Raw genomic sequence first — 144,179 nt, forward strand, 5'->3', positions numbered from 1 at the left:
GCAATTAGGGCACAACACATCTGTACCTTTCTCAATGCTGAAGGAAGATTGCCCATAGTCATTCACAGGTACTTTATTTCTTCTACAAAATGACATGTTGTAACAGTCTCTTATGCAATTATACCTTGGTTCATATTGCATAAAATGGTGAAATTCAAATTACTGCTGGGGAATACCTTTCCCTAACATTAATACCAAAGTGTTTCACAATAATACTGAGCTGTGGAGCATGGTCCAGTAATTTAAAGCAAACAAACAAACAAAAAAAGTGAAATGGAAGGACATAGAGAAAGTTTCTGGAAGAGGTGACTGAAGATGGATTGTCTTGAAGAAGCACAGGAGACCGCTGCCCTCCTTGCAGGAGTGCACAGTGCCAGTTTGGGCTCTGGCCCTAGTGTTGCTGTAGCTGTGCTGTAGCTGTGCTCCAGCACTGGAGATGTTTGTCTGTAGTGCCAGATGGTGGCTGGCACCTAAAAGATATTTGTCATTCATTTACACATTTACAATGCACTGATAAATAATATTAAACTGGCAGTTTATCCACTGATCTCTATGGCTCTGTCCTGAGGAGAAAGTAAGCTCCTACATTTTCATGCGGTACGCTCTGTACCAACTTTGTAATTAGGCAGCTACCTCAGCTGACAGAACAGAGAGATCATCTGGCAGCTCCTCCTGCCAGATGTTTGGAGTGGTGATGATCTGTTTTTGAACAGAAGTGGTGGTGAGTGCCCTGGTACTCAGCTGAACAAGTGGACTCAGTGGTCACATTCAGAGTGAAAGGAGAGAGGACTCATCAGTCACTCTGACAAGGAGTCCTAGCTCATAAGAAAGCTGTGTAATTAATGCTAGGTATTTTAAAGCCGTGAGTTGCAGTTTCTGTATGAGCTTTGGAAATGGAAAAATGGGTCCTGGCATTGTTCCTGAGGAGGTAGGCAGGGCATCTGGTGATATTTATGTAGATGAAGCCTGAAACTGACTGCCAGGGACCTGAAGGATAAACATATACCTAAAGGTTATGGCTTGACCTTCAGTGGAAATTATGTGTGCTCCTTGGGCAGGCAGAATCTGCCACTGGCTCGTAAGTTATCATACAACTCTAAATGTAGCAGCAAGAGAACCAAGTTAAATGTTTTGATTTTTCCTTGGTTTACTTTTTGAAAGTATTTCTCAATCACAGATTTTATAGTTGAAAAGCACACTTGTAGTAGTTCTCCAAAGATGCATCAGAAGAGGAGACAGAGATGGGACTGTGTTCTGAACACAATTAACTGATAGCCCACAGACGTCATCACTTTGAGGAAACACCTACATCTTAAAAAGCCCAGGATCGAGCACAGAGCCCCACACTCTGCTAGAAATAAAATCAGCAGAAGTGAAAGAAATATAATTGGGAAACTGAGTCTTGAACCAGGTAAAACCTCTTCTGCTGTATGCAAAATTTACTGGGAAAGTTTGTTACACTAAAAATTCAGTATCATCTAAAACATACAACAGAACTGGTATTTGTAGTTGAGGTTTTCACAGCTGCTTAGATAGTTTAGACCTTGCATTACAACAAACAGAGGGGTGCCAGCTCTTGAGTTTTTTCTATTAGTCTGCTGCCCTTGGGTGTCTCCAAGGAACAAGGCAAATGTGTGAAAAAACAAGCTTTCATATACATTTACAATTATATCATAGATATGTACAAGGGCTGCTCCAAAAATAAATCCTGCTATTTTATTATGTTAGCCCATAATGTCAGAGGCAGATGTTGGTGGTATGGAGGTAGGGGTTGAACCTCCCCACCATTATTCCATTACATTTTATTGTTGTGTGGCAGATAGCAGTCTGACCCACTGGCAGATGACATCAAAGTGAGTATGAAGCAAAGATATCTCATTGAATTCCTCCATATGGAAAAAAATGACACCCACTGATATTCACTGATGCTTTCTGAATGTCTGTGGAGCCCAAACAGTGGATGTGAGCACAGTGAGGCAGTGCATGGTAAGTTTCAGCAGTTGCAATAGTGGGTCACCTCTGCTGTACAGATGTTTATGAGCGAAGCATGCAGGCTCTTGTTCATGGCTGGCAAAAATGCATAGCTAACAGTGATGATAATGTTGAAAAATAGCATTTTGTAGCTGAGAATTTGCTCCATCAAATAGTGTTGTTGTGTTCTTTATATCAGTTATAGCTTCCATTGAAGTAAATAGGAGGTATTACTCTGGAGGTATTACATGCATGTACTTATGTTTAAATCTGTTGTCCTTACGGTTGTGAAGAAGACCTTGAAAGGGGAAGCCCATAACCATCATTTAGGTAGACAGAATATTCAGAGATATGAACCTTAATACTGAATTGTTTTGTATTGATTTTTTTGCATGCCCTCCTTGCTGTCTTATTACAGACATCAGATATGCTCTGAGCTCTGTCCTGCCATGTCCAGATCAACACCAGTAGCTACAACTTCTACTTTGACAATAGTTTGGATGGCTGTATCTTGTGGTAGGGTTTCTTCCATGACTCCAGTGTAGGCATCAATTGTTTGCCACTGGCAGATGGCCCTGTAGTTGTCACTGTTCAGTGCTGTCATAGAATCATAGAATATCCTGAGTTGGAAGGGACCTACAAGGATCATTGAGTTCAACACTTGGCTCCACACAGACCACCCAAAAATCAGACCATATAACTGAGAGTGGTTGCAACCCACATCTTGAACTCCAGCACCTTGAGACCATGACCTCTGCCATGGAGAGCCTGTTGCAGTGGCTGACCAGTGAAGAACCTGTGAAGAACCTTTACTTAACATCCAACTTGAACCTCTCCTGTCACAGCTCCCAGAAACAGGGATCTCAGGTGTTTTAATGAAGGATTAATTTTCCAGCAAACTCATTGTGAGAGCTCGAGTGTGTTCAAATACAGGAGGGACTGAGAAGGCATTTATTCTTTGTCCTATTTTCAGATAAACAGCTGCAGAGAGAAGTACTGTATCTCCCTGGAACTGTTCTTTCATACTTCAAGACTTATTTCTAGATGACCTTTAAAAGTCCCTTTTAATTCAAATGATTCTGTGGCTCTCTTTTGCAAATAAAAGCTTATAGTTAGAAGAAACTAAACAACAACAACAAAATAAAAACTTTAAGTGTAGGATCTGGGTAAAACAACTCAGACCTGTCTCAGTTTTCTGTGTACCTGATGCAATTGCTTAAAGCATGAACAGCTCGGTTTATTTTCAGTGAAATTTTTCCTAATTCTCTAAAAACACTGTGCGTTGTGTGACACCCACTGAGTACAAACTCAAAGGAGCTGAATGCACAGTTCTCATAAAAATCTGGCTGATTATCACAAATCCAATTATAACCAACAGCTGACCTGACAGTCAAGATGAACACTGGTGTGGCCAACAAATCCTTAAAATACCCAGTTCCTGACAGTGCACATTGGTGTCCAAATAAATGTGTTGTTGTGACCCAGTCAGATGACACTAAAGCATCTTAAATGGAGACAACCTGGAAAGTGCTTCCAGGCTTGAAGGGAAGGAAAACAAATCATAAAATCTTTGAGATGGAAGTGACCATAAAAGGCCATCTAGTCCAACTCCCCGGCAATGAACAGGGACACCTACAGCAAGATCATGTTGCTTAGAGCTCTCTCCAGCCTGACCTTGGATGTCTCCAGTGATGGGGCATCCACCGCCTTTTTGGGCAAACTGTTCTAGCGACTCATCACCCTTAGCGTAAACAACTTCTTCTGTATATCCAGTCTAAATCCCCCTGTTTTAGTTTGAAACCCTTTCCCCTTGTCCTGTCGCAACAAACCCTGCTAAAGAATCTGTTCCTTTCCTTCTTGCAGCGCCCTGTAAGATACTGAAAGGCCGCTCTCAGGTCCCCCTGGAGCCTTCTCCTTCCTAGGCTGCACGGCCCCAGCTCTCTCAGTAAAAAATGAATCCTCGCAAAAGAGGTGTTCCATCCCTTGGAAACGTCAGTAAGCAGGCTTAAGACGACTCTTCCCTAGATAATGTTTTTGTTTTGTTTTGTTTTTTAATGGAATTCCATTTGGAAAGGATCATGAATAGATTACAGCAAATCCTTCAGGACTGCTCACTCACTGTTCTGCCTTGAGGAGCACAGGTCAGACTCGCAGGCAGGTGCCTTGCAGCCACTGACCATCCGCAGCGCGACCGCTGCTGAGTGCAGGGGCTGCAGCCCAGACCTCACACGGGAGGTGGCACGGCGTTGGTTCTGTCACAGCACGCAGAAGCCGACCGCTGCATCGCTACGTTTCAGGGAAAGTTGATGGAGGTTACTCGCTTACAGATGAGTCGGGGGAACTCCTGCAATGCATGGTGGGGATTCCTGTTGCAAAGAGCTCTCATGGCATATATTCTGTGTTTTGACATTTTGTTTATTGTTATTGTCGACCGTGGGATGTAACGGTAAGGGGCTGCTTAATTAGAATTAACGAGCACGAGTGATGTCACAGAGTTCTTACATACTCTCCGCTAAAATAAGCATTTCACCGGGAATTACCATGGCTAAAATGAGTTACAGCCCATTCAGTGGAAAGAGCCAGCTGAGGAGATAACATCTAGCGCTTTCGTCCCGGGCAGCCGCAGCCCGGAGCCGCGTCCCAGCGGAGAGTGCTCCGCGCTCGAGGCACACGCACACGCCCCGCTCCGCATCCCGGGCGAAGGCACCTGCCGGGACAACGAGGCCGCCCCGCGCCCACTGCTTGGGACGGTGAGAAGCCGTCGCGGCCGGAGCGACGCGCAGCACGAACCTCCGCCCGGTCCCACCCGGGCGCGCACGCAGCGATAACGGAGGACGCCGACAGAGCGGCGCCCGCCGCCCTCGCAGACATGCGCGGCCGCAGGAGCGCATGCGCCGCCCCCCCCCCCGACCCCCCTCCTCCTGCAAGAGCGCCGCGCGTGCGCAGAGCCGCGCCGGGCGGTGTTGGGGGCGGCGGCGGCGGCGGCTGCGGCGGCGGCGGGACCCGTAGCCGTGCCCGCAGCCGTGCCCGCAGCCGTACCGCGGCGCGGCCCGGTGGGGGCTGCCCGAGCGGCTCCGCGCGCTGCCGGTGCGGCCGCGCCCACGCCGGGCCGCGCCCCAGTTTGTGTCCAATCAGAGAGCGATGTGCGTGCACCGAGCGGGGCGGCGATGCGTAAACAACCCCGGGAAACTCCTCCGCCCCCCGCCCGCTCCCCGCGCCGCCCCGCAGCCTCCCCCGCCGCCCGACAGCTCCGGCGAGGCGCGCGCTCCCGTCGCCCAACCGCCACGAGCGCCCTCCCCGCCCCCGCCCGCCCTCCGCCGGCGCCGCCCGCGCCGCCGCACGCACCGCTCCCCGCTCCGCACGCACCCGCGGTGCCGCGCAGGGGAAGGTAAGGGCCCGGCGGGCGGGGCGGCGCGATCCCGTGTCATAAGTAGTTGTGGGACGTGACGCCGAGCTCGCGCCGCGGCCGCCGAGTAACTTTCTCCGAGCGCGGGGCGGCGCGGGGCTCTCGAGCGGACGGCGCTGCCGCCGGGGTCGTTGCGGCGCGCGGGGCTCCGGAGCGGCCGTCGTGCGGGGCGCCGTCCCCGGGTGACGCGCGGCGGCGGTGCGGCGCTCCGCGTTATGTAAGATGTCACCGCGGAGGGAGCGAAGCCGCCGGGCCCCGCGCTAAGGGGCCGCGCTCCGCAGGTACCGGGCCCGGCCCGGTCCTCCGCTCCCACCCCACGTGCGGCGGCGTGGGGCTCCGCCCGGCGGGCTCCGTCGTTGCTCCCGCTCCGGTGTAAAAGAAATAAACGTTGGAGCGTCGCAAAGTTTAAGAACTTGGTTTTTCCATCCGTGCTGTGCGCGTGCGGTGCGTTAGCGCGATCCGGAGCCGGCTGAATGAATCATCGCTTCCATGGAATAAACGCGGGTGAATCATCTCGTGCACACGCGCGGGGGGAGCCGCGCGGTCGCTGCGGACGAGGGCAGAGCCGCGCGGGGCCGGTGGGCGCGGAGTTCCCGGGGCCGTGCGAGAGCCGCGGGGCTGTGCCGCGCTCCGGGGCTCCGAGCGCCCCGCGTCGGCTGCGCCGGGCGGCCCTCGCTCCGTACTGATCCGCCAAGGATGCTGCTGAGGGGCTTTGAGGAGCTGTGCTAATCGAAGCGGATGATGAAGTTCAATTCAGATTTAAACAAACAAACCGAAGCCCACCACCACCAAACCAAGCACCTGAAATGGTATCGCACAGTGTCCGTAGCCTAAAACCGGAGACAGAAGCCAGATCCTTTTAGTCTGGGATTTGTTTTGTTTAGTTTTGTTAAGCAAAAATATTTAGTCTGCATTAGAGTAAATACGTAAATAGGTATTTGGAAAACAAATGAAACCCGTTTGTTTAACAAACACATTGGAGTTGCGCTTAGATGGAGTCCTGATCCTCCTGCCTGTTGCTGTTCAGATGGGATTAAACCAAGCTCTGTATATAGTTTTTCTTTCAACCCTGACTTGATTCCAGAGCTGAATTTCCATTTCCCACTTTTTTTTACATGTTTATTTCTCTTTGCACAGAGGCAGTGCTTGGATTTTGTGAGACTCGCTCCTCTTTGCTCTCTGGGTATGCCTGCCCAGGCGCTGAAGTGAAAGCACGGGTTGAAGAGGGGAGGAGGAGCTTCACAAACAGGTGGTTTCAAAGTATAAAAGCATGTGAGGATCACTGAGCATCTTGCTGCTAGGCCTGTCTGTTGCCTTGGGCGTCAGGGATCCTTTACTTAGCTGAGTGTTCTGTACCACCAGCCATTCTCCGAACAGGAACAGGGAAATGAATCAGCCATGAAAGGGGTTGGTATTTGTTCCTGTTGAGAGAAAGGGCATGTTGCTGGTTTGATTTGATCTGAGTGCATTGGCCCTTGACAAACAGTTGTAACATTCATTCATTCCAGAGTTGGAGCAGCTGAGTGTAGGACAACTGTTACTTCAGCACTCGTGGGGTGGCTCACAGCTTCCCTGCAGCCACAAGGCTCTGTGCTTACCCACATTAGGGCTGCGTGTGGCTGGATGCACTGCTGGTCTCAGGAGTGGCCAAACCAAAGTCGGGAGCCAATGACATTCTATTTCAGCATTTAAATCAGTAGTCAGTCAGCACTCAAGCTTTTTTATCTGATTTCCTTACAAAGGAGGTACAAATATACGGTAGCATGTTGAGTTCAATTCTAGAGTTCACTTGTAAGCCCACAGAGTGTGCAAATGAATTGAGGTAAAACAGATTGCTTGAGGGTTGCTTCTGCATGGTGCCACTGTTAGGGCTGACAAGCAGCAACTTTGGGAACAACAGAGGGCAATGCAGCTCGAAGGGGAGCATCTGAACTTTGCATCCCAGGATGCAAAGTTTTGTTATGTTGGGATACGCAGTGTTTATTAGAAATGAATGACAATTTGCTCAGAAAATGGTTTGTGATACACCTGCTTTGCAGATTATGTGCGCTGAAAGGCTGATGCTGCTGCACTTTCATGGGGGTTCTTCTTCCAGCTCTCTCAGCTGGAGGTGAATGGTTACTGTCCTAATGCAATAAAAATAATAATAATACATAATAATAATAATAAAAACAAATGAATTAGGTGCTTTCCTCTCTGCAGTTTAAGCTTTAAAGGTTTTTTCTAGATAGATGCAGCTTCTCACACAAAGTTTTGAACTACAGTGTAGGACATGGTTTTAATAACTACAGTGTAGGAAAAGGCTTTAAACTGGAAGAGGGTAGATTTAGACTGGATGTTAGGACGTTAGTACAGAATTTCTGTGAGGGTGGTGAGACAGAGATGCTGGAACAGGTTGTTCAGCAAAGTTGTGAATGTCCCCTCCATGGAAGTATTCAAGGCCAGGCTGGATGGAGCTCTGAGCAAGCTGGTCTAGAGGCAGGTGGCCCTGCCTGCAGCAGGGGGTTCGAATGAGATGATCTTAAAGGTCCCTTCCAGCTCACACAGTCACACAGACTATGTGATATGATTCTATGTGATTCTATGACATACTGCTGGTGTTGGAAAATAGAATCTTTTCTTCAGCTTCCTAGTGAAAACTTGGTACCATCTGCCAGGGAGTGCTTTGCTCCCCAAATCCTCAATTTGAAACGTTTGTTCTAGTTAAAGAGGTTTAATTTCTAGGTTCAAACAGGGTTTTAAAAAGCCAAGAAAATTACTAAGTTGAAAAAAAAAAAGTTGACCCTACAACAAAGTTGTATCTCTTTGTATTGCTTTGTTACTGGAGTTGTAGCTGCTCCATTCTCGCATGTTGATGAATGGTGCCTTGGATACTTCCTACAGGGAAGCTTATTTCTCTGATTACCAGGTCTTTCTCATTTTTTGTTTGTTTGTTTGTTTTCCAGTAAGTGTAGTACCATGAAAAGTACAGCTTGACAGAGGCTGAGGCTGGCAGTGAGCAGAGCAGGTGCAGTGCAGGCAGTGACCAGGCTGCATGAGTGCTGCATGGGTGCATGTGGGAAACAACACTGATATCCACTTCATCTTAATTGTTGTTTATAAAATAAAAATGGTCATCTGCCTAATGTGGGGCACTTCTGGAATGAAGGATACGTGGTGTTACTTGACCACTCTGGTCTCAACAGCTGCCACTGTTAGTTCTTGCATGTGAAAAGCATAAATCTGGCTGGTTACCTAAAACTGAAACCATTTGTCCCATATTAATAGCTGAATTCATCTATGTCTCAGCAAATTTCCTAACATCTGGCCAAACCGGTCATTTGCTTCTGCTCATCAGTCATTTATTTCCTGTTGGGAAGAATTTTCTTCCTCTGTTTGTCATTATTTTCTATGTTTTTAGGTTTGGCTGAAATTTAAAAACAGCCTGCCAGTTTGCCGTAGTGCTGGTAAATAACCATCTTATTTTCATAAAAGACCTAACGAAAATAAGCTTTTCTGTCCCAGCAATTTAAAGATGAGAGGAAAGGTTTTTGGGAGGATCTTCACTTTGTTGAGGTACTCTTGCTGATGGGAGGAGGCATCAGGCTGTGGTTGGTTGCAGTGTGTTGTGGGTCACACTGAGCCTACCCTGGTGGCTGGGGTTGCTCTGGCTGTTGTAAAGAGTGTGCCATGAGGGCACTGAGCAGGGACTGCTGAAGTCCCTTGTTCTTCATGTATGTGTTTCTACACTATCCAACACTGCAAATGGAGTGACACCCCTCACCCCATGTCAGTGCTGACTCTTCCAGGAAGAGGAGAGCCACATCACAGTCTTAGCATTTCTACTCAAAGCAAATTCTTATCAATAAGAACTCTCTCTGTGCAGTAAGTCTCTACTGTAGATGCACTGAGAGACAGTGGTGGGACTTAAATGGTGAAACTGTATTCTTATCCTGATTCATTGGTATGATTCATTCTATGCATATTATTGATGGCAGCTTTACAAAATTATTTTCTGACAAAGATGCATTGTTTCTGGCAACTTTCTGGCAATTACCTACTTCTGGAAAAATCTGTGGCTCAGTATGGATAGCAGACAGCTGAATCAGAGAGTAAAATCTGATACCAGCAGGGATGGTCAGACTCTGTAATTGCCATAGAATTGCTTGCATCCTTTTCCTCACTCCCGTCTTCCCAACTCTGCCCTGTGCATTTGTTTGGTTCACCTGTTGCAGCTTACTTTTTGTACTGTGACCTTTGGGGAACACTTCGTCATTCCTGCTGCATTGGTAAAAATTTCAGTAATTTGGTGTCCTGGCTGATTTGGCTCCCAGTCTCTATGGAAATGATCACAATACTATCTGTTTTAGATGTTTTTGCCTGAATCTCTATTGTATTTCTATCCCAGTGCACAGAAAAAATAAACAAACCAACAGTTTTTTAAAAGTTTTACAGTTTTCATAGAACATTTGTCCAATGACCACCACTAGGAATAAAATAAGACTGAGTAGACAACAGTTCAAATGAAAGAGAATAACAAATCTTAATTGTGAAGCTCATGTGAGAGAGCCCATGAATGCCACCAAAAGCAAAAACAAGCTCTAGCAGAAATAAAACTTCAGTATTGTTTTAACATTGTTCAGCAGGAAAAATCTCATAGGAATTCTTAAATGTGATGGGAATGAAAACAGTTCTAGTGATGACCTTCTGTAAGGCACAGATTTTCTGTAGTTTATTTATGCAATCTTTTTATACCATCTTCTAGACCTTCTTTAAAAATAAAAAACATGATTTTCCTTTGTAGCCAAAACACCCCACAGTGCCACAAGTAGAAGCTGGTTCAGCTGTGGACTTGGAATCACACAGTTCTTTACACACTTGAGCTTCCCTTTGTAAAGGTGTGGAGTTAGAGGTTACTTATGCTGAACTTACAGATAGGTGAGTTTGCTACAGCTGGCTTCTTCCAGAAGATACCAAGTGATATGGTGATAAGTAGGGGACAGAGAGCCAGTTTATCTTCAACTTGTAATTACAAGGGTGATTTCACATTGGCGCTGCACCAGAGTGTAGGGAATATATGGGTTTACAGTGTAGGGTTAACTCATACATTTACATTCATTTCCCTTTACGGTGATCCTTGGAAGCATGACTGTCCATTGATTACATTTTCAGAACTAGTGTCATTGTTCTGTAGTAATTTCAGCCAGGACTAACGAATTTCATATTACCAAACCAAACAACATCTGGGATCTTGTAGTTGTAGGATCACTGATGATTTTTTGACTTTTTATCAGACAGTGGCTGCAGCTGACAAACTAATTTTCAGAAGCAGAATATCCGAGATTTCTTTTTAGAATTATAAAATAGAACATTTTCATATGCATTAACATTTGCATTTTTTAAAGTTTATGCCATCGTGTAAGAAATCAATGTGTTTTAGTATGTACTCATAGAGATAGGATGAATATAGGAGGGCACAGTTGCATTAATTTTTATGTTTCCATCTGTCTTCAGACATTTCATTTTTGTTTTCAGTCATACAAAAGTGAGGATAAATCACGGAAGTAAAAAAATGGCAAGTCAGGAACATAGGCTGTGATGTGTATTGTTCCCCAGTTGTTTCGAAGTTCCCACCGAGTGTCCTAACCCGTGGAAAAGATGCTGTTATGCAGTAGTCCCAGTTTCCAGTCTTGGCTTTCTTCTAATCACTGCATTTTTTCACAGTTTCTGAATTTGTGATGCATAAAGGAGATACCTGCAGATTGAAAGTATTTGTAAGGTCATAATTTCTCTTGTAGCTTTGTCACTACAATGACAGCACTTGCTGGCCTTGATCAATAGCGAGGCTTGAGTCATAAAAGAAGTTCTCCAAATGTTAACACTCAGTCTCCTTAGCAGTTTCTGACATAATAATACAATGTAATACTGATTACATGACCTAGAACAAGCTATTAATTTCCTGAATCTGAAGCTGTATGTAAAGCTGTGTGTAGAGACACTGGAGTTCCTTTCAGTAGCGGAAGACTTCCCATTGTGCTTTCTAGTTCTGGTTCCTCTTTTTAACAGCACTGGTAAAATATCATTGCCTGATTAATTTGCTTTGGATTTGATGGCTTGTTTATTAGATTATTACAGTCTGTGTTCAGAGAAACTATCACTTTCCCTTGGGATGTGAAATGTGTTTGGATTATCTGTTTAAGTTTCTCACGTGCAATTTTCAGATGACTTTTTGCATTGTGTTGTATCTGTTGGAATCTTTGTGCACTAACAAAGCACATTACAGTAACAGAATCCAAACATTAAATATTCTGAAGACATATTTCAATGCTAGTTGCTGCTGATCAGATCTGACAGACAGATAATTTCTCTCTGCCACAAAAAAGCAGTTGATCTTGAGATAAGAGAAGTCTTGATGACTTGAATCATTCTTAGAGAAATGCCACCCTAATTAAAGGAAGTGTAATTATATTTGTCTCCTCCCTCTAGAATAAGAATGGAGCATGTAAGGAATCAGGCTTTTGATTATTTTCATAATGAAAACACAGTTTTTTTTGCGGAAGATCAGCTCTTAATAGCCAATGTGTGGATTGAATGAAGTTAAGGATTTTTCTTTCTTTCACAGTTTTATAAAATTGTTATTTACTTCTTTGAAGAATCATCAGTGGTTGCTGCAGAGACAAAAGAGCCTTTATGTGGTATAAATGGTATTTTGACTAAGTACTCTTGGTTGATTCTGGCTGTAGAATTTCCCTGCTTACAAAGTGATTTTGAAGGGCTGCTTAATCAAACCAGTATTTTTCAGCTTTCTATCATAAGGCTTTTGATATATCACTGTATGGTAACTGTTGAGTGACGGCCTGAACCACTGATTGAGCACCTGGGGAAACGATCTGGTCAGCCCTGGGAGCACAGGTGAAGGCAATTCAGCTGTGTGACCAGAAGGAGTGGAGCCTGGTTGCACTTCTCCTAGACCCCATTTAAGGGCTGACTGCCAGTAAGGAAAGATCTCTTTCTGGAGATCCCTCCTTGGTGAAGCTTTCCCCTGGGAACCTGGAATCTTTCTGTGTTTTGGTATGGGCCAGTAATCTTCTTCCCTTCCTTTATAGTGCCTTTCTTTTGTGCCATCACACCTTTGTTAACACCTTTCCCATTGTGTTGATCTGTCCAATTGCTACAGCTTATGTATGGTTAAGCTTTCACAGACCTTGCCTTCAATTGCTTATAAAACTGAATTTTTAAATGATTGCAAGAGTAAAATTAGGGGAAAGTTGTCATTTTGCCTAGTTAAACAATTTTTTGTAATCTCTTCGTTAAGCCAGGACCTAAAATCTGGCTTAGATATGGCCCTTGTAATATGATTTTTTGTGTGTGTGTGCGCCTGTGAAAATAGAACAGCGTTTGGTCAAAGTATGAGCTTTTGAAAAAAAAAAACAACTGAGCTTGTGTATGTTCTGGCAAGAGTTTGGCAGCTGTATGTTCCAAAGGCACCTGCAGCCAAGCAGAAATGGAGCTTCCCACGTCACTGTTTGTCCTTGAATCCCAATATGCACTTTGATACAAATATTGAAAAGGAAGAAATCGGCTGTGTGCTGAGGTACAGCTGTCATGAAGGAGGAAGAGGTAACAGCTCTGCAGTGGGGTAAAACATGCAAGTGGTGTCTGTTTGTAAATATCAGAGAGTGGAGGAAGCTGTAACTACCTGGGGGATCTAGGCACAGGGAAATGTGAAGATGGTAGTTGAGTAATTGGATAGGGATCCAAGACCAACAGGGAGCAAATTTCTTAAGCCTCGTTTTATCCTCTGCTATCAGCAAATAGCAGAGAGAACAACAGGGAAGAGCATCTCTTCCCTTGAAGCCTTACTGTTTTGTGTTGATCCTCTTTGTGCGCACATGTGAGGTGCAATCGGTGGGTGCAGAAGTCAAGCTGCTGCTAACCAACAGTGTGGAGTTGTACCAACTGCAGTGGAATCTGAGCACAGCAGACTGCCAAATGTAAAAATTGGACAATTCTAATGTAAGTATTTTAAGACTGAAGGACTAAAATTAGGATGCTTCATAGTTTAGGCTATTGACGTGACATGGTTTATCTGTTACAGTACTTGTAAATTATGCTCTCTGAAAGTTATCTCCACAGCATCCTCTTGTTCATGGTACTGGTGTAAAATGTTTGTGGAATGAATTGGAAATCTATCAGTTGGGTTTGTCTGCAGAAGAATATAGAATGTGCTCAGTCTGAGGCAGAAAGATGACGATATCCTGCTTAGGGAATCGAAATGCCACCATGGATCATTAGTTTCTGCCCATCTTGCATGCTCAGTGACTATTGAAACAGATTTTATTTTGGAACTCTGTTGGAGTCTGCATTTTTTTTCTGAAGTTATATCAATCTCAGAAGACTCCATCTAGCCATGGGACTCAGCTGAGTTTGCTTTCATGGGGGCATGTAAGAGATTGCTTTGTCCAAATATTGTCTATTTAGACAAAGGCACGTAGTAGACAGATAAGTTTAGGGAGAGGTGCTAGTCATGCAGCTACCACTTTTTCCATAAAGTAGTTGGGTAGGCTGTTTAGAGGTACAAAGTTTCTATATTATTCCTCAGAGTATATCTGTGTTAAGGTACATTTGTGGGATTTTAGCAGTTCCAAGCTCCTGCTGCCTGAGCTTGGAGGAGCAGGGGAGATCCATCCCTGCCTGTGGTCAGCAGCACCAAGGTAGTGCTAACTGTGGCTCAGTGCCATGGTAACACCACAGCAGTTTCCAGCCACCTTACAGCACAGGCAGATCTCACTGTGTTGGGACTCAGCATTCAGCCTTTCTTGTCGCTCAAACAAACAAGAGTCAATAAAATACTTCAATAAAGGAACAAGCTGTAGTTTGGAGAGCTGCAACAGGTCTGAACATGGTATCTGTGGGAAGAGACAGGCAGAATGTAGGAGAACTAACGTGACTGTTTGCTAAAAACCCACAGTGCTTAAAGCTGGATGGTGCAGTCTTTCCTCTGTACCTCACTGAGGGGGATGGCACTGATAGTGCTTATTGGAGGGAGTGAGATTTACCTTATTCGTGGAGATAAGCCTAATCACTCCCCAGAAGTAGCAAATGATAGATAAATGTTGATTCCTGTGCTTTCCTACCACTAAGAATAGCATAAGCACAGCTGAGCATCGTGTGCTGAAAGATGTGTCAGGAGCCTATGCTGCAGGAGCATTCTGTAATTGGGGAAAGTCAGGCAGCTCAGTGCTGCACTGCTCTAAAGTGAATGGTAATGTTTTGGCATTGGTGATTGTGAGTATTCAGACAAGTATGGGAAGACTCTATCTGTATTACTCTTCTCAAATATGTTAATTTAGCTGCTAAACAAGAGCAATTCTTCTAATTGATCACTTTTATCTGTGTATTCTGTAGGCTGCACATTTTAAGCAGCGGCTAAAAAGCCTGGTACTCCATCAGTGCTCATTTTATGATGGCAATATGTACAACACTCGGAAGTCACCAGCTCTGCATGCATTAATCTCTGGAGCTATACCAAATACATGGATGCAGTGATTCCATATGAGCTATAGAGCTAAACAGTGCAGAGATATCTAACTGCTGACTGTGAACTTGCTGTCCTTTCTCACGTACCAAAAGCAGTCAGTCTAGTATACCCAGAACCAGAACAGGGCTGGAGCTCCAAAACATTTTCAAGTGCTGCTAACAAAGGATGAAATCTCTATTATGGAGTAGTTGTTTCAGCAGCTTGTATTCTTCTCTGGACCATGCGCAGATGCTGGAAATGGGTAAGCTGTTTTCCTTCTCTACAGGAAAGGCAGTAGATCAGGTGTTTCGGCATACTAATCTGAGGGATTAGTATAGATAGAAGGTCTTTGCAGAAGCAAACTGCGCTGTAGCGTGTACCACATAATTACCTGTGCCAGAGACCACTGAGCTTAATGACTTAAGTGTCTTTATCAAAAGTGCTTTCCTCTAAGCAAGTAGGTGCTAAATATTTTCAGGGGGAAGGGCAGGGGCTGAGAATGCTCTTAGTGAAAACAATTGCAATCTTCTGGGTTTGATGTCTTAACCTTGTAATTTTCTCTGTAACACCTATGTTTCTGAGTTAGCAAGGTCTCATATCCAGCACTTAGTCTTTTTATTTATTTGTTTGTTTTATTTTGCTTGTTCTTGTTCATCTCACAAGTACAAGGAACAAACCAGAACTCAAGGTAGAAGATAGGTTTCAGAATAAGAAGAAATTTAAGTAAACTAAAAAGAAGTCACAAGAGGACTGTGGAGCAGAATATAGAGTATGAGTCTGGTATGAAATTCTAAATATTTTCCTTGGAATTCAGATCACTTCCCTGGAAGACAAACCTTACTTAATATGGAGCATGTAAAATAGTTCCACTGAGTCAGTGCTGGCCAGGCAACAATTATTTCTTACTAGAAAACCTAAGTTTAAATGGGTTCAGACTAGCATTGTTCTTACTCTGTTGAACAAGATAAAATACTGTGGTATTCTTCATGATTTATCTAAAGGTTGAAATATCTTATAAGAGGAAAAAAATTATAAATGAAAATTGTCCAGAAAGACAGGAAAACTTTTTAGCACAAGTTGTTTTCGGTCACCAAATCCCAGAGAAATAGCTTTGGTTATTCTGTATCTTGTGTAGATGGACTTAGTGGTACAATTTCCAAAGCGTTCTCTGTGCAACAGAGTTGACTGGAAGGTTACAATGTATGTTTTCTAGACCCTTTTCCTAGCTGCTGCTGTTACATAAAAACACCCATTTCTGAGCTGAAATTCAAGTTACGTTCTCAGTGTTGCTAAGTACTGATTTCAACTGGTTTCAAATGCTAGAGGTTTGTTACTTCTGTGCGCAGGATTCCTGTAAAAATACTGTTCCCCATTTGTTCTATATTAAACCCTTCTCCGTTTATATTTTATACTCTTAGAAAATAAACATATAAAAAGTGTTTTATCAACTGATAAAAGCAAACTAGCTAGGGTGCAGAATGGTCCAAAATCAGCTTTCCATGGGAGTTTCTTTCTTAAAAAGGAAAGCCCAACTTAAGTGAATGTCTTTTATTTATTTTATGAGTAATCATAGAATAGTTTGGATTGGAAGGGGCCTTAAGAACCAATCTGGTTCCAACTCCTTCGGTGGGCAGGGACGTCCCCCTGCGTCAGGGCCCAGGATCCCATCTGACCTGGCCTTAAATGCCTGCAGGTATGGGGCATTGTGTGGGCAATTTGTGCCAGTGCATCCCCACCTTCATGTAAAGAATGTCTTCCTTATATCTAATCTCAGCCTACCCATTTTTAGTTTAAAAAATTTGTGAAGAGCTGCCTTATACTCAGGTTTTCAAAAAATCTCCATTATCATGTAATGCAGGAATTACTGCATTTTCCATTAATATCTAGAATGAAAGAGATAATAGTTAAATAGATTCATAATATTCTTTACAATGTTTAATACTGTGGCTGAATTCTCTTAAATTTAAGTGGTCTGCCCCACTTAAGTTACTCAGTGCTTGAATGAATTGAAAAATAAGATTTATGTTTTTCTTGGGCGCAAAGTTGTACTTAAATCAGTAAGTGCAGAAAACAAACTATATGTACAGTTATGTGCATTGCACAATAACTGGGAAAGTATTTAATACTCAGCTTTTGCCAAACAGATTATTATTATTTTTTTTTCTGCAGGAGTCTTGTGGATGTTTTGCTTAGATGTTTTGCTTCCACCTACTCATGTCTAACATAGCGTATTTCTTTAGAGAAATGAGATCTGAAAAATCACGTTTGGCAGTTGTATCAAGTGAAACTGATTTATTTTTTGCTGGAATCTCCTAAGTGTTGTGTAGGTTTACTAACAGTGCTCATCTGGGAATAGAGTGAACAGGTGCCTGTTATTTTTGTTGACATGGGGTCTGTAGGGATGTAAGCAGTCCAGCATTCCTCATGTAAGCATTTTTCCTTCCAGAACAATGTCTTTCACAATCTTGTGTGAAAACCTTTTTCTTATATCTGCTCTCACCTGTCATTAGTGAAATGGGGCATTGTGAACTGGAGTTCACTTGGGTGCTTATTAAGTATTGAGGTATTGTAGAAGGCAGGGAAGGAGGTACTTAGTATGTAAATATCCTATTCTTGGAAGGTGCAAGGACGAATCCAGAAAAAAGGATGGAAATGTGGTGTATTCAAATAGGTATTTTTGCATGTACAGTGTTCATCACAACCTAACTATATGCTCAAAGATAACGTGACATCTGCAGGATTCAAATGCAATCTCTGTGGCTTCCTAACTAAGAGCTGTGACAGAACAGAGGATCACCTCAGTTCTTAATGTGTCCACGTCCTTCCAGAATATTTTTTAATTAGATAGTGTAATGTAGGGAATCTTACAGGAGCTAAAAGGAACAACACTTGTCTGCTCAGTGTTACTAATGCACTATGTGGACACTGGTGGTACTTCTAGAATAAGATCAGGCATCTACAAGTACACTTCTAGCTATGCTGCACAGAGTGCAGTGATGAAAAATGTTATCTATAACCTAGCTGCAGAGCATAATGTGTGTGCTTGAATCTGTAATAGCATTCCTTTATTTGTCACCATGAGTATTTTCAGTTAATTACAAATATACAGTGAGACAGTATTCCTTTTCCTGCTACTGTTTAACTGCTGCTTTGGAAATGAGCCTAACTGTGCATTTTTATTTCCTTTTTAATAATGAATATGTAGCTGTAAAGCAGTCTATCAATACTAGATGTATATTGCCCAACGACTTTTTCATCACAGCACTGGTAGAAGTACATTTAATTACATCATAGGGACATAAAAATAATTTGTTCAAGGAAGTCGTGTCAGCACTGTGTGGGATTGGGCTATGTAAATAGCAATATTCACATTCATTCACGGGATGTTTGTTAATAAGAAGAAGAAAGATGAGTTGACAGGACTGATGCTTTGTCATCTTAAGTGGTCATTACTCCTGCCTAAAACTGAAAGGAAAAATTTAATCAAAGCAATGTTTTGTTTCATTCCCATTTTTGTGAGTGTATAAAATTATATGTAAATACACAAACTGGGTATTGAATGAGGTATGAAATTCTGCCCAATCCAGCTTTAATCTTTCAACTATTTTTTCTTGTGAATTGTTTCACATTCCTCCAGATTGAGAAGATTGGAGACTTACCTTTCAATTCCTTACTGATCCTGTTTTAAAAGTAACTGCTGATAACTTGATTAATCATTTTCTGGATCTAGTAGCAACAGCAGTATGAGATGATATGTAGGTTTAGTGCTCAATATAACTATTTTATGCAAAATAAAATCCCTCACCTCAGAGATTAGGTGCCTGGTTTAAATCCATGTCAAATGAACATTCAGATGAAGAATAATGTTGTGATTAACACAATGTATTGAAATTTGAAAGTCAGAAGTTTTAATTCCTAGGCAGTCATACCTGTCTGTGTGGCTGGCATCAGAAATTTCCTAGGAAAGCAACAAGAATATTTTTACTCTTTCTGTAAAGCAGGCTCAGTAATGTGTTCTTTTCTTCATGAAGCTATACTGCAGCTGAAGGTATGTTTGCTGAATGGGTATATTTGTACTGATTGTAGTGAAGCCAGGTTTGTTAAATAACAATAAAAATAATGTCAGGGATAACAATAAATGGTACCCAGCTTGCTCTGGACCCTTGTGTGACTAGGCTGTGCTGATAGATGTTCTTGTTTGCCTCCATAGTTGGTGAAGCTAGAGAGGTCAAAAAAGTAGATTTGCTCTTTCTAAAATTTGTTTTATTTGATCAGCTTTTGGGTCAGGACTGTGTGCTTCTACACAGTAGTCTAGGAAGCTTACTCTAATGATAAATGTGTCCTTAAATTATTTAGCATGTACAGTAGCTGCTTAATAACTGAAGTTTTTTGACACATGAAACAAATGGAAACAGATTCAGAGCTGATGAGTGATAAAGTCCTACTGGTCTGTAATGATTTTTAGGAAAACCTGGTGGCTCTTGTCTATTTTACCTTATGATGCTAACCAGAACAGATTCCAGGGTCCAGTACTTGACACCAAGGTCAAAGTGACAGAGACAGTACATGCTTGAGTGTATCCCTATAACAACCTTTGGTACAACAGGGACATAGACTTATATTGAAGCTTGCCATGGACCTGATTACCCCTAGGATGGAAGTAAGGCTAAGATGATGAAGAAAAAACTGAAGTGCAGGGCCACATAGAATCATAGACACAGAGCTTTTAGTCTTCCCTGCATAACTTATTCTTTAGCAACTTTTCATACAGGGAACTTGCTATATATAAAATGACTAGATATGATGAATCTATGCTTTTTTTAAAAATAAATTTGTGTTTCACTTTGATAAACAACGTACTTTGCAGGTTGTTTGATCATTAAGGCTGTATTTTTTCCTGGTCAGTATTGGTTAATTCCAGATGAGTCTGTGTTGTATCAGAGGTATGAACTGTGGTGAATGCTGAGCTCTTGTCTCTTGGCCATGTCATTGGTCCCTCATAAAAGTACGGCATGGGAGGATAGGAAGATATGTGCTGTGGAGTGGAGATAAGGCAAAGACATCTGCACATCAACCTTTTCAGATTGGCAGCTCAACCACGTTTCAGTCCACCTCTTTGTTTATCTAGTTCATACAGTCAGTGCTGAAAGGTTCACTAAAGCCAAGGTGATATCCGTTTATCCACCAAGCCAGCCGTCTCCTCATAGAAGGCTCTTGGTCTGATCAGGTCACTTTACCATTCACAAACCTGTGCTGGCTAATCCATTACCCTGTTTTTCTTCACGTCTAGGACTACTTGCATTCTCACTTTTCCCTGTGATTGAGGTGAGACTGAGCAGACTGTTCTCTGGATTCTCTTGCCTTTCCAGGATGGATAACATTTGCTTTCTTCCAGTCCTCAGGATCAGTTTCAGACACCTATGATCTTTAACGGGTAATTAAGGATGGCTTTCAGTAACATCATGTCCACTAGCTCTGTCAGTGCTTGTGAATGCATCCTATCAGGACACATGGACTTGATTAGGATCATCTAGCCTTTATAAATGCCTTGATTGTACCTTTATTGCCTGTGATCTCATGATCTCAGCTTCACCATCTCAGCCTGGCTGCAGCCAAATCTGTCCCCACCTTCACAGCCCTAAACAGGTCTTCCCTGTAGGAATCAGATCCAGCAAAGCATTTCTCTTTATTTTTATCAGAAACAAATTGTCAGTGCTCTGTAAAAGCCTTTTTGATTGCTTGTACTCCTACCTGTGTTGCTCTTCCAGTAGATACTGGTATGGTCACAGTCCTGCATGAGGACCAGTGCATGCAAATATGTGATTTTTTTTTCCAGTTGTCTGATGAGGACCTCATCTATTCTTTTCTCTCATCGGGTGTCTGTAGCAGATGTTTACCACCTACAAGTATAAAGTCTTTGCTTTAGCATAGAAGGCAGGCACTGAGAGGTTGTGGGGCTCTGAGTTGCACTAGGCCCACTAATGGCAACAGGGCTGCTCCTGGCTTCTCAGTTAGTACTTCACAGGGAACAGCCAATATTCCCAAATGCTTTAAGTGTTTCTGGTCCTGGATTATTACAATAAGTAGCCTGTAATGAGTACATGACTATTGCTAAACTGATGCTGCTGGTGAGCTTGTTTACAGACTTGCTGTTAGAGCATTCCTGCCCTTAGCAAAGGTACAGTTTTCTTTAAATTTGGAAATTAGAATAGATTACTGTATTTAGGATGATTGATTTATTAGATCACAACATCTATTATAGTGTGTTTTACTATAAATTGTTTGTACCTCACAGAGTCAGAGACAGGTATGGAAGGGAAGTTTGGAGGCAGTTCAGGAGTCTGTCTATCCCAGCACCTCTGTTCACAGCACATCAGCTAGAGCTGGTTGCTCAGGGCCAGTAGGGTTTGAAACCTTCAAGGATGGAAATTCCAAAGCCTCACTGGGCAAACAATTCCAGTGTTTGTTCACGTTTATGGTAGAAAAACAAAACAGAACTGTTTTATGTTTAAATGTTTCAACTGTTTCAATTTGTGTCTGCTGTCTCTTGTCCTGTCACTGAACAATATGAAGAAGTCTCTTCATCTTATTTACTTCTCCCCTCAGGTATTTATACAAATTGATAGTTCCCCCCCCTGAGCAAGGCTGAAGAATCTCAGTTTCCTCAACCCCTCCTCGTATAACAGATGTTCCAAACCCTTAATCACTTTACTAGTTCTTCAAGCACTTTGTAGGATGAAAGCTGTAAACAGGAGAAAATGATGTGGTAGAACAGCAAAATGAGGAAAATCATAGAACAGATTTAAAATATGCTGGATACAAGTGTAAATTGGCAGTCTCTGTTTGAAGGTACCTCTTCTTGATGTCTATTGTAACAATGGTTTCTCTTGTGATTTTTGGTAAGTTGCTGCTTAGCAGATGATGTCGCCTCAACATCCATATTTTAGTTCCTGACTGACAGAGGGTTATGATGGCAGAGGCATTTCTGACAAGTTTAAAAGATGCAAGGGTAATACACTAGACAGCATTCCAGATTTGTCAGTGGGAAAATGTAAATCTCCTTAATTTTATTCCTACTGAGCAGTGGCAACTAAGGTCTTGTATTTAAATGTGAATTATTAAATAGACAGCACAATGATGATAGGAGCAAGATGTGTTATATGTATCAACAAGTTCTCATAAGCCTGATACCTTGTCAAAAATTCATATTCCCATCTATGCATTTGTGATAAAGGCAAATCATTTTAAAAGTATTATGCCTTTTATTCTTAAAAGCCTACCAAGGATTTTAGATTAAGGAATGGAGTGAGATTTGCCATGTAAACTGGTAGATGAAAACTCCTAGCTTTAGGCCTCTAGAAGCTTAACTTACCACAACACTGAACAATCACATCTGAAAAATCTGAGCCAAGTGTTAACAGGTTGTAGTAATGTAGTCAGATGTTGTATGGCATCTTCATAGTTTCTTCTGCATTAGAAACCTTTAATGAAATGCATTTAATGGGTAGCTCAAAACATTATTAATGATGGAAAATCTTGAAAATAAGGTTGTTTTTTAATGAATGGATACAGCTAAACAATACAAAAGCTGCTAGCAATCTGAAGATGATGTATTATATCTGAGATCAATCTCAGCTCTTAGAATCCAGGGTGTTTGACAGTGACTGCAGGACTTGGAACTGTAGCAGTTTGGATTAGAAATAGCACTAAGGCATAAAACGTAGGTAAAGAATGGTGTGTGCTCTGTTCATTTTATACACCTTTGAAAAATGAGACGATGAGCATTGTATATGTGTATATACACTGCTGCATGGACTTTGGTGCTAAGGTTGATGCATGTGAATAGTCACCCATTTGAATGAGCTAGATTGTGGACTTGTATGGAGCATGAGTGTGCATAGTGAAGCATGAGTGGTATTGTTTGTAGAATCAGAGACTAAATATGAGATATAAACATAGTTGACTTTCCATTTAAGTATAGTACTTCTGCAGCAGAATGAATGAGGCTTTTTGTACACACAGTGCTAAATAATAGCTTTTAGAAGATGAGATGGAGGTCTCTTTTTAAATATAATCTCATGAAGTATTACCTACGTTTCTTGCCATGTTTTTCTTCCTACAGAAGTGGTTCGTGATCTGTCTAGTTGATGAGATTGGATGAGTTACTAGGTTGAGAATGAGCTCCTGAAGGCAGTTCAGCTTTTTTCAAAGCAGAATTATGTATATTAATTGTATCTGGGAGGGAATCAGTCCTCTTCTGTCCAGAGCCTAAAAGGAGTCCAAACTGTAATACCTTACGCAGCTGAAAGCCATGTGATCTCACTAGCACCATGTTGAGCCCAGACTTCTAACCACTGTAGTGAGAAAGCTCAAAATGTGGGGGCATAATGGAAAGCTGGAAACGGTGTTTTATTTGATGCTCAGTTTGATCAAATGTACATCAACACAAAAAATGCAGTTTGAATGCAAACTGAATCTGAAGTCTGTAATTTTGTAATCATAAAAAAAACCTCTGAATATTTTGCGTATTTGAGAACTGTTTTATAAATGATTTCTGTAGAAAACTCTGAAGATGATACTGTCAAGCAATGGCACTGCTTATGCAAACTTCTATGATTTGTTGCAGTCATGGGAATAAAATTGTGAAACCAGCACTGTCAACTTCCTAAGCTAATATGACTTCAGAACTGGCATATGGTGCCAAGTTATGGGCTGAGGAGTGATTGTTCACTTGAGAATAGCTTCTGGCTAGAATCCTCACTTTGTCTCACCCTAAAACTGGTACATTATTGAAATAAGGAATCAATTGTAAGTATCGGTTTTGTTTAATCTTTTCCCACCAGCATATTGATAAGTTATTAATATTGAGATAATGCTTTCAGAAAAATGTTATCCGAGTGACTCTTGTTTGCAAAAGTTAATGCTAACAAACATCCAAAATACAGGAAGACTTTCTATTTTTTTATTAAATATAGGGAAATATGGAACTAATGCCTTTTATGTAACTCAGTAGGTTAAATTCATCTGTGACCATAGTCATATGACTGGATAGAGACACATGGAAAATGCTGCTTCACAAAGCTTGACTCAGTATATATTCTCAAGTGCTGTTTAAAAAAAAAAAAAAAACCAAAAAAAACACAGTGTGAGGATATGAAGCTAGGGCTGGAGTGTCTTACCCTATGCCCTATTTTTACTTACTTTGGGGGGAAAAAAATCATTATTTTAGGAAGTAAAAATGAAATTTCCTTCAGCGAAGTCTATTGTTTTAATTGGTACCAAAATGATGTTTCCCATGAATGAGAGAGTCTTCTCATACAGTGCAAATGAAATGCAGTCCATCCAATAACATGTTATTGAGTTAAAGGTTTTATTCTTGAGAGGGCTGGAAATAGTATTCCTGTTGAAAATCAATTGAAATAGAATGCTTCACTTACTTAACAAACCCTGAGACGTTTTGAATATCATTAATTTGTTTTGTAAAATATGTGGAAATTTGGTTGTTCCTTCTTTATTGCTTTGTTTGCTGGTTCTGCCATTATAACTGGTATGAGGAGCTTTCTCAAGGATTGCTTCTGCTGAGCTTATTGGAGTTTTAAATTTGCTTTGACTTAAGATCTAGTAGCAAGTCTTGTTTTTAATTTGCAGTGCAAGTTGATTGCATAATTGTGAAGCTGTTTGACATGTGTGATACAATTTGATTTGCATTCCTGCCAGCTTTCAACTGTAAGAAACAAAATCTGTTAGTAACAATTTTAGTGGGAGCCATTGGAGGGTTTCTACAGTTTGTTTGCCACCTCCCAGAGACTGAAAGATGAGACTCTTTTAAAGGTATTTGAACACTTCATGTGATTGCTTAGTTGAGCTGCAGAGTATGGTGGTGTGAGTGGCTTTGTTATATTTAGGGAATAAATACTGGGAACAGTATAATATAGGTATGATACCATACGTATAATGGAGTATAGAGTGGAAGAAACATAACGCTGGCTGAAACAAGGATTAAAAATTAAAATATAGCAAATAGTCATTAGGAAGTATTGTGGGGAAGAACTGATCAGAAAACTTAAGTGATTGTACTGAAAGAGAACTACTTTGTGCCTCAGAGGATATGTACATGGAGAATGACCAACATATCCTGGACATCTACAAAGGAGACGCAGTCTCACTTGTGCAACAGCCATGTTCAGGCTGCCCTGTGCATGTTATATTGCTTCAGTTTTCCAATAATGTCACTGATTTTCATGGACTAATATTGTTCTCTCTCTTTTCACTGTTGTGCAGTAGTAGGGAGACTTGAAGTAGGGTTGATTCCTGAGTAGCTATTCTCTGGAAAAGCCACAGAATAGGCACTTGATTCTCTTGTAGAGAACAGAATAGAAGGAAACTGAATGGGCAGAAGTATATAGTCAGACAGCAGTGTAGGTAGAGAAGTAGTATTTGAGTATACATTAGTAGCAATGGCAATGCATACAGTTAGTGCCATGAATTCAGAGGAAGACTAACAAGCAGTGGAAGTGAAATAACTGGCCAACAGAAACCAGAAGAGTAATTCTTTGTTGTGCATGGAGAGAAACTGATTCACAGCTGATGTGGGTCATTGCAAATTATGACTTGAAGCCACTGTCAAAATGGGTGACCTTTGCTTGCCTCAACTTTACACAGAATTGATGTGAGTTTATATAAAACATAGGACTATAAAGGACTACTTTGGTCATTCTGTGGTTCCCCACAATTACAGACAACTGTGAAATAATGCCTCCTCCATTTCACTCTACAGAGGATACCACAAGCCACAAAACACTTTTTCGGTATCCTGTAGGAAACTAAAGATGATGTATAGGAGATCAAAGTCCACTGAAACTGTAGTCTGCCATAATACAAAATGGAGAGATTAAGTATACCACCAGTATTTTAGTTGCTAACAGTTTCTAACCCCATCTCAGATCACTGTTTTGAAACTGGGTGCCTAGGCATATGGATGCACATCTAGAGTTCTTCCTGCTGTTGCAATCTACAGTGGTTCAAAGCAAACTCCCCTCTGAGTTTTGTCACCAAAAATAGTTATGTGTGGAAAAAATAGTTATGGCACTATGCAAGACTATACTAGATGGAAGAACTGCTTCTGAAGCCAAAATAATGCCAGTACATTAGATCTGTTTTTTTTTTTTTTTTTTTACCTGAGTAAATATGTGGTGATTTCACTTAAGCTGCCAACAGGTCAAGCAAGGTGATTCTTCCTTCTTCCTCTGTGTTCAATGTCTATGAGAACACATCTGGAGTGCTGTGTCCAGGCCCAGGCTCTTCAGTAAAAAGAAGATAAGGAGCGAGTCCAACACAGAGCCACAAAGATGAGTAAGGGGCTGGAGCAACTTATGTATGTGGAGAGGCTGAGAGCACTGGCCCTGCTCCTCTTGGCCAAGAGAAGGCTCTGGGAGACCTTAACAATGGGTATAAATATCGGAGGGAATGAAGATAAGCAAGTCCAAACTGTTCTTTGTGGTTAGTGATAGGGCACCTGAAATTCCATCTGAACACAAGAGAACCCTTCACTAAGAGGGTGGTCAGTCACTGGAATAGGTCACCCTGAGAGATTGTGGAGTCTCTGCCTGTGGGGAAACTCAAAACCTGACTAGACACAGTCCTGAACAGCTATCTTTAGCTGGCCCTCCCTGGCTTGCACTAGATCTCTTCCAAGCTGAGCAATTCTGTGATGTTTTCAAGTTTTGAAAGTCTTTGAATTCCCATCAAATGTGTAGGTTTCAAAACTCTGAGAGTTGCACTAATGAGTAAAAATAATGAAGTGCATTGAGTTCTCAAGTTCTTCTGTGTTCCTTTAAATATACACTTTATTCATATCAAATGTAAACAATTACTTTGTTTTGCATTGGGATGATTCAGCAGTTGTTCAAGGCTTTCAATAAACCACTCCTTTTTAAATAATGCTTAGATAAAACCTTTTTTTTGTTAGGCCAGCTCATGTTTGTAAAGGGATTAATAGATTTATATTAAAAATAAGTAATTACTGTGTTAGAGGACAGTGAGTATAAGTCAGTAGTGAAGTCAGGTTTAAGACACACAGGGAAACAAGAGCTGTATTTTCATCGCTGTCTTGAGGGCTGTGGTGTGCTCTGTAGCATACTTGCTGCTGTAAATATACAATACATATTTACCAGAACTAGCTCTATTAGTTTTGTTTCGCTCCTAACCTGAAAACGTCCACTTTGAATCAAATACTGCACCGTTAGCTTCTAACTGCACTAAGTAAATCCAAGTGCTCACATCAGTTCCGTGGCCCTGTGCTTTTATTACACCTGGTAGATGCAATGTTGGGAGTTAACTACTTTTGAAATAACAGTAAATTCAGAAGCATTTATTAATGCAATTTCTTTCCTCCTGATGTAAATTAGGAACAAGTATCGAAATATTTTTGTTGCGCTACTTTCCTCAGATAATGAAATAAGAGCATCTTTTGCAGTGCTTCTCATTTCTGCTTTATGCTGTAGTCTTGAAAGGTGCTAAGTGCCTCAGCCTTGTTTTCAGAGTTAAAAGCATTCAGCGTCTCATAAATACAGCCTGGTACCAGCAGGGCCAGCCTCCTAAATTTTAGGGAGATGGAGCAAGAATGTGTCATTTGCCCTCTGCCTGGAATGTGACTGGTGCCCCTTCAGAAAGGTTTCAGAAAGGTGTGTGGGAGTCCATGCCAATGGGGCATGTTTTCCAGCACCTTGACTGCTGCACAGTTACTGCTATATGGGCTACATGATAGGATAGAGACAGGACTTTGTTTTTAACATGCCTCGATAGAACATTGTGTATCCATTATTGTGTAAACGTGGGCTTTGTTGATAAATTTAAGAAAATGTCTCTTTTTTTTTTTTTTTTTTTTTTCCAGTAGTGAGATTTGATTAAAATGTGCTTTGGAATATCAAACTTAGAATCCAGTCTATTTATAAAGCAAGTCTTACTGGCCACAGTCATGTTGAAACAGCCAGGAGAGCATTGGCAGATGTTTGTGTGTGTGTGCAGTCCAAGCTGGGTCACTCATGCTCATTCTGAAATTGTCAACTTCTGCTAAACTGCCAGAATGCAACTGCTGACTAAAATACTCCCTTTTGCTAAGTAAAATGTTTACATGAAGAAGGGCTTATATTCTCTCCTAGTAACATGCTTCACAAGCTGTGCTTTCAAAGGAGCAGCGTTCATTTAACAATAATCTTGCCACCTTTCACGACAGTGCTTTCTACAGTTTCGAATTTCAAGCGGGATTACCCTCGGTGTCTTCATGTCAATGCTGTCTGTTTTGTCGTGCATTCACCGTGGCACCGAAACGTTAACGAGAACACCTTCCTGCTCCCGGCCCGGCAGGTGGGTGCTGGAGGGCACGGCCGGGGGCAGGAACCAAAGGGAGGGGACCCGAACGGAGCGTCCCGCTGCGGAATGGCCCCGGTGCGGTGTCATGCAGGACGAGGGCATCGCAGCTAACAGAGGAAATGCCTCCTTGTGTTGTTGTCTTTGGTGTTTTACGAGAGTTAACATTTTCTAGAGATACCGCAGTTGAAAAAGACCATTAAGGCCGCTTTGGTTTTATGAAGAATTTCCTGGTGCCGGAGCGTTCTTAGGAGCAGGGTGCTGAAAGCGGATGGGTTTGACCGCAGAGGCAGCTTTCACGCGTGCTTAGCGTTTCCCCGGCTGGTTGGAGGCGGGGGGCCTAACTTGGTCCGGCGCCTCACTGTTTCTCCGTGAAAGTTGGAGAGAGGGAAGGCGAGGGCAGGGAAAGGGTCCGAAGCGCCGCTTCCCCGCGGGCAGAAGCTGAGGTTGCCTTTAAGGACCTTTAGGAACGCCGCAAGGGCCGGAGCTGGGCAGCAAGGTGCCGCCGAGGCGGGGGCCGCGCTGCCGCTCCGCTCGCTGCCCGCTGCGGCGCTTACCTGTGGCCCCCGCGGGGCCGCTCGGGGCTGCGGGCGGCTCCCGGCGCGGCGCTGCGGGCGGTGGCGCAGCAGGGCTCGGCCGGGGAGCAGCGCCTGCGCGCCCGTCCCGCCCGCCCTGGGACCGACCGCGGCAGCCGGCGGGGAGGGAAGGAGGGAGGGAGCGCTCGGAGGGGGCGGGAGGCGCACGCCGTTTCCCTTTCTCTTTCGCTGGGCGGCTGCCCGCCCGAGGCCGCGGGGCTCCGCCAGGTACGGCGGGGGTCGGGGGGCGCCGCGGGCGGGGCGGGACGGGAGTTCGGGGAGAGCCCGCCCGCGGCCGGGCCGCCCCGTCCGGAGGGCCGCGGGGGGGGGGAAAAGGGGGGCAGGAAGGGCACGGCTCCTCCCCGCGGGGGCCCGGCGAGGCCTGCGGAGCGCGTCGTGCTTCTCGGGGCCGGGCGGGCGGCGAGACGGCCGCGGGCCCCGGCGGGGCGGGCGGGAGCTGCACCTGTCACCCCGCGGCGGCCGAAGTCCCGGGAGGGCGGCGGGGCGGGCCGGGGCTCGGCTGCAAGAGCGGCCGCCGCGGTTACATAAACGGCGACCCGCGCGCCCGGCAGGCCGATGGCGACGCGTGTCAGCGGGCGTCGGCCCGCACCGCCGGCTCACGCGGCTCTGTCTCCACGTGTGCTGCAGGTCCCGAGATGGCTCGCCTGACGCCGCGGCGGGAGGTGCGAGCCGCGGCCCCCTGAGAGCTCCCGCACCGCGAGCAAATGCCTGGAAAAGTCCCGCTGCGCAGAGCGGCACCGCGGCTCTCCTGAACGGCGGGCAGCAGCGCCTCCCGGATCCGCTCCCCGACCCCCGGCACTCCGGCAGCCCGTCCTGCCCCACGAATGGCTGCGCAGAGGAAACACTTGGTGAAAGATTTCAATCCTCACATCACCTGTTACATCTGCAAAGGCTATCTTATCAAGCCCACCACGGTCACGGAGTGCCTCCACACCTGTAAGTACCTCGCAGCGCATCCGTCCTTTGTAAGTGGCAACCCTGCGAGTTTCAGCTGATGTCTCCTCGCTTTGTTTGCTGGTGGTGCGCTGCACGGAGCGCTCGGTGATTTGTGGCGGGGTGTACCTGTACCTCTCTGCCACTTGGGTACACCTGAGGCTGTGGATGCTCTCCTCAGCATCCCATAGGGCGAGGATGGCCCTTTCCTCCCCCCTGAGCAGGGTGGTAGCGCTGGGCACAGAACACACGTGTGTCACCGCAGCCTGCTCAGAATGAGACTATTGATCGGGTGTGGTACTCTGATGATGAGGCTGCACCGCTTTGAAACTGAAGCAAGTGCAACTGTTGGTGTACCACAGCACACACAGCCACTTGGGTTGGGTCTAGTTCTCCTAACTCCGTAGTGCCCTCCGTGGCACAGTGAGTAGAAGTACTTGAAATTTGGTAGAATGCTTACGGAGGGAGTAGATCTCTTTGAAACTGACTCAGAAGAGATTATTCAGGTTGTCTTACGTTCCCAATGCTTCTAAAACATTGGTGTGTGAATGATGCTGGATGTATCAGTGATCCTATCAGGCCCAGTAGACTTACTTCCTTAAGTGGAATTGCTTACATGCATAAATTTTTTTTAGATGAATTCTTGAATATAAAATTTCTTTTATTTTTATTTTATATCATTTTTATTTGGAGTATTTCCAAATAAAAATTGAAATTCTCCAGAACTGTGTGTTTTCTGGTAATCTTCCCCTTTTAAAACCCATAGTAAATACAGTTCGAAGGCTTGTCTTAGCATTTCCCCTCCATTCAGTGCAACGTTGTTGTTGTAGTTGTTACTTTTTATGCTATGTTGTTACTAAGCCAAAGCCTTGTATGTTCTGGTCACCAGGATATCAAGCACATAAATAATTAAACCTGTCATTCCTATGTGGTGTTCGTGGTACAGAGACAGTATTGTTTACCATTACAACATTCTTATTATTAGCTTACTTTCTCAGAAAGATTAATTTTGAACAGATTTTTCCCAAGTCTAGTATCAGCTAAGGGTTATAAAATTCTTTTGGTTTGGGCTGTTTGGTGAAGGAGCTTAACTGCCAGGGGAAAGAAGTTAAGCAGAGCACCCTTATAACATTTTGAAATGAAATGGGGAGAGGTATATTAGCTGTTACTGTTAATCTTTCCCTTTAAAGAAAATGAAAAGCTTCCAGCATTAGTCTTTTTTTTTTTTTTTTTTTTTTTGTGTGTGTGTGTGTGTGTGTCTGAAGTTTAATAAACAGTAGTAACTTTTAAAAAGTTGGGATGAAGCAAAGTTGTTACATCAGAAATCATCTCGGACTCCAAAATTAAGAAACAACAACAACAAAAAACACTTTGTTTTTCTTATGGGATTTTTCTCTTTAGATAACTTATTTGTTTATTTACTTTCATTCCTATTACAAAACAATAATGGCAGAAGGAGCATTTTCTCTCAGCAGCATCTGTTGCTTTTGTTCACTTGTGGATTGTGAGCTGGTTGCTGAGACAGCTCTGTTACTGCCTGTCCCCCATTCTGCAGCTGCTTAGTGCAAGTGAAGCTTGCTGAGCTTCCATGTAGGTACACAGGCCTCCTCCAGCAAAAGATGTCCTGTGTTTGGGTTCATTCAGTAGACATACAAGAAAGAAGGTGTTGAATCTTTGTAGTGGCTAGTTGCCAATATATGATGCTTACAATGATGGAAAAGAATTTTAAAAAACTTCAAATGTTGATAGGGAAGCCTTATGTCTATAGAGGAAGATATGTATGTTGCAGAATTTAGGAGTGTACTGTGAGGAATTATTTTACACTTTGGTTTTTAGAGTACTTTTTCTTTTCTTTTCTTTCTTTTTTTTTTTTTTTCCTGACATGTAGATATGATTTTTCATCCACAGCTAAACAGTTACCACGAATTCTAATACTTTTAATTCTCCTTTGGTGCTTGTCTTGCACTCTGCTCATTGCTGTAGTTCAAAACTGTACAAATGATTCAAATCTGCAGATATGAACAGTTTAAGAAGGAAGGTAAACTCTTTAGATGCTGGGAATGTGGTCTGTTTTTATGGAAGAGATGGCAAGTGAGTATTGACATAGATGTTCTCTGGTGATCATAGTAACTAATGTGATGAACAGTAATCAAATCAGTTAGTGGTTAATTAACATCTGTGTTTACTGAAAAATGTTAAGTAATGAAGTTCTGTGTTGAGAAATGTGTGTCTTTTTAAAAGCAGTATTTCTAATGAGGTTTTTGTAAATGTTAGACAGACGACTGAACTCCCCTATTTCACTATTTACTGGAAAGATTAAATGCAACTTAGGCATCAGTGGTATGAATTTCCCTGCATTTGTTGGGAAGGAAATGCTTACAACACTGCAAGAATAATGCATTATTCTACAAAAGCACCTCTTTGTTCCTTTGCTACTTTCAACAGAATTATTTTGCCTTCTGTACTGAGACTTTTTTCTGTTCTCTTAGATGATTGTCAAGGATATGTAAGCACTACTGGCTGAAGCAGGCTAGATGTGAGCTGGGGGTATGTCCCATTATCTTCTCCCAGGTCACTCCATTGTTTTGCACAGTGAATACTTAGAAAAACTGGCAAATAGACTTTCCTCAGGAACAATCTTTAGCATCCTACAGTATGTCAGACTGTTTAAATGACTTCCAGAGGTGTTGGTTGGAAGGGATGTGTGAGTCTGTCTCAGCCAACCTCATGTATGATGCAGTTTAATTGCCAGCACTGCAACAGGTTGAGCCACGGCTCTGAATATCTGAGCTGTGAAAACTTCCAAGTGTGGAGTCTCCACAACCTCTCTAAATAAGCATATCAATGCAGCACAATTCACCTTGTGAAGAAATGTTTCTGAATTGACTGATGCTTTTTGCTATACCATTTGCCACTACTAGGAAGAGTTTGGCTCGATCTGTTCTTGCCAATGTTATGGCATTGTTATGAATGTTGTTGCCATTCAAATGGTATAGGCTGTTATTAGTGGCACCTGCCAGCCTTTACCATAATTTGCTTTTGGTAAATCTGTGTTGACTGCCCCTGATTGCCTTTTTGTCCCTCTAATTGATTGGACATTGATTCCAAGGGACATGGCATGTTCTGTTGTCTTTCCTGGGAGTTATTTAGCTGTAGTTCCCCCAGCCATCCTTCTTGTCCTTAAAGCTGAGCATAACACACTGCCCTTTTCCACTCAGGCAGACACTCTGTGTAACCACTTTGATCAGGGAGGTAGCTTTCATCTTACTGAATCCTACCTAGCCCATAGATTTGAATGCATCCAGTCTTTGTAAGTAGGCCCTAACCTGCTGCTTCCTGGCTGCTGGTCATACCTCTCCTTCCTAAATCACTCTGGTGCACTTGGACATTTGAGTTCAGCCTCTGCCTCTGAAGGCAAAAAAGACATTGAGGACTTCAGGCCTTTTGATGTTACCTATTCCTGAATTATCTTCCTCTTTCATTAGCTGGCCCATGTTTTCTATGAGCTTCATAAAGCCACTGGTCTACTTGTAGAATCCCCTCTAAGTCTCTCATTAGTTTTAGCTCTGGCCATGCTTTGGTCTTCCTGATTTGATCCTTAAGTGCCCAAGCAGTGACTTTATGTCCTTTTGTTTCCCATCCTCGTTTCCACTTCTAAAATGTTCTCTTTTTGCGTATTAAATAGGAAGCTTTTGCACCAAGCAGTTCTTGTGTCCCAGGCAGCTCTGACAGAATTCCCTGTACATTAGGCTGCTTAGCTCTTGATGGCTAAATAAATGTTATTTAAAAAACGGCCAGCCCTCTTGGGTACCTCTCTTTCTAACGACAGTCTGTCTGTGAGGAGGAGATGAAGTGATGCACTGCTCCTACCTGGCCTCTCTAGCATTTGTGTTAAGAAATTGTCAACCAGTACAATCTAGGAGCTGTGGAAATGCCCTTCTGTCTGGAAAACATCCAGAGATGAAAATTTCAGTATAAACTTCAGTGTTTTTCAGGTGTTGCTGTATGCTCCAAAAAGCTAGTGCTCTCACCAGGAGATCCCAAAAGAACTTTACTGCAGCAAAGTTTCACACGCTCAGATAAGCAAGCTGAACTACTTCTGTGTTCCTTGTCCTGCAGCTGCTCCAGTAAATGGCATGGAGCAACTTAGCAGATCTGTCTTACCTTGAAAGAGATTTCAAATCAAGTGAGCTTTCTTGGTCAATGCTCTCTGCTTGCTAACAGAAGGAAACCTGCCTGACTGTGCCTGATAACTGTAATTAACAGCAAGTAGTCTCACGTGTCTATTTTCTGAGAAGGGCAGTTAAGTATATTAAAGGTTTTTGTCCTGGTTTTACGCAGAGACTTTCCTAAAAGTAAGTGCTTTTAATGTGTTTTTAAGGTAGCTAATTAAGTACTTGTTACATGTCTGTGCCATCAGAGATAATTTGATATTTCACTAGCTGTGTGTATACTGCATTCTTCCTTTCCTTCCTGGCTGAAGGAGTGCTTAAATTTGAGAGAGGACATTCTCGGAAGAATTCAAAGGATGAGTTCTAACAAAGAATTTATCCCATTATCAACTAATTAAACTTTTTCTTGTGGGATATTTAGAAGAAAAATGCAGTTATAACTTTATTTGGGTTCCTTGGTGATCAATATTTTTTAAAATACCCTCTTCTCAATAAACAGTATCTATGGATGCACCCCAAAATATATGTATTTTGTAGCTGGGAACAAAGATCTAAAAGAATGTTTGAACCAGATAGCTCTGTATTGGGAAATGCAGCATTGTGTAGTATGTTATGGTTGCCAGCCAATTAGCATATGTCACACAAATACTTTTATCAATTGTAATGAATCATCTTTTGTGAGTTTAAGTTTTATTATGGCTCATCTGAACTGTCATAGTATAGTCAGGAAATACGGGTCCTCTTTTCACTGGCATGTGATGCATGAACCTCAAAATTCTACAGAGTGCGCAGCGGTTGGTTAAACTGTTTCCTTATGCCTGTTCACCATCACTGTAACCCACCATAAAGCAAGTGCAAATCATGTCATTTTGTTAGTCTGAACTAGAAGTGTTAAAGGTCTTTCTTTTTTCCCCTGAAGTTGTGAATTAAATATATCTGTAATTTATTTATTTTAATGAGTCCCTTTTTCCTTCATCCAGCACTTAGGCTCCACCCCATTCTCTGAAGCTTCAAAGTGACAGGCTTTAACAAATGTTCAATGTCTTACATTGAAAAGAGGAAAATTTCATATCTGAAATTTCATATCTGAAATTACTGGTTGATTATCCTCCTCCTACTAGGAGTATCATGTATCAGTTCATTATTTGTGAGTGCTGAATTTGTGTATATTTTTTACTACATTGCTATCAGTAAATCACATTTGGCTTTTGTCAGGGAAATCCTCCTAACACCATAACTTTACATGAGGGGGAGAAAAAAACAACACTGTTTTAGATTATGACAGTATTGATTTACAATTTCAGTGTCGTGGTTTTTTTATGGTACAAGATGACCTCATGATTTGTGTTAGCTGCACAAATACTTGATCCGGCTCTTTATCTTTGTTGGGGGTGGGGAATACATTCATGTAGGTTTGGCTTACAATTCATAGTTCTTTATGATGATGTGTCAATGTGTATTCTACTCCAAGACCTCTCACACTGGACACTGAGTTCTTATTGATTATTAGTACCTTTCTTGGACCCATGTGGCTTTCAAGGCTGTCAACTTCTCTCAGAAAATGTTTGATGAGAGCATGTAAATATATTGAGGAATTTGATTTCTTTCCATAGCTTAGTTTATATAAATAGTTCTTCAAGTTGTATTAGTTTGGATTTTAGTAGGCTTTATGTTTAACACTGTTTAGTATTTGTGGGGGTTAAGGAGTTTATCACCTGACTTTAAATAAACATGCTAAATATCCATGGTTCTGTGGCATAGAGTTCTTTTGAGCGGTAATCAAATCTTTCCAGCAGTAAACGAAAGTCACAGCTCAGATATGTCCTTTCAGTTTGAAGAACAATCACAGGGTCCAGCAGAGTCAAGTTTAATACATCTTTACAAGGTGCATCAGCAAGTCCTTTTCAAAGGATTACTGCCATCTTATCACAGACTACAAGAACTTCTCTGACTTGATATTCCAAAAGCAAGTGGAAAGAAAGAAATTCTCAAAGAACTTCAGACATAGCTTTCCTGAAACACAAAGAAATTTTTTTCTGGGAGTTTTTGTTCTAATCTTTTTAGAATCTTTGTTGCAAGAAATTTCCCACATGAGAAGAGATGGCTAGGATTTAGGACCTGTCAGTTCCAACGTTAATGGTGACTAATACTGACTTTTTCCAAAATTTAAATTCTTGATCAATTGTTGAAAATTGGCATCAGGTAGGAAAAGTTGAATAGATAGGGACACTATTGTGATCACCAAACAGCAGGCTTACAGAAAAATTAGACCAACTCTTTCCTTTATTAAAGAAATAGCAGAGCAGAATTTTTTTCACTTGCTGTTCTCCATTGAAATAGAGTTATCTCTAGCTCAGTTTCTGTGAAATCAAGTCACAAAAGGTCTAGAATAAACCAAACCCTTACGTTACTTACCACAGTGACTTTCGGTTGAATTTCCATGTGGCTGTTGTTTATGACTGTCAGACTTAATGATTTCATCATCATACTAGCTTCTCAGCTTTTAATATATATATATAAAATAAATTGTGATTCTTCAAATAATGGGATTTTTTGGATAGCAGATGATTTTTAACCTTGTAGTTCTTATCAGGATTGTCATCTCCTGCTAATAGTTAGTACACTTTCTCTTGTCTAAGGTAGAATATAATCTCCATCTTCAGCACAGTACAGATGCCATGATTGAGATACCACGTGCTGCATTTGAAGAGCTCCAGTGACAATACATGTTTCAGATTCCCTGTGAAAACCGGGCTAAGTAAGGTTATTTAGATTCTCATTCAAATCATCTGGAAGATGCTTATCTTAGGACTTCTGTTTCAGACTTTTTATTATCTTTGATTTGAGGCTTAATGGGCTCATCTTTAGACCTTTAACTTACTTCATCCCTACACCCAGTATCTACATTTATTTGCTTTGGTGTTCTTTGCTTCACTAATATATAGGAATCATGCACTCAGAATCTCCTGATTTATTATTATTAGGAAGAAGGCACCTCCTTTGTTAATGAACAGGAAAGTTCTAATTTTCAGCAATGTTAATTACTGCAATTTTGGCAATATTTCATTTTCTAGGCTATCTTATCTAAAAAACTCTTGCCTAAAATAAATGTCTCCACACAGTCCTGAGTTTGAAATATTTCTCACTTTTCTACAGGGAGTACAATGCACATTACTGTTAATTAATGAGCCTTCTCCATCAAGTCTTATGCCACATGGTATCCTTTTTGTCTTTTTTCATCAGTTGTTCAGAACCAGACCTTTTAGTGGTTGGCTTGTTTCTGCTTGCTGGAGAATAACAAGATGAATTAATGACTTGATGCTGGAAGTGCCTGTTTCAGAAAGGCAAGCTCATTTCTTCCTACCTTTCTCCTGAAGAGTATATCAGAATTTGTAATCATCAGCATTATTGGGTGTTGCTTGTTTTTTCTTTTTCCAATTCAAATGACTTTGTGTGTTCTGGAGCCATTTCTGGGGGGCAATCTTTAGTCCTACTGAAGTATCAAAAAAGTAAAATTATAGTAACTAGCATTTGAAGGTGGGCTAGAATGTTTTTGGAGGGTATCAAGTTATGTTGTTTGACCAACTAATGAAAATCTGTCTGTGCACATTTATACAAACTCAAATGGTGTGGTCTGTTTGTAAGTAGTTCAGGTCTGGACACTCGTTGGGCTTCTATTTGTGCCCTAGTGTATGTTTTTGCAGTGCATTATGTCTTGTAGCTACATCTGTTCAAAAAGTATGACTTAGGGAATGTGATGCTACTTCATCTGTGACTTTGATTGCTGCTTGTGTCGCTTGGTTGACCTCAGGAGATCAAGCACCCTGCTATCCAGCTACAGGTGAGAGGCAATGTGATTTTTTCAGAATATTAGTTACAAAAAGCATATAGAAAAGTGAAGAAATCTGTTGGTACAAAACATCACACTCAGCATTCTGTAATGGATTTCTTACCCTGTGGATGTGTTAGGAAACACATGTGCTAAAATCAATTAGGTGCACTAATTTAACAAATTACAAGAATTCTATGACATAAGGGGAGTTCTGTGATTACAAGTTGCTTCATCTGTATGCCAGTGCTAAATTCTTCACACCTTTGGTTTAAGAAGAAATGCACTCATGTCCTAAGGTTTGAACTGAGCTCTTGTGCATCTCTGTTTGGAGGACCCTGTGTGCAGAGGGCCATGCCTCACTCCCTGGACGTAAAAAGGGGGGTTGAAACTAGATGATCATCATGGTCCTTTTCAACCCGGGCCATTCTATTCTATGACTTGGTTGGCAGTACTTAGGGGCTTTCTGGACTCCTTTTACCAGATCATCAGTGATCTACCATGTATACAGCACTGCTGGAGCTATTTCACTTGGGGAGAGTGCCAGGAGCCAGGCTGAGCTATGCAACCAAAGCTATGAAGTTCATGCCTTTCAGTCAGTGTCTGAAACCACTTTGGAAAAACCTGCGCCTACACAGAGTCAGCTGATGTGTAATATCATTACATTATCAGAGTCAGCTGACGTGTAATAACTCTTCTGGGCATTCTAAGGCAGATAAGTGCAAACTGAGCACATTAGGTGACATTTGCTTAAAACAAACTAACTACGAAGCCCAACAAGATTGTCCTTAAAGACTGTCATATAATTAGAGCCTACCAGTTCACTTCAGTGGTGCTATTAGTTCTTTAGGTAACTGATGAAAGAAATTAGTGTTTCAGCAGAAAACATTGCAGTTGCAGCAATCCATTTATTTTTTTAGTCCATTTGCTGATGAGTTTGCAGTTCTCGTTTCACTTTAAGTAAAGTAATAATAAACAGAGTATAGAGATTATCTCCATCCTGAATGTTATAATGCGTTAATAATAGCAGATGTATTTGCTCTTGTCAGCTCCAGTTACATTTTCTTAATAATGGCAATAAAATCTACAGACTGCAATTAATCATTTGAAAGCAATAGTAGTGCAGCACCTTCTTTAGTTTGATTTCATTTCATTGGATTTTAAATTCAGGTTGTTGCTCTGAGTTTGTCATGGTCATGACACTGTTTTCTTTTTTTCACGATAATATTCAAGTATTAAGTATTTTCTGTAATTTCTGTCCAAAGGCAAACATCACCACTTTGAACCAGTGTAGAGTTTCTGTGAACTTTTCTCTTACAAAGAGCTTGCAGAGCTGGCTATTGCTTTGAGAACAAGAAGTGTAAAGCAATTAGTGCTTTTAAATAATACTCCTTCATCTGTGATACATGAAGTAATTAGATTAGTTAGCTGACATCGTTAGGTTGTGTTCAAGGAAATACTACTTAGATTTTGGCCTGAGTTCTTTTTCTTTCTTTTTTGTCCCTCAGTTTGTAAGACTTGCATTGTTCAGCACTTCGAAGACAGCAATGACTGTCCCAGGTGTGGCAACCAAGTGCACGAGACCAACCCACTAGAAATGTTAAGGTAAGATGACATTACACAACTTTGCTGACGTGAAGGGACACAAAAATTAAAACAACCAAACAAAAAGCTCTAAATATCATTGTCCTAAAATGGAATTAATTTTTTTGCTTGTTTGTAAAATGAGTCAACTGTGTTTGACCAGAGATTGTCAATTTCTCACCTTGTAGCAGATTGGAATTTTTCATGTATAATTTAAGGAGGAAAGACAAAATAAAAAATTGCAGCAAGGCTCGGGTATATTGTACAAATTAAAAAATTTTAAAGCCTCTATTAAACAAAGAAATGAAGCAGAAACCTTTTATGCTTTACATGATGACGAACTTATTAATAGTCTTTCTTTCCTTCCTTCCCCTCCTTAACAATTTAGGAGATTTCAAACTGCATGAAACCCTTCTGTTCTTCCTGCATTGTATAAAAAGGGTCATGCAAATAACTGAATGTTTTCCAAAGGCTATACTTGCCAATCCGTATTGTCATCTGCTGGTCAGTCAGTAGAAGCATAAGAGATGGTTTTGACACTGAAAATGTCCGTTCTTGGAAATTAATTTCTATATAACATCACCAAAAGAGAATGCAGAATTTCAAGAAAAATAGTTGTTAGGGCAAGATGTGTAAGTTATTACAATATATAGAAATGCAAAGTGATAGCTATCCTAGAGAAATTAAGAAATGTCATTATAAGTAAAAGTTCACATTTTCCTAAAATGATGAAGCCACCAGCCTCATCCTACCCTCGTTCCAACCCACTCTCTGCTTTTCCCAAGATAACTGATTCACCTGCTTTCCACAGTATGTGTGCTGGAAGTCCAAATGTGTTAAGCAAGAGTTTAAAACATGAGGAAGTCCTGCAGGAAAGACGACAGGATATCAGTACGGGGCTATGAAGGCAGACAGACAGATTCTGAAGTAGTAAAAGTAGTTTTAAGGTGTGCATCAAAGCCAGGTTGAATGGGGCCCTGGGCGGTCTGGTCTAGTATAAGATATGGAGGTTTGTGGCCCTGCCTGCCGCAGAGGGGTTGGAGCTTGATGATCCTTGAGGTCTCTTCCAACCCAAGCCATTCTGTGATTCTATGAAAGGGAGATTTTTGTTTGTTTCTTTTAGTCATATTTAATGAAGTAGATTCAAAAATAAGTTAGCTGGATTTCTATTCAACATTCACTTTTCTCTTGATGTTTGATAACCACAGCAATCATTAAAAATTTTATTGCAGACCTTAGAAGAGATTTAAACTCTTCACCTTTTTGCTAGTTATATCATATTACTGTACTTCTGCTATTTGAATAATGATGATTATTTGTGAATAAAGAAAAGTGCTGAAGTGCACTTCCCACCAACCAATGGGTAGAAGCATTCAGTGCTAGGGACAGTGTATTGTCCTTGTAAATTTGAGCTTTTACTTTGCTATGAGCATGAGAGTTCCTGGAAGCTGTCACGAGGGCACTTTGTTACAATACACTGGGATCTTCTGGCTTGGATTTGATTGTCTAGAATGTCTAGACAATATCTAGATGTTGAGCTACAAAAGTAAGGATGTATTAGCTGTGATAGCGTGGGACTACTGGATGTGAATAATTTCTAATTACTAATTGTATAAAGGAGCTGTTTTTACTCTCTTGATCTGTTTACTTTGGATTTTAATTCTTAGAATACCTTTATAGACTCAATTTTCATACATTTTATACTTTGTTTTTTTCATATGCATCAGTATCACCAGATGTGATCCCACAAGTTTTAGGGGAGATATTTTTAGTTGATCTTTCACATGATTTTTTGGGGGCCTAGAATTTGGATTATTCAAATAACAAACTTAACTGGCCAGACACCAGGAGAGTCAGAGAAAATGACAGCATGATCATGCCTATGAGATCTGATTATTGTTTATTTTTCATGGAATCTCTTTGAGATTTTATTTTTTTAGCTGAAAAAAGAATTGAATGAGCTAGATCTGCAGAGGACTCCAGAAAAACCAAAGCAGTAAAAAGGACACAACTTGTGTCATGGTCACTGCATATGCAATGAAAACAACTAAAACTAATTACTGTTTGCTCAGTTAAAGCTATCCTGAGTGTCTCAGTCCAGTGCTTAAAATCATAATTTCATGTTACTGATTGGTCCTAAGGAAGCCTTGCCTCCTTCTCACAGCTGCCTTTTGTCTTTTGTACAATTTAAAAGCAAGCAAAATAAAACCCCACCAACAACAAAACACTCAGAGGGTACAATTTTTCTTTGTGATTTATGTAGTTTGTAACACTGTTGTGAACTCAGGAAGAAATACTATTGTGTCAGTTCTAAAATAAATATTTACACCTGGAATTTACTAGAGGTGGTATTATTTCCTAATTTACTGGTGTTTGCTACAATTTGCTGTATTTTGCTTTGATTTTTGTGACGGATGTGTGTGTTGGTATCTGTCTGAAAGACAGTAGGTGAGAAAGAGTAAATCCAGCAACTCTAAGTGGTACCATTAGCTGAAGTCTTTGTGATCCAAATGTTTTTGGAGAGGTAGAGCTAAAAGGGTTTGTGTAGATGTTTACCACAAGCATATTTCTAATCTCCTATCAGCATCAGGAGCATTTTGTCTGCCATAGCAGGAGATGTTGTACAGAGTTTATAAGGCTGTTAAATACTGGAAATAGAAACGCTCTAGAAGTACATCTTTTATTCTGACAGGACTATTACTGGTGAGCTAGAAAAATATTTTAGAAAATGTCTAGTAGATGTTTAGTAAAATAGTAACATGCTTTAAGTAGGAAGGACTAAAAGGGTGAGATAAGTTAAACTCACAATCCAGAAACGAGGCAAGACCTATTTTCTCTGTAGTTATTTCCTGAAACTCCTTCTAGAGTAACTAACTGGATCAATTTTCCAACGAACTGCATGTAACTATGTTTGCTGGTTGCATTTTATGAAACACTTCTACGCATTTGCTAAACTAGTAATAGGAAGAGCAGTGTAATGACATTATCTTTTTTGGATGTTGCCTGTGTAACATTATACACACATTATACTTTGACTTAGAGACGAGCCCCATCATTGCTCAGGAATGCAGCAGGTTTCTGAGAAATGACACTGAACACCCTAAGTAGTATTTTTATCTGAGATCTTTGAGATATACTTCATAAACTCTTTCATAAACTCAATTATGAGTAACTTCATAGCTGTCTGAGTTATTTAGATGTATCTTTCAGTTGGCAGTATGGAAAGGCTGTTGAAATTAAAAGGCTGATTCTGAAATTAAACTCTGAACTCCAAAGTGAGAATACGGGAAGAGTATTAAATTTTGGAATTCACCTTCCAAATTTACAAGAATTCTGTGTTATCAATGTTATCAATGTTCAGTAGTGTTTGGGTTGGTCATATTATAAAGGCACGCTTCTTAGCAAGCTTACTTGGATGCAAGTTTTCCTGACTGATGCCTTCATTTGCTTCACTTTAGATAATTAACAGTTATCAGAGAGTTACTTTGTTCATAAAGCTCATTTATTACAGAAGGTGGGAGAGAAGGGAACTATTCAAAGCTAGCATAAATACTTGGTGCTTCTTGCCAGATAGGCTGTTTTGATGGTTGGAAGATGTGGGGGTGCAAAGAGGTGTCTAAAACAGTTTCAGTTTGGCCTCAGCAGGTAATATCATACTAAATGACTGAGTAACTTCAGAGTTAGGTCAAGTAATTTCATTTTGGAACGAGTTTGATGCAAAATACAAAATCTCTTTTTGAGTTTTCACAGGCTTGGAGGATAGGAACACTGTTGAAAGCACCTGAAATTGAGAATATTTTTATAATTTCTTAGGTTTATTACTGTAGTTTATGGTTAGTTTCCATGCACTTTAAGATCGGATAGATATTATTTTTTTCTACTTTTTTCTCTATAGCCGTAGGGATATTTTCCTTTAATTAGTGTTCCTGCTTCATTAGGAAGAAGTAGTTCTTTTAGTTTGCTTTTTCAAAGAAAATAGTTGTCAAGTAGAGTATGAGTGCGTGGTGCTAGCATTGTAACTGCTAAGTACACAGGTTTCTTGCTGTGATAGCACTGCCATTGACTTTTCTTTTGGGTCATTGAAGACCAGTTGAAAAATGAAAAATGGAATTTCTCAGAAATAAATGTAGAAAAAAACAGCATGTATGCACCATCACAAGGAATGGAACAGGATTTTTGAATTAAGGTACAGTGCGATTCTCCTTTGAAGTCCAAATTTTTCTAAATGAGTAAGTTATGAAGATTAGAACTTTCTTGCAAAGTGGAATTGTTTCCAAATCTAGTATATTTTCCATTTCCTGGATAGATTCACAAGTTCCCAATGCTCTGCTCTGGGGACTTTAAAGAAAGCAGTACCATCTAGTTGTGTTTGCTCTTCAGAGGCTAGAAGAGATAACATACTGTTTGGAAAAGTAGACCTACAGTTTCTCTATTCAGACAGTAAGTGCTTTGATGTCATATGACTTTGTTTTCCTTCTTATCCATGAGAAAGTGCTCTCCATGCATCTTTGTTTTAGGAACAGTCTGCTTCACCTGGATTTTTTTTTTCTTCTTTTGTCTTTACAAGAAGAAACAATTGAAATATTACAGTAATAGCTTAAATATAAAATTCCTATGATATGATTATCTCCAAGAAGTGGCATAGACAACTGGTCTCAAAATAGATGACTGGTTAATATGTCTATTTGTGAACTTTAGATTACAAATGCAAATAATGTAGAGAAGAGAAGCTGGAATGCTGGTGCATTTATTCTAAGAAGTGAATTGCTATCTACTAAAATGCATCTCAGTGTTCCTCAACATTAAAATCTTTGGGTCATCTTAATTTGCCACTTCTAGCAGACAAGAGGTAGTGAATTGTCATGCTTTATAACAGACCTAGTGTGTATTATTAATGGTGTGTACACATACATGTATGTATATACACAAATATAAGTATGTATATATAGAGGTACAGATATATATCAGTATTGAGAAGACAAATCAGGACAATTAAAAATGTACCAAAGGAAGTTATTGCACTGTGGTTTTTAGCCAGGGCAGAATGGATGCTTGTGAGCTTCCTTATCCTGCCCAGATTGGTTTGTAGGTGTTGTCGTGAGTAGGGAATCTGTTCAGCTCTCATAAAATGTATTACAAGGGATGTCTACACTTACTTAAAATCAATATGATAATGGAATTTATAGTTTCCATGCTTGTTATGCATTACTCAGTCCTTAAAATTTGGTACTACTTTTCTAATTTTTTCTTTTTGACAGCATAATTCATTCAGTGTGATACAAAAATAACAAAAACTTGTCAGAATGTTTTTTCCCTTTCCTTAACTTTTTATCTGTTAGAAAGTGAATTTCTTGATAATTTCAAGAAGAAATCCATTTGAGTGGTAATTGAGATAATCTTTAATGCATGTTTTTTTCCTCTAATGCTAAAATCAGCTGTTTTTTCCATTACGTATTATTTACTAGAAATATGCAATTCATTTTGCTATTAAAAATGTATTTGTTGTTTAAAGGCTAAAAATATTTAAAATGCAAGTTTCTACTTAATGTGAAATGTATTTTCTCCCCTTGAAAGGCTGGATAACACCTTAGAGGAAATTATATTTAAGCTGGTGCCTGGACTTCGAGAACGTAAGTTTCTGATTTGGTTTTGGGTGCTTGCTTGGGGTGATGGAGGGAATATGACTGTTTCTAATGCTATGTCTGTATTTCTGATTTAAAAATTCATATTACTGTTTTCTGGTGTTAACTAGAGGAACTGCAGCGAGAGATTGAGTTTTGGAAGAAAAATAAACCTCAAGAAAATGGGCAAGGTGATGACTTCTTTAATTTTTTTTCCCCTTCCTATTGTGTATGTTAGGTGACATCCTCCTCATCAAGCCCCTATTCTTCAAATGTTCATGCATGTACTTTATTATTACTGAATTCAAAGATAATGCACAAATTCTTAAAAATCTTTGAGTGTCATCTGGACTTTTATTTACTACAGCCCACCTTTTAACCAGTTGATTTACAGCGCTAACTATTTAACTGTTATTTTTGCTTGCATTTCCCTAAGCACTCACAGTCATCGTTCATGCAATTTTCCATTTGAATTCTTAATTTTATTCATATTGCGTAGAGTAAAATGTAGAACTGCTTGAGCATTTTTTACAGATTATTTTATGTTACTGAGTTTGACCAGCTGTTAAGTAGGAGGTTGTCAAGAATTAGTAACGACAAGTAGTAAAACAGTTTTCCACACATTCTAAACAATTGTTTTATGTAGATTCCAAAGTGCTTTTTCTTTTTTCTTTCTTTTTTCTTTTTTTTTTTTTTTGGTAGTTGACCAATGAACTTTGAGAGTTCATTATTGAGCTGCCAAGCGAGAAGGACATCTGTTTTTGAAGCCCCTATGATTTTACTTCAGGGTTTTGATACCATAGCCTACATGATTTGGGCTTTTACAACACCTTTTGAAAGGCTCCTTTGCTTTACTTCACAGGAACTTCTCTCTCCTGTTATTACAGCGGACAGTTAATATGTGTTAATTATGCATGTTGCAGGTGCTGAGATTAGTTGTTCCATGGTATATTTACAAGCAGTGTTTTCTGGAAGTGAACTGCCACACCGTAGAGTGGATCTGTATTTGATACGTTCAAGGTTGCAGCCTTTAAAAATCAGTAGACACAAACAACAGTAGACAGCTTTAACTATTAAGGACACATTATTTCCTATCACATAGGGATCTGTTGTGCATTTTACTTTAAAATGTCAATAGTAAAACTTCATTTTCATAGGTTATAACTGATCAATTTAAGAATACACAAAATTAAAATTGCAAAGTTAATTTGAAGGAAAGTATGCTCTTGAATATTACGTATTACATCAAATTAGTCTTTGTTGGTACTGTAACTTTTGTTTTACACTTAAATAACAATCTTCATATTCTACAGAAGAAAGCCCCAAAACTGATAAACCCAAAGCTGATGAGGAATGTGATGAAAATGAAGAAGATAAAGACTATCACAGGAGTGACCCACAGATTGCCATCTGCCTCGACTGTTTACGTAACAATGGGCAGTCCGGAGACAATGTAGTAAAAGTGAGTAGTATTGTTGTTAATTGTGGTGGTATTGTTGGAACTAAATCAGTCTATAACAATACATTTTAGTGAGACAACATTGACCTGTCTTGATTGTATCTTCAGTTACTCTCTTTTGTTTGAGGTGTTTCAGTGCATCTTAGAATTTTAGAAGAATTTCACAGCATTATCTATTGATTATTGTGGATATATTTTTTTGTAGCTCCAATATCTTCCATCCTCAGTGGTAAATAACTGCTTCATACAGCAGATTATGGCATACCAGGGAATTGCTTTAGAAGTTAGTTGTGAGAGAGCTGTTTCACACTTTCAGGATAGCTGTCTTAACATACCAACATGAAACTACTTCTCATGTAAGTTGTGTACTGAATGACTGGAATCCAAATCTTGTAAAGATGTGAACAGGAATGAAGCTACGATGCTATTATGAGTTAGAAGAGAGAGTAGTAAAAATGGTTACTGATCGGAAAAAAGATTTCTTACAGCTGTCCTTGGACTGGAAATTGTTTACATGCTATTTAATGAAAAATGAGAAGGCATGGTTCTGTAATTTCTAACATGTTTTTCTCTTCTGTTGTCGCTTTAGGGTTTAATGAAGAAATTTATCCGCTGCTCTACTCGAGTGACCGTGGGAACTATCAAAAAGTTTCTCAGCTTAAAATTAAAACTTCCAAGTTCTTATGAGGTACTTTTGGAAGAGCGTTGCTTATGTTTTTATTTCATTGCTAAGTGGTATTTTTTAAAATGAAATTGAGCCATAGTTATGCGTGAGTTTACACTAAGTATTCTTCAATATTGAAAGGTATATTTTTCTGCCCTTCAGTGAGGAGTCGTTTATCACAATGACTAGAAGTTGCTACTGGTGCAACTCATGCAATTGAATCCAATCCTTAGGAGAAGTGACAAAAATACTATCTGAATTTTTTGAGAGGAAGATGCTTTTTTTTTTTTTTTAAATATGCCATTTCCAGAATTTAATAGAGAAAGAGACATGTCTTTTCTCTGTGAGTGATTTGATTTTGGCCAGAACTGTTTTCTGGGGGGACTTCCTGACATGGTAGAAATTGTGATGTAGAGTTGAGACAGGGAGCCTAAAACTCCTGCATTAACTTTCCTTCTTCTCAGGGATACAGGAGTTTTGACTTCAGTCAGTTCTCATACAGAACTCAATGACTCCACACATTAAGCTTCCTTTAATGAATAGCAGCATCCCAGCTTCAGTCAGAGGTAGGGCTGAGTAAGATCAGGTGCATAGGTTATTGCAGAATTGTCACAGTGTTATGATGCTCCAACCAGCCAGTTTGGTGTCACTGGTTCTGTTTTACATTGACTTAATCTATCTCTGACGTCTTAAGGTCGTGCGTTATGTGGTGCCTACTTACTTAAAATTTTTTGATATTTTTTTCCTCTTGAAAGTAGGAAAGCATTATGGCTATTGTAATGAAAGAATAGTCATAGATTTTCAGTGAATGCTGTAATATCTTTCACAGTAAGAGAAGTACTTGTTTTTTCTTATGCCCTTAGTCCTTCCAGATAATAAAGAAACATGTCTGTAGACGTGCATTTTTCCTTGTAATTATAGTTATTTTTAAACTAAAACAATTAAAGTTCATAGTTTATTTTTTAAATATGAGAATTACAACACCCAGATTTTGTATGTTTGGTTTTCAAAGAGCACTGATGTAGAAAGAAGGCCTTCAATAAGCAACTTATGACTTTCTCTTCAGAGAAACACTATGTAGTATTGGTAAATATAGACAAGTTTTGTCTTCTAATAATTTCCTACTTAGTTTAGAACATTTTTATCCTGACCAAAACTTCAATGAACATAAAGAAGTGAAAAAGTGAATTGGAACACTACTGTACAAATAGCCTGTTGTCAATATGTTGTATTTATTAAGCTTTTTATATTAAGAGAAATTCTGGGCATAGTTCTCAGAGATGCTCTTAAAAGTTCATTTAGTCATTAATTTTTACATCAGTTTGTCTTACCGTTTGTTCTGTTGTATTTTAAGCTGGATGTACTATGCAATGGAGAAATCATGGGAAAGGATCATACTATGGAATTCATCTATATGACAAGATGGAGACTAAGAGGCGAAAACGTAAATGCTGTTCTATTACTAATAAATGGTGTTTGGGGATTTTTATTACATGCTTTCATAGCTTGATACAAAATATCTTCTGTGACCTTTTGAAAAGACCTGTCCTTAAAAATATGTTTTGCATGTTTTCTGTATTTCTTGTGTAAGAAAGAATCTAGTGAATGGAAAACCTGCAGCAAATGTATTGTGTAAATTCTGAAGCTTAAAACTGAAAGGTATACAAAGTTTGCATGAAAGGTCTGCTCAGAATTTTAAGTAAGCTATCTGAAAACCTACACACTTTACTCATTTTGTGCAAGTTTCCTGTTAGTGACATTTTACATCACAATATTTACAAATCTGCATACAGCAGTTCTTTATTTAGAATCTGTTTTATTCATTCGGTAATGAATGAACTGTAACACTGGCAAATTATTGGAGCAACCTGATTGGTGTATGGTTGTTTCAGTGAGTACTACATTCATGTTTTTAAGTTGCGCTGTACAACAAAGACTAACAATCAGGTAATACAGCTAGATGGGTTTTCCTTATTGTGTGCATACATTTTAGAACTGCAGTACTTCACTTACTTGAAGACCTTTCTTTCAGGTATGCTTTTGTTTAATTTAGTAGACCTTACGTTGTCCTGTATACCTAGTAGATTTTGTTAGGAGTCGTATCTCCATTTCTTCTCTTGTTTTTTAAATTTAACCATTTGTTTGTATCTGGCTGTTGGTTGCTTTTTGCTCCTTATTGCTTAATGCTATGAGCAAATTTGTTGTCTGCCCTACCAGTTGAGGTTATACTGGAGGAGTGATAAATTTAAGCAGTTAACATAATTTATTAATCTGTATACTCAGATTTAAAATGCATTGGGAAATGGACAGAGAAGACAGGATTAAACATACTGTGGAATTAATAATCTGCAAGTTTCTTAATTTTACCTTATGTGAGAAAAATAAAGGCGTATTTCATAGGAATTAAGAGAATTAATATGTATAGGCAATTATTTGTTAAATTTAAATGTTGTATTACGCTAGAATTTGAAAGTTACCAAAACCCCGGAGTTGCATCAGTGAGTACCATTTTTCCAGTAATACCTTGAAACCAGCAGTGGCTGTTTGCCTTGCCATTTTACCTTTTTATTAGCACTGGCTGTACTAGTAGGAAATTTTGAGGTAACAACTTAAGTGATAATGGAATTCTTTTCATAAAATTTAATCCTGCAACCCCTGCTTACAAATGGACCTTTGGTCCTTGCAGTCGTTTGTAAGCAGCAGTAACTGGCATCTTGACAGCAAGGACACTATTTGTACTGGCTAAATTTTTTAAAAAATCTCAAAATTATCATTTTAACCTTAAATGAGTAGAAGAGTTGACAGCTCTTGCTTAGATTTGTAAGTTATGTTTATATACATCACGTTCATCTTCTCTTTTATGTAGCTTTAAGTAATTACCCTGAAGTCAGAGATGACAGACTAAATCTTGTAAAAATTGTGCTGGTGATAAATCCAGTAACATCTGGGCTTTTCTAATTTTGTTTTCTTTAACTGTGTTGGATCTTCTAAAATAACAGTAGTTGCAGTGCTAATTAATTCTCTTCCTTTGGATGAAGATCAAGTAAATCCTTTATTTTTGTCTTTGGTACTATTTGCCATCAGCTTTTATTGGCACACCTGTGGACCTTACAAGAGGTAGAGTAGTTAAGTGGAATATCCATTTATTCATTAGAGAAGTCTTTCTTGTTTTAAACAAGAAAATAAATTTTAAACTTTACAACTGAGTTTTTAAAAAAGGAAAGATAAATGTCTATGTCCAGCTGTGGATGCCTCTTATCTGATCAGAAAATCATCTCCTTCGCAGTTTCGGTGTCAGAACTGCTCATCTTCGCAAGTCTACTCACAGGATGGCACTTTTTATCAGGTAAGAGGCACTCACGACTGTACATATTACAGTCAGTAAGGTCCTGTAAACACTACAGTTATAACCAAAACTGGAATTTTTATGATACCTCACTACAAAGTGCAAAAATACCATGAGAAAGACTTGAGCATTTTTGTTCATTGAAAGAAAGCTTAATTAAATTAACAGAACATTTTCAAATTACCAGGTTTTGTAGGTTTAAAATATAAGACTTCTATCTTTTATTTTCCGTTAGGCCAGTTATCTTGTTTCAATCTTTAGGCTGATACTTGCATCAGTATGGAAGGGTTATCAACCTTCCTATCTCATTTTTCTGATAGGTAGCATTGGGCAACCACTGACTAAGGACCAAAACTGAAGGGACTGAAACAAAAGAGACTGTATTGGTGGTTTTGTATCTTTATGACAAATCATATTTTCTTTTTAAACAAGTAGAGAAATTGGAAATTGAAGTTGATTCCTAAATCTCATTAATCAGTTTGGTATTCTTTTTCAGTATATATCAAAAATCATAAGGATTGGACAAGACCTCTTAAGATCGTCTAGTCCAACCATCCACCTGCTGCCAATAGTGCCCACTAGACCATGTCCCTAAGTACCACATCTTCACATTTCTTAAGCACCTCTAGGGACAGTGAACAGTATTTCAGTTTGTTCTTCAGTAATATTCAATTGAACTTTCTTCTAAAAATTGCTTTGAAAGTAATAATTTTTCTTGAGCAAAAAATTAATGATTGAGCATTGCTCTCACTACAGATGGGAGTGATCTGTTTTACAGTCATACCTACTTCAGTAATTAGAATCACTCCAACCTATTTCATCTTTGTCTGTACAGTTTGTTTGTAGTTCTTCAAAGTAGCATTCAGACTTGCAAAAACACTTCGTGATGTCGGTTTGCATGATGCATTTTTCAGTGAGGTGACTGCTTTGTCTCTGCCTGTATGGACTTCCAGTTAGAACTGAGTGCTTTTAGATACAATTTATACAATCAAAATATTTGTTCTGAAAAAGGAACAAGCAAAATAGTATTTAAATAATACAGTCATATCCTGTGTGGAAAAAAATCAGGGACTAAGTCATTTGGTCTGCAAATACATTTGCTAATTGCTAATGCAGGCTACACATGGTGCTCCTTGTCTTCTCTTCCTAAATACTCTTGCTGCTGTTGAATACCTCTGTTTTTATGTTTTGATTTCTCTGCACTCCGGTTTGTAAATCACCAGCAACTATGGTCACGTTTAGTTCTGCTGATCATTTCTACCCCAACACAGAAATTTGTTTAGCTATGAAGGTCTCTGCAGTGATCTCTTTCTTTCTTGGTACCTGAAGTTCATCTATCTTGCATTTAAAGGTTAAAGTTTTTTATTGTTTGTTTCCAAATTGGGAAAAATCAAGGCTTAAATTAGCCATGCTCTGTGGCAGAGGCCCATACAATTTCTGAGTCAGTAAGATTAGCCTGTTTTATTTGCAATCAAAACAGATCAATAAGGTAAGAGGAAAACATCTTCAATAAAATGCTGAAAGACTGATAAAAATGAGATGTTAACAGAACCTCCAGCAACAGGTACTCAGCTATTCCGCAGCACTTTTTGGAAATCTTCTGTTACCACAACAGCCAATTCAGGGATTCCATTATGTTATTCAATTCCCACCCCCTCTTCCTCCCCCCTTACCCCACCTTGTAATAACTACTGAATGTGTATCATTAATTATGAAGTTGAGGAGTTTGGATTTCAGGGAAGGGAAAATGTTAGCCTTCATTTTTTCAGTATGTCAGTTGACAACTATTTTATCTGATTCTTTCTTTATTATTTAATACCAAAGGAACCTAGCTCCATTTAACTAGTGCTAACTACTGCCATGGCTATGAGAATCTCTGTATATTTACAAAACAAACTATATTCATGATCTGTAAAAGGACCTTATTTTACATAGTATAAAAGTTAAAAATTGCTTATTCTCAGACACAGCAACAAAAATAAAAATTGTTTGAATAATCCAACATATTTGTCGTAAACCATAAAAGTTACTAAATATGTAGAAGTCAGATGTAAGAATTTTATGTTCAAAACAAATAATTATAGCTGATTTAGAAATAAGATAGCTTTGAAGTACAGCAATGGAATTGTTGAAATGTATATTGCAATCATTTGATTTATATTTTGAATAGTTCTATATATATGTTTGAGGAACAAGTTCTTACTGTTCTTAAGGTAAACTTTTATAGCATTTCTTTTGTATTTTAATGTATCGTATCTTCATGTTATTCTTGTCTTTGTTGTTGTTTTTCTCTTGCTTTTGTTTTTAGTCTTACCCTATGGTACTTCAGTATCGACCTAGAATTGACTTCGGTTAGACCAAAGGGCCAAATCCCATTGTGATGAATCCTGCACTATTTGTTTACCCATCGACAGATTGCACAATGAATGGATGTGCCTGGATTAGGGGGACACAACCAGATTTTCAGCATGCAAATAAGGACATTGTCTTTCTTAAAATTGTCAACTGCATCTTTGTTGTTTCTATTAGAGCAAGCCAAGTGCCATTCTGCTACTGAAATGTGCATAAGATATTTGTGAATTTTATGTGTGCTGCAAGTCATAGCCAAAATCATGAAGTGTACAGTCAAGATTCAAAAACTCTGGAATATTTTTGCTTGCGTGTTAGAAAATCCTTCTGGTCCTCGTATTGATCACACTAGCAAAATGGCAGAGTGCTCATTCCATGTGGTGTTGCAGTTTCACACGCTTACTATTTTACTGAATATTGTTGTTTAAATCATAGAGTACTGTACAAATAGGTAAGGATTATACCTTGAAAATATTTTGTATAGAAAATATATTTAGAGAAGTGGTTGTTGGGCCACTACCTTTTTCTCAATAAGCTTCTTATGGGTCCAGGTATAGCTCACTCATGAGTGTGCAATGGTCCTTTTGCAGTGTACCTTTAACAGAAGTGATAATTCGAAAAAGGAATTTTAAATAGTCTAAGTAGATTCTACCAGTATTGCTTAAAAGCATTGCAGCTTTCATGATTGCACTTTTTTGTGGCTACCCTAAAGGTTGGAATTTGGGATATGGCTTTTCTTTGGAAAATGGCTTCTAGTCAGATGACATTTCTTCTAATAAAACCTTTATTGAAATGAAGTTAAAATCATCTGTCTATGAGATAAATTTCATTGTGAGGTTACAGTCAAGGCAGAATCTACATGTAGTTACTGCATTTTGTGGTAAGCACTTCCTTTTAAGATTGGGTAAAGGTTTGTAATAAGCTTAAGAAAAAAATAACATATAGCTTTAGTTATGCTATACATCTCTCTTGAAAGTATCTGGAGTGTAGAATTCTTTGTAGAAATGTTTCACAAGTTGAAGCCTCATCATACAATTATTTCCATAAAATTAGAGGCAATACAATACTGAAGATAAGCAGTCTGACCAAAATAATTCTTCGGGTCATTGTTTTTTCCTGAGACCTGATAGTGCTGGATAAAAGAGTGATTGTTGCCTTAGGTACTGCAAGTGTAATCGTTCTGGTATAGAATGTTTATTGAGGTTTCTGGTAATGTTGCAGGGGGCATAATAATGCGCATGTTTTCTGTAGTCTTCCGTTGTCTTGCTCTGCTTACAAGTCAAATGAGTTTTTTACTTCAAAAGCTGTGGAGATAACTGTAGTTCAGCACCTTTTATATAATTCTTCTTAGTGCACACCCATTAGTACTGTAGATAGCTATTTATGTCCTTAAGCCTTCTGCATACATCAGAAAGGAACCAAATTAGTGTTTCAGGAACTACTCTAATCGTTCTTGGGTAGGACAAAGTGAAAATTCTATCTTGACTATCATGGGATCAAGTATAAAAGGTGGAAACAAGGCTGTAACTTCTTTGTAAATGTGTATTCACGTATGTTATGTTTCTGTAGGAGAAACGCACATGTTGTGGATTAAATTTGACCCCTATAGTACTTGCAGGAGTTCTAACATTGATGACTTGAAGAATCCCTGTCATTGGGTTAAGTCCCACCACTGCACTCCGAAGCCCATACATCATGCTGAAATAGCGATGCTGTCAGTAGCAGTCTGTTTAGGAAACCTGCCATTGCAGGTCAAGGTTGCACATATTGTGCAGATGCCAGTGAACCTGGGGAAGCAAAATGTTAAGGAAGCTGCTGCTCTGTTCTGCAGGCATAACGTGCTGATTGGCGTGGACATTCTTTTGCCCACACTGTAGTGGGAACAGGTGCACCTGCAGGCTGCAGGTAGTGGTCATCTTTTTGCCCACCCGAGCTGTGAGGTGGTGCTTCACAGAAACAGCCACACGCTCTGTGCTGGGAGGGCCCTGCTCATCTGTGTACGTGGAGCAGCTTGTCAGATTAGAGCATTCATTCTAAGTGCAAGTCATTGCTATCTTTGTTATATACAATTGTTTTGTATGGTAGAAATAGATATTATTTGTAAATATTGACATGCACATGCAAGTGACACCTTACAATTTTTATATACTTCATGTGTTTTTATACCAGAATTTTCACTGTAGGTTCACTTAACATAAAATGCCTGTTTCGTTTTATCACAAAACTAGCATTAGGACTCTTAAGCATAATTTCTGCTTGATCTGGGGACCCTTTTTTCTCAACTTTTGCTGGTTTGACAAATTTGAATAGATTTGGTGGAAAAAAAAACTGCATTAATTTTTATCCATTTACAATTACCTTACACAGAAGTCTGCATCCAGCTAAGGGGACCCTCAAAATTTAGTCTACTTTGTAGTGGCTTTTAAATGACATCCCAACAGAAGATTAGACTGTCTGATGACTTTCTGAAGTCACAGTTCAGAGAACTGTGAGTTTGTCTTGATCAGAATTGGATACTGGCAATTCATGGTATTTTCTTGATGAAACTTCAAGCTAGGTTACAGAAGGCAAATCTTCATTTTAAGCATGGAAATTATAGACGTACATGATTCAGTGTTCCCAGCTGAGAATTATGCCTTTAAATGCTTTTAAATGTGTATAGTCTAGACAACTATCTACAATTAATGCATTTCTGATTTGATGGCAAAACTGCTGAGTGCTGTTCTAGTTTAATAGTTTTTGTAGCAGCAAAATACCAGTGAAATACATATCTTAACTGGGCAGCTTGTGTAACACAGGCATTGCCTTTCTTACAGGAATTTTTTCTCTTCTCTGTAGTACATATGTGCCATGTATCTACATATAGGCATATTTGATTCCTTTGTGCCAATTAAAGATATCTCAACAGCATAGGAAGATAGCACGTACAGATTCCTATGTGCCAAAGATGGAGTAAGTGGAATAAGTACTAAGCATTCCATTAAAACTACACCATATTCCATCACCGAGCTGATTGCTGTGTACAGTCACACTTGCTGAACTTTTCCATACTGCCAGAACCTAGCTGCAGAGGAATAAGACCGAGAAAAAATACATATATATCCGCACTACTACCTAACCTTGCTATCTCTTATTTAGCACATTTGGTGCTTTTTTTTCCCCTGAAAGTGAAAAAAATTTATATGCTTTCCACTCTGGGGTAACTTATTAATGAGCGTTTTAAGCAATTTTTCATTGGACATTGATGTATGCTGTATTTGTCCAGCAACAAACTGTAAGCTAAAATTTACAGGTGAGGTCCTATAAAATCTCCAACAGTAGGGAATTCAGTAATCAAGAAGTGCATCTTCCATTGTGCATTAATACACTGCATGTAGTTGAGAGCCTAGTGCTATAAAATACATTTATTTGGATGAAATGCCAAATAAGATTGCTGTAATTTTCTTAAGTGACTCATCACTACAGTAGTTACTGCTCACGAGTGCTTCTGGGATTTGGATCCTAGCAGTATGCAATGAGTATTGTGCATACTTAGCTAGCTTGCAGCTATTATGCAAAGAAAAGTTCTAAAAAGTATTATTTTGACTTTACTGAAAATATTATATAAAGTGCCTGATTATTAATACAGAATATCTTTTAAATCCATTATTTGTATTTGGCAGGGTAATCTTTGCTTCTCTATCTTATCAATGGTCTTAATATTTTCAGCAAGAATATTTCATGATCACTCTGTATTGAGAAGCCTTCTTTCACATGAAACAAGCAGAAAAATGTTTTTTTTTTTTTCCATTTCAAATTGTCTATCTCAGTAGAAACTATGTGAAAAGAATACTTTCATATTGAAATTATTTCATTTTCTCTATGAGGTGACCTTGAATTCTGAATCTTTTTTTTGCCTAGGCTCCAAAGATGTGATTCTACTTTTCTCTTCTGCACTTATCAAAAACAGTTCCAGTATATCTATAGGTGGAAAGAGACTGATCGCATTCCCTTTAGGCATAAGCTAGACTTTTCTCCATTGCAGACAAAGCAATGGTCCAGAGTTTCCATCTCTTCCCTTCTATGTGCAATTGTTAGGCATGACTTTGTTAGAGAAGAAAGGAATTTTTCTTTCTCTGCTGCTTTCTGAAATAACAAAAGGTACCAGTGTTTATAGTCCTTTCACTGAAGCAGTCTCTGAATTGTGTTGTTCCTTTTGTTGGCAACAGAAGAAATAGCCTCCAGATCTGCCAGGTACTATGTCTGATAAAAATTCTGCAGAACAGGTAATTGTTCAAAACCAGTCTTACATAGCAAAACAAACAGGCTGAGGGGCTACATAAATTACCGGTCAAATACATAGCATAATCATACTTGTCTATATTTGCTTAGAAGAGGTAAGAATTAAATATGTTCAAAGAAGTGAATAGTTGCAGAAGAATAATGTGGTAATTCATCTGTCCTCGCAGAGTGACATTCATATAGGTATAGCCCCTAATAATGTGGAAGAACATGTGAAGTGTTCCTTTCACAGTTATACTCTGCAAGTCTTCTGGTCTTTCTATGTAAGAATCATTTAATAGATAAAACTGAACAGGATGGAGATTCTCAAAAGAACCTGGGACTTTCTTGGAAAAGAGTTCGCAGATGAAAGCAAAGCAAAACAATCCTAGAGTATGTGACAGAGACCTCCTTTTGCAGTACAGATACCAAAATGCTGACTGTTAGGACAGAAGGTTTATGGGCACGCTTTAATCAAGTCCAAAAAAACCTCCAGAGCATCTGTTTCCTAGCTCTGGGAAGCAAAATGTGACACTCTGGAACTCCACTGTATGTCTTAGAACAAGGTAGAATCAGGTGCCACCATGACATTAGAAAATTAGTGCTTAATGCCAAAGAAATTAATGTTTTCTTTTGGGATTAAATTAGTCTCTGCTGGATTTTGGTGAGATTTTCACAGTTCTGCATCTTGAATCCTTCATAGCCAGTCTGAACAAGGTCATGCTTCCATGTGGTGTTTGGCTAGATACCTGCTTGAGGAAGGATTGCCATCTACTGGAGCATGTTCCAGGATGGATTCCAAGACATGAGCTTTGATCCACACTAAAGGAAAAATGAAAAGCTTCCACCTTCTCACTTACCACCACTTTTATGGCATATGGGAAATCTGGCCTTCAGACCTCATTTGAAACATTCTTTTGTAGGAGTGTCCCCTGATGATTATCTTATAATAGTAGCATTTTTTCTTCATGAGCAGATCTACCTGTTGAGGTTCTTTTTCCCTACTACTATGCTGTCTGCAGATCAGGTTAAAACAGCAGGTTCCAGAACAGGTGATTTAGTAAGGGATTTCTAATGGAGATCCTTCCAGCCAAGGTATGTGCCATAAATTTTCTGAATTCAGGTGGCTTGCTGATGCAGCTGTGTAAGGATGTTGTTTCATTCTCTTGTAAGAGATGTAGATCTGTGCAGTGGTGGGGTGTGGCAGTGGAATGGAAGAGCTCTGTAAGCTGGTGGGAAGGTCCTGGCTACCTGTTGTACTTGTAGGGAACCAAAACCTCCTTCTTTAGGCTCAGAATGGGTGAGGTGTTCGGGAACATCTGCAAGTGTAATCTTTTGCAGTTACATTAATTTTAACCAAAGAGAGGCATTGGTTGGAATTTGCATGTATTACACATACTTTTCTTTGAGGTAAATTTTGCATGTATTTTTAGCAAATACTTCTGACAGGGTACTAATGTGGCAGTTGATGGGGTGAGATGGATAGGAGCAGTTACTGTGCATTTTTCATAAAAGTGAATGGAAGGCAGTTGCTATATCATAAACAAAATTGCTGCAACAGTGACACATTTGTGCTGCTAGTTAACATACTGAGGTTTGTGCTACAAATGAAGTTGTAATAAAGATGTTTATTATCAAAGTGCAAAGCACATTTTCTGATGGTATTCTACTTCTCAAATTGTGTTTTGTATTATAGCATATTGAGTAAATAGACGTTCTTGCTGTTGTCTCATGGATTTTGATGCAGTAAAATGAAACATGCTCCCTTTTTTCTGAAAAAATATAATCTACTGATTGATTCAAAATTATTCTTTGCCTTCAGATACTTAGTTTGTTCATTTTAAAAAAATTAAAAGAGAAATAAACTATTTTTATGGATAATCTGATTGCCTAGTAGTTTCAAGGGACTTACTTAACACCAAAGGTAGGCCACCCAGAAACTGGTGTGAGTGAGGGAATCCCACGTTCCTGCAGTGCAGTGGTGAGAGTTAGCCGTGGGGCTGGCAGAGAGGAGCTCCCTGCCTGGGGATGTGCTGCACCACACGCCCAGCAGTCCCAGAACAAAGCAGCCAACACAAGTGGGATTAGTGTACAGGTTGAGCTGGCGCACTGCGAGTGGCTCTGTGGGTATAACTGATGTTGGAAAAGAGGAGCGCGAAGGCTTGCATTACTGATGTGTCAGCTATACCTGACCTGTGAACTGACAAAATACTTCAGTGTGCTGTCAGTCCTGTGAACCTTCCGAAGCACAAAATATTCACCAGGCTACTTTGGGGTTTTCTAGCTGTAGTTCAGTGTTATTTTGGAGGGTGGAAAGGACAGACTTGGAGGATAATGAGAAAATACTAAGATTGTTTTACAGATTTTTATACGTATTTTTTTAGCGAAAGGCATTGCTGTACTCAGTGTGAGACCTTTGGTTAGCAAGAAGTCAGTTATTTTATTTGTGCAGAGCAAGATAGAATAAAGAAATCTAAAAACCTTCATTTTCTTTTCCAGGATAATGATTAGCTAAACTGGAAAGTAACAGAGCAATTTAATTATTTAGCTGATTCTGAAACATTTTGATCTAAATACTTACTGATAGTCATTTTTCCTCAAATACAAATTTCTTAGAGTAAGCATGAAGCAGCATCTCTTTTTTTTTTTTTCCCTTACTGCAGACTTAACTGTTGAGAGGAAAAAAAAATTTTTTTTTCCTTTTTCTTAGTTTTTAATTAATACAGATCCGGAATGGTTGGATGTTCCAGGCTGCTGAATAGTGTTGGTGTGAATGGAATTTTTTTGGGATGGGGGCCTAAGTGTTCTTATATAAGCTGTGATCCAAGTTATGATAAGAAAGGAGCCTATGGTGAGCAGTAATAATGTTCTAATGCTTCCTTGCGTTTGATCAGTAGCTATCAGTTTTTAATGTTACAGCCCTCACAGTACTTAGGAGCTCATAGAACATATTGTGATGTTATGTTGCTAATTTGTTTTAAAATATAAAATGTTTTAAGCTTTTTGTCAAAAGTGGTAACATCATATTACAAATAAACCTTTTTGTGGTTGTAAAACTTAGCTTATAAATCATTCAAATTGAAGTGAAAAAACACAGGTCATTGTTAATGACAGTCTATCCTACTATGAAAAATATATGTATTTTTGTAAAGGAAAAGCACTTGTAGATATTTAATCGGTCCAATATCTGTCTATGTTAATGTTTTGGAAAAAAAATACAAAATGCTGCTTAGAGAATCACTTACATGTGTTTTATTTTTTGTGCTCAGATGCATTTTCTGTTGATTTATGGAATGTTTCTTCCATGTGAAGCTGTATAGTTAGTACAGCTGGGCTAAATGCATTTGTTTCCTTAATGGAATGCAGCGTGTCTGACTATGCCATCACATATTCTGTCCGATCAGAAACCCGACTGCAAAACATAGACTGGTGGTGCTGTTCTTCATCTTTGATATTAGCTTCATCCTGCCGTATATCATTACTACTTCATAATGATTATAAAAATGCTAACAATTTTTTGGTGGTGGTTGTGTTTAATGGATGTTTTTAGGGCATATTTGGTTATTGATTTGCATTTTATCAAACCTACAAAGATTTATATGTAAATATATTTACGTTTACAGATGGTATTTGAAGTTCCTCCAGACAATAAAACTTTTCTCTGGAGGAAACTACAGCCAGGTACATGCATGGAGTATGATTGCATCACTGAAGTATCTGAGCACTTGTACAAATAGTATTTTTCTTAAATTCAGAATAATTTATTTCTAGTAATGTTGTAAGGACCATTGAAACTTCAACCTTCCCTATTTAAATTCTGCATAGTGGATTTAATGTGTTTTGATTCTGCATAGGGGATTTACGTAGTTTAAGAAAGTAAAGCAAAGAATTTTATTAAAGTACTAGTAGAGAGCAATGAGCGTGTTGGTTTACTGTTTGTGTATAGTCCACATCTGTTTAATTTCAGTGGGATTCTCCAGGATATTCCCAGTGGTGGAAATCATCAGTGGAGTTACTTTGCTTATCCTTCATTGTAGCTAACTCCTCACTGAGTTTCCTTTCATTGGTGGCTTGTTCAGTATCTAATACTGTAGATCTAATAGCTTATGCTAGCAGTAGACTCAGTGGTATGAACTCAGTTGAGTAAATACTTGTGGAGTTGTGAAATAAGCAGAGAATTTCACTCAGACAACAAGCATTGGTTGTGCCACCCTCTCATTAACATGCATGCTTCACAAAAAACTGTCAGTGATCAGTTTCTAATGTGTTTCACCATTTGAATATTGTATGTCTCGTCATTTTTAGTAATTTATATATGAATTCACTGGGGGTCAACATCTCAGGTTCTGCAAAGTAGCATTTAAAAACTTCAATCCATGTGAGCTATGAATGCAATGCAAATATTGCAACCTTTTGTTTCTTAAAGAGACAAATAGGTTGGGTTCAAAGGATTTTAGAGCTCTGTGATTTTCATCCAGTGAAATTTAATCCATCAAATGAATATTCTTTACGTCTGCGCTAAAATCATCAGAAACTGAGTGGTAGTCATGGGGAAAAAAAAAAAGAAAAGAGAAGGCTCTGAGTTAGCAGTAGTGAGTAATTCTACAGTGTGGTAAAGAGAATGCTGGCATTAAGTTCCATTTTGGCAGTGCCACAGTTCCTCCTTTTGGTGCGGAGTGACATGAGCCTGTTTGAAAATGCATCTCCACATGTGTTAGCAAGGTTTATTTCAGAGCAGTAGCTTGTGCAAACAGTGTAAATGGACCTTTTGGAATCTTGTGTATTAAATAGAATTGATCTGTAATATTTCTAATGATCTACCTACCAATAAGGTTCAGTACCAGCAATGTTAAACTGAGTGCTTCACGCTAATGTCAAGAATGTTCACAGCACCTTTATAACTGCTGATAACAAATTACAGTTTGGTATGGCTCATGTGCTGCAAGATGCCTCTAGCCCAGTTGGATTAATTCTATGAAAAATAGAGATGAGCAAGAAGTATAACTAATCTGCTTACTAGCACTGAATTGCTCCTTTCTCAAAGCAATAAATATATCCATGTTGTGACATCTGTTGTGCAGCCTACAATAAGAGTTGTTTTGTTGCATTGTTTCTATATAATTTATTTTGTGCAATAAAAAATCTCTGGTTTTATCTGACTTTTCTCTAATTTTTTGTAATACTTTAATTAAAACCTTTGCTGGCTTTATATCTTCATGGATATGTATGATATATATATATATCATCATGGAAGTGTGCTATCAACTCACAGAAGTGCAGAGCAGAAAATGGAATACAGAAATGTTTCACCTCATAGGAAAAAACAATGCACTTACATGGCCTAATTTTGTTCATGTTAATGTCATAGAGAATGTTACCATTGATCTTAGTGGGTACAAAGCCTGCCGAATACCAAAGTTGACTGAATTGATGCTCCAATCTATAAAATGCACATGCATGCTGAGTTACTAAGATGAAAAACAAAGGAGGAAGAGATGTTATTCAAGAGAAGTTGTATTTTTTTTTTTTACCTGAGATGCTGCTGTGAAACCTGTGCTACCACCCCTTGAGATCTGAGATATATGTTTCAGATTAGGAAATGATAGAAATGGTTGCTGGTTAAAATGACCTGAGACAATGAGCATTTGGCATCTTCTCGTAAAATTCTTCTAGATGACAGCAGAAAAAAGGTAGCAGCTGCTTGTGAACTCCAAGTATGAAGGCATACATGGTATGTTGCAATGCATACATATGGTTAAATGCAGCATGCTTCCCATGGCTGGTTTGGGTTTGTCAAAAGCACAAGAGAGTCGTGTGGCAGTATTTGTTGCTGTGTGTCAGCAACAGGGGCACAACTTCTCTGGCTCTCCTTGGGACCTTCTTTATCTTGAGTATTTGACCTCCGTAGTTTTGAAAGATGTTATGTAAGTTTTGTCTATTAATCATAGACTAATAATTTCCCTTTTCTTAGAAGCATTCTTGAGACTTTGGTCGCTCAAGGAAAACCTTTGTGTGGTGCCTCTGCAGTCTTAATGAAACAGATATTTGTTGAGTAACTGCAAAGTTCTGCTCCTGTGTAGTTTTTAAGCAGTGTTTCCTCAAACAAGATTTCCAGAAAAAAAAAAGTTGATAAAGTTATTTTAAAGGCTTTCCTTGCTTAAGGCAGCTAAAAAAGGAGGAAGAGGATAGAAAAATCATAGGACTAGTAACAAATGTATGATCAGTTACCTGCCCTGCCTGTGGTTTATTGTAGGAGAACTCTGTAAGTCCTTCCTCCAGCCAGAGCTGCAGATAGATGGTGTACAAACAGCTATTTACATCAGGGCTGTAGCGCATGAATTTCCCTGTTAATAGAGTTGGGATTCAAATCTCCTTATATCCTGATATTCTGTTGTTTTTTTTTAGAAGAGAATATGCTGTGCGACATCATTATAGGCGAGTTTGTCAAGAGACAAGTGATTTAGTATCTAGTTTTCATTAAAGAAACAGAAATTTGCTGGCAGTACGTAATGCGAGCACCTCGTTGCAGTGGCAGACTTCCAACATCGTCATTTGGAAAGAAGACTGCTGCATTCATAATTCATAAAAAAGCATTGGCGTCTGTCCTATTAAGCTAACACAGGAAGAGAAAACATTCTTATACTTAGAGAAACACTCTGTCCATCTTTTCTATTTATAGGTGAGGTTTTTTCCTTTTTGGCAGTACACAAAAAACTACATTAATTGCCTTTATAGGTACGGAAAATAATGACAGTGATAAAGCTATTGATAAGAAAACTGTGCTTTATACCAGCTATGGAGAAATTTTAAATGTCTTGGATTAAATTTCATCCTTTGTTGATTGAAGATGCGTAACGTGTGTGTTGATGCCTCTGCAGACTTCCAGTCTTCCTGGCTGCAGCCTGCACAGAGGCTTCAGTACATCTACTGGCCTGTGTTCTTCCTTCACCATTTCTCTTCAGGTTTTTCCCAAAATTGTAAGATTTTTGTCTTTACTACTTTTTAAAATGTTTTATTCTCATGTTCCTCTCTCTTAATTCTTAAATCTTATCCAGGCATAGAGTGCTCTGTATGCTCATCTCCGTGCCCTTGTGCTGCACCCAACAGCAAGACCCCTGAAGCTCTGACAAAGTGCTCCCAGGAAGCTCACTGTTGTCCCATGCACTGCTGGTTTCTGATGCTGAGTTTTTAAACCACCTCATTGTTCAGGAAGAGTTCCCAGCAGGAAAATGCCTTTGAGCAGCTGATCTAATGCTGTCTTCTGAGACGGATAGTGCAAGAATCATTCTCATAAATAAATGAATTACTTGTGATACAAGGGGCTACTTACCTAATTCCACAGGAGTCACAAAATTCAGCACAGTACTTAAAAACCAGGTTCATTGAACAATTTGCCTGGCCTTGATAGAAAAGTTAGCATTGCAAAAAAATAACACTTGTGGTGTTCAGTGCTAGAAACCTGGAAATGTCAGATTTACCATTATTTATTGTAAAACCTACTCTGTAGCAGTGTATGTAGATTACATCTTTGGTTTCATAATACATATATTAAATAGTTCCATATATTATCTCTGCCACAGTATTCAGAGTTGTCTATCTGGATAGCATTTATTTTCTCTGAGTTCTAGAATGTGTTTGAATCCATTGCACTGAAAAATTAAAATGAAGGTGCACTTCCAGTGGGTGCTTCTTGAATGCACGCAGCCTCCAGTCGACCTCCCCTTTGCCACATTCTGCTGATTGCCAGGACCTTGCTCCTGAGTGAAAAGGTGCCTCGAGAGTTCCTTATAAATGAATGGAAGAACATTGCTATTCTGCTATTCTTACGCATGTAAGTGATAGATAACTTGTTCTTCAGTTTTTGAGTAACTGCTTTATTGAAGAGCTCTCTGGCTAATACTTTGAGAGGACAAACATGCTTGTTCAAAGCACTACCTATCTAATTTGACAGTTTATTCATAGAGTTGAGACAGAAGTTTTGTCAAGGTGACAGGCTGTGCAAATTTATGTTAACATAACAATAAATAATAATACAGCTTATTTTAGGAAGTTACACTATGAAGAATAAAATCTTATTTTCAACCAAAGGCTGTCAGTGGCAGATAGTGAACCAACTTCAGTGCTCATTGGGAAGTGCTGTGGGAAGGGGGATGATGGAAGGGAAAGGCACCTGCTGTGGCACTGTTACATCTGCTCTGCTTTTATCTGCCCAGAGAGCGACCACTTCTTTGGGGGTGGAGGCTGTGGAAAACAATGTTGTAAGGAGTGCACAGTTGTGAATATAAATAAAACACTGCTGTGAGAAAGTAAGCACTGGATAGTGCTTCATACTATTAATAACTTCTAAGAAAAGATACCATGTCCCAAGAGAAAAGCACACTGGGTTGCAGCCTGCTGCTAAGAGATCTTATCTAAATGTAGTCCCACTGAGTCTGATGGTTGTTTCCATTTACTCTTTAAGTCAAATGTGTTTTTTTCCACTTCAGTAAAGGATCAATTATATATATCTCCGAAAGCCCACAGGTATGAACACCTCTGATGTAGCAGGCTACGATGCACATCCACATTTTTAATTTGAGGAGTTGGGGCTTAATTGAATCTGTACCTCTTCATGCATCAGTAATATTTAGAAAAGGAGGAGAAATTCAGTTTGGTTGAGCAATGACCCATGAAGGTTGAATTAAGAATGCTCAAAGCAACATGGGTCCCTTCCAAGCAGCACTTGGATGCTCCAGCAACGCTTCTACAAAATCACAAAGAGAAGGCAGGAATATTTCCCTTAACTTCTATGGGTAAACGAGCAAGCTAGTAGTGCCAGATGCCAAAGTAATGTTGAGAGGAAACAGGGAGCAGCACACAGCTGATTGCTGTCAGCAGAGCAGTGTGGATGTTTGCAAGGCCTGAGCTGCAGAGCAAGACACAGAGAAAGCAGGAGTTTGTCCTAAGGAGCTGAGGGAGAAGCTCCTCCATGGCTCTCCAGAAGCACATGGAGCTGTCACCCACATCCGGGGCTTTGGTCACAGGTAAAGTGCATATGGAGAGTTTCTGCTTTGCATTAAATGAAAAATTACTTTTTGACAATTTCCCAAAAAACCCAGGCATTTTTTTTCTAAAGTCAACAGCAAGAAAAAAGCAATACTGAAGGGTCAGAAAGTGAAGATCCTTTCTCAACAGTGATAGCCTGTCAGTAGTGTGGGGAGGCAGCAGCAGCAGGAAAGGAAAAGGGTCTGTAACTGGAAAACACTCTACTGAATGGAAAGAACTACAGGAGGTTTAAAATATAACTCACTGAACTGCGCGTCAGATTAGGATCCGAGGGAAAAAGAGTTTTGGAGGGGTTTTTTTGTGTTTGTTTGTTTGTTTAAACAACTTATTAATGGTTTTAGAGATGTTTTCTGTGTTCATTAATATCTGGCCTTTTTCCTGTGCAAAGCCAGCGCTTGAGCGCTGAGCTGTTAGAACAGAACTTAGTGCTCTAAATGATCAGCGCAGAGCAGCTGTTCTTGGGTTCAGATGTGACAAAGAGAGGATTTTGAACTGTAAATAATGCCTTTACAGAGGTAAAGTAAAAACTAGCCTTAAATGCAGGACACAGCTGCTGGGAGTTATGCTAAGGTTGGAAGCCCCATCTGTGTGCAGTCTGTCATCAGCTCTGACCTTTAGGGGCTTGGCGTTAGTTAAATAGCACAACTCCAGCACCAGGAGAGCTGGTGTACCAAACAGCATTCATCTCCTCCAGCTCTCTTATGTGGTAAAGATTTCTAAACCTTACATCCTTAATCTTCAGAATCTGTTATTTTCAACAGGTGATGTGGCTGGCACTGGGCTCTTTTGCTAGCAATTGTGCTAGGCAATTATGTAGAAAATCCTCAGTAAATTGCCCTGATGGTCTGCCAGCCAGGAGTAAGCAGAATGAAAACTGGCAGTCACAATCAGGAGCTTTTGTCAGGGACATGATGGACATCTTTTTTTTAAGCTCTTTAGATATAATACATCACAGATACTGAAATTGTAGGACTTCGCTCACAATCTTTTGTTATTGATCCTGTTCAAGCAGCAGCAGCCAATAGTTTTATGAAGCCATGAGTTTTAGTAGGTAATTTACCTGCAAAAATGCCTATTCTATTTGCTGTGCATACCACCAGTCCATCTGAGAAGCCAGCTGCGTTGCGTTACCTGTTTCCATCCTCTCAAATTGGATCTCCTAGCAAACCAGGTGCTGACTTCTCCAGAAGATTTTTCCTTGTCGAAAAAGTGTCTTTGTTCTTTTTGCAACAACAGCTCTGCTCAAACTTACAGCAGTTCATTTCTTTGAAACAGGCTCTCCTGGTGCCAGTTGTCTCTGCAAGGATGGAAACTGCTGCTAAATCAAAAGTCACAGGTAGCGCAGTTGTGAGGGTCTGAATGTGAAGCTGTGGGCCTCGGTTACTCCTTCACAATGGCAGAGTTGAGGACATCCTCACGTCTCCCACAGGCAACTCCTGCTCCCTGGGAAAGCCCCTTCCTGTGCACGGGTGATGAAGAGAACTCCCAGGTCCCGGTTCTCTGCTCTGCAACCTTCAAGCAGGAGTGCTCTTCACTGGTACTGCATTTCATTCATTCCATGAGGTTTGTTTTGTGCCTGAAGTCCCTTACTCCGTTATGGAAGGTTTTTGCCTTTTCTCCCTGTGCCTTTAATCTCAGTGAATGCCTGCTTCATTTAATAACTTTTCTTGACGTATTGGTGCTGACTTCTCCAGAAGATGCAGCACCGCAGCCGCAGCTTCTCCTCAGCATCCCCACACCAGACTGTGCTCCCCTTCCATGAGGGACCTGCTATAGGAAGAGGCATGACTAGATGAGTTCCTCTGTCCCACAGTATTTAGAGCAGAAGTGGGCTGACTGTAAGCATAGTGAGAGTGGACTCCTCAGAACTGCTTATTAATCTTTTGGTTAGCTAATTCAGGAAGCAGAACATGGCCTCACTCTCTGCATTGTTCTCTACTGTAGATAAAGTATCAATTTCAGTGTTAACTGTAGGAGAACTTGGGCAAGTGATGTTTGGATCTGAGTTGGTTTCCAGCTTTGTTGTAGTCTGTTTCTGAACATCTGCTGGGGTGGGTGGCTGCCACAGGGAGAGTGAAAATTAACTTTATTGATTGATTAATTTTCTTTATGAAGGATCTGAAGGGGATGGCTGCCTGCAGAAATAATGTGTTAAATGGCCATATTTGGAAAATGAGTCAGTGAGAAAATAGCATGCAGATCCCCTGGTTTATCTCTAGCAGGAAAAGAAAGAAGGGAGGAGAGATGCTGACCTGGAGGTGTCAAACTAAAATGACCCCAGCAGGAATTCTTTGTGATTTTGAACTGGAAAGATCTATTAAAAAATGCTGGCACTGACCATGTCAAATTTTAAACTTTGAGTGCAATTTTTTTCAATAGGAGAATTGTTCACCCGTAAACTGTTTCTAGATTCTCAAGAGTCTGCTGTGCTGGGTATGTAAGGCCTTGCAGCTCTATTCCTTATCTACTTTCACCTACTTTGCCTAGAAAAAAAGGCATGAAGCATGTAAGGCTGTTCAGGCCCTCAAAGTCAAAATAAAACATCTCCCAGACAAATCTTTGAGTTTCAGACTGCCAGGCAGCCCACCTGAGTAGCCAAAGCTGCCACCTCTTCAGCAGCTTTGACACCACTGACCTTTTGCCCTCGTGGTGAGCAGCTGAAGAGGACGTTTTCCAGACTCAGTCTGGTAGCTGGCTCTGTAGATCCCAGAACAGACTCCACCCGAGTGTGGGTGTTTGTGTTCTTGTGTTCTCCTGCATTCCTCCTGTTCCTTAAGGGATGTCATGGCCTCATCTGGCTCAGTGTCTGTGTGGTTTGGAGCGACTGCTGGGAAATGGCAGTGCATTGGATGGGGACGCTGCTTGTGGCGCAAGAGAAGCTGAGCCCCAGGCAGCTCAGAATGGGCTGGAGCTGGTGTGTGATGCTCCACGGTGGACAGGCCTTGTGGCAGCAGGGTGGGGTCTGTCCGTACAGAGACCTGGGGCAAGGAGGTGGGGAGAGGCCACAGTAATTCTGCTGTGTAATTTTTCAAAGATGTAACTACAGGAAACCAGTTGATCAGAGTGGTACTGAAGGACCGTGTTGCAAGTAATGCCAACAGGTATATAAGGTGTGAAACACACAAAGCAAGCTGTACTGCATCAAAGTGTAATGGAACACATTTGGGGTGGCCCTTCACAGGGGGGCAGGGGTGTCATGTGGACAAAACAGGTCAGAAATACAACTCTGTGTCAGAGGGTATTAGATCTGGCTAGTGAGGGTTGTGGTGTTCCTTTAAAGATAATCCTCATAAAAATAATATTTAAACCTTTAATTTGCAGTAAGGGCTGTGTTCTGGTCCTGGACTGCAGTGTGTTGTTATCCTTGTTTTGTTTGCTTTAATAAGGATGGCTGTGTCACCCTCATGTCCCAGTGAAATACAAATTAGGTTATTTCTTTCTAGCTAAAGCTTCCTCTATGTTTTAATTGGATGTGTTTGAATTCGCCTTGTGAGATTAGGGAGGAAGAACACGCTGTGCAGAAAATCCTGCTCAGTCCTGGTCATGTAGGAGGACTAATGAAAGGGCTGGAGAGGCTGCTCCATTGACTCTCTTGGTCTGCCCCAGAGCCCCCATTTAAGCACTCAGAGGCTTGCAGGAGGAGGGAAGACAAATACGTGCTGTGTGAAAGGTTTGCACAGTACTTACAGAGGGATGAAGGTCTACACTACTGTGTGTAGAACAATTATTTAAATGGACCTAAACCTTATAAATTCTTACAGCCTTTCACTAATGGTTTTCAATGGGCAGCATATTCAGAATTTGAAGTACATGTTGCCTTTGCCATTTTCACTCTATCCACATTTATTCTAACTTTGAGCTGCTCGCTTCTTCCTCTTCGATACAAGTGAGATTTAGCTGGAACCTGCAATTGTCTTGGGGAACTCCGACAGGCAGCGCTTCTATCTGACCCAACATGGCAAGCACTGATCTATGCTGGATCACCTTTAAGGTCCCTTTCAATGCTGCTATTCTATGATACTTTGTCACTGTATTTAGCATGAAGGATCTAGTCAGTTGCATCAGTGTGATGAACAGACATGAACAACCCTGAATTTGCTGTAGCAAATTTCCTCCAGCTTTGTACTTGTTCCGACAAGGGCACAACCGACTCTTGGGAGCTAACCACTCTTTAAAGCAAAAGCCAAGTTTAAAAGACAACAATGTTCCTTTTTCTTATTTTTTTCTTTTTTTTTTTAATCGATATACTCCGATTAATTCATTGCTAAACCACCAGAATGGGGTAGAGGTGGGGCTTAGGAGGAGGCTGAGCACATGATGTGGGAATAGTACTAAGGGGTTGGGTTTGTTTTTTTTCCCGGAGTAGAAGGTACAGGTGGGGTCCTGTTCCATTCTTCTGATGCCTGAAGTGGTGTTGGAAAGCTAAAAATGGTAAATTTGGTAAGCAGAAACTTATTTAAATAGCAGAATTTCTTCTAGGAAGAGGAATAGTGACCATCACAGAGGTTGCAGTGTGCTAAGAATTAGCAATGTGCCCATGTGCTTTTGGTACCTGCGCCCTGCTAGAGGAAAGCCAGCTGAAGCAATACTCATCTCACATTCACTTCTTGGACAGTATCTGGGGTTTTCAGCATTCTTGCCATTTCTGAGCACGTGTTGCCATTCTCTGAGTCTCTGTTCTGACAGTGGGTGGGAAAAATAAAAAGCTTTTGAGTTTCATGGGAATTGTAAATGTCTCAGCAAATTTCAGTGGAACTTGAAACAAGCAAAATGAGACACTATTCCAGTGCCTCTGTGTAATCAATTTCAACATTTATGTGACTCAGACTATGAAACATGCAATGCTGGATTATTCACTGTGGGCCAAGAAGAAAAATTAGGTAGTGAATTGTCCCATACTGTGAAAAATTATTGCAGGGCAGTGGTGTTATATATTGAATTTTAAAAAATCCTGTTAGTATAAATTAACTGAACTGTAGCAAAACATGAGGTTTGGCTTTTGGACGTTTGCTTAATTTTATTGCTGGGGTGGGGTTTTTTTTTGTAAACTTGACTTTTCTCAAAGAACAGGGATAGCTGACATGAGAATACATATAATTGTATGTATAGAATCAATGTTATGCAAAACAGCAATCATTTTTTGATTGCTTTTGATGACCCTTTGCACACAGGATAGTAGAGCTTAAAGGACCGGGCAAGTTCCAGTCTCTGGGCATCTGCTGTGGATGCCTGGGTCAACAGAAGCCCCAGGAGCTGTCTGTTGTCTTTTAACAGCCTCTCAGCAGGAGATGTAAGCCCAGCTTATGAACATCTGTTTGAATTTTTTCACAAAGATCGTGCCCAGAGACGACCTTGTGAGGCTTGTGCTTTGACTAGCTCTGAGTAACCCAGGTCAGTTGCTAACAATGCTTAGGCAGTGGTTATGAAGGAAAAGCACTTGTCAGCCCTCCCTCCCCACAAAAACATTGTTTCACCCAAACCCTAAGGTCAGCTTAGCACTTGCACATTTCAGCTCAGTCCTGGAAGCGCTGTTACCATACTGAATTTTAGACATTATCACTGACTTTTATTTTCTAATGTTTTTGATTAGCTATCAGAAACCCTGACTAAAGGGTCACGCAGAGTCTGGATGCTCAGCCAGAGGCTGCTGAGTAATTACCTAAGTAAAATGTCCTGCTAAGGGCATCAGGCTCCAGGGAGAAGCAGTCCTGCAGGGCTCATTTCTACAAGGAGCCTCTCTGGGAGCGCTCAGTATGTGCCTTTCCCACAACAAGAGGTGGGTACAGTGCTGGCAGAGAAAGCAGGGGATTTGCATTCAGTTCCCTGCTCAGCCTGAGATAATTCATATCTACATGTCCTATTTTCAAGGCAACAGCTTATCCTGGAAGAACACCCTTCCCTCTCCTTTTGAATGTGTGCCACCAAGCCAAAATTAATTAGAAGAAGAAAAAGCATGAATAGAAGAAACAAAAAGCTGCAGGGTTGTGGGCTAATGCTTAGGGCACTGAGGAGGAAGAGGGGAGCTCTGAACTGTGATTCATGTTCCCAAGGTGAGTTGTGTTTGGCATGTGATCAATAATACGTGTGATCATTTCTGGCAGCAGAAGTTATAACTGGGACTCCCTAATTATACTGGAGTTCTCTGAACATGAGTGCTGTCAGGGAGTTCTCAGGCCTTCCCTGAACAGCCACTATGACATCTGTCTGCACCTCTGAGACCTGAAAGCCAAGATCAGTGGGACTGGTGCCTCCTGGTTGAGCTGAAGTCCTGCTCTGGGAGCAAAGCAGGCTGGAGGCTGAGCTCCTTCTCTGACCAAGCTCGGACTCTTCTGGGCACCTAAATCAGTGCAGCTCAGGGTACCAGGCATACTGCAGTGGAGAAAGTGGGTATCTGTCAGAGTTTTCTCCAGAGCTAGTAAGCATCTAAGCAAGGAAAGTCTGGAATCAGGTAGCTGAGTCTTGCCCATGTTCTTTTTGGTGTTGTCTTCTATCCTTTTATGTCCCTTTCAGCTCAGTTAGTCTGAATTTCCTCATTGCACAGACCCTAACAGCTCTCTGGAAGGATGAGCAACTCAAGGCATTATGTATTATTAGTGCAAATAAGAATGAGAAGTGCCCGGCAGAATTAGGAAAACCTAGTCCTAAACTGCTTCCAGTTTCCCCAGTAACCTAAAGGCTATCTGGTTAAGAAACTTCCAACAACAGCACTGTTCATTTTAGTACTTCCTGATACCAGCTGCTTTTGGGAACGTGCAAGTTCGGCTGCAACTTTTTAGCCTGGACACACTCAGCCAGGACATGTTACTGGAAGAGGGATCAGTGCTGGCTTGCTTCAGCGGCATTGGCAGGTGTTCCCATCACTGATGCCTGTTTTCTTTGCCTCTGGAGCCAGAGAGAGAGAGCTGAAATGGAAGTTAGGATTGGCAAGAGAAGGGCAAGGTATAAAAACATGAATCTCAGCATTCTTATCACAGCTATGGTTATAGCTAGAGATACAGCAAAGATAAAATACGCAGAGTGCCGGAAGGACCTATATATCCAACTGCTTCTGGATTGCTATCTGACAAGTTAATTAACCACAACAGTGTTGAAATACATACTCAGAATCATTGCTTGGAACTGGGCTTAGCATTATCTCATCAGAGTGCCATGGAGAGAGCAGACAGAAACTTCAGTAAGGAAAGAAGTAAAATAAGAGAACTGTTTTTCAACCAGAATGAGAGCAGTCAGTCCAGTAAATTCCTCATTACAAGTGATGTTCAGTATGATTGAGATCCTTCCAAACCACAGTCTGGACCCTGAGCATGCCTGGAGAACTCCAGGCAACAAATATTTTTTTCTATGGCTAGTCCAGTTCAAAAAAAAAAAAAAAAAAAAATCTTTTTTAAAGACGCTTTTCTTGTACTTCTGTTGTCTATTGTTCAAAGTGGGAACTTTGAATCATTGGGTTTTCTGTGGATGATATAAAAAGTGTGCAAACCGTGTGATTATGATGAAGTATTTCTTCAAGATGAGAAAAATGATGCCTCAACTTTGGGTTACTAAATGAATCACTTGCTCAGCTCTAGGATGTAGTGCTGTGTACCTACGCTTAGGTATTTCATGACTCTTTCTGTGTGCTGACAGATGCTGGTGCAGGGCAATTAAATTCTTTACCCAAAGGAGAAAAGTGCAGAGGTGGCCCCAGCTGACAATTTCTGTCATGCAAAATGTTGATGTGTCAGCATTTGTCCTTGTCTGTGTGAGACATGGAGGTGAATGAGTTTGAGGCATGTGGTTTGGTGGTAGACAAAAGACCTATCTGTAGGAGATGGCAGACCTGAGTAAACTGGCTGTCTGCATGTACATTTATTAGAACATTTTTTTAAATACCTTTAAGAATCTTAGGTTCATAGAATTGTGAGTTTGAAGGGCCAATTTAAGGCCATCTGGTCCAACTCCTCTTCAGTGAACACGGACATCTACAGCTAGATCAGGTTGCATAGAGCGCAGTTGAAAAATTTTGTCTTCTTTTCTGTTTCATTAGGTATAGAGGTGTACTTGTGCATGGTCTGATTAATCTCTTGTGTATCTTGTGTTTCTGCTATTAACTTTGCTATTAAATGAGCTGCTTAGGGAAACTGGCATGTTTGTTGGAGGGGGTCCTTTCTGCATGTGAATGTCATCGTTTCCAGAATAACTGATGATAAAAGGAAAGCATCTCCTCTGAATTGAAAATTAATTACAAACAAACCATAGGGAACTCCAGCGATGATAAACAAAAATAAACCACCTCATAAAAACTGAGCTGAATGAGCTCAGGCTTTCTTCTGCTCACAGATAAACATCACTGTTTAATCAGAATCCTTAGTTGCAGTGCTATTCACTCGGGAGCACTTCAGCACATTCTCCTTCCCTCACCACAGGTTGTTGTTTTCGTTCCAGCCACTAATACCCTGTTCCAGGAAGCAACCTGGGAGGAGGGAATGGGGAGGGATTAAGAGCCAGTAGAGCCCTATTTGATTATTGCAGGCCATAGGAAATGCTCACTCACTGCTTTAACATAACCCCTAACACAAGTTCTAAACGTCACTGTGTTTTACATGGGAGTTTTATATTTATTGAAACAAAACAGTCAGATGTGATAGATTGGCTGAAAATTCATTTTCATTTTACAATGTTGGATATTTCTGATTGAATGAAAAAAGCCCACAGAGACGAAAATAAAAAGGCAGATAGACCAAAACAAAGATTTGGAGTAAACCTCACTTGCAATCCTTAATCAAGGAAATCTCCAAATAATTCAGATGAAAATCTTGCTGCAGGAAGGATCCTTATTTTGTCAACAAAATACAAGAGCTACAGCAAAACATGGATAATTTGGACATGATTTACTGAGTTTCTTTCTTGTAAATGGCTTTCTTGTTATCTGTGCTTGTATCAAAAAATCTCCTCCTTCCTGAACAGCCACAGAGCCTGCTTTAAAGCCTAAAAATTATTATTGGCCTGTTTTCAGCTGCTCCTCTTGACGTCAGTAGGGAGATCTGGCTCTCTCTGAAACACATTAAAGTAGTGGATATGAATGTTATAAATATATCAAGAAATAAAGTGATTTCTTCAAAACAAGGGGGCCGCAGCTCCTACTTCAGCAGATACCCTGCCATTTCCTCTCAGCAGTAGGCAGAGGTCTGGTTGTTTGGATAGGTGCCCTTCTGTGCTGTGGCCTCTTTTCCAAAGCACGTCTATTATTTCTAAAGGATTCCATCATATCAAGTTAAATCTAAACAAAGAAAAGTCCTGACAAGTCGAACTAAAAAGCAGAAACGTTTTACTGCAGAAGCAAAAATAAATCAAATATTTGCAGTAACTTCATATTCCCTGAGCAGAAATAATGCTTGCTATTCAGGTATGATGACTGTGTTTTTCCCTGTTCTTTCCAGTCGAAGGAGATGCAGAGGGTAACCCAGGACATCAGTAAGTGCCTTTTCTTGTAACATGAGATTTTCATACAGCATGCCTATGAGCACAGCATTTATGTGCAACTCAGCACAAATAATTCTGTAAAGATGACCGTACTTTGTTATTGATGGAAAGCTGATAGGGCTCCTCAGCCACACAGAAGCAGCTCTCCCGATGGTTTGCATTAGTTCATATAGAAGGCATCCAGACTATGTCGCCAGCAGACAGCTCTGCCTTTTTAGGGTGAGGCAGTGCTCATGTCGAAGTCTGCACTTTTCTGTGCAGCACAGGAGCCTGGTGAGCGGACAGATGAGATGTTATATCAGTCTGACTCTTAGCATTTTCATGCCAAATTGATTATTCTATTTCAATACAGCACGGATCTCCTTTCCTCAGGGTATATGCTAACATTTCTTTGAGTCTAAATATGTAATTTTCTATCTTTCTAAAGACATAGATTGTGTTCATCGCCATCTGTGGGTGGAAGCTGTATTCTTCACATGCTTAGGTCCACATGATATCCTAAAGATTTAAGTGTAGGAAGGAGAATTTCTGCCTGAGCTTCTTCCCTCCTCAGTCTGCCAGCAGGGGATTTTTAATGTAGAATCTTCTTGAGGAGCTGTTGTAGTGCTATTAGGCAATTATTATCAATACTACCTGGATCAGTCAGTCCCTGGGGCTTGAGTGATGCTGCAGAAGTACTTACATAAGATACTGGACATGGAAATTTTTTATTAGCACTTATCTACTTTTTTATTCCAGTGAATTCTGTACTGAGTGCTCAGATAAAAAGCTAAAAATGTTGTTCCTCAGTAGACAACCAAGTAACTCCAGCTGTTAGAAAAAGAAGTTAGACTCCAGACCACACAAATCCTTTGAATGTTGTCTGACCACGTCTTCTGGGACTGGATGTCCCCAGCAGGAAGCACGGGCTTTCACAGCATCATGGTGCAAGCAGCACTGGGATCCATCAGTGGTGAGGTGGGTGAGTTGTGGAGTCCTGTACATCTTATACAAATTGTAAAGGAGTAGTCAGTCACAGAACCCTGATTACATCTCATGTGGCTTGGAAGTTCTTTCTTTCATTACTTGCCATTGCAGCCATAACTAAAAAAATATCAGCATGGGGAGATTCATTTCTCTGAAGGATCTATGTTAGTTCTCTTATCTATAGCTTCTTTTAACTTTCTAGCTTTTGTTTCTGTAAGTTTCCCCAGGGACATTCCACAATACTTCCTGCTAATGCCAAAGAGAGATGAAGTTACACCCATAACTTCCTTAGACAGATTCCTGAGAAAATGTGTTTTTTTTGTTGTGTTTTTTTTTTTCTTGCTATAACATGCTGAAGTTTTTTTAAGCATTAGACTTTTCAACTGTTTCTAAATGGGTAATACATAAAGTCTCCAGCCTGCATCTGTTTGATGCTTTCTGTTAAATATACTGGAACCTGCAATGCCTCTTACCAAAGATCTGCACCTTTAGTTAATAAAGGCTGAAAGAAGGCCTCAAGCAGAGGTGTTGTCTTGTAAATCATTAAACTCTTTGGTCTCATTTTGGGAAGGAAAAAAAAAAAAAAAAGAAAAGAAAAAAAAGGACAAGTTTAGACAATTATGCTCGTATAGAGAACCTTCTCTCCCAAGAATTCCAGACTCCAGCAAAAAAAGAAATGTGCAGGGCATGTGAAAAAAGGGGAAGTTGGGGTAGAAATGTTGTGTGGACCTGGAAAGTGTGCTGTCTTTAAATACATGTTTTTATTAGCTACAAAGAACTCATTTCTCCAATATGAAGTATTTACAGCAATGGTTACATCACTGGCAAAATTCTGCTTCCAGTTAAATTTGGAACAGTAGCACAAGATACTTACAGCCATTTTTACAGTAATATCTGCTTAGGATATCCTTGAAAGTAATCTAACATTTCATTCCTCTTAAAGATTTTTTCTTAGTGTGTGTGCTATACTCGGTCATCTGCTCTTCTTTCTTTGGAGTTTTTGTATAAAAGTGAAGTATTTGTTAGGACTTTCTCATTGTGGGTTTCCCTTAATTATGTAAGGGATGAGTGCCTTTTTTTCTTTTTTAAGCCCCCCTGCGGTGTAGGTTGGAAAACTGTTTCACTTTGAGAATGTCCATGCTTGGTCTGAAAGGAACAGATTGTGGCTATAGATCCTGAAGAAATGTCAAACAGATGTCAAACAGTTGCTGAAGTTTGAATTATGTAGAAATTTCATAGCAGGCCCTCTGAAGTGTCTTCCATCTGCTGTGTGCCACCTTCAGTCTTGTAAATGATTTAGACCTCCTTATGGCTTCCATGGAGCTGTGCATGAGCAGTATCAAAGAAAAAGTTTACAGTTTGGGGGCTTTGTTTCTGTAAATCACTCTGTATCTGGTTTTGTTTCCATTAATTTTAGTGAAAGTTATGCCAGAACTACTGCCACCAGGAGCCTGTTGGGGCTTGCTATGAAACCTTAGTCATCATGTCCTGCTGATCCATCCAGCAGACCATAAAGCCACCCACTGGCTCCTGGCTCAGCCTAGCCAGCAGTGAAGATGAGGACACAAACATGCAGGGACTGTTGCTGTGCCAGCACTTTGGAGGTGCCGTGACATGAGCTGCATGCTTCCAGTCCTGCAGCAGAGTGCTGCTCCATGCACAGCCTTCACAGGAAGGAAGAAATAGCAGCAATAGTGCTAGTGCTGGCTGCCAACCTGAGAAATGCACTGCACGCCATGGCCCTGTTCACCTTTGCCTCCCTCCAACCCATGAACTAGTCTGGTAATGAAAACAATTTACAAGGCAATAATTTTTAATCGCTGTCACCAATTAGCAGCCACAAACCCAGAGGCATAGCAGATGATCAGCTACTATTCTTCCAAGAAATATCTCAACCATTTATTGAGTCCTACAGAAAAGGGGGAAAAAAGCCACTTAGAAAGATTTATCTGAAATGTTCTGCTTGTCTAAGCAGATTGCCAGTGTGAGAAGATCACTCTTTGAAACTGAACAGAGCAGGACTTTCATTTTTCTACAGAAAACAAAGCAATCTTTGGCTCTGTAGATTGAAATGAAGTAGCAAGAGAGATGGGAACATTCACTTTCCTGCATCCTTCCCTCATTATTCTTTCTCATCTTTTCTGATCCCTCCTAAGTTGCTGTTTTGTGTAGTCGTGAATGCCAGTAGGACTAGAAGAGTAACTGGATGGCATCTGTCTCCTCATACTGTATTTTAAGGTCCTTCAGAGACTTTTCATATCACCCTCCTATCTGATGTCACTTAAACAGCTTTTCTATAAGATTTATGACAAGTTCAATTTTAACTCCATCCCTTTTGCAAGTAAAATTTATTTCATTTTACTGAAAAGTAATATTAGAAGCAGCACCAAACCCAAAAATAATCTGAAGTTTTCTGGCAGCTAGAGGAAGGTGGTAATATAAGATAGGGAAAAATCTTCCTGTTACTGACCAGCTCAGGGCAGGTGGGGACTGGCATGGCCCCAGTGTAATTTTAGCCCATGTGTTGCACGGAAAGTAGCTTCCACTACCCCTGCTGAAGCCCAGAGTGCAGCATGATGCATGGCCATCCTTGTGCTGTGCAGGAAGGGGGACAGGGCTGCTATAGCTCCTTTATGGGGTGTTCCTTCGTGCTTGTGAATGCAGTTACTTTGGGTTGAAGTAAGTAGAGCTTTCTAGTAACGGAGATGCCACCTTAGAATTCCAGCTGAGTCCAGGATTAGTTTCTTTAGCTTTAAACTTGACATTTTATCTTCATGCTTTTCCAGCTGCTTTAACCATGAGCCGTTGGTATTGGAGACAATCAGATACAGAGGTTTATTTGTGTGATTGTTTATATCTGTTGTCATGATTCACTGGTTTTCTAGGCCAGATGATATGATGGGAGAGGTAAGGCCTATTTTTCTCCTCCTTGGGTGTTAGTTATTCCAGAATAGGATTAGCAATATTCGAAATTTATTGTTTCAATAACGTCTGCAAAGCACTATCTCATTATTGGTTGTTGTGTTGACAATTACCATAGGCTTGGGGCAGATTGGGTCCCAGGTTTCTGTCCATAACAGATGAGTTGCTCAGTACAAAGCAGCCTGTACAAGAAGTCTCCCTCCAATATCCTGCAGCATCACCAGGCCTTGGGAATCATAAAATCATAGAATGACCTGGGTTGAAAAGGACCATAATAATCATCTAGTTTCAATCCTCCTGCTGTGTACAGGGTTGCCAGCCACTGGACCAGGCTGCCCAGAGCCACATCCAGCCTGGCCTTGAATGCCTCCAGGGATGGGGCATCCACAACCTCCTTGGGTAACCTGTTCCAGAGTGTCACCACCCTCTGTGTGAAAAACTTCCTCCTAATATCTAACCTAAATCTCCCCTGTCTTATTTTAAACAGTCCTGTTGCTACCCCACCTCATACCTAAGTGAAGTGAACAGAAAGTTTTCATTCTGTGGCTGGACAGGTGGGTGGCTGTTCTGCTCTCAGTTATTGGCTTGAAGCTTACCAGACCTGATGTCTGAAGTATGATTCAGCTGCAGTACCTACAACACACATTCTTTCTCGGATAGTGTAGGAAGGAAAACAGCATGTACCTTCACGTGGGAATGGGCTAGGGGACCTACATGATCTGGGCTGTGGTCTGTGGAATGGATAATCAAAAATAGTGGTGAGGCACTGGAACAGGCTGCTCAGGGAGGTAGTGGAGTCACCGTCCCCGGAGGTGTTCAAGAACTGTGCAGATGTGGCACTGAGGAATACAGTTAATGGACATGATGGGGATGAGCTGATAGTTGGACTTGATGATCCTAGAGGTATTTTCCAAACTTTATGATTCTATGATTTTCCTGATGCAGTTTGGGAAGTTTGTGAATCCAAGACTGAATTCTGTGTATTATGCTTTGTAGTCTCAGCCATTTACATTTTTAAAAATTCTTTTGCTAGCCTGTTTAGACTTACAACCAACACCATACAACAATGAGTTCCACAACTTAATTTTGTAGGGGGAAATTTAAAAAAAAAAAAGCATTTCTTCATCTTTTTTTTTTTTTTTTTTACATCTGCTACATCCTTGCATTCTGAGAGTGAAGTCTGAGAGGCAGACTCATCCCTGCTTTCTGCTTGAGTTCTTCTAATGTCCTAGCCCAGTGCTGGATTACTGCCAGTAGTGGATTAACATGCATTTCCTTAATGTGAGGAAGTGGGACATCACATGAATATTATCTTTGAATTGCCTCTGGCTGGTTTTGCCAGCTATCTGTCAAACTCTGCAACAGTAGTCATTTGTTTAGGTTGAATGTGGTTCAGGCCTGTAACACTGATCCTTTCCACAGGTTCTATATTACTCCCTCCCTCCAACCAGTACATCCCAGCACAGTGCATTAGTAAACAACATGACGCACTGAATTGTCAGTTTAGTAGTGTGAGAGCTTTCTCCTCCTGACACTCTGAGAGGGACTTGTTCCAAAATGGCCAGTGGCAAGTGCCTTGAATGCCAGCTACTGCTGCCCAAAAGGATCTTTTCTCTTAATTCAGAGTAGAGAACCTTTATCTGAAAGCTTATGTTAAAAATAAATAATATAAAAAAATAAATCTACCTTTGCAACTACTACCTCAACTCATGCAAGTGACAGATCCTAGGTCTGCCCTGCCCTGATGAATCAGTGCTCAGGCTTGTATAGGCATTCTGAAAAGATGCTTCTGAAAATCTGCTAGTGAGGCAAGCTAAAAAGACTCCAATTCCTACAGGGAAAACATATGAACTACGCTTTTTAGAGGCCTAACTGTTGTGAAGTATGGTAACTTCCACCATGTGTATCCTATTTTCAAGCTGTAATTCAGCCAATTTCAGTTAATAAACTGGATTATGCATTTGTTTACAGCACTCTTTTTAAAAGAGAAGTCACATTTATAATAATCACATACACATGGAAGTCATTTTTTTTGCCTTATCAGTTGTTCATGCATTTAGAATATTCCCCTTATTCTAGTTTCTCTGAAGCAAGAATTCTTTTAGTTCAGAACACGATTCAAGAAAAATTAGTTAAGCAAGCTTATTTGCTAAGCAGCACAGATGAAGTGAGAATTTACTGTTGCTCTGTATCAGATCTATTCTGGGATTTCTGCTAATGGAGAAAGCTGGTGTGCTCTGGGCCTGCCCACAGGCCTGGCCACGTGCCATAGGACTCTGGAGCTGCAGCTCAGGAACCTGCATCTCCTTATTTTCCTTCCCTGTTCTAGTCTTTCCCAGAGTGAGTGTACGTGTCAGATTTTTGACAGATCTATTTGCTGCTGTCATCCAGTACAACCTTGCAAACAATCTTTTTCAAACACTGTTCTCCAGATTGCATCATTCTCATGCAAACTAAGCCAAATTAATGTATTTTTAAGTCCCTATTGCAAAAGATTAAAAAGTGTGTACACAGGAGTTTAAAGGAGCAAGGGCTTGCTGCCAGAGCTGATGGAGAACTTTACATCATAGTCAATTGTTTTTAACAGTTGCAAAACAGAATGTTCTTTTTTCCAGTTCATTTAAGTTTTATGATGAGCTTAGCCTAAACTATGATTGTATTACCAGAAGGAGGTAAATACTGATGGATTTTCTGTTGGAATATGTAATTTTTTTCATTGTTGTGCTTCAGCTTTCATGTGAAGAATCATTTTAATTGATTTAGTCTGTATCTAAGTAAAGTAAGTATTTATAATATGTGCTTAACCACTCAAAAAGGTTTCTTAATAATTGTCTCCTGTTGCTTCCCCAACTTTCAAACTTCTAGCAAGCAGAACAACGTGAGATACATTTACTCCCCTTGAGAGGCACCTCACTTCACAGTGAGCTTCACTGACATCGGTGAATGTCCTTGTTATGTCTGGCAGCAGCTACCAAACTGAGATTTATCAGCCCAGTTTGATTCTAGCAGTTCCAGCAGGATCACCAGTCTGACAGAAGCACAATTGCTCATGTAGTTGATATGGCCACAAGTGGGATAAAACTGAGGAAAAATTGAGAAGGACTGAGGATAAAAGCTAAGTAGCTGTGAACAATCTGACCTTTGTTTATGAATAGTGCTGTTGAATGCCATAAAACTACTGGAGATGTTTTTTCATGCAAAATAGATAAGCAATCTTTTGCACTTGAAGATCATCACATCACAGTGGTCTGTGGGGACAGGACAAGAGGAAATGGGCATAAAATGGAGCATAGGAAGTTCTGCACCAATCTGTGAAAGAGCTTCTTCACAGTGAGGGTGACAGAGTCTGGAATAGGCTGCCCAGTGAGGTTGTGGAGTCTCCTTCTCAAGAGATATTCAGGACCCGCCTGGATGCCTACCTGTGTAGCCTGCTGTAGGGAGCCTGCTTTGGGTAGGGGGGTTGGACTTGATCTCTAGAGGTGCCTTCCAACCCCTACAATTCTGTGATCATCTGTGTTCATACTTAAAACCATTAAGGTCACACCACAAAGAGTTCCAAATCAGTGTTTGCAGATACCATCTCAGTTTTGCTACAGAAACTGTTGCAATATCCTTTACGGACAAATGGAAAATGTTATGTCTTGTTTTTTTTCAGCTACAGTGTTTTAAGGGATTTTCCTTTAAAAGACTTAATCCCAAACATATCATGTCCCCCCAAATTGTTCTACTTGTTCTACTCTTTCAAAAGAACCATCTGTCAAGCATTTACCCTTGTGCTTGCTAAGTAATACAGTAAAAGCTCATCTTAAATGCAGAGCTAATCCTACAGCATTTCCTTTCATTTCAGCTAGTTTGTTGTTTCATCATTTTTATTAGTGCTTAAAAGGCCATAGTCACTTCTGTAATAGTAAAGGAATGGGAGTTAGTTAAGTTCCTCATCTAAAAGTAATAAACTTGTCAGAATCTGTAGAGTCTGATAATAAACAGCAGTTTGTTTTGTGATGATAACTCCATCCCTATAGAAAGCTGCACTTCATAAAACTTGAATTGACTTGTTTCATATGCCTGATTACTGGGAATAAAGATGCCAGGCACCTAGGAGATTGGCTATGGGAAGTGGTAAGAACATGTAAAGCTCAGAGCAAGCAAAGTTCTCCAGCTCTCAGTCAGAAAATGTAGTGGTGCTCTGTAAAGGCCATGAGGGAAAAGCTGCCTGGAATATCTGAAGCAGTGAAGTCTGGTTCCTGTGAATAGCAATTTTAAAAAGACAAAATTGATCTTGGGCATTCAGTTCAGAGGTTGAAGGACAAACAGTGGAAATATGATATTCCAGCTTTTTTCTCCTTTGAGGTGTTTCCCCAGCTTCAGGCTGCTCATGACACGAATGCAGAGATTATCACCACTGTTGTTCATACTTTGTTGCTTACTTTTTGCTATCCCAGCAATGGAGTGCAGCCCTTAGCACTTAATGCTCTCACCTGGAGGGTTATACCAGCCAGGGACAGGCAGAATGCCTCTATGAGCCTCTGTGCTCTGTGCAGAGCCTACAGTGTAGGACATTCACATCTACTTTTGTTATTCAGGTTCCAAATGCAAGGGTCCACTTACGTGCTCAGCTAATCTGTGCCAGGTCACAGGAGGACTCTTACCTAGTTGCAGCTCGTGAGAAATGGTCTGCTGAATGTTCAGCGTGATCAGATAAAAAAGAAGGAGCTACAAAGGGTGAGATGAAGAGTGTGGGCTTTGCTTTACACGTTTTCCTCAATGTGTACAACATATTGAGGGATTGTGGCAAGAGCTTCCAAAAGTACATCTGAAACACTGACAACCCGGGCTATGAAGATCTGGCTGTACACAGAGTTGTCTTGACCTTGGTCAAGGCACGTGAAAAAAATTCCCAGCTTTCCATTTGATCAAATGACAGTCTCTGCATAAGTGTTGTGTTAAAGGCTGTTTTATTACCTCTGGGCCCATCAGATTGTGAAATTATTACAGCTAGAGGGTTTTCTTGATTTTGTTTTTATTCAGAAAAGAGTAGTGAAGGAAAAGAGTAGTGAAGTCTAGCAGAAACTAAGTTTCTTATCTTCACACTTACATGTGTCTAAACAGGCTGTGCTGTCTTTCTCAATCAATATGCAGTTTCAAACTGACCTGCAGGGTTAAACATGACTTTATTTATACATACTGCCTTTGGAATTTCTAGTACAGAAATCAAAGATGGCTTTGGTTTCAAGAGTGAAGAAGGTAAAGATTAAATTTTAGTAGTCTTGCTTTTTTTCTTTTTTTTCTTTTTTTTTTTTTTTTTTTTTCAATTAATGAGGCTGTAGCTGGTTAACTACTGAGTTTCCAAACTCTGTCACTTTAAACTATGTCAGTACTTTAAGTGGGAGTTTCTAAAAAGTAAAAATTAGGAAACACCAGGCATAAGAACTTTAACTGCTGTATGAAGCTAGTTTTATAATGTAAATGCAGACAATCTAGAGAAGTGACAGGATTTGCCTTTAGTATAGGTCTTGTTGAAATAATTAGCACTAAAGAGAAGAAGCTTTGAAGAGCAGAGTACTGATTTTCCATGAAATATTCATTTCTAGTAAGTCATTTAAATTAGAAGTGTCAAAAAAGGAAATTGTTCCAAGACTTCTCACAAAGTCTGTCAAACACTTAGTTGGGAAAAAAGAGGGGGAGGGGAGAAGGAAGTGTTTTGGTTTTGCTTTCTTTTTTAACTTAAAGCCTTGAGCTGCAGCTTGCCATGTTTGTATTATCGACTAATCCCTTCACTCTGCAATCCCTGCAATTTCTCTTGCAAAGTCATATGAAGCTGACCAAAACTCAGAAGGAAATGTTTGAAATTTCTACCTAAGTCCTTTCTCTCATTCCAGCAATCTATATTGTGAGATGTTAAGTAATGTAAACTAGTAAGACTGACCTAAGTCTTGGTTAGCATTGTTCTGGAAGATTTGTTACCACCTAAAGCATGAGAAATTCTTCTCGGTTGTGATTGGCTTTATAGTAATAAGATCTCAATTTAAAAAACAAAAAACAACAAACTCATACTGTGGCAATGTTTGAAAAAATTCCCTTTGTACCGTGTTGTAGCAAGTTGCCAGGTAATGTCATGCAAATGTCTGTTTGGTAGTGAAAAAGATTTTCAGAGAGACTTCTTACTAAAATGAGATGTTATATATATATTTCTAAAGCATCTTGTCATTTTAAATTAGATTGCATACATTTAAATTTACTTTGAAAAGGAAAACAAGGTTCACACCACTTAAAGTTTGGCTTCACTTCATATCACTAACTTTTTATCTCCCTTTTCAACCACCTTTCAGCAAAAACTCCACTATGACACCAATTTTAGGCAGAACTGTTTAAATTAAGTGGGTCTAGGTTTATACCAGAGAAACTACAGGGCACAGTGGTACAACTCAACTTAAGGACTTGTCCTCTGGAATCTGCTTTCCCATGTGAGCTGAACTTACATGAGCTCCATGTTCAGCACAGTGAGTGCTTTGCTCACCAGATAGGAACAAGCTGTAGGAAAGGATATCATTGTAACATGAGCAAATGGAAAACTACAGGGATAAGAATGCCTTGTGTCCTTGACCTGTGCTTTCAGTTTTTCAGCAATATGTTACCATCCATAATTTTTACTTGTATTGTGGAAACATGTAGGAGCTCCAGTATGCATCAGGACTTGATGCAGTACACAGACACAAGAGACCTTTTCAGTTTGGGATGTGTTTGCTATGACCCATGGATGCTCAGACAGTCCTCTGTCTGATTCTCGTGAAAAATCTGCACCAGAGCCAGAAGTGCTGTGTTTCTGGCTGCAGAGCACCACCACAGAGTACAGTGAAGAACTTCGGTTAGGACCACATTCAGCCCTGACACAGACCACATTTCCCTCCTTAATCCAGAGATTCCAGCTTTAGGACCATCCAAGAGGTTTCCATAACTGTTCATCAAGCATGCAAGAAGTAAAGATTAAGTAATTCAGACTCGCTAAACAGCCTTTAGCTTCCTGGAGAATTTCCCACCAGATTGTAAGAAAATATAGAACAAGAACTTTATATTTTAGAAATTTTTATTTTTTTCTAGAAAATAGGAAGTTCCCCTTTCTTATCTTCCTTGCAAACTCTTCCTTCAGATCACTGAGCAGCCTATTTCCTTATTTCCAACTGTTAGCATTCATTTAGGGTTTTCTGCATCATGCAGATTGCCAGATTTTCTTACGTTCCTTTTCCTCTTTCATACACAATGGCAGTAAAAGGAAATTGTTCCTTCCATAGCTGTCACACTGCACACAGAGTCAGTCTGCCTCTCAGCAATGCTACTGAGTAGAACAGGCACAAAGGAGTATTGTGGAGTGTCACCTCTCATGGGCAGGACAAACAACTTCCAACAACTCTTCTAAAAGAAACTTGCTGCTCAAGGCCAGTATGTTTGTAGTCATTCCTTTCTCTATGTAGCATGGAGAACTGTTATAAACTTGACAAATTAAAAAAAAAAAAAAAAGGTAGTGTTAATAAAAAAACTTGACAGAAGTCGCTATGACATTAATACTGCTACTTAAGGGATAAGAAAAAGGAGGGCAACTTTTCCAAATTAATTATTAAATACAAAGCCTTTATCATTGTGTTGATTTGGGGGTGCACCTTTCAGATACATTTAAAAGACACACCTGTTTTTTTATGGCAAATAAATGATTACTGCCTTTGCGTCATGTGTTCAGTGGGACAGGCAGTTCTGGATGCTCAGCATTCCTCTTGTGTGCATCAGATGCTGTAACATTTCAGTATGGAATTTACCGGGTCCCACTTTCTGGATCCACCATCCTCATAGCTCTGCAGTGCCATGTACCTCCTGTGGGCAGAGTGAGCAGACAGTTGCATTGTCCCTCTTGTGTACCTGTTCTGGATGTATTTACTTGTGCTCTAACTATTTTGCATGTGCTAAACCCAGAGTCCTACAGAGCAAGGAAACTGAGCAGTTTGGCAGTGTGATGTGAAGGGCATTTTGCAACAAGGGAGTATAAAAGTACAAGTTTTAATGGTTATGACTAGAATTATAAAAATATGGAACAAGAAGAGCTAAAATTACAAGTTTAATTGTTTTTATTATAACTAGCAATTTACTAAGAAGCAGTTTGCTCTTAATGAAACTATTCATATGAGTAAAATGGGCAGGAATTAGCTCGATAACTGTACAAGGCTGAAATCTCATCACGTTCGTTAGTTATTTATCCAGAACATCTTGTTTATTACTTTATTGTCCTTCACAAGTAACTCTCCTGATTATATGACTGTAGTACCTGAATGTACAAATCTAAATAATTTAGCAGATGCTGCCCTCTGTAATCTGAATTTCACAAAGAGTCATAGGCACTTTTTCTGAAAAGGTTGTCAGAATCACCTTCCTCTTCTGCTGCTCTCTTAAATCACAGTCATTGTGTGCCACCCAGAGTTGGGACAGCAGAGCCAGGGCACATGACAGGCTGCAGGGGAGCAAGAATCACTGCAGTCCTCCTGTATCAAACAGCATCCCCTTCCATGTATCTCCAGAGATGAGTGACTCTAAATGCAGCTAAATGGTAAATGACTCTTCCTGTGACAAAACAACATCTCCAGGGAATACAGAGATAAAACGTGTGGCAGAAAACTGATATTTAATATGGTTCACATGCTTACCTGTAAGCTTTTTTTTATTTATGACTGGCTTCCAAACAGATTGCTTTCTCATCCTGTGAGGGACAAAGGGGAGGGAGGGATAAAGAATGGCAGCTTAAGTCCCAGCTTATCCTTCTGGCAACTTAAAAAGCCTTACCTCAGAACATTCAGTGCTAAGTTGTCCCTCTTCTACAGTTGCTTCTAGTGGGTCTGACATTCCTTCTTCCCCTCTGTATGTGATAACACACTGTATTTCCATGTGCTCGACAGTATTTTTAGCACATATTGCAATTCCTTAAATGGGAAGCAAAGCCACAATGTTGTATCTCACTCCAGTGGTATCACTTCAGACTGCTGCCATGTGTTGGTAATTAAGTCATACATCCTTAATTATATCAGGTACATACTAGGATGGCATTCTTTGCCCTAGAAACTTGCGGTGGTATATCATGTGTCAAATTACATCAGGAGCAAAAAATATACACTGTACTTTCTTTGGGCAATTCTCACAATATAAAACATATGTGAGCATTCCCTTCCTGTGCAGCTAGGTGCCAGAAGTGGATTTGGACTCCAAATCCCAGGTCAGAGGGGTCCCTGTCTGAGTCTCCCCTGTGGGTCAGCCTTGGTGCCCTTCGCTGTACAATACCTGCACCAGTGGAATTGGTGCCTGAAGTACAGACACAGAAGGACTGCTGGGCCCAGGCACTGCTGCTAGTCCTTGCAGCATCGGGACATTTTTTCATGGATGTTCTACCACCCTTGTTTGGTCTTCCCTCATTGCAGCAGAACCAGGTGATGGCAAAAGGCATACCTGCAGACACAAGGGAAGGCGAGTGGTGGAATGACAGCCGGTAGCTGGAAGGCAGGAAGGGTGGACAGCTTCTTTCAATAGCAGAATTTGTTTCTACTATCTGGAAGCTTTAATGGCATTACAGCCTCTGCTGACTATCACCAGAATGGATAACTTAAAAAGAAAAGCCCCAGCTTATATTAGTCTCACTTGAAGACATCTACAAAAGAAACTCTTAGGACATTGAAAGCTCCCACACCAGGAAAAAAAGTTAGGAAAAAAGTGCAATTCTTAATTTTTCATTTATCTTTTCAAAAGCAAAGGATTTATAAAGAAGAACCCCTTGTGGGCTTGGTTGGGTTTTTTGCTGTTGTTTTTGTTTGTTTGTTTGTTTGTTTTTAATTGCCAAATAAATTTAACATTTTGAAGTTCAGATTTGTATGACACTGAGGATTTAATTTTTAAAACAAGTCTGATTTGGATCAACCTCCAGACCTGTAGAGTTAAGAAAATGAATCCCTGAGTTTTCTGTAAATAAGCTTTTGCAGAAATAGTTCACAGAGAACACAGTGATCAGAAAATGTTTGCTATTTCGCAAGGAGAACAGTAGCAGGAGGGGAGGAGACCTCCTGACAAGGTTCCCATCAAATGATGGCATGAGCTGTGACCTTCCTCACAGCATATCGGATTATTTGTTTGAAAAGCAAGCTCCTGCTGGTATGATTTCAAAATGTGGCCATAAATTAGTTGTCATCCACAGCTGTCTGAAACCCAAAGAAATTAACTCAGGTTCTTCATATTGCTTCATTCTGACAGGGGGGCCTAAAACATTTGCATGTCATGATTACCATAGGTGTGTGTTGCTAAATCTTGGCCACTAAGTGCCAGTGATACAGTCTCATTATCTGTTATTTTGACATCGCTGTACATAATATGAAGTAATCACTGATGAATGCCTCTATAAAGAAGTATATCCAATGAATATTGAAATTCTGTCATTCTTCAGAGGAAAAAAAAAGATTGAGCAGTGGGTACACTACATTATGTATGAGCAAATGTATAATTTTGCCTTTATTCATTTTTGAAGCTAGTTGAATTCCATGGAATGAAGAGATCTAATCTTAAAAAATATTTTTCTGTAACATTTTTGATAAATTCTTTTTGCTTTACAAACAGATGGAGTATTCCTCTCCAAGAGGGGTAGAATAAAGAAGTCATTGGTCACAGTTATCTCTGGGAGGAGGCCCTTCCTTACCTAACTGGTAGCAGTAGGCTATGGTGCTGAGGATTTTGTCAGAAATATGTTATTATTTGGAGTGATGTTCTGTCCACTTGAGGTGTTCTCCCTCTCTCTCTCACTTCTGGTGAATCCGTTAGGATATTTCTATTTCACCCAAAATGAATGCTACTAATGAATATTGCTAGGGGATGCTGCCCTGGGATTATTACTTGTTATTCTTCTCTAATAAGAACTGTAATGTTGGAGAACAGGGAAGGGAGGGAGGTGATACAGTAAGCTTCTGCATTAGTTAAAAGTGACTAAAACATCTGCAACCAGTGCATAAATAAGCCATTCCACACCTTTAAAAACTTTAACACACTCTATTTTGGGAATAAACCAAGTATCTGTGCTGACAGCTTACATGCCAAGTTTCAGCTTGATGAAAATTTGAGCGGTCCTAGATAAAAACTGTGAGATATCAGGAGTTCATAAACAGTACCTGATCCTAACTGACATTCCAAATAGATGGTAATTAAGCTGCAGTATTTATATAGTACACTACTTCATACACTGGAAAGACAGAAAGCAATCTCCTTCTTTAGAAGTACTGCACCAAGTATATGATTGGGTCACCTGAAAGGTTATTATAAATAGAACAACTTGGCTGAATACAAATGACATTATAACTTGGTGCTCCTGTCTTAGGAAGGAGTCTGTACTCTAGCTGTGATCTCCAGCAAATCAAATACCTCTATACTCAGCATCAGCAAATTCTGTCAGCTGAAAATATGGGAGACAGTGCTATATGCACAGCCCCTCTACAGGCTTTGCAACACAGGGCAGATCTACTCCCATCCCCTTATCTGCTTCTTCAACTGGGCAGAGGCTCATAGAAAGTTCTGCAGGACCCATCCCCTGCTCATTTCTTTTCCTACAGAGGTCAGGGGGAGCAGTGCAGGATGGAAGAGTGAGATGAGCTCCATCCATCACCCAGACTTATAAGGAAAGTGATGTTCTGCCCACACCAACACTGGCTAACAATGCTGTGAGATGAAGCCAGTCAAGAAAAAAAGCTTTCAGATTTATTTTTGAGAGACAGATTACAGTTTCAAGACTAGTAATGGTTTATATAGGGACCTGGCATAGCTGTTAGTTCCAATATCTCTTATTTATACATGAAAAGTGTTTGTGATGCCAGAATTCTCTACTGCTTTGCTGTGTGTCTTGGGGACTCCATTGAGTGAGGGTTTATAGACCCAGTGGGGGTCTACAAGATCATGTAGAGGTGAAGATCTTTTTGAAAAATGCTGGAAGATTTATTTTTGAAGGAGAATAAGTTCAGGAAAAACACAAAGGGGAAGCAGGGAAGTATTTCTTAGAAGAGTACTACTCAGGAAGAAGTCAGATACATCAGTTCTATTATCTAGACCAATGCTTGGTTTTTATAAATTTCTACCACTGGAGTTAAAAACTGTTTCTTTAAGTTATTCAGTTATGTTAGCATCATTCCTTTTGTTCCATGCCCACCAATTAGACTTTACTGTGCCTTACGTTCAAAAAGAAGGTTTACTAGAATAGAAACTGTTTAGGAAGAAAGAAGTTCTGGTTGCCTGAGGACACATCCTGAAGGCTGCTGTGAAGTACAGCCACAGGTGGGTCCACACATGGCTGCAGCTGAATGTGAGGAATGGGATTTGGGGAAAAACATCCTTGGGCTGTACTGCACTGCAGGAAAAGCGCTTCCAGCATCCAGCGGGAGAAACTCCCCCTCTGCTTTCGGTTCCTGTAGATTTGTAACAACAAATGAAAAGCAGGGTTGGCCTGCCTTACAGAGCAGCTAGAAAAGAAAGGCAGGAAAGTAGCAGGTTCAAGAGCAAGAACAGTGCCTTTCAGTGGGTGGGGGCACTGCCCCTGCTCTCTGATTGCACTCTCTGTTGCAGCTGTCCAGCCTTTCCCCCCCGTGCATTTCAAGATCTCTGTATGTTGCTCAGACTTCTCTCATGTTTAATAGTTAGTCGTTGTCTTTTTAAGAAATAGGAAACACAATGAGAGCCATGACATGAGTTTAGACATGACAAAGGGAATATCAGATAATGGATTAAAGGTAGGAATTGCTCAACAGCTTGCAGGCATCTAGCTCTTAATCCTGCCGACACTGACATATGAGATTGATAGGCCAGGTGACATAGGTACAATTAGTTCCCAAGACACGCGAATTATCGCACACGTGATCTGATCCCAGACTTCCTATTTTCGAAGCGCAAACAGATCGCAGCGAAGTTCCGTGCAGAGCGGGGCGGCAGGGTGGGAAGCGTCGAACGGGCGCTGGAGGGAGCTGCCGCAACGGGCACCGCGCCGGCTCCGCCAGCCGCAAGTGCAGAGGGAGAGAGCGCTGCAGGGCTGCTGGATACGGCGTCTCTCGATGTCGCTTCAGCTCAAGAACGTTCTCTCTTTTTAAAGCGAGACAAGCTAGTTTTGTAGCCCGGTAAGTAAGCCAAAATCTGTGAAGTTGAGCTGAACAGAAATCTTAATTCTAATCAGTGTTGTATACTTTTTCCCATTAAACATGGCATGCTTCTCTTTGTGTTTGAACAGAAACTAAAATCCTGCATCTAATGTCTGCTTCAATCCCATTAAAAAATAATAATAATAAAAATAAAAATTCCAGGTCAGGCACGACAAAAGTACAGTGTATCTCTGAGCCTCAGCTGTTTTCCCTTGCAGCACCTGGGGGAAGATCATGTCACTACCGCATCTCTTAGGAGATTAAGTGAAGTTAGGTAATACTGAATTTTTAACGTTGAACATGGTGGTTAAAATATATTCAGGACAAAAGCAATTCCCAACTAATCCCATTTTTCTGGAAAGAAAAACTGGAAACCTTATTAAAATTGTGTGGTTAGTAAGTTTGCTCTCTTCACTTGATGATTTTTTCTCTCATCATTTCTTCTGATGTTATCATTGGAGATAACCTCACTTTGAACATCACTCAAATATCCACAGTGTTTTTAAAAACAAAGGCTAATTATTTTTTTTCAACCCAAATGTCCCATTCCCTGGCAAGGGATAATTTAAAATTCAGCTTATTCTGGTAGACAAAAACAAAAAGAAATCAGTGACCTAAAAAATCGGCTGTTGCCTAGGCACCAGTGACCAGGAGCCTTTTACAGTTTGCTGGTACAAATGCTGTACTGCATCAGGCAGTAATGTCAAGGAATCTGAGATGAAAATGTAATGGGCTAAAAAGACAGAACTACTTATTAGCTCTTCCTTCTCTGTACTAGGAATGCACAGGATGTAACCTATCTGATGATGTGACTTCAATCAAAGGTTTGCCATTTACCAAAGAGAAAGGTAAAACTGAGTATCTGACAGTACAAAACAATGGCTGGGTAACTTGCATGTATCTGTCTCAGATGAATTCACTGTTGATTTCTCTACGTCACTTTCCTGATTATGAACTCTTTAAAAACGGGTATCCCTAAACACTGGAGGATTGGCAAAGAGTAAGAGAGACAGTACATCTAATATTAGTCAGAGGGGGAACAATGCAGACATAGCTGAGGAGAGTTTGAGTATATACTGCACCTGTCCTCCTGGAAAAAGGGAGCTCTTTTACCTTGCAGGTGAAAGCATGTGATCCAGGGATGGAAAGCTAAATTATGAGAAGCTCAAGTTTGACAGAAATTGCTATTTCTAGCAGGAATATCAAACATAGTCGAACTAGCTTATCAGCAATGGTAGAAGGGTTTACAATCATCCAGATTCCATAAGTCACAACTCTATCTTAGTCTAACTTGAAGAAAAATGGATGGCTGCCACCAGGGGGTGTCATGCAAGAGTGGGGTCATTCTTCACAAGTGCCAAAGCCATGCAGTCTCAAAACAGGTATGGGGCAGATGTGACCTTCCATCTTGCCTTATCAGTGATGTGGGCAGGTGGCATGGGAGGGCAAAGCAGCTCAGGAGTTCAAAAGTCATGAAGTCCCTGTTTTTGATACGATTCACACAGCAAGTGTGGTGAATCTTCCAAATGTGTTGGCAGAGTAACAGGTGGATTTTGATGGAATCCTGCCTGAGTTCTGCTAAAAGGTCACTGAAGAAGATGCTTTTTTTGTAAAACATTTCCATTTCAATGAATCAGGTCTTTCTGTTGAAAATGAATGTTTTGCTGAAAACCTGTTGTGTTGGAAAACTCCCAACCATTTATGTCTCTCCTACTCCCATAGAGAAGAAATGGATTGTCTCCAGCTTTTGCTTCCCCTTTCAATGCATCAATCCTCCTATGCTTCCTCTTGTGCCCACTCAGAGTCCATCTCATGAAGCATGCATCTGTTAAAAGGTCCAAATATGTTCATACTAGGAAGTATAAGATATTCAAAGTATGAAGAGGAAGAAAAAGTACTGCCAAATAAAAAGACACAGTACAGCTGCGTGATGAGAGTGTATCACTAACTGAACATGAGTTCAACCCATCTTTACTAAAGGACAAAGGCCATTCCAGTTCTGAAATAACAGCTTGTCTCAGAGATCTCTGACATTCCTGCAAACACTTCTAAAGCATTTGAGGACCATCTTAAAAAACAAACAAACAAACAACAACAACAACAACAAAAAAAAACCAGCAAAGCAACACCATAGTTGGCAAAAACCACGACTAACATTCTGGCATTAAACCAGAGCTGAATTTCACTATGGTTGAATTTTGAATTCAGGCTGTATAGGAAGACGTGACCAGGTACACTCAATTATTTGTCATGAAAATACTAGCCAGGAAATTTAACTTTGTGTGTGCATGTCTGTGTGTATCATTCCCAAATGCCAGTCTCTGTGAGCATATCTATTACTTGTAAGCATTTACTAATCATTTGTGAACAAATGTTAGCAGTTGGTTTGTTTCCATCTGTCATTCCTGTTGCTGTCTGTGCCTGGCCACATCATTGCACAGAGATGTGCAGTTGACTTTTTCCCCTTCCCGACAACTCAAACTTTTTAGACAGGATAAATATGTTGGAAGATAATTCTAAAAAAAAGTTGTCAGAGCCGTCTCCAACTTGAAGGGACTCAAAAAATATTTTTCTCCCATCAAGAAAATATGTTCAGGGTCATGCACTGCCTGTATCCCTCACATAGTCATTCAGGGGAGTTATTGTAGCTTACATATGCTTATCTGAGCCAGCAGTGGGGCATGCCAGCATGGGGTCCAGCACAGGCTGCAAACTTATCCAGGAACCAGGGCAAATGTGCAGCATGTTCTTGGCATGAGAAACAGTTTGTGACTGAACCCTATCTTCCACCAAAATGCTGTGAAGGAGATGGTACCACGTGATTTAAGATTTTTAAGCTGCTCACGTGAGATTCTAAAAAACAAACAAATGGTCTCTGGAAGGATAAAGGAGAGAATATCGAGGATGAAAAAGCTACCACTGAGCTAAGCCAAAACAATACTGACATCAAACAAAGAACTGGAAATAAGAAAGTTCATGCAAAGAAATGGCTTGCAAACACTTTCATACTACAGGTGCTGACTGGGCATGGAACTAGGCTTCAGGGCCGCTTCCCAACAACTTTGCAAAGTCTTTTAAACAGGAGTTACATATCTCTCTTTAGTTTTGCAAAGTTTTGGATGTTGTATATCCCACAAATCTTGTCTGTTAGTAAACAAACTATCCTGACTGCTCCATTCACTGTTTTCTGACTGCTCCATTGCCCACTACCCTTGTTTATCACTTTGGCTACATCTGATTGCATGGTTATTGGCATTGCCTCATTACACGTGGCACTGCTGCAGCCAGCTAGCATCCATCCTTGCTTGCAAATTTAAAGCCAGCATAGATACATCTTTCCCATCCGTGGTTGCTTCCTGGACTGTGAATATATGAATTATGTTGAAATACTTTAAATTACAAACTCTAGGCAACAGATGTGTGCTTCCTCTAATGGAAGTAGGAAAATGCATTTGCGTTCAGTGTTTCCTTTTTACTCTCCTACAAAAATAAGAATAAACATTTTTAGCAGTATATTTTTGCCTATTTTCATAATTGTCATGAGTAAAAAATTTCCCCCGAATTAGTTTAGTTCAGTAGAATATGGCAGCTTAAAATAGCACAGGATATTTTTCAATATTTTATGGACAGCAAAAATTGATGTCTTGCTCTGGTGTTGCATTAGCTTTTTGTGAAATAATCCTGCTAAAGGGCTACTTCAGTATTTTTGAAGCTATTGAAAATCAGACTTTTGTAGCTTTATGGCAAAAAAAAAAAAAAAAAAAAAAAGAGAGAGAAAAAAAAGAAAAAAGCATTATTAATTCATTTGCATACTTGCTTTCCTACATTTCCATTCCTCTCTGCTTCTTCCCCCTCTGCAGGCTCAAGGGAGCAGATCCTTCCATGTTTCCAGTTGGCATGGCTCCATAGAACAGCTGTGCCAATTACTTCCAGTTGAGGACTACCACTGGGTGTATAGCTGCTTGTACTGAAGTTGTTGCAATTACTATCATTATGTTATTTCTTGGCAAGGAAAGGAGAAAGATAAGTGAGTGTCTGGGGTGCTTTGTTTAACTGCGGTGGGCCATTTATTCATGCCAACCACCGAGAGCTGCTAGGAAGCAAGCACAGTGAGAAGTGAACTTCTTGGAAATTTCAAATTTAACTTGGTAAGGAGACAAAGGGGCTTCTTAATGAAACCTAATATACTTTAGGTCTGCCAGTTCCTTCAGAAAGGGAAAGCATTTTTCAATGTGTTAGATTACTGCCACAGTAGCTATTATGTTCTTGCTTTTATGCAGCTTACAGAGATCTTTACCACTGCTTCGACCTGCAGGAGGTACTCGTGTAATGCCAGAGCTGAGGAAAACTATCGCGTGGTTTACCTCCACCCGAGAAACCATCTTGATGACTTGCTCCAAACGTACACAACTATTCACACACCTGCGATCACAGTGCTGTGAAGGGAAGTCTTTAGACAGAATTAAGAGTGGGCTGGAAGTTTCAGGTGGCAGCTAGGGGTGTGAAGGACTTCAATGTTTTGTTGCTCGGTGTGCACAGCCGTGAGAGCCCTCTCACATCAGGAAAGCTTCGGGGCCCCTTCTATCAAACCAAGTGCCCCTAGTGCTCAGACAGCCATTGCATTACATCTGGTCTGGATGTTGCACTGCAACACATATTGTGAAGATCACTTTTTCCCTTTTTTTCCTCTTTTGTTTTGTACAGCAAAGCTTCAGCACAGAGGCACTGAACAGTTCACCTCAACACCCAGGGGCTCAGACCAAGGCAAGGGCAGCTATCACCAGCAGGGCCCTGTCCTGCTTTGGCTTTGCCAATGACATACGGAGAGAACCCTTTCATACTTAATTTATGTGTTTTACTCGTTAAAGAGTGCAATTTGAAACTGTGACAGCATTACCCGGTGGAAGCACTGACTGCAAGTATAGCATTCACCACCACTCAAGAGTTGAGGAGGAATGGGAGTGCCACACCGGTGCCCACTAAGTCCCCTATCCGCAGTTTTGTTTGTCGCTCATGTGTTTGCCAGGCAGCACCTCCAGCCCCTGCCAGCAGAACCCCTCGCAGCAGGGCTGCGCAATCCGCAGTACCAGCCCCGATTCCCGTACGGCCGGCCCCGCGCCTTTTCCTGCACTACGGCGTTTCCGTAGCCGTGTCCTCCGCTGCCCTCGCGCGGCGCCCCCGGTCGCCAAGCGCGTTTCTACGAGGCGCCTATAAACAACATGGCGGCAGCGGCGACGGCCCCTCCGGCTGCCCGCGGGCTGTAGGTGGCGCGGCGGTGTAATTTTACGGCGCCGGGGCAGCGGGTCCTGCCGCCTCCGCGCCGCTCCGTCCCGCGCGCCCCTCCTCGCCGGGCCGCGGTGAGGGCGGTAGGGCAGCGCTCCGCCCCGCCGTGCCGCCGTGCGGGGGTGTCCGGGCGCCCGGGAGCAGCTCCTCTGCTGCATTACGGCGGAACGGCGGCGCCGCGGGTGCCAGCGGGGCTCCTCGGCGGCGGGAGGGGGGGGCGAGGGCGCGGGGTCCGGGTGCCGGCGGGCGCTCGGGGGCTGCCGCGAGGGCGGCGGGGCCATGTCGCTGCAGAGCCCGCCCGCGGCTGCGGCTGCCGCCGGCCTGCCTCCCGGCGCGGAGCTGGAGCGGGAACAGGGCAGCGCGGCTCCGCCGGCGGCCGAGGAGGACGGCGAGGATGAGGAAGAAGAGGAGGAAGAAGGGGAGAAGGAGCGAGACGAGTTGCCGGCCATCCCAGCGGCGTGCGGCGCGGCGGCCGGGGTAGGTCGGGGCCCGGCGGGGCGGGTCGGGGTCGCTCCGCGCGGCTCCGCGGGGCGCTGCGAGCGGCTCCTTCCGTGCTCCGCGCCGCTGGGCGGCTTTCAGTCAAGTTTCTGAAAAATAACGCTTGTGTCTGTCAGCAGTGGCAGAACGAAGCTAGAAAGGCTCCATCTGCTTATAGTTCTGTAACGTTTTACAGCGGTCTGCTCCCGGGTTAGTCATGGCTGGGGCTCCGCAGCGCTGCTCGGGGAGGTTGGGGGTGGGGGGTGTCCGCTTTTCATGCGCTTACGGCGAGAGAACCTCCTGGAAAATGCCTCGGTATTTTTAACTTTTTGTTACGTTTTCCGTTTTCTACGTTGTGTCCAATGAATGACTTAACGCAGGTAGGAAAAAAGCCGCGAGAGAGCTCTTTGCCGGGATAATTCCATTTCGGAAACCTCATTCGAGATCTTCAGTCTTCTTCGAGCTATGAGTTACTTTCTGCTGGCTGCCCGGCGTTACGAAACATACGTTTTTCCTGGCATAAGTTGCTCGTTGTCTGTAGCTCCACGTGAAAGCTGCAACTTCAGTTCCACCCCAGAACGTCACCATCCCACCGTAATATGGTTATGAGACTTAATTGAATGGTTCTGAGGAGTATCTGATTAACTAGAAATTATCCTTATATATAATTTGAGTCTAAGTGATTGAGTGTCTAGTGGTTATGACTGTCATGAAATAATTGTAATGTTAAAGCAAGTGATTGTAGGCAAACTGCAAACTCCTTTGAGCAATTCTCAATTTATGTTTTGCCTACAATGTTCCAATCTTCTGAAAGGCTCTCAGCTTTGCAAATCTGTCAGAATTCAGGAGAATGTGTTTGTTGTTGTGATTCAAATAGGGATTTGGGAGAAGTCTGTGATGAACAAGTACCCAGGAGTGATCTACACTTCTGAAAACATCAATTTCAGACTCTGAAATGACTGGCAAACGCCAGTCCTGTAGAATAAAGATGCCAGCAATGCTCTAAAATGTGTCAGGCTTAGCTTAGGGAATAAGAAATATGTGCAGCTAGTCTGCCATGTAGAATTTCCGCTGCCCTAAAGAATCAGGAAAGAAATCTTGTTTGCAGCTGGATGTCCTGTGTGCATCTCTGTGCTGCTGCCTGCGGGCTGAGCTGACTGCTGCAGAGCTCAATCCGGCATGCACTGTCAGATGTACATGGGGTTCTGAATTTATAGAGATTATAATAGCATGCTACAGAGGGAGAATTTCTGGGGGGAGATGTAATAGGTCTTTCTATAGCCCTGGATTTCTCGTTGTGTGACAGAATGCAGTCTTTGATCCAAATGTACCAAATAGGGAATATGCTTTTGCAAGACCTTTATTGGCTGCAGGAAAGAAGATATTGGATGGTTGGTGTGCTTAGCCCTTGTGCTGACCAAGCTACACATCCAGTTTCAGGATCTGGGGAGTATGTTGTTAAGATCATGTTTTAAACATTCTGCTTGAACATCAAAAATGAGCACCACTTAATTAGATCATCTCAAGCACTTTTAAATATAGACGTTTTCTCACTTCCATCTTCCTCATTAAGCTGTAGAAAAGTTTGTAATTTGATATGGTGACAGAAGGGGGAAATCATTGTCTTAAAAAATACTTGTTAATTCCCTTGTTGTTATTTTTTTTCATTGAAATTTATTTCCTTTGGAAACAAAGGCCTGGTATAATCATGATGATACTCCAGATGACATAAATTTTCTCATTTTCTCTGCCTGTTATTTCTCAGTTGACAGCCATTGTATGATGACTTACCTAGTCTCTATGTGATGAGTGAGCCTCAGATGTCCCTGCTCAAAACACCTCCCCAAGTTATTTGTGTAACTGACATTTTCTTCAAAGTGTTCAAGACCCACCATCGATTGTGCAACTGATATGCCATGACTAAAGCTTCCTAGAAGACAGCATGAAGGCATGACACATCTTTTAAACAGTTTCTGATCTCCACAGTAGTTGTGGAAAAGATCAGAATTTGAGGAAGTCAGTAGAAAACAGTAGTATCCTTTTTCTTAAATGAGCACGTGTGTGAAAGATGTCACATCTGACTGCAAGTTGTAATCAAGTGCCTCTGTGCTGCTGATATTGTCATTCATTTCCAGCTGAGGACCATGTGGAATTATTGAAAGAGGATGACCTTTTGGGGTGTTTTTCTTTTGCTTTCTAAGGAATCTTGTGGAGATTAAAGTACTCTATGAATAAATTAATGTGTTCCTTCAGCACATCAAAAGTTTTTTGTATGGGTTGAACTGTGCATAAGGCTTGGATGTCAGTTTCTGAAAAGAAATGTGGAAATTTTAAAAGCTTGCCCTCTTGTAAGCAGAAGCAAGTAGAGGTTTCTGTAAGGCAAAAGCGTTCCTACGTTACACCTTTCAAGATATAAGCGGAAGGGAAAATTTCACTTCTTGAGCAGGCTGTTCTGGCAGCTGCTTTTGGGTAATTTAAGTGCCCTCCATGTGTTCTTGCACAGGGAAGAAAATCTTTTGCTCTTCATTGGCCTTTACCTGCCATATGTGTAGAGTGAGTGGGCTAAGTTAGAGCTGAAGAACAAGGAGTTCAAGAAACTCTTCTAGATGGTCTTTGCTATCCTGAGGCACTCTGTGCCCACTCTTCATGAACAGCTTGACTTGTTTTCACCATCTGATTTAATTTTAATGATGAAAAACATAAATTTATAAGGTAAAAGACTGGTACCTCTCCGGCCTCATGAAAGACTTGAAGCTTTTGAAAAATTCTACTAAGAAGCCAACAGTGTTGTGAGTTATTAATATGCTCTTATAAAGGAGGATTAAAGATCACTTTGATCCACTTACTTCCTCTGAGCATACTTGTTCCTTACGTGGGGGTTTGGTTGTCTGGTGGCAGTGTGTGAAGTGTCTTAGACTCTAGAGGCTCATTGACCTCCTACAGAGTTTTATAAATATGGTACAGTGCTGCATGCTTGTCCTACATTACTCTCCCAGGAGATGTCAGTGATAGTCTTTAATGAGCATGTAGCTCCCCAGTATTCCTCCAGGGCTTTCCATAAAGCTTTTATCCAAATAGTTTGTTTAACGTTGTTGCAACTGCACTTGGAGCAGGATGATGGAGCTGAATAGCACATGCGAGGTCTGTTTTTTTCTGATTGCTTCTTGGGATGGTGGCATTAAGCAAATCCTTTTAACTTCTCAACTGTACTATTTCAATAGCGGGGCTGGAGAGTAAAACCTAGAGAGCTGAGGGAAGGTTACGTCAGTCAAAACGGCTGTCACGATAGCCTGCTTCATAAGAGCTCTGTTATTATTACCTATTTATTCCCTACTAATCATATTTGGAGTAATCCAAAATCCAGAAGGTTTTCTACCTAGTGCATACATTTTTGTGACCCAGCAGATTAACCGCAGAACAGGAGTTATTTTAAAAGTCCTTTCTCACGCAGTCACATCTTGCTGTGTTTATTCAGGGCCAAGGCTTTTCCAGTCACATGCCAGGTAAGTTTTAAGAACCATCTTAATGACATTTTAAAGTTTATAGAATGATCATTTAAAAACACATAATGTGAAAATACTGATAATTACATTTTATGTTTGTACATTTGTTGCATATGAGGAATTTGGAGCTAGAAACTGAAATTTTCTATTTTTTTAAGCCAGAAATCCTGCTGATTGCTCAGATTTATAATTTGCTGAGTTAGAAGCCATGGAAAAACAGCTCGTTTTGCAGTTATTTAAAATTCCTGGCAGTGTACCAATGTGCACACACCAGTGTGGCAGGTTTATGGGCTGCATTATTACCCTCCTGGTGGTGTTTCAGGATGTTGTGGTGGAAGTGAAGTACTTTCCTCAGAGCTCTGGCTGCATGGCTTCGTAAAAATTCATTTCTTTAAAGAGGAAAGGGAAGTGTATGGATTTTTAAAATATACGTGAATTGTTCTGGAATTTCTGTTTTACTTTGTAGAATTGCAGTTTTGATCTGCATGAAAATATTTCTTGTCATTGAGAGAGCAGATACCACATAATGATCAAATGAATCTTTACGTTTACCAGTGCATGTTTAGACTCTTTAAATGAGGCTGAAAATCACGATGTGCAAGAAGATTGTGTTTGGCTTTTTACGTACATCTACTTTACTAGACATCTGCTGATGACTTGGAGCTGAGATACAAATGAAAAGTTCTGCTACGTGACTTGTTTTGGACAAGCCTTCTACCTTCCCTGTGTGTTGCAAATTTTTCAAAGTAAATGACTATGTCTAAATGTAAAGAAATCTGTCTAGTCATGTAGTGACTATTGGCGCTTAGTGTCCAACAGGTTGATTGACACAATCTTTTAAAAGTCTGTTGCGTTACTTCACTTCTGTTCACTCTTCAAACACAGCAGCACCCAGCATTTCTTAGCAAAAGCTTAAGCAGGCTGTCTCGTGGCAGGAGGTGCAGATATTAAGCAGATTTTTTTAGCATTGTGTTAAGCAAATGTTTGTTGGATAGCATTTCTTTAGTGACAACTGGTGCTGAGAACTTTGAATCAGGTGTTTTTATCAGGTAGCCAGTAGTTAAATTTTATTAGTGGGGAGTCTGCATAGAATTTTTGTCTTCGTATCTCGAGTCTGGAGAAGTTTGTCTAAACTGTATAAGGTTTCCTTTGAAAAAGGAATGTTCACTTGCATCTGTTCAAACTGAGCTGGCTGCAGTGAGAAAGATAGAATTAGTTGGAAATGTTCTATCCCTTTATAGCATGCTGTCATCTTAATTACAGGGATTGGAAAGAGGAGCAAAAAATCAGTTTTCTACTTTCAGCAATTTCATCACAACTATCAACCAAAAGAAGGAAGGCACCGGAAACAGAAATTCACCCACACAACTTGTTATACCGAGCATCAAAAATGGTAAGAGAATAAAAGCCTTATGTTACTTAGTCATCAGTTTAAGGAGGTGCTGAGCATTCCGCCAGCATTTTTATTGCACTATGCCAAGAAACTCAGAAATCTAAGTTTCATTAGATTTTAGTGTGCTTTACATTGTTTAGTCAGTAAATCATTATGGTTGTCCATCCTCAGTTGAGACGAGTGGGAAAAGAACGACTAACAGACCTGGGGAATGAAATAATCATCTGAAATGTGAAAGTTACAGATTCAGAACTGCATTTCCAGATACTGTTTGTCTAACTGCTGTCAAATAGCACATTTTTCTAGAAATTGTCAAACTTCACAGAGATTTTTCTAACTGAATCTGCAGTATGGCAGTAATGAGACATGCACAACACTTTTCTGTTGGAAGAGAGTTGCTGTTCTTCGGTGAAGATGAAGGCCTGTGATAAAATGATATAAAACTCACAGGCAATGAATGGTGTGTTCTGAAGAACTTCATAGCTGAGAAGGAATATTGTTGTGCTGTGATGAGGTAAAGGCAATCAATGGAAGGATATCACATGGAGCTGTATCTTCAGTCTGAGTTAGAATCACAGAGCCTGATGAGGTGACATTGTAGTTAGACCTGATATTTTTAATAGCAACATTATTTCATTGTTGAAGTGTTTTTTGAGGAAAATAGGTTATGGAGTTCCAGTAATTTCAGACTTTTGATAAAAGTCTGTACAAGCATTTGTCACATTTGTGTTCTGCGTAGCTGACCTTGGCTGTGAGCAGGTTCCTTAGTATTCTACAATTCCCTATGCCTTTAGAGCTGTTAATGTATTTGAGGCTAGAAAGAAAGAGATGGTGCTAATTGAAAGATCTAAGTAGTATGGATTAGAAACAAAACAGTGGACATTGGCTTAACTTGGAGAATTGGTTCCCTTAATAAAGCAATGCTGACATCATTGCTGGCTGTTCTGCAAATGTAAAAATCAATGCAAGGCTTTTTTTTAAGTAACTTGTTATGCACTAAGAAGGTGCTTCCTACTTTATTTAAAAAAAAAAAGGGCAGAAAAGAGGGGAGGAAATCACTGAAACACAAAAGGCAGTTATGTGTAAACGAGAGTCTGAACATGATTTTGTTCTGATAATTTCAGGATCAGGGTAATCTGCCTGTATGAAAATAGATTCTTCTGTCTAACTGTCCAAGGTCCACTCAATATTATTTGAGGACATATGTTTGTATTCCATGGGGAAAAAAAGTAACATTGAAACAACACAACCCTCGCAGATTAAAATGCTTTTATTGGTAATTTGGGATTTGTGAGTGATGCTTGGTTAGTTTTTTTTTGTCTTTTTTGTACATTTATATACATCTACTCTCTCTCTCTCTGGATGCGTATGTGTGCACATATTATTGTACTTCAAGCCTGAGTTAGAAAATTATTTATTTGTCAGGGAAAAAAAAATGTTTATAAAGTAAAGTTGGTAAATATAGTATGAAAGCTGGACTTATGTTTGCTATATAGCTGCCACAGAGATAGTTTTTGTTGGTTTTTCTTAGACCAGATGATTGTTGCATTGCAAGACTTGTTGTAAGTTCTGAGAAATCTGTATATGAACTAAATTTTTATAGTTTTTTGATGTTACAATTGTGACTAAGACTTGTTTGCCTTAACTACTTAGGAAACTCTTAACTACTTGAAAAATCTTCTGGTAGCTGTGTTGGTCACTGAAAATACCTATTGGTTTAGATTCATTCACCCTAGATTTGTGTAGTAGTCAATTCTCCTTTGTATCAACAAGATTTTCTTCACTGATTTTTGATAGTTTCCTAAGCAGTCATACACTGCTGAGTCTTTTTATGTAACATAACTGGGCAAGCAGCCAGAAATGATTACGAGTTCTTGTCTTGTAATAGGGAATTGTTGCTGTTTGTCAACTCAGTACATAAAAGTTTGAAGTTTGTCTTCAATGGAATTAAATTGATGGATCTTAATGAATATTTTTGGATGTTAGGCAACTACATCTATTTACAAATACACTGGAATTATGGTGAAATGTTCTGAAGTTGACAGTATTTATTAAATGTATTATTAAAACACAGTTTTAGTATTTCTAACTTAAGCAGCATATTTCAAAGCAAATTGCACTGCTGTCAGAGTGGAGTTTACCAGGCTTAGCACCTGCAGCCTCAGTTACTGGAATGAGAAACAGCTTCTATCAGCAGCTGTCTCTTCTGCAGATGCAGGGAATACTTTCCTCGGTGTATTCAGCTGTTTGTAATTCAATGTTTAGTCCATTCAAAAACTGAGAAGACAGAATGAATGTTAAATTAAAATGACTTGTTTTTCTTGGAGTAGAAAAAATAATGCATAGTCTTAGTTTCTTGTAAGTCAGCCCATCTGTAATAGCACAGCACTTAGACAGTGGGATTGTTGGGCACCTTGGCTTGAATTAATTGAGTATGTGTCCACTGTTGTTGTTGTATTACTACTCTTCTTTTAATAGACTTAAATTTCAGCTGTGAGAGTGACAGGGTTCAACAGCTGTAATTAAAGCCACGCTTGGGACTTAGAACAGCTCTGATCTGATGAATAACATTGATCTGAGTTGAATGACATTGACAGTTTCCCTATCGTTAGCATGAGGGAAAAGAATCTCCTTTGTGCTTTAGGGATGTTACTAGCATATATTTCTCTGCTGTGATAAATAGGGTAGGCGGTAGAGTTCTGATACTACTTTGGTGTTTTGTTAGTTCATGTAAGAAAAAAAAACCACCAAAAATACCTGATCCATCTAGAAGGAGAAAAACAAGCAAACAAAACCAAACAGAAACTCTTGGAATTATAGAGAAAAGGCTTAGAAGGTTCTTAGACAATTCTTAGAGAATTTTGGTTCAATATATTCAACTTATATAAATGCTTTTAAAATATGCAGTGTAAGTTACACTGGAAAAAAAAGAAAAACAACATAGAAAAGCACGTGCAAGGATATTCGAGAAAACATTGGCATTAAAATGGGTGTTTGTGTTGTATGTGATATCCCTATCTGTTTTTTGTGTTTATGGTGGTTTGGCCTTGGCTGACTGCCAGGTGCCCACCAAGTACTGACTCTCCCTGCTTAAGCAAATGAGGAGAAAATGAGGTGAGAAAGCTTGTGGGTCAAGGCAAGGACAGGGAGCTGGTTTAAAACGGGATTGACCTGAGGAGGATTAATTTTTTTGCTTATTAAAAATGGAGTAGGATCATGAGAAACGAAACCCAAACCACTTTTTTTTTTTTTTTTTCCACCTCTCCTTCTTCCCAGGCTCAATTTCAAACTCAAGTCTCTGCCTTCTCCCACACAGCAGTGCAGAGGGATGGGGGATGGAGGCTGTGATCAATTCATTACACTTTGTCTCCATTCCTTCTTTATACTATTTGTCTGCTCCAGTAGGATAGAGCCATTCATAAGCTGCTGCACTGTGGCTATTTCTCACAGGTTGCTGCTGCTCTCCAAACACTGCTCCAGCCTGGCTCTGTGCCTTAGGCTGCAGCTCCATCTTGGGCCCTGCGGCAGCACAGGGCTCTTCTCAGAGAGGCTGCCGCTCCCAACCCAATCAAAACATTGCCACATAAACCCCGTTCGGAGTTTTCAGATAAAATTAAATAAGGAATAAAAGAGGAAGACCTCATTAAAGCGCTGCTATATTAGTTTTAGTATTATTCATTTAGTATTAGGCAACCAAATTTATTGAGTAGAAGTGTTTAAATGTTTAAATTACTGTTTCAGTAATTCTCTGAAAAGGCAGAAGACTTGCGCAGTCCATTTAATTTATTGCAAAAATTATTTCAGGAAGTCGTAGATGATTCACAATCAGTTCTAGCTAAAATAATGTATGACTATAGAAAACTTGTCCTTTTATGAAAGAAAATGATTGGGCTTCAGTGTGGAGTTTCAGATTATTCACAGATATTGGAAACGTTACTGTTGCATTTTGTATGTTACTTTTGAGTCAAATACAATGGCGGTGCTGCTGTTCTTGGTCAGTAGCTGTCAGTCATGGGCTGCTCCGTTTGGTTTTCACGCAGTAAATATTCCAGGAACACCCTGGATACCTGTAATTCCATGACATCCTTTGATTTTCTGTTTTGTGTTTTAACTTGCATACCTGGAGTTCATCATAGATTCAGGTGGATGTATCGCTCAGAATAGGCACATTCATTATCAGTCTGACTTCAGAAGGTACTTGGCTTAATGTTCAGAAGGTCAAGCACCTGTGTCTGCAAATGAAAATTCTGCAGCACTCATGTGAAAATGAAACTACATTTCGACTTGAGTTTTCTTGTATGATGTGCTGTTGCTGTAGCACTAGATGTATTATTAGTCTGTCTTCTGTAAAATATTTTGCTGTTTTTCCTAATAATGAGTTGGAACACCACTGATTGGTTGTTTCAGGTTTTTTTAATCAATATGTTAGCAACTTAATTGTGAAAAATCCAGTGTGATTTTCTTTGTTTTTGTAACGGACAAATAATTTTTTTATCACATGGTCCAGCAGTTCATTTATACAGTAGTAAAGACTCCCTTCTTTTTGAAAGCCTCAGGCAGGAGACAGAGGGGCTGATTTTTCTTCTTCGCTTGTCACTGGGAACACTTTGTTCAAAAAAGATATAGTTATGGACTCAAGATTGAGGGATTTTTGTATATGATTTTGTTTCACTTAGTGAAAGTTTCCATCCTGTCTGGGTTGAACATATGGTAGGAAAAGTACTTGAATGAGCTGGGCTTTAATGAAATGTAATCAACCAGTGTGAGTTTTCATTTTTCTTCTCTAGTTCCTCTACATTTGTGTTTTGCTAGCTAACTGTTATATAATTGTCTTGTATTTGTTATTCTTTGCTTTTTTTTTTTTTTTTTAAATTAAGTGAGAGACCTACCACCTATTTGCCTCGATGTTAGACAAAAGCAGCGCATCTCTATAGATACACTGCCCCAGGAACTCAAAGCACGGGTCCCTCCTCAACCTTCCCTTCCCATCCGAACCAAAACTGTGAAAGACTTTCAGTAAGTTTCATTGATGTTCTTAAACGTAAACTTTACTTCTTTTGACTTTTGTTCTAATTCGTGCACTTGGTTTTTTGTTCATCTTTTGGGAGTAATTCAGTAAGTCTGTCTAGTAGCAGAAGTAGTTAGCTTGGCTGTAACGGTGTGATGAATATCTCTGTTGCTGTGAAAATTGCCAAAAGAATTTCTCTAGCATAAGCTTGCTGTTCTGGTCAAGAAATGGCAAAGTCTGTACTTCAGAGTTGGAAATCCTGTTTCTAACATGGAGTGGATGTTAGGCTTTAGAACAAATACGTATGGCTTACAGTAGGTTGGAAAATACCTTTCAGTGCTAAGTATTTGTTTTTAACTGCCAGCTACGGTGTGTCCTGTCCATGCAGGTACTGAGCATTTTTTCAGTCTTCTGAAAAACAATGCACATAAGGCATCTAAATTTGTAACATGGTATTTGAGGACCTGGAGGGATAACTATGTGGACTACACATTCTAACTTGATTAAAAAAAGAAAAAAAAAAAAAAAAAAAAAAAGCAGGTGACCTTTTTTATGCATTATGTTTAAAAGAGCATTAGTTTTCAGTCTTAAGTTTATGGAGAAACTTTGTATTTGTGTATCATTGCTTTTGTGCACACTACTTTAAGCAGTTTTGTATGTGTAAGCTATTTAAGCACTTCTCTATTGAAAGTACTATATTTTGTCTTCAATAAGAAGAGTTTTATGAGTCTGTGCAGACAGTACTCGCAGTACTTACGCTATTATCCTGTAACTGTGCTTTAGCTAAAAGGAAATTAGAATGAGCTGAAACAGCATCCAGTTGCACTTCTGTTTGTTCCAGTTCAGTATAGACCCTTAATCAAAACTGTATGTATGTTCATTTTCTTCCAGCAATGTCATGCTGTGCAGCAGAAGGTGCTTGGTTGGCTTAGTTGGACTTGCGGAAGTCCCCGGGGAAGCCAGCAGATCTGTTTTTAACTAATACAACCTGACTTCCTGATGTCAGGTCTGCACCACTAATTTACCTGGTTTTGCTCAGTTTGTTTTGGATGTAAGGGAATAGAGAGTACATTTTTTTTTTCTAGGAAACATAGCAATGTGCACCAAAATTATGAAATCGATGCTTTCACTTGCAAAAATGGCATAACTTAGTGAATAAAACAGTGGCACAAAGTATCTGCACTAGGGGCTTCTGCCTGCTTTCATGAACATGCCTACATTGATCGGCAAAGTGTTTCTTTCTTGTTTGTTTGTTGTTAAGCATTAGCACCTACAAAGCAGTGTTGTGATACTGTAATATCCTTGAGTGTTTCACTGGTAGGATAATCTTAGCTAGGAAATAGGGAAAAGTGTTCCTAAGGAGAAGCTTGATTCTTCTGTTTTTCTAACAGATGGGGGAAAAAAGAATCACAGTTGCTCTCAGAGGCATGTGAGCATATACTTTCATTGCTCTTTTCGGTGTCTGAAATTTTGTGCATTCAGTGAAGGGTAGGAATGCTGGTTTATTGGTCAGTGTGCTTATTTGGTGGAAAATCCTTTGCTGGCATTCAGGTGTTCTGAAGAGCTGTCATTTTCTCCACATTCAGATTTTTCTATGTATTGACTGCCATCTTGTGATGCAATTATTAAGAGTTTCATTCTTTCAAGAAGTATTTTTTAATGTCCCATTGATTTCTTCATATTTTTACATCAGATTTGTACTTAAAAAGGACTTAAAGGATAAATCCAGGTTTTGTTGACAAAAAATGTGTACAGTCCCATACAAAGATTAATTTTTTTTAAAAAAATGGGAGATAATTTAGTACAGTGGTAATGAAATTGACTACTTTAAGAGCAGCATATGTACTGAATTTAATAAGTAAATCTCAGAAATTTTATCATGTTAGTGTTTCTTCAGCATGATTCTGTTCTGCTAATGATTTGTCTTAATGTACTGAACTGTGACATGTGAATTAACATTTTGAATAAGAGACATTGCTCGAATATATCAAACACAAACTGTGCTTTTGTTCTCTTGCAATACTATGATTGTACAATGACAAGGAAGATGTTGGGAAGGTACTGATATTATACTTATCTGCCTGTAAGTGTGCTGAGTGAGGAAACCACGGAGTTATAGCACAGTCCGAAGTCTGAGGGACTGGGAAGATTCAACTCTTGTATTACTAATATTTTAATGCATTCTTTCTAGGGATGATATGGAAAAGGCAAAATCATCAGGAGATTGGAAGGCCGTACATGAGTTTTATTCTACAACATTTGATTCTTTCCTGGAGATAAATGCTGCGTTTAAGGTGGAAAACTCATAATATTATTCAGTAGTTACAGTGATTTGGATTTGCAAAGCAGTTAAGCAAACTTTAGTTAAAGGCTTGCAGCTGGTTACTCAAACCCACTAAGATCATCTTCTCATCATCTTAACCATCTTTAGTAGATGATCTGTTTTGGTATTGATTTATTCATTCCAGTTTATGTAAGTATATTTTAAGCAAATGTGAAGCTTTAAAATTCCTGTGTTTAGTTTGCTTTCTGACACTGTGGCTCCATAAAGTACTTCCTACAGAAACTACAGCTTAAAAAGATTCAAGCTTATGCAGCTAATAAAGAGGTCCAGGTAAATCAAGAAATAAAGTTCTCTGGCCCTTTTAAAAACAAAGACAAACAAAAACCTAGGTAAAATAACCCATGAACTCTTAGTTACTTACAACTTTGTTCTTGTCCCACGAAGGATCTGCGGCAAAGATGGGATCACATCTTTGTGATCACATCCTGTGCTTTCTGTTCATTATTTGAGACCCTCCTAGATTTTAAAATAGAACAGCTGCCAATGTGCAATATTGGTATGCTTTAGTTTCATATTTCACATATTAATGAAAGTGACTTAGATTCTCGCGTTTTGATAAGGAAAACAAATAGTTGTGTGTACGTGTTTCATTTTAACCTACTGTTAGATACTTAATTTTTAAAGACATATTAAAAATATTTCAAAACCAAAATGTTTCATGTATTATCTAACTTGCAGAAAGATGCCAATTCTCCATTTAATACAACTGAAGACTCTGGAATCAATGCAAAATTTGTGAATGTTGTCTATGATGCCTTATTAAATACTGTAAGTAGAAGAGAGTAGAAGTAGAGTTCATGTTTGATAACATTGTAGCAATCTCTTCAGCAGAGAAATTTTCAAGGAAGCAATTTATCTAAGAAAAATTTTTGATATGGGTACAATTTCTGAAGAATCTCTCAAAACATACTTAAAATGATCCCTTGAGAATTGCCATAGAGTCGTGAAAACCACTTTAGTAAAAGATGAGAAATTTTTTGTTAGTAGTTATGCAGTTCATACTGTGGTAGATCTCAAAGACTGTTTGAAAGATAAGACATGACTGATGGGACACTGCATGATGGGAAATAAGGAAAATGTGAGGTCTGGGGTTGCAAAAAGTAAATACTGTACCTAATTAACTCAGAACAGGAATTATATTGAATTGATTTTTAAAGTTTTGAATGCCACAGCTGACACAACTCTAGGCCTCACCTAATAACCTTAGGAGGGAAGGTACAAAGGAGCTCAACACAATAGTCAAAGTCTTTATATCTGGCTTGAATTACAAGAAAAACAAACTTGCTTTTTTGTACAGTATCTTGTATAGAGTATGTACAATTTGATAGAATGTGATTTATTTTTTTTCCCTGTTCCTTTTTATACAGCCTCAAGATGTTCAGAAGTCAGTCCTAAAGGGAATAATTAATGGTCTGCTACAAGAATGGAAAGGGTAAATGTAACCAGCGTTTGCATTAGTACTGTTTCAACACTTACTTACAACTGGTATACTTGTTTTTTATTTTATTGTTCTAGACAAAGAAGGAAATTGTTTTGAAATGTCCTACTTGACTCATAAGAGCTTGTCTCCTTTTGGCAGGCAAATCTGCTGAAATGTACCCAAGCTCTGTAAGCTGATGCTGAACCTCTGAGAGGCAGACTTTGCCACATTAAAACCCTACAAAATCTCAGCTCCTTTTTGCCAGGGCTATCTTTCAGGCATCCCTGCTGTAAGACAATTATAGAGTAAAACATGTTCACACTGCCCCCAGCTAACCGGTTTGAACCTAGATAATGCCTTGACCTGAAGTTCATTTTGCAACATCACTTATGTGTGGCAGCAGCACTGGAAGGGAGTACAGAATGGAGAAAGGGTTAGCCAGGAAACATGGAGAGGGCAAGATTTTAACAAGAAGTAATAGAAGTGGGAATGCTTAGTTTGATTCAGAAAGAATATAGGAGGAGACAGGTCTTTGTAGTGACTCATCGTGACCCAGCCCTTAGTTATTCCTTTCTCCACACTGCCTGCTGTTTTTGTGCTGTTGCTACATATGCGTTTGTGGGTACATTAAGTCCTTGAGGCAGATAAGCAGGAGGAAACAGAGGCTGCAGTGATAGAAATGTGTGGAGAATTCTAGTAAGAAATATCGTAGATGGGGCAAACAAACTCTTCTGGAGTGTTACCGGTGATAATGGCATGGAGTACCCTTTTGGAACATCAGCTTTTCAATTTATTTTTCTTTCTTCTGTTGTACTGTGAAAGACAGATGCTGAAACAGGTAGCTGCCTTCAAAGAGTAGTCAGTCTTCAAAAGACTGGGTCTTCAAGTGTCCTTTTCAATTCCTGAGAACAGTGAAGCTCCTGAATACGGTGTTCAACACATACTAACAAAACAAAGTTAAATCCTAGTGTGATTTCATGACTATTAGTCTGTATGTATTTTATATCATGTCTATATCATACATATATATTCCATTTACTATTTCATTCATTCATAGACCACGGACAAAAGATGATCTTAGAGCATACTGTATACTTCTACAGGTAAGAAAAATGCAGTATTTTTATTTAAGTATGTGTCTGCACAATTCCTAATCTATAAACCAGTATACTATGCAAACAAGATAGTATAACTGAAAAAATTCACATGTAATTTCCTGTTATAAGAATATATTAACATTTGGAAGAAGCATAGGGTATGCGTGACTTAATGGCAGATAGCTAATGGGTAAAGGCCGCGTACGTTAGAAGTATGAACTAAGAAGCATTAGACATGCAATTGTTTCCTGGCACTATGTTAAAAGGGCTAATATCTCTGTGAGTTCATGTTTCCAATTTATTGTTAGATTTCCTTCGAGGTGCTGCAACGCTGATCTTCCCAGAAAGTTTCAGTATGTGCACTTTTTGGTATTACTGTAACTTTCTCTAGTGTTGAAATTTATCCAGCAGTCTACTGCTAGTCTACATCAGTGTATTGACTGCATTGTCTGATCTGTTTGTGTTAATCAGTGAAATTTCCTACTAAAATTGATCTGCATTCATAGCAAATTTCTCCTTCAAGATATGCGTGTGTAGATAACACCACTTCACATGAGATCTGTCTGTTGCTACTTGAAAAAATCAGGTAGTTATATGATTTCTGGAGATGGTAGTCATCGTCTTTGGGGTGGGTGTGTCAGTTGTGAATTATGTGAAATAAATACTTCTGAAAAGTGGGAATTTGAACTCATATGTAAGAGGGAAAATATTGTGTGGAAAGAAAGGAGAATCTTTATTACTGAAATGGAAAGCTCATCATGCAGAGGAGCGTAATTGTGCTTTACAGTAAATGATAATCCAGAAATAATATGTTGAATACTGCCTCTGTTACCTTTGGACTTTCTTTCAAAACACACGCACACAAAAAAGAAAAAAAAGAAAAAAACAACCGGATACTTTTACAATATAGAAGTTATGTTATGTATTTTTCACCTGAATAGAAGTTGCAAATAGTTTTTTTATAGTTCTACCACTGTCACAGCATAATTGTCCTACATAACTGTATTGGCAAAAACAAACATAAGAAACAGTCCTAATGACTTCTTTCCTTTTATACAGTTTATTAACCTAACACGTTTTTTTAATCTTTTTCAGAATCCTCAATTTAGTAACACTTCTACTTATGTCATCTATGCTCACTTGCTAAGACAGATAGCAGCCTTAACAGAAGCTGACCATCATTTCCTAGTGCACTGGTCTAAAAAGTAAAAAAAAAAATTAAAAAGTTTAAAAAAAATAAAAATTCAATTTTTAGGATTACAATTGTTACTGTAATTCCATTGATGTTGACTGTTTTATATTATATATAAATTAATTGAAAGTTAATTTAATCGACTACAGAGATTGTTTTTGTTGTTTTCAAAGTACATTTGGACATAGTCCACTAAGTGATACTGATTTATAGATGCAAATTACATATAGAATGTATGAAAGTTATCATCTTTATGCAAAAAGCTTTGATCACAAAATAATTTGTGTAAATTATTTTTATGTAACTTATGCAAAAAAAAAATTATGAATGTACATGTTCTAGATACATGCTTAGATTGTATTATTAATACAAACATCTTTATGACTTCCTTTACATTAAGTTTTCTCTTGTATTATTTCCAAAAGATACTGTAGCTTTCCTGTATTATGTGAAAACCACAAATTAAATCAAGTCCTTGCTCATAGTGTAATACAGATAACCATCTGGTTACAAAGTATCGTTAAGGTATCAGAGTTAAACCATAGCACCCAGCCATCGGCCATTTGGAGGTAACTGCCCAAAGAGTGGCTTTTAAGTTTGTATGTATGTTACCTTCCTTATAATGGCTGTGCAAAAGTTTCAGTCCAGAATTAAAAAAATAAATAAATAAATAAATTAAAAAAAAAATTGTATTTACGTTTCCCTTACCTTCTGGGGAATCTGCTAATTACGGATTTTATTCTCTGCAAGGTTGAAAATGGTATGCATATATTTCTCTCATTGCCCCTGAAATATGTCCAGATTTGCTTAAAGTTTTGTTGATTTATTATTTAATTGGATCAATGTTCACAAACCAGATAAACCCTCTTGGTTAAGGATGCAAAAGGTACATAGGTATATTGATATTCTTAGAAAAATCTATTAGTTCAGTTTTCTACAGCTTTTGTTTACAAAATGATTCTTTGATACATCTGCTTATATCTATGCATATATGTAAAGTTTTTGCTGTATTCTGGAAGTTCTGGAGCACATAACTTTACATGTGCATTTGTCACAAGTGCATGAAGTATTTTCCACTGTTGATTCAATAGGACTAAGCTTCTCAAAACCAAAAATGAAGAGTCTTTTCTTACCCAGAATGCATTGTGAAGGAATGATTTTTTTGTTCACTTTTGTTCAGCAGAAGAAAAGAATAAGAATTGATTCTTTTGTAAAGTTTTTTTTTTTAAATTACAGAAATTTTAAAAAATGTTTAAATGATGCACTGAAGAGTATTGCTGCATGCCAGTATTTCAAAATATGCTTCTGCAAACTTCTATTTGGAATTTTATTTTGATAAAGCATGTTCTTCAGAACGTAACATTGAAATCTAACAATATAGGCTTCCCTGTGGGCAGTGATCACATGAGAGTAATTGCAGCATGTTTGTTTTAGGATCGCACAGAGAAGATTCAAGCAGGTAGTGGACAGATTGCTGCAATTTATTTCTTTACGCCTGTTTCCTGCAAAACCTGAAGAGTTTCCACCAATGGTGAAATGTACCTGGTGGATTCCATCAGCAACCAAAGTCCTGGCTTTATTTAGTAGGTTTCTTCCTTAAATTGTGTATTTATGTGCATGTTTATGAATATGTATGTGTATGTATATATGTGTATGTTTTTTGATGTAGTACTCCAGGTGAGGTCTCACCTGGATCACCTCCCTCATCTTGCTGGCCACGCTTTTTTTTTTTTTTTATGTGGCCCAAGATACAGTTGGCTTTCTGGGCTATGAGGGCATGTTGCTGATTGATGTCCAGCTTACCATCCACCAGTACCCCCAGGTCTTTTTCAGCAGGGCTGTGCTCTCCTTACATTCCTCTGCTTGTACTCTCAATGGAGGTTGCCACAACTGAGGTGCAAGACCTTGCACTTGAATTTGTTGAATCTTGTGAAGTTCACCTGTGCCCACTGCTCAGCCAGTCTAGGTCTTTCTGGATGGCATCCTGTCTCTTGGATGTGTCAACTGCACCACTCAGCTTAGTCATCTGCAAACTTGCTAAGGGCGCATCCATTCCCACTGCTGGTGTTGTTGATGAAGATGTTAAAGAGCACTGGTCTCAATACTGACCCCTGAAGAGCACTGATTTCCAACTGGACATTGAGCCATTGACTACCACTCTCTGGCTACAGTCTGTGTTTTATACCTCTCCTTTTCAAGGGGGGAAAGCTGGGTGTTGGTGGTGGCACAGTATGAACTGCAATAGAAAAGAGTGCCAAAATTTAAAAGGCAAAGGCATCTATTAGCAAGCCCTCATATTCACTTTTTTTGTAAACAATAATTGCTCTGGCATCATTTTCCTGTAATAACAACAGGAGATCATTCAAAGAAAAATCCGCAGAGGTAAGCAATGGAAAAAGTTTCCCATAGATTTATAAAAGAAGTGGTTTTGAATGTGCAATTGCTAGAATTTCTTCTGTAATAAGCTTAGCCTCATGGATGTTTTTAACATCTAGGTGAGTTAAACAATGTTTATGCCTCCTAAGTTCAAAATTACAGTCTGGAAAAAATAATTTTATGTCCAGTTCAGTGTAGAACACAGCAACTGTGGTCACTGCAGATACAAACTTTCTCTTTGTCCAGCCCTCAGTAGTTCAGTGCTCAGAGCTTTTACTATGGAAATGGAACGCCTGAGGTCAGTACCCTTTTGTTGAGGGGTAGAAAACCCTTATTTACTTCATGTTTTCTAGGAGAAAAGGAAAGCATCAAGAAAATTGACTGGGGCAAGAGTGTTTTCATATCCCTGGCTTCTTAAAAACAAACAAAAAAAAAAACCATCCAACTTTTCTGTACAAGAATCCTGTACAGTCCTACTTATCCACAGGGGCAGCTTGAACATACAAGTTCAACAGTATCCAAAACCAAGACTTTTGTGTTCTGTAGTCATATGTAAGAGTTGCTTATTTCTTTCTGTGCATATAAAACTGTGATAAAGGTATTTAGTAATTCAAAATACACTGCTTCCTGCCTGAATGATCAAAATTAAATTACTTAGAGAAAATTTATTATGTGTTACGTGAATTTTACATAGTGAGGCTATTTAAGGGTGAATTAGTTTTTCTTCATTTGTTGAGTAGTAATTTTTTGTACTTGTGGTATAGCAGTCAGATGAGGAAAAACATCATTTGTTGTGCTTCTCCGTTTCCATCCTCTTTGCAACTAGACATCAAATTCAAACAGATATTAAAGTGGAAAGCATGCAGATATTATATCCATTGGTACATTTGACATTAAGTGAAAATGTTTAAGAAATCTATCATTTTTCATTGATTTCAGCAGAATACATCATTCTCTATCTTAACTTTGTGCATGTCATTAGGTGGGCTAGATTCAAATGCCATAGAAAAGTTGATCTTGTGGTTAGAAATAATATACAGTGTATTACATTTCTCTTATCATAATCAGACTGATCTTAGCAATTAGTGCTTTTACAGCTATCAGTGCATTGTCATGAAGTGTAACATCATATTTGTAGTGCTGTATTTAAGACTGAAACCAAGTTACCAGTAGCCCATTTGTCTCTAGTTATATATATAGTTTCTTTTCTTTCAGTGTTGCTCCTAATGCTTAGAAAGCATGTGTGTACTCAATCCAAGGAGCACTTTGAAAGACTCTTGTATTTTCTTTGTAGATGCTGCAAATAGTCTGATCAGCCCTCCTATTATTTCATACACGGATTTCTATAATTCTACTCTTGATCATATTGATCTTATGGAAGAGTATCATAACTGGCAATGTTATGGAAATTCTCACAGGTAAGGGAAACTTGGTTGTTTCTTTTCACGTATGTAGTATGTCAAAGCACCACATATGTACTTGTATACATGGTGTACATGCCATATCTGTGTATACATAGCCATATTAAATACTGCATTTTATTGGAAAGATGTAACTTCTACTTGCAGAAACTGCGTGGATGTGGGGTTGACTGTAATAAATTTAATTCTACCTTTGCGAATTGGAGAAAAGATGTAAAATGTTCATAATAACATGAGTTTATTGTTTATTGGCATAGATTCTGCAGAGCCTGTTTATTAATTGCATGTTGTTACAAACATATTTTAACTTCTGCACATTCATAGAAAGTGTTGTATGCGTACTTAACACTTTAGGATGGTAGATAAATGTCCTGTGTGTATGTGGGCCTGACCATTTGTTCCAGTGATATCGGTTGTACTTATTTCTGTTACATGAAACTTAAGTCTTTACTGGTTCGGGGCAGCCAGAAGTATGATCTAGAAATGTGGAAATAGCCAATAAATCTTTCTGCTAAGTTTTTAAGATCTACTTGGAAAGGAAGGGAAAAACAGCTATGACAGCAGTAAATGCACAGCAGGCTTTGTGTAGTCTCAGTCAAAGTGCTGGAATCTGTATACTGCCTTATACTGCTGAGCTTCAGATTGATTGATTTATTTATTTTTTACATGAGCACCATCTGGCTGCTTTGGCATCCACATCCAAGCTTACAAGAGAGCTGTGAGATTTCCACCTGCTTCTTTTCAGTTAGCTGGGATGCTGGAAAATCAGTATATATCAAAACAAATTTTTTATGATGCATAGTTCTGGAAGTAGTGCAGACAAGCTGTATTATATTTACAGTAAGTTCTTGTACTGTGTTATAACTACTTTTTTTCCAATTTTACATCTAAATCTATGTTGTTCTATTTAAAAAAATAAATCACAATCAAATCTGAATACTTAGAATTAAGAAGGATGAGTATGAAGAAATTCTGGTTTACCTTGCATATGAAATATTTTGAAATATGTAGTTCTTCCAACTATCTTGGCACTTCTTGATAAAACATTCTGTATTTGGATTTTCAGCAGACTGAGAATCTTTTTTTCATTTTCCTTTGTTTCCTAAAGACATTAGGATACAGAGCTCCTCACAGGCAGTGTTCAATGCCCACACATTCTGAAGTCAAGGTGCAACAGAATCTCAAGCTCCGAATATCTCAATGTGAATTTGTTAGGCAATGTGTGAGCTAATCAGCAGAAGACTGTTACTCTATTGAGTAACAAGTGACCGAAAAAGGCTTTTATCCTGATGATTTCAGAAAACTTTAAAAATTCTTTGACTGCGATGGAATATAGCTGTCATGTGATCTAGAAGTCCTGAGCACTTGTAGCCCTAAGTTAAATCAGAAGGACCTGAAGAAAATCTGTGCCTTTGGAAACCGGAGAGACAAATAAGCCAAGAAATACATCTGCTGTGTACCTATGACTGTTACACTGAGATAACTATCCGGCTTGTATTTAATAAAACAATCTCACTTTTTTCAATTCATTGTAGCAATTAGAAATTAATATTTAAAGCAGAAATTACTTCTTGACATTTGTAATTGAAGAAATTCAAATTTGTTAGATCTACTGATAAACAATTTTAGAATTTTATTCAGGATGTTTATCACAACTAAGTAGAATTCCTAGTAGCATTTCTAACTAAACAATTTGAGTTCTAATTTATTATCTATGCATGCAATTATTAAAAAAAAAAACAAAAAAAAACCCCACTATTTCTAAATTATTCTAAATTAGAAGTGATTGTTCCCCTCTGCTCAGCTTCCAGTACAGGAAGGACATGGAGCTCTTGGAGTGGGTCCATAGGAGGGCCACTAAGATAATCAGAGGGCTGGAGCACTCCTATGAGGAAAGGATGAGAGAACTGGGCTTGTTTAGCTTGGAGAAGAGAAGGCTCTGGGGAGACCTCATTGTGGTCTTCCAGTACTTGAAGGAAGCATATAAACAGGAAGGAGAATGATTGTTTATGAGGGTGGATAGTGGCAAGGGGGAATGGTCTTAAACTGAGACAGGAGAGGTTTAGCTTAGATTATTAGGAGGAAGTTTTTCACACAGAGGGTGGTGACACTCTGGAACAGGTTACCCAAGGAGGTTGTGGATGCCCCATCCCTGGAGGCATTCAAGGCCAGGCTGGATGTGGCTCTGGGCAGCCCAATCTAGTGGTTGGCAACCCTGCACATGGCAGGGGGTTGAAACTCGGTAGTCATTGTGGTCCTTTTCAACCCAGGCTGTTTATGAATCCACAATAGTGAATGATAATGTAAAAATTTGTTCATATTTTCTTAAAAAGCAAATACTATGCTAGGTGCTAAAAACGGAATGTTCTATCTTTTTTTCTCATCATTCAGGTTTTCTTTCTGTCAACACCCATTTATTATCTCTATAGCAGCGAAAAAAGTTATTATTCAAAGAGATTCAGAACAACAAATGATAAGTATTGCACGGGTAAGTCATTTAGTGATAAATGGGTTTGTCTAATCAATTGACATTTTATAAATTTTTCTTAGCTAAATATTCCATCAGCCTTTCATCACAACTTTTAATCTGGAAAAAAAAATGTGAGCCATTTTACTGCTACTGGTCTACAAAGGTCCCTGCTAGATCATCTCAGTAATTTTCATTTTAATAGGCTCAGTTTTAAGATGCTTTTAAATACCACTGTTGGGGAAAAGGGTTGCAATTAAATGTGTTGTTGGTTTTCTTTTGGTTCATTTTTCTTTTGGAGGAACTAACATAATACTCTGGGTTTGATAAGAAACCATGATGCTAAGTGTATGATCTAATTCAGAATCTAATGAAGAAAAATACCCTGAGTATTTTGGTCTGTTCCTATTTTATTCTGTGAATATATGTTGTTATGGAAGACCAAGACACAGCTGTGTATTTACAAGATGCAGAAGAGGTACTCCAACCTCTTACATATTGAAAGAGGCTTTGTCTGCTTGTCTAGGTGGTAACTTTCATCAGGTGCTAGCAGTTACTGGTTTACTCAGTATGTGGCACCACCACATCTCCCTTCCTGGCTTGGTATATGTATCTTGTGAATAGCTAAGTAATGTGCAAGTCATTCTCCAGAATCCTATGGGTGTTTTTAACTATTTAGGGAGTTTAAAAGTTTGCCATACAATTACCCCCTACTTATGTATCCCGATAGTTTTACATTATGTGAATGTTGTTTGCACCAGAAAAGAGATTGCATCGCTTTCTATCTCTCAGAATGTATTGAAGCAGCTGTCATATTAGGATAATTTCTGTAATGCAAGATGATAAGGACTACTTATGTTTAGCAAGAGTGGCACTTTGTTTTTTAAATGAAGTTGTTACATGCATGTTTCTTTTTCATTCAAATAGCAAAGCCTTGTGGATAAAGTCTCTCGCAGGCAGAAACCTGACATGAATATGTTGTTCCTAAATGTGAAAGTGAGGAGGACACACCTCGTTAGTGATTCACTTGATGAGGTATCAAAAATGAAATTAAATGGTGTGTTACTGCAAAATTGTTATTGCACTTAGAATACAGTTTGGTAAGTCATGTTTAAATCTTCCTGTGCTAAGACAGGAAATGTAGCTATGTAATTCAAAACAAAAGAAACTGAATTACCACATCACAGTAGGAGTGCTGCTAAAATAGATTTAAAAAATCAGGACTTTATTTTCTGTCCTTAAACTGTTCTGTAACTAAGCCCATAGTGAAAATATGTTTGAATACTACATGGCATGTGCAGGGTGTATGCATCTGTTTTCAATTTTTGTCTTATGAATACAATGCATGAGTATCAAACTGTGAAGGATCCAGATCCTTGATAGTAGCATAAATAGTGAACTGGTGATCTAGAGTTTGTGATGCAAATTACTAGTTTAAACAAAGCAAGAGTGATATAGAAAGAGAGGCATGTTCTCTATGAATAGAAATACTGGTAGTATGTTAAATCTCCTCTATATTTTTCTCCCTGCGTATTTTATAATAGCTAACAAGGAAGAGGGCAGATTTGAAAAAGAAGTTGAAAGTCACATTTGTAGGAGAAGCTGGTCTTGATATGGGTGGCCTGACAAAAGAATGGTTTCTCCTCCTCATTCGCCAGATTTTTCACCCAGACTATGGTGAGTCTGTATGTTAACTACAGCTTGAAAATCTATTGATTTTAAATTGCTGAAACAGTGGTGGATAGGGATTATTCATTATTACAGTACTAGGCTGATCATTTACTAATTGATGTAAGAAATGAAAGCAGGCAAGTTAAAATTTTATCCCATGAGTATGGGAAGAGCTTTTGGAATAGGAGATAGCAAAAGAGTGTGAAAAGTACTGAAAAGCTTTCAAGATCTTGGTTTTCGACAAGGAGGTTCAAGTATGGCTGAAAAAATGAAATTTCATTTGTCTTGTAGAACAAAATTAGAGGGTGAACAAAGCTCTAATCAATTTAGAGTTGCAGAATTGAGATTCAACTTTTTAAGACTTTAATCATGCTAAATATTATTTCAGTTATCAGAGACTCATTGTTGTGGTTTGTTAGTATCCCTAGGCTAGTGAGCATACTGGGTGCTAAGGAGAGTAGATTCGAGACGAGCAGTTCGTATTCTCTTGAAGTTTTTTCTCATGGTGTATCTGTTGTGTTAGTGTTTCCAGCTGTATCCAGAGACAGGGTCTTGATTTATGTCTGGTCAAATGGGAGAAGACCATCAACTGTTTTACAGAGTAAGACAAGTATTTGCAGACCCAAGGTGGGGGGGAGGGGAAGAGAGTTTTTGAGTAAATAGGAAGCCAAAGGCATGAATGAACGTTCTTAAAGCAGCAGTTTAATGTACTTGTATATTGCTGTAGGTGGAACTGGGTGTTTTTTCCCACACTAATTTTTTACAAATGAGTCAGCTTTCCTCAGCTCTGTGTGGATACATTACTAACGTTATAATGTGTTAAAGTGTTCCCAAGCTGACTTTAAATTTAGAAACATTGATTTCCAGGGACTTCAGCATAACACCTCTGATAGTGCTTGTTAGAATCTGAGAGCTTGTGTGTCTTTGTCTGAAAGTTTGTGCCCCTCAAATGCACGGTGCTTGATTGTTTATTAGCCTCCTTTTAAAGGTTCAGAAGTATCTGCTCAGGTCTGCTGGAATCATTATTTGCTTAAAGTTCTTACTCTAGTGAGGCTCTTTGTGGAGAAATAATAATCTTGTAGGTTTGATAATTCTGTTAATAAAAATAGCTTGTCAGTAGAACTTGGTAACTGATGAGTTTGAAAACATTCAAGAGTTTTTATCAGCTCTGGCAGGCTTCCTCTTTTTAAAATGTAAATTCTTTCATTGATATGGCTATAAGCCAAGTGTGGGAAGAGTTCAGAAATGTTCTCATCCCCTGGGAGGGGACTGTATAGTCTACTGTTGTTAAGTTATAAATGATGCTTGTCAGAAGCTGTTAGTGTACTCTTAACCTAGAGTGCACTGTCTTTTTTGTCTGAGAGCTGCTTCGTGCCTGAGTATCTTAAAGCTTTTATGTGAGTTCATTGTGCAGTTTTTTGCTTTCTTTAAAACAGAACAAGCTGTACTTTAAAGCAAATATCAGTCAAGCTAGTTTACAGTTTTGATTTTGATGGGATCTAGCTTGTAATTTAGACCAGTGGGTGGTGCTTTTAGGGTATTTGTGGTGTGGCTTTTTTAAATTAGTCTAGTATACTTTTTGGATAGATAAGTACAAATTTGATGCTCGTATATTCACAAGATAAAATTTTACAGCTTTCATTTCAAAGATGGTAAAGTTTGTGGTATCTGTATCATGGGATTCATGCCAACACTTCCTATGATTGTCATCTGCTGGTGCAGCAGGAAGGGGGGAGGAGATCGACTCGCATTGCAGCAGGATAAATGTTAGTTGGTCAGTTACGTTTCTGACTGCACAGATTATGAGGCATGTGAAGAAGGCTTTTTGAAGTGCAGCTTTCCTCTTCTGCAGGCATGTTCACATACCACAAGGACTCTCACTGCCATTGGTTCAGCAGCTTTAAGTGCGATAACTATTCTGAATTCCGACTAGTTGGAGCTGTATCCTTTTGTTCCACTGTAAAGAAGCAGTGATTTAATTATGGGGATAAAGTAAGACATGAAGGTCTGATCAGAACTCATTCTGACGTAGGTACAAGTATGTTCCATTTTAAATGTATAAAAAATGACATTTAAGCAAGTAGACTAAAGTAAAAATAGGAAGGAAATGGTTGTTATGGGCACATGGTACATTTTGCAGTTAGAAAATAGTGGAATTAAGATTACATATGCAACTTTATTTTTGTATAAAAAAATATTTTTTTGATGTACTTCACGTCTGGCTTTTATTCAGTAAATATAATTGTCCCTGGGTTCGTTAATCTTTAAGTTCTTTAAGCTCCTACTGGGACATATATGACCTTCTGTTGGTTTTGTTTTGTTTTAAACTGGGTGTTTTCCACCTGAGCATAAAATTGTTTTCTAGATCTTCTGTTGCACTAATTTATGGAGTCCTTAGACGAATGATTAGTGCTGATATAGTCCTATAACTCCACTAAGATGAGGTGGTGTGTTATGCCTCCAGTTTACTAGTAAGAAGATGAATCATGAACCAGATTCTTCTATTTTTTTATAATAATTTCAGGTTTTTACTATGATTTATTAATTCAGGTAATTGTTGTTTTTTATGTTTATGCCTTCTTTAAATATCATATGGACATGGATGACATTTTCTCATTTATTATGACTAGTCCTTGATGGCTGTATGCAATGACTTGCTGAGGATAGAGTCTTCACTATGAAATAAAAAATTAACAAAGTGCAGTGTGTAAAACTGAAGCTATTCGGTACTAATTAATATGAGTACAGAAGACTGTAATAGCAAACCTGGTATTAACAAATACAAGTCTAAGAGGAAGGATCTGCTTCTAGTATATGCAGATCTTTCTAAATGAGAGTGATAGCCTAACTCTCTTCTTGTCCACAGTTTCCAAATTCTGGAATTACAGTGTCTTACCAGGTGTGCTTCGGTGTGCAAGCTGATGAGCTGTTGTGCCAGTGCAGGCTTGCCATTACACTTTTAAATGTATTTCAAATAAAAATTTCTATATTGACAGCTCTCTGGATGTTTTTTGATTAAAGATGTACACATCTATAGTACTCTTTTAAAAAGCAGAACAAAAAGCTTTTTCATAAGAGTATGTTGGAACAATTTCTTCAGGAAATGCTTTTACAGAATGCGATAAAGATTTTCAAGTGTTTTGGCAATGTGCTTCATTTGACCATTTTACATTTACAATTTACAAAACACAATTTTGTAATAGTATTTATAATAACAGCAGTCCAAAAAAATTTAAATAACTTCCATTCCTTCAGTTTCTTTGCCATGTTTTAGAGTATGCTCAGTAAAAATTGTAAATATTTATCTAAATTTTTTAAAATGTTAACCATGATAAATACATGTGGATTTTGCCCTTAAAATTTGACACGTATAGCTTATGGGCCTTGCTGTCTATAATAGCATCACCTTGGATATTCGTTTTCCACCTTGTTGTTACAAGAAATTGTTGAGTCCTCCTATTGTTCCCTGTGATCATAACACACTTGTGGGCATCTGTGACATCACATTAGATGACCTATTTCAGATAATGCCTGTAAGTATTAAGCCTTAGGGGATAAATTACCTGTTTAGAACCTGTTCTATTTTTAATAAATGCTTGAATTATAAACTGTTTCAGAATGACTCTTATTTTTATCATCAACTGATATAGTCTCTCTTTTTCTGCTGAAAATGTAACTTCTCCATGTTTTCTTGCACAGCTGAACTTTTGTAGGTTTGCTTAAGTTAAAATAACAAAATTTGATGTGTCATTGTTAACATCTTTTCCATGTTAAAAGGCAAATTTTAAGTTCATGTGAAATTCAGTAACAAAAAAAAAAAACAAACTCTTCTAAGTACTCTGATTAAGCAGTGTGGCATTTTTGTTGTTTTTCTACATTCTTATTTTGAATATGCAGCTTTTTCCAAGGTAGTTTATAAAGAGTAATTTTGGCATGTGCTTGCAAAGTACATCAATTTGCTTTGTGGGTTTGCTAAAGAGCTTGTACTTGTATTGTAGGAATTAGCCCATGGACTGAGTGAACTTCTGTCCTATGAAGGCAATGTTGAAGAGGATTTTTACTCCACCTTTCAGGTCATTAAGTACTCAACTATAAGTGATTCTCAAACTAGTTCAGTAATTTTACCAATATTTCTGCAGTGGAGTGGTCTACTGCTGTATGATTGGGTTTTGTTTGTAATATACCTACATGAGCATTAAAGTTTGCTTCAAGAACCAGTCTAGTGCTTGGGGCACGTAGTGGCTGGCTTCATTATGGGGCTTTAAGCTGTTGTTCCTTGACAGTATAAGTGGACTTGAGCACTGACTGCCAGGTATCCATGCCCAACTACTGGTACCATTACAGCTTTTTGCTTGCTCTGACATTGACTTTGCAGTCAGTGATCTGCTTTTGGAATTAATCTGTCTGCAAAACAGTACCTTTTTTGTCTAACTCTAGTGCTAGACAGAGCTTACTCCTGTTAATTTACATGCTTTTTCCAGGAAGTCTCACATAGCCTATACTTGCTTGTTCAAGTTATAATAGTTCTGCCAAACCTGTGTATCTAAGAAATGAGTGTATTTCTATTCAGTCAAGAAAGGCTTTTTCAGTTATTCATTGTTTTAGGATGCATGTTATTTAGCAAAATTTCATGCTGTTTTAAGAACTTATGTTGGACTTGTATTGACTTTTTTGCCTCAGCTTTCTATTTCATTATTATGAAACTATGTGAGAACTCTTGTAAAGTAGCTGTTTTTGAGTTCCTAGAGAGCTACAGTGGAAGAAACACCTTCTTAATTATATTTGATATTCCTAAATTGTTCTTAGAAATGTATTCTTTTAGACTTTGATTTTGAATCCACAGCTTGCAGTTTGGTAGGTCACTGTTTAACGGGGACAATTTTTCTACTTTGTAAATGGGATTTCTTAAGCACTTTGTTGAAAACTGTATTATTTAACTGAAAAAAAATCGACAGGATTAAAGCATTCTTAAGAGAGAGAAGAAAAACATAGAGTTATGAATACAAGCTTTGTAATTTACAAGTATTTGTATGCTTAAAGTACTGAATTTCAGTTCTCTCTTTCTCCAGGTTTTTCAGGAAGAATTTGGTGTTATAAAATCTTACAACCTAAAGCCAAATGGAGATAAAATTCCTGTCACAAATCAAAATAGGAAAGGTACTTCAATATGTGTTAGCTACACACATTTGACAGTATTAACTTTATCAATTTTTCACTTATTAGTTTTGCTTAACAAAGTATGAAAACTAAATTCCTGTAGTCCTTTCTGGTATGCCTAACAATTTAGTAGTATATAAAACAAAAGACATTCATTTTTTAAAATTCAGTGCAATTTTGAAGAGCACTGCAAATGGCTATTTAAACTATTACAGTCTAACAAAATACATTATTTTTTCTCTTTTTTAGAGTATGTGCAACTTTATGTTGATTTTCTTCTGAACAAATCAATCTACAAACAATTTGCAGCTTTCTATTATGGATTTCATAGCGTCTGTGCTTCATATGCATTACTGGTAAGAATGAAAGAAAATATCACTTCTGTTTCAAATATGTGATCATGACCTAAATTATAATACTTACTCTTAGTAGCTCAACTGGATTGCTTGAGGATTCATAAAGAATCTTAGTCAACGGGTGTAGTTGAAAAGGAGAATTAAGTTGGCAATCAGCTGATAACTGCTTTTAATAGAATACTACAGTTAAATAAAGCTCCGTGTTGTGCTGATCAGTACGTATTCACAGACAATTCAAAGGCTGGCGTGTGTGTTTACAGAACTTGTCTGCACTTACTACAGTTGTGAGCAGTAGAGCAAGTACGTCTGTTTGTCTTGAGTGACTTCTCTGAAAATCACATTACTTTTTGCAGAAAGGACTTTCAATGAGATTGAGATTAAATATTCTTGTTTATTCAGTCATATTTGGCTTTTGAAATTCTTTTGGTTTTGTATTTTATGTTGTTCCTTCTGCAGTAAGGAGAAACAAGAGGCATTTACAATTTTCATGAGAATTTCCACATTCCTAGGAAGTTAAACAAGTATGGTAGACTTTCAGTAAAGTGAAATGTAACTTACTGCAGGGAAGTTTCAGGAAGAATGATAATCCATTGAAGCACAATGAATTATTTTCAGGCATTTAAAAGATGATATAGTAAATGAATGAGAAGTAGGTTCTACTGTGGTAAGATTAGTGATTACAAACCATGATTTATGATTACACGCTTTGCACAGCAGTAAGTACAACTAAGAGTAAGTTCTGTCAGCTGCTGCTGATTACATCAAGATATTCAGTGCAAGTGTAATGGAGATTGTTTAAAAAATAATAATAATAATCAAGATACTCTTTCTGAATTCCAGGTGTAAAACTTTATTTTCTTCACTATCTCACTGAAATCTAATCAGAAGACAAGTTATTACAATAAATGTAAGAATGAAAATGAAGAACAAAAGGAATATACTAAAATTTGTTATCCATTAACCATAATAAAAGATTCCTCCAATTTCAATTGAAGCATTTTTTCTATAAAAATAATATGTATACATTTATACATTTAACTTATAAATTGTACTGAATAATAATCTTTTAATTTTTCAATCATGCAAAAAAGTTAATCTGATTCTAGTAGCATTATTTCTCATCTTTAATGGAAATAAAGTATTTTATACTTAAATTCTGGCAGCTGCTTCGTCCTGAAGAAGTTGAAATTCTTGTCTGTGGTAGTCCTGAGCTGGATATGTCTGCTTTACAGCGAAGTACCCAATATGAGGGCTACCAGAAAACTGATGTTACTATACGGTAAGCTTAATGGTTTTTTCCTTTCTAAACTTTGAAATCAGCGTAGCATGGTAGGCTGTTGGATTAATCTTCTTGTGTAATCTGAAAGTGGATCATAAAGTTGCTAGAAAGAAACTTTTAAAATGATGTAGTTGAAAATGAAGATATGAGGTTTTTTGTTTTTGTTTTTAAGCTTAAAATCCCTGAAAGTGAAACCTGAGTCTTTAATTTTGTTATTCAGTCCTATAAAAAAAATTTTCTCATTCAATTTCATTATTCATCAGTTCTACTTCATACTAAGCAGTTTTATTTCTTTAATAAAACAGATTTGGGCATCATTTGCCAATACATGATTATAAAATTATTGAAACTTGGTGCCTTTCAAGTGCTTGAGAAATTTTTTAACCTTGAGTACTAGGGTAGTACTAATATCCTATATATTACATTAAATAATTTCTAATAAGTGTCAATTCATCATATACTTTTTGTTGTATTATATCCTAATATGTCTTTGTCAGGATGTTGCACCATAAATCATGTTCTTCTCCTGCTCCTGAACACAGATACTTCTGGGATGTTGTACTTGGATTTTCTCTTGACCTTCAAAAAAAGTTACTGCATTTTGCTACAGGAAGTGATAGAGTACCTGTGGGAGGTATGGCTGATTTGAATTTCAAGATTTCGAAGAGTGAAACATCTACTAATTGGTAAGTAGTCTTCTGCTGTTGGTGATTTTTTTTTCAACTTTTTCTTTTTAATTATATCCTGCGAGTCCTTATTACTTTTGGATGTCTTCTTAAAGAAGAGCAAACTAATGCACAATGTTCATTAATTTATCTTCAGACTGTTATTAAATTTATTGATTGCATAAATCTATTATGTTAGATTCAATTTTTTAGTCAGCATTTACATTTGAGACATGGAATTCAAAGAAACTGTTCAATTATTCCTAACTGACAACATTCAGATCTCAACTTTCAGAAGACACTTGCAACTTAGAATGCTGCTGTCTAATACCAGAGCTTGTGAACTGTTCTTTTTCCAGGGCTTCCCTCAGCTCCTCAGTGCTCTTCCCGGAGACATATGTCTGTTAGGATGCCTTTTACCTGACAAAACTTTCTGATTTCTGTCCTTAGAGTAACTGCGGTTCATCTAGCTTATTTATACCAACTCTGCATCCAAGCTTTCTCCCTCATGTTGTGAATTCTAATTATACCCAAATTTTGTATAGAGAAGAACTAATTTTAAAGTCATATGGCTACTTGGACTTTGAAAAACCTGGATACACATGTTTACAATTTTTTTTAATTGTAAGAGGCAGAGAAAGAAAGTTGGGGAGGAAGAGGCAGGCAAATTTCATCCAAATACTTGAGGCGCATATGGGTAGTGCTATTTGTGATGTTTCTTTTACTCAGTTTTTTACTTAAATATTGTTTAAATAAAAATACACTGGCAGATGACAGTGCCCTGCTTCTGTTATGTTATTAAATAAGAGATGGACTTTGTTTTTCTTCTAGGTTGCCTGTGGCCCATACCTGTTTCAACCAGCTTTGTCTCCCTCCTTACAAGAACAAGAAAGAGTTGAAGCAAAAGTTGATCATTGGAATTTCAAATGCAGAAGGTTTTGGCCTAGAATAAAACAAAATACTTCAAAAACAGCATTGTTATGTAGCACTCACTCTCCTCTAATTGTGCCTTTAAGCTTTTTGTTGTCTTGGTACTGTGCAAGTCTTATCCAACATACATATTTTTTAATTCAGTATTAAGTGTGTGGTTCTCTCCTTAACGGCAATACATTCACTGCTTGCTTTGTCACAGAAAGTAATTTTCTTCATACTAAAACCTAGCCTATTTGATAAAAGAAACTTGATGAAGAAAATTTCTAAGTTGTATGTTGTTTCCATTTTTTTCTTAATGGCACTTTATCTTTAATTGTAATTACTTTACATCATGTGTATTCGTCTGGGAAATAGTATAAAGAATATTTCTTCATTAGCTAGTCCCAGTGATGGTATGTTTTCCATTAACATAAATAGTAGAAAAGATGTAACTTACAGCATGTAGCCATATTTTTTCAAATTCAGCAAATAGGAATTTTAGTCTTTTTAAAATGTATGCAGTTTTAATATTCTGGTTTCCCTCTCAGTTAAACAGGCTGTGTAAGAAGCATGTAAATAAGTGCCTGTGAACAAATAGAGTTTTGATAGTTCCATTTACTGCTAAAAATATTTTTTATTAATAAGAGGTTTTAGATGTTCTATATTTGGCTTTTACAAATCAACTGCATCGACTGTACAGAGAATGTTAAGAGGTCCTTTATTCACCATGAGGGAATCGAGGCCAAGCTACAGGTACTGAGCAACTTCTCCATTTCATTCTTTGAAACTGCTGGTGACTAATCAGATCTACTGTAGTGTCATAGTAAGCAAAGCCAGATATTTCAAGTAAATTACACGTACACTGAAAAATTTCAGGAACATAACGAAATGTGCAACACACAGAAAAGTGATACGTAGTCTACTTGCCAATCATTTTGTCAGGAACTTTTATGAAAGTGTTAAGTGAGTGATGGAAAGAGTGAATACAATAACAGAAGAATGTGGAAGATGTCTTTAGCCTTAAGGCCAGCATTTAAAGACAATTTTTTTGTGGTTTTCACTTTACAGCTATATGAAAATAATTCTTGGTCTGAGTGTTCTGAATTAGTAAGTTAGGAGCTGGAGAAGATACTGGTTCCAAAATGAAAGTGTAATTGTAAGTCTAGGTTTCATTCATTAAATTGAGAGAATTTATGAGTATGCAGTATAGAAACCTTTATAATATGAATAGCTACTGTGTATTTTATGAATCTTTCTTTCATTTGAACAAGGCCCAGATCTTTCAAAATATTTAGGCATCCAATTTGTCAGTCTTCCCAGCTGACTTCTGCTGGAAGTTGGATGCTTAAATAGCTTGTAGTGTCTGTGCTCAATTATTTATTTGTAATAAGAGTACATTATTCTTCTACAATCAACAGTTTCACATGATCAACAAATTAATCTTCCTAATTTGTAGTTTCAGAGCTGTTGTGCAGTTTCTTCAGCAGCTAAGTGTGAATTTTATTTTATTCTCTTTCCTGGAGAAGTTACTGATGATTTTACAGTTTTATTGAAGGAGAGATAAATAGTAGAGTATTTTATGATATTTGGCACTATTCATTGTGCTTTACTCAAAATTGATATTAAAATTTCTATTGACTTCAGCCTGGGGCAAAGCTAGGTTAGCACAGCGAATTTTAAAAGCAGCATTTCAAACTCATGCATTTTGCATTATTGCTCTCAAATGAAGATTTAAAATAAATTTGAATTTACAGTATTTCACGTTAAGAAAAAAATGAGACATTCATTGCTGCACTGAATGATCAGGACAGAAATTTGAAATTGCTAAAAGCTGAACATGGGTATACAAACACCCCTTCCATTTCCCTTCTTTATAGAACAGGGCTTACAGAATGTTGGTTTGTGAATACTTATCTATACAGTTTATCTGAAAATGTGGCAAATTAGCCAAAATATTTTTTTATGGCTGAAGCCCACTTTTAATAACTATTTATCTATTATTGTTAAATAAAAGCTTTATTTTATTTTCACTGAATTGCACTTTGCCTTGAGTTTAGTTTTATTTATTAATGCTTTTTTGATTTTACTGTGTAATATTACCTCAGAATTCTAAAAAAGCTATTGTATTTGCATTGGTTTTTAAATAAGATGGTCATTCAATAACATTTTATATATTTCCTGATGTTGATAAATAGTAAATTTTTGTATTTGTTAAATGAAAGCATTGCACTGTATTTATGAAACAAGCCTCTGATCATTTTAAAACTTTTCTTCAATGATGGTTTTTTCGTTCTTTTGTCTTGCCTGTAATCCAGCAATTTTTTTTTATTCTCCATCATTGTTTTGTAACATACAAAAGAAATCTGGTTTGTATAAACTTGTTCATTCCTAAGTATCTATTTTTATGTATTAAAATTGTGCAGTCATTAAATCAAATATTTCAATTCCTGGTCTAATTAGTTTCATTTCAGATTTGTAGAATGTATCATAATGGAATTGAAAGCATGGTCTACATCTCTGGTTTTTTCTTTTTATCTTTCTTCAGAAATGTTTAAATCAGGAAGGATAGGGAACAAGGACAGCATGCTTTCCCATCTCTACAGGTCCCTATCATAGGGCTGGTATCTGACCAGATTTAAACTTGCTACTTGTCTCCTTTGAGTTACCTACAGATGGCAGCAAAGAGGAGGATCAAAATCACTTAATGAGATGTCAGACTTTCCTCGTAACTAAGATTAGACATTGTAGTTAAGAAATATAAATATTCTTAAGAAAATCATTTTTAAAATGTAAGTTCATATACGTTTGTCATTTCTTTTCAGAGTAACAAAATCAGCAGATATAAATTAGTAAATTAAAATGGTGGAGAGAAAAGAAACTGCTTCTGTCCCAGCACAGGCTCTTGAAAATAAATTCTCCTTTCATGAAAACTCCCTAATGTGCACTGAGATAAATAAGAGACTTTTACAAAGCCTCAACAGGAAGAGATAGCCTCAAGGCTGATATTTAGAAAGAGGTTAGAAAGCTTAGCTTGCTTTGTCTTATTCCAAATAGGTGTCAGATGGATGGTGCTGGGCTTAGAACAGTAATGGTATATTTCCCTTTGAGGTGGTGTGTGTTTGTTTTTTCCTTCTTTTTTGGCCAAAAATAATGAGGTCCTTTCTCAGTAATTGTAACTGGTGATGATACTGGCTGACTTGCTCCAAAAGCAAATCTTATATTTCTTGTTTTTCATAGATGTATTTAATATTCTTTCAGAATCCTCCCCTGAAAACACTGAAAGATCTCTCTTAAAGGTCATTTTCATGTCATAAGGAGCAAAACTGTAAGAGCATTTGTTTTTCCTGCTAGAGCACCCATATATATCCCTTCCAAGATACTTGATTGGTAGGAAAAAAATTAAATTTTCCATTCTAGTTTGATTTTTTTTTTTTTTCCTTCAGAATCAGTGATGATGTATATGCTGAAATTCTTTCTACTTCTAAAGTTTCATAGCATTCAGAACAATAACAATGGGATTGCTTGGACTGCTATGGATGCCTAACTTGCATGTGTTAGAAATATTTGAATTCATATTCAGGTGCATTTTGTTGTTAAATTAATGAGGGAAAAATAGGCCCTTGGAGATGTGCATGTTTCAAGTTTTTAATTAAATTCTTATTAGGATCTTTAAGCCCAAATGGCTTTATTTGAAACATCACAAGAGAACAGGAACAGCAAAGGGTTATTATAGTTTGATTTTTTTTTTTCCTGGAGTACTTGCATTCATAACTGTACAATAAATATTTCTACAATTCAAAAGTAATTTGTTCTACAAACTAGACTTGAGGGCTGCTCTGAAAGTAATGCCTCCTGGTTTATTATGTTGGCCCATGATGTCAGAGGTGGATGCTGGCGGTATGGCAGTAGAGATGAACCTTCCTGATGCTGTTCCATTCCATGTTGCTGCCATGTGACAGATGACAGCAGAGAGGCAGTCCGACACAATGGCAGATGTCATGGAAGCGTGTGTGAAACAAAGATGTCATTGAATTCCTCCATGCAGAAAAAATGGCACTCATTGATGCTTGCTGAATATGGAGCCCAAACAGTGGGTGCGAGTACACTGAGGCAGTGGGTGATATGCTTCAGCAGTGGTGACAGAGACAGTGGGTCACCTCCACTGGTGCAGATGTTCATGGGTGCAGCGTGCAGCTCTGATTCATCACTGGCAAAAATGCAGAACTAACAGTGGTGACTGTGTTGAAAAAGTGTCTTTTGTAGCTGTGAATTTGCTCTATCAAATGGCGTTGTTGTGGTCTTTGTATCCATCCACTGTAGCTTCTATGTGAAAAAATATGAGTCATTACTTTTGGAACAGCTTACATAGGAAAGAACTTTGAGATCAAGGAAGATGGAGAGATTGTGTGTCTGAAGAATGGTGGAGTAGTTCTCCAGTAAATCTGGAAGGGCGGCAGAAATTCATGCAAGTCAGAACAAAAAAGAGCTGATTACGGGAGGTAAACACTCCTCTGCAAATTAGAGATTGTTACATAAAAAAGCAAGCACAGAGTCTCAGACTCCTCTAGGATTCTCACAAGAGGAAATAGAAATAGTTGGGTGAAGCCAGTTATCTTCCAATTTTAAATGAGTAGTGACCCTCTCTTCTTTCTAAACGATCTGTATTTCTATCAAGCCATCATAAAAATAAGAGTACACTTCACCTTTTTGCTTTTTCAGTATGCTGTTTAGCATGTTAAATTTTGGACAGGTTAGTTTATCTCTTAATGCTGCTGGGATTTTTCCTAGAAAGTCATTTCACACATTTTGAGGCTCTTTTCTTTGTAGCCATTTACTGGCTTTGAGAGAACTGCAGAGAAATTCTGTGGTTGCTCTATTAAGAATAGAGAGGAGGGTGGCTGGCAAAAAAAAAAAAAAAAAAAAAAAAAGATTTTGAAATAAATAATAAAGTAAAAGCCTGAAGAGTGAGGGAGGGCTTTTCTGTGTGTGCAAATGCATAGTGCTTTACAGAATTGTCTGATTACACTGAGATCAGTACAATGTTCTGCCTCACTGTTCCCTCAGAACTCTAACTTGTGTGGTAATTGTTTTGCAGTGAAAGAAAAGCTTTCCCAAGCATTGGAAGCATTTGATATTCATGCAAACTGAAGCTTTTGAGGTAATAATGTTAGTTTGGGCGTGTTGCTTATGAACAACCTAATTGCATTTTGGTTTGGGTGGCTTTGTTTCAGAACTCAGAATCTATTCAGTAGCATATCTGTGTATCGATTTGAATGCATTAAGCTGTTATCTTAAATCGAGCATTCTAGAAGGTGAAAATTCTGCTTAGAGTAGTGTGTGCTACTGGAGATTACTGTAAATCTGTGGAAAGGATTCCATGTTAATAATTACTTTGTTCCAGTAGATGCCAGATAGGGGCTGCAATCTCCCAGGGTATTATGATAAAGCTGTGTTTGAATTTCTGAGAGGCTGTTTGCTTTTATTCTATTGATCATCTCATAACCCGTGCTCACCTGATTTCCATTGGCAATGGCCTTCATACGCCTACAGAGTTTTAAAAGGTATTTCTTACACTGAAATATTCAATATCCATAAATTCTCCAGTTCAAAATGTGAATTCTTTTTTGTCATCTGTACTTTCGGTCAACATCTCAGGCACAGGACCAAAATCTGAATAAAATGAGTTTAGAAGAGAAGGCTTTATTTTCCTGTGCTGCTTTTAGAAGTTAAACATCATCCTGTGATCAAAGCTGCTGGACAGCATCAGCTCAGCTTTAAGTGGTGTATCCTCTTCCTCATTCTGTGGATTTGGCATTGGCATCGGCAGTAACCAATTATAAAGGATGCAATAGGAGTAATGTTTTAAATTAATCTGATATTACTGGATTTTTCTGAGCTTTGCTTGATTTTTCCTTCACCGCACGCTAGCTGTATTTGGGGGTTCATTTCATTTGTAGCAGTTTGCAATGCATGACTTTGTATACACTCTGTTTATGAATCTGACTGTGTAATTGCTTGTGTCATTTTGCATACCACACTTCTTTCAAAAGAAGAAATTGACTTGATGTTTTTCCCTTCCCCATCTCCGAGGCACCAACTCATGCATCAGATCTATTTCTTACAGTGCAAAGGTATTCTTAATTTATCCTTTCTCTTCTCTCAATTTATTTATTGCTGACTTTATTAGCAGAGGTTATTCATTATATGCCATAAGCACGGATTCTATACTTACTCATGCATTCAGCAGAAATTTTCCTACTTGTAGGTGTACCGTGAAGAAGAAATTACTACTTTCATACAGCAAAACCAATCCCTGGCTAATCCCTCCTGTCATCACTTAGAGAAACAACCCATATTCTTTTCACACTGCTGCTGCCGTCACTGTCTTCAAGATCTACTGTCTTTCGTAATACAACAGAGATGTAATTGTAGAATGATAGAGAAATTGAAGCTTTCACTTTGAACTTCCCTAGTTACAGAATCAATCCCTTCAGGCTATTTGTGACATATTTAGATTTTCTCTCCTTTTTTTTTTTTTTTTTTTTTTTTGTCTAGAACTCAGGTTTCACTTGGTACTTTTTTTATGACATAGGGTAATTTAACAGACTTTTTAGAACAGAGTTGTCACTTGTGTACATGAGTTACATGACTGTTCTCCTGTCAGTCCTTATCCTCATTACCTACAATGTCAATCCTCTATTTGCAGTACATCTTCATAATTCAGAGTGATTCTCATATTAATGAGGAACACTCAGTCTTGTAAATGTCTTTGCCTTGTTTTGGGAGGTTGTTTTTATTTATTATTTTTTTTATTTTTATTAAAGAAGAATGGGTCAGGGAATTCAAAGGAATGAGTAGTGGCACTGTTCTTCACCTCTTGTTTCTGAGATCTGTTTAAGAAAAATTCACATGGGGGTAACTCTTTTAGTTCCAAACCAGTCATTAAGTCATTATTATTTAACCTCTTCTTCCTTTTTCTTGTGATTATCTTATTAATTGAATTACTTGCAGATGTTTGCTTGTTCTCCTATTCATCTTCTCAAATCCCATGCTTACCTATCATCTTCTGGTAATGGGTTTCACATGCTTTTGGATTTTCAGAATCCAGATTAAAATGGAAGAGTTGAACTCCATTATGAGAAAGAAAACTTGGCTTGTTTGAACCACATGGAATCCCACCCCAATAACATTTGACAACATTTAGAAAGCTGAGGACTTAACAATATGTCTCAAGTCTGTCTAAATTGATTGTTGTTTTTTTTTAAACTGAGGCTGATTTCAGTGCAGCTTGGTGTTTGTTCAGCCATGGCACAGCTGCTGCCGTACCAGACACTACTAAGGCTGCCATGAGAGCTGGCAGTATGCTTTGCTCAGCAGCACCATGCCAGGGATGAATTGAGCAGGCTGCCAATCCCAAGAGGCTGCAGCTCTTCCCTTGTGCTTTTCAAGTGCTTCTTAGCTTTTTGCTCTGGAATCACTGGCATTTACATCAGCCAGACAGTGAAGGTTATATACCAGCTACAGTGCTCTGAATGTGGTGCCTCTATATTCTGTGTTTGATTTCCTGTCCTTGTTTAATAAGGTCTGCTAGAAGTTGGTAAGTGGAGGTGAACAAAAAGCATAAAATGTACATTTATTACCAAAGTGATGGTGGTAGTTGGTCAACTGTGAATCATTTTTTCCCTCCTAATATCTTCTTTTTTTAGGTTTCACTTGCTCATGCTCTTTAGTGCATGAGCATGTTGCTATCCCACAAATGCTGTCTTAGAGCTTTTTGTCAGTAGTAGCTAGCAGAGATTTTTTCCCATAGCTTATCAAATCTGAAAGTAGTGCTATAAAAGTACTGGAGAAGTATTACTTAGATCAGAGCTTCATTATAATTATTGAATATTACTTGAGTAAAGTATGCAGATAAAGATATCTCGTATTATCATATGCTGATACATGCTGGGCATTGTATAGAATGTCCATTATACCTAGTAACACTGAGGAACAGGCTTTCTTTTCTCCATTTACTGCTTTTTCAAATAGGTAGCTTGTGAAGAAAACAAAAATATATGTTGGCAACTTGAATATAACGAAAAAAAGTTGATTTCATTTTGTTGTTTGTTGTTTTTTGGGTTTTTTTTGGTGGTATGTGTTCGTGTACTGGGTTAATTTGGGTTGGTTGATTTATTTGTTGGCCATGTTCCCAAGCACGGAATGGCTTCGGCTGAAGCAAATTAGAAAACAAGAACTAATGGACAATGCTCTAGTTTGTAACCAGTCCTTACCTTCAGTATTAGATCTAGCCGGCAGCGTAATGCTTATTTCACTCACAACTTAGTTTCACAGCAAATGTCTATTTTTTTCTGCAAGATTTATGAATGTACTTCAGAAAATACATTTGATAAAGAGATTATCCATAAATTTTATCTGTTTTGCATACTTACATCTATTCAAAACTATGCCAGTTCTCCCTGATACCTTCAGAATCTACCAGAGACTGCCAAGACATGTTGCAAAGTTACTGATAGAATAGAATGGTTAATTTCAACTAACTATATCCTTCCACAGCATGATTTGCAAAGTGAGAATGGTGCCATGCCTGTCCATTCAACACTCAAGTGGCTGTGATGTTTGCTGGTGACGGGAGAACTGACGTTCAAGTTTCCTGAGGGCAGGACTTGAATTACTCACGGACCATGAGCTCCTAAGTCTAGGGTTTGCACTGGGCAGAGGAAGCCTGGGCCTTTCACATTGGAGGTGAGAAAAATGAAGCAGTCAAAGCCAGCTCTGATACTGTTATGAATCCTCACTGTTATGAATGGTGTTTGAGGTCTAGCTCTTAATTGCTGTGGGTTAAATGTGTTCAAATGGAATACAAACTTTCTTTCTGCTTCAGAGTGAATCAGAGCCTTCTCTCCCCTCGCCTCAGGGAAATAAAGCAATGTGTGCTGCGCTTTTAGCTGGATTTGATCTCTATCTTTGTTTTATAAAAATTGTCAAATTGGCTAAACCAAAATACTTATCCTGCTAAGGGGTCCTGCCTGAAGCCTTCTCCTTTGCTTGCAAGAGAGGTGTAACCTAAGCAGAGGGCGAGAGGAGGCTGGAAATGGGAAATCGTTAAGCAAATTGTGATAACTCTAATAACTAAAGTACCATCATTCTTCATGTCTCAGTGTGAAATCCTACTGAGCAATGTGAAAAAATAAGAAAAACAATAAGCCAGAAAGTTATTGCTGGCTGAAAATACAAAGAATGCAGTAGAAGTCATCATGGTAAATTGTTCCAGATATTACCTAGCACCAATTTCTTTTTTATTACTGGACTCAGAAAATGACATGTGTTTTGTTGTACTGTCAATGCAATATTCTTCCAGCTGTGTTTAGCTGCTTATATAGCATTCTAAACCCCCAGACAAGGGCTTGTCTGGACTCTGAACCATTAAAAGATGATTTTCTGCAGGGAAACTGTCTTCTCTCTGGGGAGATCAGGAGCTGAACACAATCTGGACAACCCCTAGGCAGAACAAGATGAGAACTTTCAATATCCCAGACTGCCTTTCTCATAAGGTGTGGAGTTTATTTCTTGATGCCCAGTTTATTTGCAAATGACTTCTTGAGTGAGAACAAGAGACTTTATCACCAGTAATTTACTGCTGCTTTTCAGTATTTCGATCAGCATCCCATCCATCGGGATTTTGTGTGAAGAGGTGCAATTTAAGGCATTCAAAAATTTCTGCTTCTATAACATATGGAGAGATTTATAAATGTAATTTTTTTAGTGGGTGTTTGCAGAAGCTGCACAAACCAGTTGATGCTTATGAATGTTTTCTGGGCCATTTCTTCTGAAAAACACTGTTCTGGATTGCTTCTAATTACAGAAAGAAGCTTAATTCTCCGTGGTATTTATTGCTTGTTAGGAGAAAAAGCTTTGTCCTTGGAGTGCTAGAGGAGGGCATGCCTATGGAATTCTGGAATTATTTTCATCACCAGAACAGAAAATTTTGCTTGAAATTATATACAACATCAAAGCCAAACTGAATTTCCTGACTCATGTTCACTGTTCTAATTATTAGCTGCTTTTCTCATGCATACAAATGAAATAGGGACGGCTTAGAAAAATACTGGGTTGGAAGGAAAGGAGAAACATTTGGAGTTTCTGTGAAATGTAGTATTTTTAACATGTTTCGTTAGCTGAAAGTAATCCATTTTGATTATAAAGCAGCTCTGCAGAGATAAGATGTTGAGAACACTGTGTTGCCTGCATTTTGAAGCATAGAGTCCTTATTAAAGCCAAAGAGAAACTGCCATTCATTGCAGCAGCCTCTGGATGAGTCCCATATTTGCCAACTGGTAAAAATGCTGTCAATATAGAATTTAAGTACTGACTGAAGAAATTTCATTTTGACAACTCGATTGGCAGTCTTTAATACAACTGTCTATGCACTTGCTAATTTACAAAATGTGTTCCCCAAACTCAACAATTTCATCATTCATTACTTATTTATGAAAATCCTAACTTTCTGTATACATCTGTAGTCTGAATAATGAGAAGGTGTTTTCAAGGCTGTAATTGCCAGTATTTTTCCCTGTATCTAACTTGAATGTTTTGCAAGCATTATACCCAAAGCTGGGAGCATGCCAGAAACACAAAAAGCAATTTTGTCTGAATATTCCTAAATTGTTTTGTTAGTAAGTTACTTCTTAGAATACCTTAAAGCACAAGAACAGAGTTTAAATTGAGGAGCTGTTTGTTTTCGGATGCCAGAAGGTAAATAGTGTTCTGTAGGTTTTTCCCCTTGCCTTTAAATACTATTAGTATTATGATTTTTTTTCAAGGGTTCTCTTGTTCTTTAATGAAATGATTTTGTAAACAGAAGTAAAATAGATTGAAATGCTCTTGTAACTTTCCAGTCTGAGGGGAGAGATAATAGCTTCAGGTACACAGTGGCTCTGAATTCATTAAGGAGAAAAATCATCAAAACAGGCATAAAAAAAAACTATGAGTAACCATATGTCCATTTCCCCTGATATTGTTACAACATGTATTTATTTAATCTGTGCTAGCTATTAATAATTAATTGTCCCATTACATCTCAGCTATAATTCTATGTTTGGAATCGGTTGTTGCAAATCACTTTCTGATTCCACTAGTTCCTGGTGAGATTCTCCCTGAGCTGAGTTTGTCCATTTGTAACACCTTTCATTACTGTCTTCAGTGTAGTTATTCTGACAAGGAAGCTACTGCAGATTGTAGAAACCTACCCGGGAGGCAAAAACTTTCATTGGAATAACATCTTCCAAAAGTGTTGACTGTCTCTGAATCTTTAAAGTTTTTTTTGTGTTTTTTGTTTTTGTTTTTGTTTTTTTTGCTGTTGTTTTTTTAACAGACAGACGTAATTAATGAAGTAAGTCAGTGTTCTCTGCAGTTTCTGCAGGTATATGTTTGCACTGGGATCTCAACGTAACAGCTAATCACCTGTAGCTTCATCAAGATCATGTTTTGTAAATACTTCTAATATTAAAAAAAAAAAATGACTTTTCCACTCTGGAGTTGTTGGTTGGTTTGGATTCTTTTAGTATTTGTTTCAGAATGGTTACTTTGTTAGTCACTCGCTCTGGTTCTATTTATTTATTTCATACAGGAGAGAAGGTGTTTGCCAGTTGTCCTCTAGACTTATTGAAGAGTGTTGATGCTGTCCAAGCCAAGAACTGGTGTTCTTCAGTTGACATGTAGTTCATTTGGGAAGCTTGCGCAGGTCACGTACTTTGTCAGCACCGATAAAGATGATTCACAGCACTTGCAGCTATTTAAGCAAGCAGAGCCGTCCTCCCTCCCAAAGGTGCCCATTCACAGTAGGTAAGAATCTGTTATATGCTTTTATCTTCACTTTAATGTCTCATGGTATAAATCTTATCTTGTAAATTCCTTGAGCACTGTTGAATGTTTTCTATTATCTAAGACCAAATCACCACCTAATTATTTCACCTCTGAACTGCAATTCATGAATTTTTGAAGCCCTGTAGAAATTTTGCTTAACTCTGAGATTTGTGTGTGACAGACACCGGACTGCTGATAAAATGTCCCCAGAGTGCACTTGTACCCCTGACACCCCACATACAGATGGATTTATGCCCTGTGCCCACCACACAGGTGGCCAGGTCCATCACAGGAGCTTTCTCCCAGCAGATGGCCGTGCCTCCAGTCACCACCCACGGGTTGCTCCTTTGGCAGCTCTGCCACATCCCTCAGCACCTTCCCTTCATGTTTTGACCAGGCAGGAGCTGGCTCATGCTCTGGGTGGGATTGGCAACTAGAGGAAGAACCTCCTGTGCTGGGCATGTCAGCCTGCCCTTGGGGCTGGATGACTCCAGAGCAGTGGGGCAGGGCTGCTTGGCAGTCACAGAGTGTGCTTCAAGTCAAAGGGCTATTTTGGACTTCACTTGAACGTGTTTCCAAGGATAATATTCCCGCTCTCATGGCTTATTGCAGAAGTTTATCTTAAAGGCTTGTGTGGTGGCTTACAGAGATGGAAAATTAAGTGAAGCAAGCCAGTTTTTAAGTTCTTTTTTCTTAAAATATCTAGCTCTGTGAGTTTAGACTTGTGTTAGGCCTGACTGACAGTGACAGCCCTGAGCATCCCATGTGAAAAGCACACTTCTCTAAGGCCACTCAGCAGCATTCAAATCTTATTCTTGCAGGCACTGGGCTTTGTAATCCCACAGAATCACGGAGGCTCAAAAAAACCACTAAGATTATCAGATCCAAGCATCAAGTATAAGCCAAAGAGAAAGAGAAAGGCAGACAATGTGAAACAGCCTTTTCTCTCTCTGTCTGTTCCCAAGTCCTGCATCATTCCTGGTTCCGCAAGATGTGATGACGAGACTCAGCAGAATAAAAAAGCCACATCATCTATCAGATGCTGAGGGAAACAACAAATGAAAAAATTCACCAACTGGAAATAGCCCATCTGCCACATCAGCACCAGCACATGGTAAATGCCTGCTCATCCCTCATTTGCTGGTTTATGGATGACAAGTGATGTGTCAGCCCCTTGAGCTGAGGCAGCATTTCATGCAAACTGTAAGGTCTCAGGTGTAGCATTAAGTGTGCAAGATTTCATCAGCAAGACCTGCCCTATTTCCCTGAGGCCACCCATTGCACCAGGCTTGCTAATCCAGCTGGTCTGACAGCTGTATGCCTGATGCTGAATTTCTGTTTCCTTAGACCTTTTCCAAGCTTCACAAATGTCCTGTATCGCCCAGGCAGGGATTTAATCTCACTTCTAATTTTCAGGCTTTCTTCAGGATTACTGTTAGAAAAATCACATAGTAGGGTTATGAAAATCCATCTTTCTGACATCTGTTCCCATCTGCTCTGAGGGAAAATAAGTTCATGCAAGACTAAATTCGGAACTGACATATGTATGATAAGTCAGGATAAAATGATTTGCAAAATGATACCCCACTTCAGACTCAGGATTTGATACCCTTTGGTGTTCTGGGTGTGGAGTGCTCTCAGGCTGCTGCCAAGT

At 39.1% G+C, this 144,179-nt stretch overlaps 2 protein-coding genes and 1 long non-coding RNA gene across 8 annotated transcripts; all 3 read left to right on the plus strand.

Moving 5' to 3' along the window:
* The first annotated feature begins 5,274 nt into the window (after positions 1 to 5,274).
* On the plus strand, positions 5,275 to 64,640 carry PCGF5 (polycomb group ring finger 5). 5 transcript variants are annotated; one of them, XM_090145211.1, is made up of 10 exons: positions 5,275 to 5,359; positions 29,468 to 29,776; positions 39,283 to 39,379; positions 44,933 to 44,988; positions 45,111 to 45,170; positions 46,293 to 46,441; positions 47,028 to 47,126; positions 48,457 to 48,546; positions 50,389 to 50,448; positions 52,757 to 62,216. In XM_090145211.1, exons 2-10 carry the CDS (start codon positions 29,665 to 29,667, stop codon positions 52,802 to 52,804), a joined length of 771 nt encoding a protein of 256 aa, XP_090001337.1. In that variant the 5' UTR covers positions 5,275 to 5,359; positions 29,468 to 29,664; the 3' UTR covers positions 52,805 to 62,216. The 5 variants fall into 5 exon arrangements, with proteins under 5 accessions (XP_090001337.1, XP_090001338.1, XP_031466247.1 ...); XM_090145212.1 differs by lacking the exons at positions 5,275 to 5,359; positions 52,757 to 62,216 and adding exons at positions 28,901 to 29,047; positions 64,113 to 64,640; XM_031610387.2 differs by lacking the exon at positions 5,275 to 5,359 and adding an exon at positions 28,901 to 29,047.
* A 2,146-nt stretch (positions 64,641 to 66,786) lies between these two features.
* On the plus strand, positions 66,787 to 69,788 carry LOC149917062 (uncharacterized). The gene is made up of 3 exons (XR_016468558.1): positions 66,787 to 67,273; positions 67,378 to 67,438; positions 67,532 to 69,788. It is a non-coding gene; the product is annotated as an uncharacterized LOC149917062 (long non-coding RNA).
* Positions 69,789 to 97,555: 27,767 nt separating this feature from the next.
* Positions 97,556 to 132,308, plus strand: HECTD2 (HECT domain E3 ubiquitin protein ligase 2). Of its 2 annotated transcripts, XM_031610383.2 has the most exons (21): positions 97,556 to 98,399; positions 103,166 to 103,295; positions 108,173 to 108,311; positions 110,495 to 110,597; positions 111,326 to 111,415; positions 112,015 to 112,079; positions 113,125 to 113,170; positions 114,260 to 114,369; positions 115,791 to 115,939; positions 118,027 to 118,150; positions 120,545 to 120,641; positions 121,548 to 121,655; positions 122,165 to 122,297; positions 124,144 to 124,232; positions 125,666 to 125,824; positions 126,290 to 126,364; positions 127,361 to 127,448; positions 127,698 to 127,804; positions 128,968 to 129,083; positions 129,626 to 129,769; positions 130,580 to 132,308. In XM_031610383.2, the coding sequence occupies exons 1-21, from the start codon at positions 98,202 to 98,204 to the stop codon at positions 130,698 to 130,700; spliced, it is 2,391 nt and encodes a 796-aa protein (XP_031466243.2). In that variant the 5' UTR covers positions 97,556 to 98,201; the 3' UTR covers positions 130,701 to 132,308. The 2 variants fall into 2 exon arrangements, with proteins under 2 accessions (XP_031466243.2, XP_090001336.1); XM_090145210.1 differs by lacking the exons at positions 97,556 to 98,399; positions 108,173 to 108,311 and adding an exon at positions 98,818 to 101,902.
* The last annotated feature ends 11,871 nt before the right edge of the window (positions 132,309 to 144,179 follow it).

This window comes from Phasianus colchicus, chromosome 8, assembly GCF_987193195.1.
Source record: "Phasianus colchicus chromosome 8, bPhaCol1.hap1.1, whole genome shotgun sequence".
Lineage (NCBI taxonomy): Eukaryota > Metazoa > Chordata > Aves > Galliformes > Phasianidae > Phasianus > Phasianus colchicus.

What these genes read in the sequence shown, in the direction of transcription:
- PCGF5 (XM_090145211.1), top strand. Translation starts at nt 29,665, where the DNA reads ATGGCTGCGCAGAGGAAACACTTGGTGAAAGATTTCAATCCTCACATC. An exon ending in CACGGAGTGCCTCCACACCT is followed by an intron (nt 29,777 to 39,282) that starts GTAAGTACCTCG and finishes TTTGTCCCTCAG; the next exon opens with TTTGTAAGACTTGCATTGTT. An exon ending in CCGGAGACAATGTAGTAAAA is followed by an intron (nt 46,442 to 47,027) that starts GTGAGTAGTATT and finishes TTGTCGCTTTAG; the next exon opens with GGTTTAATGAAGAAATTTAT.
- HECTD2 (XM_031610383.2), top strand. Translation starts at nt 98,202, where the DNA reads ATGTCGCTGCAGAGCCCGCCCGCGGCTGCGGCTGCCGCCGGCCTGCCT. An exon ending in CAAAGTCCTGGCTTTATTTA is followed by an intron (nt 115,940 to 118,026) that starts GTAGGTTTCTTC and finishes TTTTCTTTGTAG; the next exon opens with ATGCTGCAAATAGTCTGATC. An exon ending in ATTTTTACTCCACCTTTCAG is followed by an intron (nt 126,365 to 127,360) that starts GTCATTAAGTAC and finishes CTCTTTCTCCAG; the next exon opens with GTTTTTCAGGAAGAATTTGG.